The sequence below is a fragment of the Mytilus trossulus genome, chromosome 5 (genome assembly GCF_036588685.1).
Source record: "Mytilus trossulus isolate FHL-02 chromosome 5, PNRI_Mtr1.1.1.hap1, whole genome shotgun sequence".
NCBI lineage: Eukaryota > Metazoa > Mollusca > Bivalvia > Mytilida > Mytilidae > Mytilus > Mytilus trossulus.
The window spans coordinates 85,396,489-85,540,667 of NC_086377.1; the positions used below are offsets into that span (position 1 = coordinate 85,396,489).

A 144,179-nucleotide genomic window follows, 5' to 3' on the forward strand; every position below is an offset into this window, starting at 1 on the left:
AAAAACAACAATATCAAGATCGACCCTTTCACACTATTTACATCCAATATTCTCAAGGGAAAAACAGCTACCCGGAATAAAAACATGGTGGAATGAAAGTACGCTTACATATATACATTGTGTACCTACTGATTAATGAAGGATCTGACTGTTTAGGTTTTTTAATGTGTTTAGACTTTCCATTCTCAATTTTAATTTTAGTTTAGACTTAGAAGTAATATTTTTTTTTTACCTTTAACTTACTCACAGTACAATACTTTAAATACCACTGAAGTGGATGCTAGGGGCCAAGGCCCAGCTTGTCAGGCAAATCAGCCATTGGATGTCAGAGTAATCTCGCACTAGACGCCTTCTTGACCTTGTTGTAGGGTATGAATAATTCATTCATTGTTGAAAATCCTCCAGGGACTGTCAAGATAAAAAACGGGAATAAAAGGCCAGATCTTTGATAATTTTTTCCCATGTACATGTATTGTGTGCAATTTTGACCCATGCACATTTACTCTTTTAAAGTCTTTATCTCTTTTTTTCTATTTACTACATTCATTGTCATTCACCTGGGACATACTCAGATAAATTCCTACCTACAACCCTGACAAATTCAAGTTTTTTTAAACCATTGTGCTAAACTTATCAATTTGACGTTACTGGTTGAAAGACACAAACGGCAAACACGGCGCGAAAAAAAAATGTGCCAACAAATGAAGAATAGTACCCCTGAAAATAAAGAACGACGCATACAGAACTGTCAATTATATACTTACAATTATGAGAACTTCAACCAAGTACCTAAAACATCTCTACTTGAATGGTACACTGTATTGTGTCATTGCAAATCGTTGTTATCGGTAAAATTCATCAAGGTGTAGTGCAAAGACTGCGTTCCTGAACGCCCCGGAAGTTGATTTCGAGATAAAACTAAAGATCGGAACAAACACGGAAATACGTCCGGAAAAAATATTGCGGAACAGAGCCATTAAATGTACCATTAATATCTAAAAACTTAATACTACGACATAATACCGAGTGGTATACAAACGATCTCCGTGTCGCTAAAAGAAACCGCCGCAAAGCATGTAGAAAACGAAACTGACTATTCATCGTCAAATGTTCCGAGAGTCTTGCGTCACTGGTGAGTCTTGTGTGGACAAGACGCGTTTTTGGCGTATTGAATTTTAAACCTGATCCTTTTTGTTAACTATTAATCATGATTTTCTTTGTCTAATATGTTCTCTTATTTATTTGTATTGTAGTCCTATAATATTATGTTGTCATTTCAATGTTATATTTAATTTTGCCATTAAAGTGCGAGGTTTGGCATGCCATAAAACCAGGTTCAACCCACCACTTTTATTCCCCTTTAAAAGTGTCCTGTACCAAGTCAGGAAGATGGCCATTGTTATAATATTGTTCGTTTCTGTGTGTGTTGCATTTTAATGTTGAATCGTTTGTGTTTCTCTTATTTTTGAGATATTGAGATAAGACGTGACACGGTACTTGTCTATCCCAAATTCATGTATTTGGTTTTCATGTTATATTTGTTATTCTCGTGGTGTTTTGTCTGTTGCTTGGTCCGTTTCTGTGTGTGTTGCGTTTCGGTTTTTTGTCGTTGTTCTCTTACATTAAATGCGTTTCCCTCGGTTTTAGTTTGTAACCCCGATTTTGTTTTTTGTCCATGGATTTGTAAGTTAAGAACAGCGGTATACTACTGTTGCCTTTTTTGCATTACATGTACAACAAACCTACTTCTTATAAAATTCAAGAATGACTATTTCTCCAGTAAAGTTTCCGAAATTGGACACGATCATCAACAACTGCATCGCTTGACTAATGATTTGATGGGAAATAAAAGAGAAAAATTTCTACCCGAGCATGAGGATGACAAGTTACTTGCCGACAATTAAACCAGTAAAACACTGGATAAAGATAAAGCAAAATTCTTATACCATACACATTTGGTCAAATAGATAAGTGATAAGTTAGCAATTCGATTACAATTATGTTGCCATTATTTCCTTTTTTATATATAGTGGTTACAAAAAGTTGTATTTTTAAATAATTCTGACATTCTTATTATAAAAGACATTAAGTAGACTTTAAATTCAAAGCATCTTTTCAGAGAGATCTTGTATTTTCGCGCTGTTGAAACTTTTCCCGCGAAATTCTAATTGTTTTCCCCGCACTTTATGGTACGGGAATTTTACGTAGTCTGTCCGTTTATCGATCCTGCTAAAGCTGGGTCATGTGAGCATGTATCCTTCCACCATTTAAGTCATTCTGAAACGAGAACGTACAGATGCATTAAATAATTTGAAAAGAGCAGGTGCAAGAGCCAAGCCAAATTACTTGATTTAGGTATTGGCAGAAAGAAAATATTTTAAATTTTCAGAAAAGTGCTGTGCATAGTAGTAAATTGCTTCAGTTGGAGAATGGTTTCTAGCCGAAGTGCAAAAAAATGACAAATCCACAAAAATGTGGCACATTTCGTACAAAAAAATGATAAATCCACAAAAATGTGGCACATTTCGTACAAAAAAATGATAAATCCACAAAAATGTGGCACATTTCGTAAAGTTATATGTACAAAAATAGATTTAAATAGAGGTCCTGAAGGCAGGGGATACTGGAAATTGAATAGCAATATATTAGAAAATGAGGACTATGTGAAAACAATTTCTAATTTGATAACCAATTATAAAAATTAAAGTATAAATTATCTCGACCTACTATGGGATAACTTTAAAACTGAGGCAAGAGATAGTTCAATCAATTATTGTAAATCTAAAGCTAAGGAAAAAAGAGATAAGATAAACATTTTAGAAAAAGACTTACAAAGACTTAAAATCTTAGCTGATACTGAAAACAATAATACAACCAAAACAAGTTTATTGCAAACAATAGAATACACAGAAGAAAAATTAGGAAGCTGTACTATGAAAAAATAAAGGGTAATCAAATTAGAGCTAGAGCAAAATGGGTGGAAGAAAGTGAAAGAAATTCAGCTTATTTTCTAGGTCTTGAGAAATCTAGGCAAAGCAAAAAAACCATAACACAACTATATGATGAAAAAGGGGAGATAACTAAGTTCCCACTGTGGATATACTTTTTTTGGCAATTAATGCCAACTATAGTGCGTAACCTGATACGCGTTAAGTAGGCGGGGTTACACTGTATCTTTATATAATTAAAGAAAACTGATGCATTCCGAGTTTCACTCCGAATGGTTTACTAACAAACAAACAAACAAAAAACTATGAGTAATTCCGAAATTCATGAAAGAATTATGAATGGCCTATTGACACTTCATTAACTCGTTAATGTGGGTTCACGCAAAACAAAATGTTCAAAACTACATGTATCTTTACTTACATGCATATTTTTTCACATGACATACAAGATATGCACATCTGTCCTTACTTTAATAAGTCTGCTAAAGGAAACTACGGTTAGCAGTACATTTAAAGTCCTAAACAAACAGTTAATGTTTATGCCTAATACTAAGATGCAAATTGTGGTTATGACAGACACCAGCTGGTCATTTACGAAAACTAAATTCAAAATCAAGCAGATTGAGTACACAGTGTAAATTTTTCTTGTCCTCTATCTGCCATGTCTACGATAATTCCTGCAGTATTCTTGCGGTAGTTGGTCGTAGTGCATTGCAAAATGAACGCATTTGTTTAATACAACCATGACATTTTCTGGTATATCTGAACCTTGAGCTACTGGTGACACTTCTCGTCTCATCATATCTTTAATGGCTGCAACAGGATCTAGCTCATCATCAACCGACCATGCATATTTTTCGGTGAAAAACTCTATAAAAGTTACACCCAGTGACCATATGTCTGTTGACTGGGATGTGTTCCCCTGCCGGATCAAACATTCTGGTGCCATGTATGCCGGGGATCCACAAGTACTGCCTACTGCTGTTGTCGTGGCTGCACCAACATACTTCAATCTGCTTATACCCATGTCACAAACCTTTGTTACCCCCAAAGGGTGACTGGGGTATAGAAATATGGTCATTTGGTCTTCTCCCGACCGGCAGTAAAACGCTTGGGGCGTCCGTTTGGCTGTGCGGGATCTATCAAGTTCGCAGTCACGTCCGGTCAGAAGGGGGACGTTTAATCCGATGCCTCGTGTAAAGAGAGTGCCACGCTCTTTGCACGTTAAGAAACCTTGCAACAACTCTTTGAGGGGTCCGTAGGTGGCCTGTTGCAAGGCAAAATTTCTGTCCCTATCCATATACCCTCATTTTCTAGTGGCAGTCCAAATTTCCTTGACCATTATCCCAGATGGCCTCTTTTGTATCTACCTACCTATTGTATTTATTGTGAACTTGTTCTCGTCCTGAATATGCATGACATATTTGCCACTGGACGTTAAGCAACCAACAATCAATCAATCAATCAAACCTATGTTGATAAGCAACCTTTTCTAATTAATATATTACCCGGTTTAATATCGTGATGGAGAACCACGAGTTCCAAAGAGTGCATATATAATACAGCTTGGACCACTTGTTTCATGATATATAGTTTGCCCTCAGCTTTGATATCCATTTCTTCACTGAAAATTGCAACCTCCATATTGCATCCCATAATAAATTCATATACGAGATAAATGGTATTGTCGGTTCGAGCAACAGCCAAAAATTTAATAATGTTCAGATGACGTAATTTGGAGTTTATGTAAATTTCCTTTTCCACCGTACGAAGCATTGTATTGTTTGTATTGCTACTTCCAATCCGGTCCACTTCCCTTTATAGACGGTTCCGAAGGCTCCTCTTCCTACAAGGGAGGAGTAGTTTATATTAAGATCTTGTATAAAATCCTCTGGAACAGCAAAAGTGAGTCGATTCGTAGCAATGATTTTATCGTCTCTAGGGAAGCCTTTTTCCATACTTGTCGACTGTACAGCACTGTTTCGTGAAGTAGGAATTGAAATAGGCGGTGGATTGGAGCAACGATTAGATAAATCCTTTTGGATAGAGTTCGATTTATATATCCACAAGAACTAGAAATTGAAAGAGACAACAGACACAGCTTCCTCCACCTCATTTTTATACTTATACCTTGAATTTGACATGAACAGTCGGCGCAGTACCAGAATCTATGACAAACGAGACGATTTTATTTTTTAAATTATCAATTTCCCCTACCTTAGTAGCAATATATCAACTTCACCTCCATATGGAATATACATTTCCCAACTTATTCGGTATTCAAGAGCTTGCAGCTCCTACTCGGACTTTGTAAAACGTCACCAGTGTCTCAGCTGAAAGTTGACGAACCAGAGGTATGGCAAACGTCTCGTCCTTTTTCTTAAAACGTTCATCGAAAGGTACCAAGGAGGTATAAATTACATACTTTAGTTCCTCATTATATCTTTTGTCATTATCCTCAGTTAACTTTTTTAAAAGGACTCTTTTCATCTTGTACTAGTCATTAAAGATTAGGTATATATGCTATTATAATATCCTTAGTGTAAATTTATAGTCAAAATTTTTAAGCATCAACACTTATCTTGATTTGGTACCGCTTTTTCCTTTTCCTTTCTCCTTTCTACAGCTGATACATTTCCAAGTAGATTGAAGAAATTTTTCAGTACCCTTTATTCCAATGCAGGATTAATGAAACTAGTTGTTACAAGAATCACATCCAATGCTGTGATCTTTTGTGCATTCTGGTTCCACTGAACATAACTTTTTTTCATTATCCACAAATAAAAATATTTGACGAAGCAATTTCATTTTTCAACGTACTCATCCTTGTTTTTTCCAGCCTCTTCAGTTCTTTCGGATAAAACTTGTATTTTACTACGCAAAGCTTGTTTTTTGGTTCTTGGTATTGCCTCTTTAAATTTAGGTATTGCATCAGCCAATGGAATGCGTAGAAAGTGTTCTGAAATTACTTCAAACAGTTCAAAAAGCATAAGAATAAGAAAGATTTCATTTTCATCATCATCATCTTGATATTCAAATAGTTCAAATCCATTTTTGAATAAGTACATTGTTTTGCAATATACAATTTTTACATTTCAGATGTATATTATCTATATTTAAATGCAAATTACTATCTGCCAATGGGGATTGTACCTGAATATGTCGATCAGTAAAAAAAATGAAACACGTTATCACTAACATGAATTAGCACCAGGCTTTTGTTTATAATTAATTTCCTGTAAACTGCCTCTGTCACTTGTTGTTCTTGTTATTTCTTCTTCAGATAAAGTCAGTGATTTGAGAACTTTCTGTTTTTGGTTAGACCATTTCTCCCCAGTTTTCCTTTTACTTGTATTTCCTAGTTTTCTCATAACTTTCAAGCGCATGAACATTTTGTGACACGGGTAATGTTCTTCTCATTTATGTGGTGATGGTATGATACTAAACCCCTAAACGAGGCTGTAGCATTTACTCCAATCACATTAAATTCTGCTAAAGGTTCCTCTTTTGATTTTTTGCTAGCATTATTTGAATCAGCAATGAAAGCTGATTTTCCATTTTTCGAAGCAATGATGAATAATTCCAAATAAAAATTATATCATCAAATAAAAATGACAATTAAATAAGAGATGCATATAATGTTCATGTGTAAATTGTTATTTACCTCAGGCAAATATACCTACATATATATTCGGTACTTGATGGCGCTTATCAGTAAAGTAAGATTAATAAACACATCACCAATTGGCAAAACACAATTTCATGAATCCATCTGTGTCCTTTGTTCTATGTGCACATAATAACAAGGTGACCGACACAGGCTCCTTAGAGGCTCTAGTTAATTTAGATTTTCAATAAAAGCAAGGTAAAATCTAATTCTGGATATTTTTAACTATTGAAATTCATGGAACAAATAAAACCATCTGTGAAACAGAAATGAGAGGTTAAGTTAATAATTAATCTACTAGACATATATAACTTATTTATTATGATCTTCAGGATTAAATACATTGCTTTTATTTAGTATGCTTGAGAGGTGAGACCCGACTTTGATTTGTATCATCCGATATTATCATACATACAGCTTGTACATGTATGTATACAATTTGAGCTCTCAGATTTATAAGGTTGTATGGAACTAAATTTATGAACAAAAATCAGAAAATCAATTTTTCATCAACACGTATGTGTGCAAACATATGATTTACTTTACTCTGTGCACGTCATATCCCTTATGTTGGTACCTAACACTACAGTGAAATAACTCTGCAAAGTCAGCTAAAGGTGTTAATTACGTTGTTTTGTTAAGGGAATCTTAAGCTTTTAAATGAACATAATTGATGTTCGTCAAACTGCTATATAACCAGTATTGGGTAACACCTTACATGACTAACCTTTAACATAAAATAAGCAAACAGATTAAAAAAAAATTTGTTTTTTTTTTCTTTATGAAATTATTGTAAGTCCTTAAACCTTATTCCTAGATTTTTATACGACCGCAAATTTTGAAAAAATTTTCGTCGTATATTGCTATCACGTTGGCGTCGTCGTCGTCGTCGTCCGAATACTTTTAGTTTTCGCACTCTAACTTTAGTAAAAGTGAATAGAAATCTATGAAATTTTAACACAAGGTTTATGACCATAAAAGGAAGGCTGGTATTGATTTTGGGAGTTTTATTCCCAACATTTTAGGAATTAGGGGCCAAAAAGGGCCCAAATAAGCATTTTCTTGGTTTTCGCACTATAACTTTAGTTTAAGTTAATAGAAATCTATGAAATTTTGACACAAGGTTTATAACCACAAAATAAAGGTTGGGATTGATTTTGGGAGTTTTTATTTTCAACAGTTTAGGAATTAGGGGCCAAAAAAGGGCCCAAATAAGCATTATTCTTGGTTTTCGCACAATAACTTTAGTTAAAGTAAATAGAAATCAATGAAATTTAAACACAATGTTTATGACCACAAAAGGAAGGTTGGTATTGATTTTGGGAGTTTCGGTCCCAACAGTTTAGGAATTAGGGGCCAAAAAGGGACCCAAATAAGCATTTTTCTTGGTTTTCGCACCATAGCGTTAGTATAAGTAAATAGAAATCTATGAAATTTAAACACAAGGTTTATGACTATAAAAGGAAGGTTGGTATTGATTTTGGAAGTTTTGGTCCTAACAGTTAAGGAAAAAGGGGCCCAAAGGGTCCAAAATTAAACTTTGTTTGATTTCATCAAAATTGAATAATTGGGGTTCTTTAATATGCCGAATCTAACTGTGTATGTAGATTCTTAATTTTTGGTCCCGTTTCCAAATTGGTCTACATTAAGGTCCAAAGGGTCCAAAATTAAACTTAGTTTGATTTTAACAAAAATTGAAACCTTGGGGTTCTTTGATATGCTGAATCTAAAAATGTACTTAGATTTTTTTATTATTGGCCCAAATCGGGTCCAACATTAAACATTGTTTGATTTCATCAAAAATTGAATAATTGGGGTTCTTTGATATGCCAAATCTAACTGTGTATGTAGATTCTTAATTGTTGGTCCAGTTTTAAAATTGGTCTAAATTAAAGTGCAAAGGGTCCAAAATTAAACTAAGTTTGATATTAACAAAAATTAAATTCTTGGGCCTCTTTGATATGCTGAATCTAAACATGTACTTAGATTTTTGATTATGGGCCCAGTTTTCAAGTTGGTCCAAATCAGGATCTAAAATTATTATATTAAGTATTGTGCAATAGCAAGTCTTTTCAATTGCACAGTATTGTGCAATGGCAAGAAATATCTAATTTCACATTATTGTGAAATAGCAATTTTTTTTTTAATTAAGAGTTATCTTTCTTTGTCCAGTATAGTAAGCAAGAAATATCTGCAAGAATTTTTTTAATTGGAGTTATCTTTCTTTGTCCAGAATCAACTTAAATCTTTGTTATATACAATATACAATGTATATTCACTTTTTACTACCAACTGATAAATTTAAATAATCTTTACCATTCAGTGATAACAAGCAGTTTTTTACATCATGTATTTAAATGAGTAGTAATTGTTGCAAACTCCATTAGAATATTTTAATTGAAATTAGTTTTGGAATAAGGGAAAGGGGGATGTGAATAAAAAATTGGGTTAAATTTTTCTCATTTGAAATTTCATAAATAAAAAGAAAATTTCTTCAAACATTTTTTTGAGAGGATTAATATTCAACAGCATAGTGAATTGCTCTAAATTTTAAGTTCATTTGAATACATTCATTCTGTGTCAGAAACCTATGCTGTGTCAACTATTTAATCACAATCCAAATTTAGAGCGGAATCCAGCTTGAATGTTGTGTCCATACTTGCCCCAACCGTTCAGGGTTCAACCTCTGCGGTCGTATAAAGCTACGCCCTGCGGAGCATCTGGTTCAGTATATGTTTGTAATTTCAATTGTTTATTTCTACTTTTTTCAGTTATAGAGAGAAGATATGAGAAATTAAAACCAGGGGAGAAGAGAATATATGTTAATAAGTACCAAGAGAGAAATTGCAAAATAAATGCCCTTCAATAGCCCAAAAGCAGAATTGTTAAAAATCTACAGAAATCTGCCACCAAGTTAGAAAAAGAACAAGTCTACGAGCCAGTTGATACCCTCTTCCTCATTAACAGAAAGGAGAGCACAGGGATCAAATCGCGTGGCTATGGGGAAATGATGAAACGGCATCCCAATTACAGATACACCACCATACAGCCATAGGAGGAAGCTGCCAACTATGGCTGAGTTGACTCCAGACCAAGAAGTCATTCTGCTGACACCGGAGAAAGATACTTTCAATTTTGGTGTCGGCAGTGGCAGAAATTTAGCAAGAGAGCAGAAGGAAATGCTTGAGCAAATGGAGATAAATGTGACACCAGCAGATGTGAATGTGTAAGTAGTAATTATCCACATTTAACGTTATTAATATAAATAGATTAAGAATGGGAACTGGTAATGTGATACCACATCACACAAATGGCAGCAGTATAAAGGGACAAAAAATGGAGCACCTATGTCTTTCCAAAACAGCCTATTTCCAAAGGGGCATCAGATATAACAGGCCTATCAATTGCAGGCAACAGAATGTATCACCATGGCAAAGATGTCATCTCATCCAGTGTATCCTGTGCAATTGAAGGATTCCCAGACCATTTTTCCTTGCTGGACATAACATTAAAGTGTTTGATTGTCCTCTTTTGTTCAATGCATTGGAAAACAATGAAAAGGTTTCTGACTTTGTTAAACTTATAAATGGCTTTATTGATGCTAAAGTCCTTTTAAAAAAAAAAACAGCTGCCAAATTTATCTTCATATTCCCAAGAAAATATATATAAATCTGTAACTGGTAATAATTACAATGCACATGCTACCTTAGAATATGTCTCTTCTCTTCAGCTCTTAGTTAATACAAGTAATGTTAGTATTCACTCATGTAATGAAGCTACTTTTGTTTGTAACTATGTATTATCGTCTCTTGCTTATTCTATGTGCATAACAAAAAAAATTGACAAATTGATAATGACAAATACCCCGACAGAGAAAAGAAAATCTCAATTCATAGAAATTGGTAAAAAATACCATGGTTCTCATCCTATCAAAATACAATTGAGAATGGAAATGGGGAATGTGTCAAAGAGACAACAATCCGACCAAAATAAAAAACAACAGCAGAAGGTCACCAACAGGTCTTCAATGTAGCGAGAAATTCCCGCACCCGGAGGCGTCCTTCAGCTGGCCCCTAAACAAATATATACAGCATTATTACATAAGGTGGAATTATGTTCAGTATTTTTTGTTTAACTTTTTTATATCTTATAATTTTACATGATTTATTTGCTAGGCTCTCAAAAATATTTTTTTATATCAGAAGTTGCCTTGTCAATTCCTGAAAAGTTTGTTCAAACTGTGAGTCTTCAAAATCTCTAATTTGTTGTTTAATAAAATTTTCCCCAAGGACTTCAATCATTTTGTCTCTTGATGTATTCTCCCATCTATATTTCACTCCTATCTGAGTAAAGTTGTTCTGACTTTTATGTTCTGTAATGATAGAAGGAGACCATATAAGTAGCTGCAGCTCTGGGAACGAGGAAGACATGTTTGGAGTAAAGCGTATGAAGGACAAAGTAGAGGCTATGGCCTATAAAAATTCCAAACCTGGGACTTTCAGCAAATACCAAACTGAGGACGGATTAATAAAAACACAGAGAATGAAGAAGACTAGTGGAAAGTTACAAACACATGACAAAGAACTTGTGCCTTTAGGATCAGCAAAGAAAAGTGTTACTAGGAATAATGTTATATTATTAAATGTATCCTTTTAGAATGACTCCCGACAAGTGCAATTCAGCGCAACATCAGCATGCATACAGATTTCACCCATGTTACAAGGATTACTGCTGTTTTGCTAACAGATATTGATTTAACTCATGTTTTGTATTTGATATGGCACATTTAATTAGTTACCAGTAAGAAATATAAACTTTATGAGGAGGTTCAGACAGGAAAAAAGAGTGGAAAACCTGCTTAAATGAATACAGGTGCTCAAGCTGCATTAGCTCAAACTCCTTTTTCGACAACAAGCTTTAGAAAAATCGTCTTAGGAACTAACTGTGTCGCTACATCTGCAAAGGCTCTACAAAAAAGTGCTGCCCAATCCAATAGAAATAAATAAGAGTGACATGAAAAGACTGCGTAAACGATCAGTTAATATCAAAAAGGTGCAGAAAATGCATCCGTCGTAAGCCTTCAAGGAGACGGTGCATACAATAACCTGTATTCTGGTGTTGGTCGTACACCATTCCAGCCTGCAACCAAAGTGGTATATAATGTTGTTGCAAAAAATAAACTGTGCTCCAGACACCCATTGGAAATTTTGAAGTGTACAGAAAACTGCAGCTCAACTTTGACCTTTCTAATACTAGTAAGCACCGGCAATTAATATTCCTGGGCCAATGAGGCCCTGGCGGATTTAAATGCAGATGAAAATGAGGCAAAACATTTTTTCTACTGACCCCGACAGCTCTGCATTTAAAGATGCGGATGATTTATATCAAGAAAAAATAACACAAACGAAGCCGGAACATTACTTGGACACCCGACATTTGGCAGATAATCACAGGAAAAAAACATAAAGAAAAATTATCAGTATGATGACGAGGAACTTTAAAAAACCAATCTCCATTTACCTTTTTTTCTTTAGATTTTTCTTAATTTACAGAGGCAAGGGATCTTCTCACTTGGCTTTACGCGAGGCCATACAATTTGCAGGTATTACCCACATTAAGATAAATATTTCCATAAAATAAAGACATAGAAGTGTTGAGCATTCATGTCAGTAGTTTTTTTTTAAGTTCTGGAGTTACCAACAGTCAACATGTCTGCTGAAATGAGATTCTTATTGTTTGAAAAAAATATTTTGGTCAGTACGGTTTCTATACTTAAAAACGGGCTCTATATACAAAACTAATTAACTTCATGAAAAGTAAATTTATTTCACTTTTTAACCTCGTTTCAGGAATTTATTACTGGACAAGAACGAGTTTCAATAGGGGAATAAATCTTACAAAATTTTGATTGAATCTTAACGACAAGAAATTAGAGAAAAAACACACACACACACATACATATATATATAAATATTAAATATATAAAAAGGTGTATCACATATTCTTTTATTCTTTTTTTTTACTCTGGAACAGTGCAATTAAAATCTATTGTAGTATATCTAGAGATATGAAAATACGAAAGAATTATTCATCTTTATTTTTGAACTATTAAAGAATAAAACTAAAACTTTGCCGTATATTGAACGAAATTTAATAAAAAAAATAAATAAACGCCACTTTTTGTGATTAACTGTAAGCTAAAAAGTAAATAATATATTCTTTTTTTTCACTATGGAACAATACCATTAAGATCTATTGTAGTATATCTAGAGATATGAAAATACGAAAGAATTATTCATCTTGATTTTTGAATTAAGAATATAACAACACCTTTCAGTATTGATTTTTTTTTTTATAAAATTCGAAAATCTTTACAAGGAAAATGTTTACGATATATTTTTATCTATTAAATTAATATACCTTGCTCAATCTCTGGAAACACTCCTCGTAGTTGAAACGGGGGTTTGATCCCCAAGGACGCCACATTTTGCAATAAATTTTATCTATATTGTTGAACGTTTTCAAATGAGATGAGTTGAATAAATATTTCCCAACTTTATGTAGATTTCTCATATTTCTCAACTGGCTTCAATTATTACAAACAAAACGAAAAGTTTATTTAACATTTTTTTCCAAAACAATATATCTTCTTTTTTCTATATTTTTCAAAAGGCATCTTGGTTTTGTTTGTTTGTCAAGCTTACATGTATGAGGTAAGATCCATCAGTAATCACTTCTTATTATAAAAGATCAAACGACCTAATCAACATTCAATTCAATTCTTTATTACTTTAACCACATTATGCTTATCAGTGCAATAAATACAAATACATTTCTATAACACAACATAACATAATACATCAGAGAAGCAAATAAATATCAAGTATTGACCAATAACAGTTTGGTCCTATGATTATGTGCATTAAACAAGAATTTACACAAATTACGCAAATCTTTTACATTTTCAGTGCTGAGAAGTTGCACTAATTTGAACGACGATGGACGTCTATAATAATAAGGTTTAATAAACTGTCTCTTTAAGTCTCTATAGCTTTCACATTGTAAAACAAAATGGAATTCATCTTCAGTGATATTCAAATTACAAAGAGTACATTTTCTATCTAACCTATTTACTCCATGATTACGGCCTACTTCAACAAACAAATTATGAGATGACAATCTAAGGCGAGTTAAATACACTCTAAAATTCATATGTTTAGTTAGATAATTCTGTAAACATACATTATTGACAATATATTTATATAAATAACACTTAGATGAAACGTTCAGTTGATCATTCAAAGTCTGTTTTGCTTGATCATATATCCTTGTTTTTACAAATAATAATAAATGTGTATCAATAATCAAATTGTCTTGGTTATACCAGATCTCATTTAAACCCAAGTTAAATAATAATTGTTGTAGTTGATAAATCCAACTGCTTCTAATATTACAGAAATGATACAGTTGTTCCCTGTAGCAGTTTTTAAGAATACAATTGCTTGTGGATAATAATTTGAACCAGTACTTCACTATGTTGTACATTCTAAAATATATCAAAGGATATCTACCCAATTCAAAATAAACCATAACATTTGTTGTACATTGTTTGACACCTAATATGTTTTTGCAAAAATCAAGTTGTATTTTTTCAATATTTGGAGCTTTATGGAAGCCCCATATTTCACAACCATAACATAAAATACTGCTAATATAAGTATCAAATAAATTCAAATATGTAAAAACATTTAAATACAATGACGAAACCTTCGACTTTAAACCAAAAACAGCTTTTCTACTTTGCTCAGCTAAATGTTTTTGAGCTTTAACAAATTTACCGTTAAAATTTAACAGTACACAAAGATAACAAAATTCATCCACTATGTCAATAGCATTGCCATCATAATACCAAATTTCTTCGTCTTTTACAAAACCTTCGTTTCTAAATACCATAATTTTTGTTTTGGCAATGTTTACAGTCAAACCCCATTTACAAGTATATAATAATAATGTGTCTAACATATCTTGCAAGTCATTAACTGAATCAGAAACTAAAATCATATCATCAGCATACATAAGTAAAAGTAATGACAAGTCTTGCACTTCATATGGTATATTACTATTACGTAGAAATTCCATTTCAAAGTCATTTACATATAACGAAAAAAGTATAGGAGAAAGAACTTCCCCTTGCATAAGACCAACTGAACTTGTAAACTGCTCAGAATAAAAACCATCAACTTTCACACATACTTTTAACGTAGAATACATTGATTTTAAAACAGAAAGTAATTTGCCTGTTATACCAACTCTTGATAGTTTCAACCATAAGTTAAGTCTGGTTACGGAGTCAAATGCCTGTTTGTAGTCAACGAAACAGCAATATAAACGTTTTTTCTTGAAAAGTGCTTTCTGAACGAGTGTCAACAAAGAATAAATTGCATCAACAGTGCTGCTACCCGGGCGAAATCCAAATTGCGCATCTGTAATAATATCATTATTCTCAGACCATTTAATTAGTCTTGAATTTATAATAGATGTAAATAGTTTCGCTGACTAAACTGATTCCACGATAGTTCGATGGATCGGACGAGTCGCCTTTTTTAAAAACAGGAATTAACACTGCGAGTGCCCAAGATTTCGGAAAATGTCCTGATGCTAATATCTTGTTGAATATTTCCTCTAGGAACGGTAGCAGAATATCCTTAAATTCAATGAATAACTCGTTAAATGTACCATCAATACCATGACTTTTGCCACGTTTAAGGTTAGAAATACACTTCAAAATTTCATCTTGTGTAATAATTTGATCAAGTTCATCATATGTTGTGTCGGAAACGGTCTCTGGAGTTTCGACTGTCACATCAATACCATCATTTGTGACCACATTTCTAAAATGTTCGAAGAATTCAGAAAGTGACACATCAGAATTTTTGGCTCTCTTCTTTTGAAAAAGTTTATATTTCTTTGGGTCGCTTTTACGCAATGTAGCTATCATATCACCCTCTTGACGCTTATATTTTCGTTTTAGTTTATTTTCTAAACGCTTGTATTGTCTTTTAGACATAATTAATATTTGATGATTTCAACATTTTTGTCTCTATTAAATGTATACAAAGAACTAGTATAGATAGATCGAAGTCTTTTGCACTCGTAGTTAAACCATGGTTTGTCATCTTTATATCGGGTCGTCTTACTACGGGTACGGTCACAAATATTATTTGAACTATGTGAATTACAAAAGAATGGTGAAATAATGTTCATCAAATTGGAAGTAAACGATTCAACATAATTGTCAATACCATCTTGGGATTTTTCAATATCAGAAAATACTATCTGGCTAAGTGAACCACTGTTTAAAGTTAAAGACTCATAACACTGATCTTTTAGCTCTTCCTTCCATCGGTAACTATCATATGAGTTGTTTGACGTACCACTGTTACGCTTAGGCTCTTGTGAATCGTTCAATATGCACCGCAAGCGAACATGTAAAGGCGCATGGTCACTAAAAGAAGTGAAGTTACAAACAATAAACTGATCTATAATGTGTAAAAAGTCATATGGAGCCAATAAGTAGTCTACAACACTCATTCCCCGGGAACCACAAAATGTATAGTCATTAGCTAAGCCATCCTTATGCCGACCGTTCAAAATACGTAGACCAGTGCTTCTACACAGATTTAACAATTTTAATCCAAACTCATTAGTACTTTGATGTGGATTTCTTCTTACTGGTAGATTTGTGTCACTTAAATACCCCAAAATATGGTTCAAAATATGGTTGAAACATGATAATTGGTATTCAATATAATCATCGGTCATGCCTGACATATTTCATAAAAACGGCGCGTGCAAGTGAAAACTCAAATAACTTCTTAAATATAAAATTGATTTTATCGAAATCAAAACTATGAGATGACGAATTAAATTATCTATCAAATGCATAACTTCACAACCCACTTAAACATAGATTTCATGTCCTGGGTGCACTTTGTATGTCCTGAGTGCACTCAGGAGGTCCTGAGCGGTGTTTAGACGTACCGATCGTACTTGCCAAAACATTACGATGTGTTGTAAAAATGGTGATTGAATTAAATTCACTTCAAATGTTAACAGAACACTACATTCAAAAAGTCGAGCAAGATGAAACAAAGAAATACAACAACTATCAAAGCGAATGTCCATATAAGGAGATTCGGTGACGTACAGAATAAGAATAAGAATTAAGAATATTTTATTTCCAATTAAAGGGCCCTATAAAGAGCTTTCATGACATTACATACAAGTACATATGATTAGACATAAATTAGAGACATATAATATAAGAAAACAATATTGTTTAGTACTATTAAAAAACTGCTATAAAAGGCCAGGACAGAACCAGACAATACATTTTAGATCTTTAAAATATACCATTTAAAATCATATACCACTCAAAATATGTATATTTGTGGCTAATTTGTATTCATTATTTTTGAACTTCTCCTTATCTCTAGATTTTTAGATAAATACTTTCCTAAACATTTATACACATTTAAATTTTCTTGTGTAAATAGCCATAAAAACTTTGAAAAATTGTCTAACGATTGAAAATTATTACAATTTAGAGATATTTCAGTAAAAAAATCATTTCTGTTATCAATATATAGTGGACATTCAGCTACAAAGTGTATCTCATCTTCAACTTTATTTAAAGTACAGTATAAACATTTTCTGAGTGTCCTATTCACATAAAGTTTGGCGTATATATCAGTCTCAATCCTTAATGGATGAGCGCTTATTCTAATTTTACATCATAAAATATTTTTGATGTGATGTGCATAGTAGCAATTCAGTCACTGTAATATTTTTGTTTTTTAATGTATATCACATACATTCTCGTAGGGAACTGCCATGTAAATTTTGATTCTTTGCTGAAATAATATCTATGCATAACTGTGTTTAAAAAGGATAGTATGGACTTTTTTCTTATAAACATTTTCTTCAGAGTAATATCTTAGGATCTATGGCTTATGAATCTCTATGATTGCCACAAGAGAAAATAAGAATCCCAACTTTTGTGGTACAAATTTCGAGAACTATTTATCCAATGATTCTGGCACAACGATGAAGATGAAGACATATTTGCTCCGTGATGACAAATTGAAGAAAAGCATTAGCGTTATGAATTCGTATACACTGTACAACCTCAACTGCTCCATAATTTCAGGAAATCAGTGTTTGGTATGTTCGGGAGTTCACCTTTAAAATAAAGTGCACTGCTTGGAGAGAATGCTAACAGAAAATACCTTTGATGTTCATCTGCATTTCATCAATCGTACTTGCGAAAATAGATATGGCACAAAATGTGCACCCGAATATAGGTATCTTGTTTTGTTACCCCCATTGAAGCAATGGTTACATTGGTTACACACATGGACCTTTAGTAAATGATATGCTATGGTGGCTTTATCTGTTGCAAACTGTACATGAATGGCCGTCCATGGGGAATCCAGTTAAAATTTGTAACCAGCCTGTGAAAGTCTGGTTACAATGGTTACATGCATGGGAAATCAGGTTACACTGGTTACATACATGCAGAATTTGGTCACAGTGCAACATGCATGGAGAAATCAATTACAATGGTTACACACATGGGAAAGTTGGGTAACAATGGTTACATGCATGTAGAATCGGGTTACAATGGTTACATGCATGAGAAAGACAGGTTACATGCATGGAGAATCACGTGACAATGGTTACATACATGGGAAAGTCGGGTTACAATGGTTACATGCATGGAGAATCTGGTTACAATGGTTACACACATGGGAAAGTAGGGTTACAATGGTTACATGCATGGGAAATCAGGTTACAATGGTTACATACATGGAAAATCAGGTTACAATGGTTACATGCATGGGGAATCTGGTTACAATGGTTACACACATGGGAAAGTAGGGTTAGAATGGTTACATGCATGGGAAATCAGGTTACAATGGTTACATACATGGAAAATCAGGTTACAATGGTGACATGCATGGGGAATTCAGGTTACAGTGGTTACATACATGGGAAAGTCGGGTTACAATGGTTACAGGCATGGAGAATCAGGTTACAATGGTTACATGCATGGGGAATCTGGTTACAATGGTTACATACATGGGAAAATCAGAATACAATGGTTACAGGCATGGAGAATCAGGTTACAATGGTTACATACATGGGGATTCAGGTTACAAGGGTTACACGCATGGAGAATTAGGTTACAATGGTTACATACATGGGGGAATCAGGTTACAATGGTTACATGCATGGGGAATTAGGTTACAATGGTTACATACATGTGGAATCTGGTTACAATGGTTACATGCATGGAGAATCAGGTTACAATGGTTACACGCATGGAGAATCAGGTTACAGTGGTTACATACATGGGAAAGTCGGGTTACAATTTTTACATACATGGGGAATCTGGTTACAATGGTTACATGCAGGGAGAATTAGGTTACAATGGTTCAGTTTGCTATAAAAAAAAATGTGTTTCAAACGAAGAAATATTACACAAATGACCTTGTAAACGCTTGCATCTTTCGTTATGAATATTATATATAAAATGTGCACAACCATATTCAGTTCATTTCACAGTAAGAGTCAAAACTCAAATAAATATTCACCTGTTTGAAAAAGCTCCAATTTGGTCTGGGTTCTGTATTTATGCGCATGCTTTAGAAGATGACTTCCGAAAACGCGAAATGGCCGCATCCAGCCACCATACATAGGGGACAATACAAAAAAAACAATATCACATTATGAAGATTTCGGTAAGGATAATACTATTTCTGATCCAATCGACGAGCGGGATTTGTTTAGCAAACACAACAAACCTTGAATGTAAAACTGAAATATAAAGCGCAAGACATACATGCATAACTTAGCATGGATATTGTATATTTGCCTTGCGACCGTAGTGGCCTTTTAACGTATCGTTTACTGTATCTCCAACCAGCCAAAAAAAAAATCAATGAATTACAGGCGAAATGTATAGAAATATGTGAACCTCCTAACTTAAAAAGAATACACACTATTTATGGACAAAAACCATTGATATGATCGCCTATAACCTTACTGCAGACTGACAAAATGTAATTCTAAAATATGTTTTACTGACTGGTTTCACTTTTTGTTTCCAGTCAAAGTAATCGGAGATGAAAACTGTTTACCCAGATTTGTCTTTGAAGCATTACTTGGTACATTAACTAACCAGCAGAATATCAAAGCTCGTATAGTAGTTGAGATGTATCTTCATGTAGAAAAGGACACATCCAAAGAGTGTCTGAAAAGAGGAATTGACCTTGCGACAAGAGGCTGACAATTTTGAGAAAACATCAACGATGTTTTCCGAACAATATACTGTTGGTGAAAAAATAACAAATGAAATAACAAAAGAGTATACAAATCAGAAGCCCCTTGGAAGTCGTGAAAAGTGCATATATTTTGGGATTTGGCAGTTTTTTTGCGCCTGTTAAAAATCTGTGATTATTTATCAATCAATTTGGAAATAATTTTTTGATACTGTTCATCATCCAGGATGCTGCTATTTAATTTCAAGTAACCTCGCCCTTTTGAGTTTCTATTTATGTTGATTTTTAATGAAACCGCGTAATGATCAGTGTGTTGTAGAACTATTGGTCTTATGTCGCATGTAATGCAATTTTTATTAACTTCATCACTTACTAAAAAGTAATCAATTCTTGTAGATTCTGATAAGTTTTTCCTTCTCCAGGTAAATTGGGTTTTATTTATGTTTTTGCTTCTCCAGACATCAGTTAGTTTAAGATTCTTAATAAACATTTTAAGGTTATGAACTGGTTTATCAAATTTTTTATTCCCTACTTTTTTCTTTGTGTCAATTTTAGATAAAAAGTCGTTGAAGTCGCCCCCAATTATTAACTGGCCAATACTGTGATTTTCAATTAATTGTTTTACTGATTTAAAAAAAGTGTTTCTTACTTTACAATTATTAGGTGCATATAGGTTCAGTAATGTATATATATTGTCATCTATTTCTATATTAACTAAAATGAATCTACCTTCAGAATCCTTATATTGGTCAATAATCTTTAAGTTTAATCTGCTTTTTATCCATATGGTAACCCCTCTTGCATTACTTAACCCGTTACTAAAGATAACTTCACCTTTGAATTCTTGTTTTAGCTTTGGTTCTAAAATTTGAGTGAAATGCGTTTCTTGTAGGAATACTATATCACATTTTTGTTGGTTAGCCCATTCAATAATTCTATTTCTTTTTTCAGGTTTTTGTAACCCGTTAGTATTTACAGTACAGTTTTTGTATGTCATTTTGTGTTAATATTTAGGAAGGTAAGTTAGATAATAACAGAGTTTTGTTGTGTTTGAAAGTATATTTAACTTGTAAATCAGCAATAATTTAGATTTTATGATTTTATCTTTATCCTTGCATTGTGGATTTTTCTTTTTATATGACATCTTTTAAATTATCAATATTAAATTCGTTCTATATTTACATATATGTACAATTACATGTACATGTATAATACTCATGATTATAAATGTGTAAACATAACACAACATTTCAATTGTTGACCTCAATATATAGGTCATGATTTGGGTCAACAATGCGACTTCAGATACAGACTCCTCTGTGTCCAAAAAAAATATTTTAGACTCATTAAGTTTGTAAACAAACATAAAAATACAATCAATAGCAAAATATATACAGAGATAGTTGAAAGAAAAAAAACATAGCTTTAAGCTAAACACAAAATAAACAACTATTTTTTTTAATATTTTTAAATATAACATAAAAATATATACTGGACTTCTATTTACATTATATTTACAGAGCCAATGTTGCATAGTATTATTGGCCACTTGATACTCTAACTTAAAACTAGTTTATTTGTTTTAAAAGCTTATATTGTATGACGTATCAAAGTTTTTATGTGAATTATAGTAATTGAATGTATCTATACTATTAAACGAGAAGACCTCATTTTGGGTGTCGCTTCTCTTCTTTCCACAATAAATCATTCTTCATGCCTTTGTGTCCTATATGTACAGTGCATAATCGCATTTGTCATCCATTCATATGATTATCCAGATTGAGTTATTTTGGGAGAAAAACGAGAAAAAAGGCGTCCGGATATGTTTCCGTTATTGGACGAAATTTTAAGTCAGATTAGACTTCCGGTTTGCGTTTTCTGTATACTTTTAACTAACTCGAATAATTCTGCGCCCTCTAGCGGCCTATAGCCTATCGAGGGGGTTAATGTAGCAATCGGAGATTAGACGGAGATCAGCGGAATATAACGACTGACATTATTCGGGTTAACTTTTAACATACATATATACTGCCAATAAAGTGTTTTTTATCTGTCTGATATCCGTCATTGGATGAAATTTTAATACAGATAATGATTAGACCTCCGACTTGCGCTTATTGTATACTTTGAAACAAATACATATACTAGGAATAAAGTGTATTTTCTGTCTGATACCATTTTCAAGTTTACTATCCACGGCGGTCACAGAGTTAATTAAATAGAGTGTTTGTATAATATGCCAATGACCGCCGAGGATCGATTGTTAAACTGATAATTGAATTTAAAAGAAAATACACTTTATTCAAAGTAATAAATGAAGCAGGACCTTTTCGGGACGTCGGGAACAGGTGTTTTTAAGATCGAAATTTCAGGATTGACCATTTCGGGATCCGAGATTTCTTTTTTCGAATTCCAGGATGTCGAGATTTTTAATTTATATTAAATTCGGAACCTCGGGATTTCATGTTCTTAAGACCGGGATATCGGGATCAGTACCACTCCCGGTGCGACCCCCCTTTAATGAATGTTCATAATATACAGATAAGCGCTAAAATTATCCATGTGTCATTAAAATTAATAGAGAACTAACAAAAAAAAAAGGATTTCTTTTGTTGAAAAAGGAGGAGCCGGGCTAGATAAACAATTATCCTGTCCCAAATTACCTATGACTTTTGATACCTTTTCTGAAATTCTCCAGTCATTACAAAAAAAGAAGATGAGGTATGAATGCCAATGAGACAGCACTCCGCATGAGACCAAAATGACACCGAAATTAACATTTAAAAGTCACCTCACGGCCTTCAACAATATGCAAAGCCGATACTGCATAGTCTGATATAAAATCCCGAAATGACAATGTAAAACTATTCAAATGAAAATACTAACAGCCTTATTTATTTACAAAAAATGAACGAAAAACAAATATAAAACACATAAACAAACGACAACCACTGAATTACAGGCCCCTGACTTGAATGTTTATAATATACTACATGTATGTTTATAATGAAATTAATAGAAAACAAAAAAATAGGAATTTTGCAAATAAAGAAGGAATGTTAAAGAAAAACCATTTTCCTGTCCCCAAGTACCTATTACTTCTGATACTTTTCCTGAAATTCACAAGTCAGTCAAAATTCTTCCTACAACACTTTACATACTTTGAACCACGCTCTAAATGCCTGCGATTTCGCGGGTGTATTCTAGTTTAGTTTTGATTTTTGTAGGTGTTCTTTATCCTGTTGAAATTTGTTGTATGAAATCGCAGATGATAATCTAATATCAACTTGAACATATTGATGGATTTATTACGATTACGCTGGGACGTTTCTGAAGAGTTATTTGATAACAAGAAAGTGACGTAAAAGTACTTGTGTAGTTATGCAACACGTGAAATAAAAATACACAAACAATTATATGAAAAGGATTTAAAGATTCCGAGATTTTGTGCATGCTGCTTACTATTTGGTGTGAGAATATGTACATAATTCCCAAAGGAATGTAAATTTCTTTAAAAGTAATAAACTTCTAGCTGTTGTGATGTGTACTGACAATTAAGTGAAATAAAATAAAAAGACTTATAGTTAAATAGTCAGCTGATTTTTGAAATGTGGATAAGTGATACATGTGTACTAATAATAAAATATTAATTTATACATCATTATATTCATATTGTTGTGATTTGAATTCTTATACAAACACAGGTAAAATAATTTCATAGATATAGGAAGATGTGGTGTGAGTGCCAATGAGACAACTCTCCATCCAAATAACAATTTAAAAATTAAACCATTATAGGTTAAAGTACGGCCTTCAACACGGAGCCTTGGCTCACACCGAACAACAAGCTATAAAGGGCCCCAAAATTACTAGTGTAAAACCATTCAAACGGGAAAACCAACGGTCTAATCTATATAAACAAAACGAGAAACGAGAAACACGTATATATTACATAAACAAACGACAACTACTGTACATCAGATTCCTGACTTAGGACAGGTGCAAACATTTGCAGCGGGATTAAACGTTTTAATGGGCCCAAACCTTCTCCCTTTTTCTGAAACAATAGCATAACATCACAACATATCAAAACATACGATAAAATATCAATTAGCAGACTTAACTCAATCAAAAAACGTATGATTACACAAAGAACGAATAAATTTGATCTGCGATATCTGAAAACAAATGCACAGTTAATTAAATATTAGAGACAAACAGTCATGTATGTATATAATTAGGAAACAGTTGTTTTGGACCTCTTGGCAATAGAGTCACTCTCTTTGTCGTGAAGCTTCTCAGTTGGTGTCACTGGAGACTTCAGAAAGGAATTACTGACAGGTTGCTTTGACGGAGTTTGAGATTTTTTGGTTGATTCTTTTGTGCTTTGTTTGTTACTAGACATGAATATGGTTATTTCAGCTTGACTTAGTTCACTAGTTTTTTTACTGCTCTTTTTTTTTTAATTTTCTTCCGTTTTTGTGGATCAGCTACTGGATTGATAATAGATTGGGACTGTCCGTTGTCATCTTCATATCCAGTAGTTGATACACCTTCACAATCAGCAGCTGATTCACCTTCCCGTCCGGTAGCCGTTGTACTTGCACATACTTCATCATTGGTGGGTTTGACTGATATTTGTGTTGCGTCAGTGCCAGATTCAGATTCAGAAGTCTCATCTCAAAATCAGAAACATCTCTCAACCTAGACATTTTATGGGATAACTTTAAAGTTGAGGTAAGGGATTATACCATCCAATACTGTAAATTAAAGGCGAATATAAAAAAAGATTCAATTGAAATTTTAGAAAATACATTAAAAACCTTATCTGAAGAAATTGATTGAGATAATTATCTAAATAAGAAAGTCAACCTAAAAGAAAACATTGAAAAACAATTAATTAGCAAGTTTATATAATGGAAAAATTAAAGATTACAGGAAATCAAATTAGATCACGCGTAAAATGGCTAGAAGAAGGGGAGAAAAACACATCTTTTTTTCTTGATCTAGAAAAAACACGACAAAGTAAAAAAAAATATAACTCAACTGTATGATGAAAATAATCAAGTAACATATGACCAAAACAAAATACTAAATTTGGAAGTCAATTATTATACTAAATTATACACTTCAACAAAACCTGATACAGAAAAGGTAAAACAAAGAAAGTAAAATAATAAATGAATCTGAAAGTAATACATGCAAGGGAAAAATTACTATAAGGGAATGCACAGAGGCTATATTTAAGATGAAATTAAACAAGGCTTCAGGGCTGGACGGACTGAACGTGGAGTTTTATAGAAAATTTTGGGAACAGATTAAAGATTTCATAAAACAAGTTTTCAACTATTGATATAAAAAAAGGAGAATTAACAAACTCCCAAAAAATTGGAGCCATATCTCTTTTGTTTAAATAAAATGATCCCCTCTTCCTCGATAACTATAGACCTAAAACATTATTAAACTATGATGTTAAATTACTAGCTTATGCCTAAGCGCAACGACTAAAGTCAGTACTACCAAAAATTTTTTCACTCTGATCAAAAAGGTTACATAAAAAAACAGATACATTGGTTTTAACATAAGACAAATCCAAGACATTATTGATTATTCTGAAAAATTTAATGTAGATGGTGCAATTTTATTTTTAGACTTTACTAAAGCTTTATTTTTGAATCTTTAAATTTTTTTTTATTCAGAATGAATTTAACAAATGTAAATTTGCTTAATAATTAGTTATCAAAAGTACCAGGATTATAATTTTTTACGCCAGACGGGCGTTTCGTCTACATAAAACTCATCAGTGACGCTCAGATCAAAATAGTTAAAAAGCCAAATAAATACAAAGTTGAAGAGCATTGAGGATCAAAAATTCCAAAAAGTTGTGCCAAATATGGCTAAGGTAATCTACTCCTGGGGTAAGAAAATCCTTAGTTTTTTCGAAAAATTCAAAGTTTTGAAAACAGAAAATTTATAAAAATGACCATTTAATTGATATTCATGTCAACACCGGAGTGCTGACTACTGGGCTGGTGATACCCTCGGGGACGAAACGTCCACCAGCAGTGGCATCGACCAAATGGTGTAAATAGTTATCAAAAGTACCAGGATTATATTTTTTTACGCCAGACGTGCGTTTCGTCTACATAAGACTCATCAGTGACGCTCAGATCAAAATAGTTAAAAAGCCAAATAAATACAATAAATTTTTATAATAAAATAGAGTATAAATCCTTGCCTGAATTCTATAAACAATTAATTAAAACTTGGATAGAAGTAAAAGGAGGTCAAACTATCACCCCTAAAAACTTTCTTGAAGTTAGAAAACAAATTATATGGGGAAATACTCTTATCAAAGAAAATGGAAAATGTCTGGGTTTTTTTTAAATTGGATTAGCAGTTATATTTTGTACATCAATAATATAATAGACGAAAACGGACACATCTCATCAAAAACTGTATTAAAAAATCTTAAGAATAAATAAGACTGGATTAGAGAATTTTCAATATTTAAAAATGCTATACCAAAGCACTGGCAAAATATTTTTAAACAAGAAAGTTCTGATAAAACTGATGTCAATATAAAGAAATCAGTAAACTTAAATATCCTACTAAAACATGAAATTTCACCAGACTCGACCAATAAAGAAATATATACGTCCCTACAAAGTCAATTTACAAATGATAAACCAACAGGAATTTTAATATGGGAAAGAATTCTGCATAAAAAATGTCTACAAAATTTAAATCCACATTCAACTTTATTTTTAACTACCTTGAAAACAACAAATTTAAAATGTTTAAGGTAGAGACGGACGGGTATCACATGACCTATTATAGCACGTGCATTTTGCGTAATTAAAATCGGTTCCGATTCTTTTTTTACGCAATCCGTAGACAAGATAAACAACAAAATGGCAGACGACCGCGACCGCCTTCGTGTTCGCGGTCGGTTTATAAGGAAAGATAAATTTAAAAAATCAAAAAGGATGGACTCTTTGAATGAGAGTGCTGATTTGATTCAATGGGGAGACCATAATTACGGTTCGAGGGGAGAAATGCCATCGGAACCGACAAAAGAACAGACACCGGTATTAGTTGAAAACATTGCCTCGAATGTTACGGTTTCAACTGATATCGGACAGAGTAAAAACATCTCATGGAATGAAGGCAGGAGGGTTGTTGAGTTGGAAGTTCTAGCGGAACAACTCTTCTGCAACAGATGCAACACCCCACTCCATCTGAAGGATATAGTTGGTGAAATGAGGTAAACAATAATTTTCAGCACCCCTTCATTTTTTACAAAACTATGTAAACCATCATGACCATGTGAAGTTTGTAGGAATAGAATATGATTGCAATTCATCTTCAAATATGTCCTGCTGTCAGAAATCATTACATTTTTTCTCTCTCAATCTAAACCCTTGTACTGTGTAGGAAATACATAATTATTTGGACTAAGGCAAGCTATGAAAAATCAAGTTAGATATAAAACATTCCTCAGTTCCTGACATGTTATATAGCTTATAGAATGGACTGTCTATGAAACATATACATAGCTGTGATACATAAATGTTTAGTTTCTCACTTTCTGACACTATATACTTGTCACTGCACTGCATCAAAATGAAACCCCTACATAAAAAGGGACAAGAAATAAATTTGGCATTTTCAGTACTGAGGTGTATGCACAATAGCATAATTAACTTTAATGATAGTTTTGAGGTTAGAAAGATACTATTTTTAGAATTCTATAAAAAAAAAAAGGTAAGAATCACCTATTTATTAGTAACACACATGACACAGAGTCTGAGAGAGTGTATATAATAGTATGGTTCATTTTCTATAAATGTAACCAATATGAACAAATGTATACCCTCTCTTCTTTTTCTTTCAACACATCTTCTGTCTGGGATGTACATTGGTGTGTGTGGGGGGGGGGGGTTGAAGTTTTAAAAGGCATTTGCTAGGAGGGGTGCTGTCCAAAATTTTCAAGAGGTTTGGACTTGGTTTTTTGTCTAGATTTTTTTTTATTTTAGTTTTAAAACCATCAATCTTAAGTTTTTTTTCTTCTTCAAAATTCAACACTACATGTACTTGTATTTATAAGGAAATCTGGATTCAAAATTAAAAAAAAATCATCTTCTAGACTACAATAATCATGATAATTGGTTCCATCAAATTAGGGGTCAGAATATTTTTTTTATGAAGAAAACACACACATATTAATAGCTTATATATATAGCCTTCTTATATTTTTGACACAAGTTGGATTAATGTTTAACCTCGCCACATTTTGTATGTGTCTGTACCAAGTCAGGAGCCTGTAATTCAGTGGATCAGTTGTTAGTTGCTATATATATTATATTTGTTTTTTGTTTATTATTTTTACCTACCCAGTCCCAGTAAATATATTTTTTGTCTGATAGGGGAAACAACACATATTTTAAGTTTGGCCTCCCGATAAAACAAAATGATGTAAGCTACCGTTCATTATAATAACTATATCAAATTTTTATCTTACAGGTACGGCTTAGGTAGTCTTTTGGAGGTGGTATGTCAGATATGCTCTGGTATGAAACTGATATCTACAGGCAAGCGGAATGAGAAAGGAGCATTTGATATTAACTCAAAAGTCGCTCTTGGTAAGTGCAAAAAGCTTTAATATTTTGTACTTCATTTATCATTCTGACATGTAAATGTTTTTAAAGTAGTTTCTTTTAAACCCATAAAAAGGGTATGAGGTGTTGAAATTTTGGTACTGTGTAGTCTAATTTATTATTTACAGTGTTACTTACATCAATGATTTCTAACATGTCTATAAAGCATCAAATTGGCTAATGACTTGTTGTTACATGCATCTTTATTTCATTTACAATTGTCTGTATTTTAATCATGCGGCCGCCTCTATTGTGCTATTTCCAATAAACTATTGAATTGAATTGAACAAAGCTTACAGTGTAGCTATTAAAAATAACTGCAGTGGCTGTACATATGATATAAAGTTCTTTCTTATTAAAAACTTGTCTAACGTAAAACTAAGAAAAATATTTCATCATTTCCAGGACAACATTCTTTATTCTATTTTTAGAACACTATTTTTAATTCAGAGGATTTTTGGCATCTTTCAGAAAAAAAATCCTATCTTCATAACCTCACTAGCATGACTAGTTACGCAGTAAACAGCAACCAATAATTTATTTTATGTATGGGCTTAAATTGATTTTAAGTAAGGAAGTTGTATTTTCTTTGTAATTCTGCTTGAACATTAAAAAAGTCATAATGAATTATGATATTGAGTTTTATCTGCTCGCGACAAGTAGGTAATAGTGCTATCAATTGTCACCTGCTCTTTTATTGATTTGTAATTGATTTGATTGATAAAGATATCTATATGCAGTATGTACATGTAGGTAGTAAAAATTAATAATTATAGTAAATTATAATGATTTCAGCAATGATGCACTCTGGAATGGGTCCTGATCATGTTGTGAATTTTCTCAGCACATGTAACATACCCCCACCTGATCCTAAGACACTGAAAAAGAAGGAGAAATGCATAGCATTGTCACTTATTGATGAGGCATCTGATTCCTGCAAAACTGCTAGTGCAGAAGAAAAAGCTATTTCTCCAACTAATGAATTGGAATGCAGTTTTGACGCTGGTTGGCAAACAAGAGGCTCTGGTTGGCAATATAACAGTAACACAGGTATCAAGTCAACATCAGCAATATTATACATGTAGAAATGGCAATTGAGGAGTTTATTGATGTGTAAATGCTTCTGAGTTGCTTATAAACTAAATCAAGTCAGAAGGAAATTATGTAAAACATGTGTGATATTTATTTCTGTCACCTTTACACATCAATAAACTTGTCCAAAATAACTATTTAGGTTTCAACTATGAAAGTAATTGGTACATATAGGTTTACCACTGTCCCTCTGTATATCTTTCCTTTCCTCACGATCATGGTTTAGTTTTGTTTTGTTTAGGGCCATATTCAACCTACTTTACATGGTAGACCAATATACTTGTTCAAAAGATTTTCCATAGAAACTAGTAGAACTGTACATTTGGGTTCACTAAAATATAGGCCATTCTATCCTACAGTAATCTGTTAAGTATTAAAAAGAAGATGTGGTATGATTGCAAATGAAACAACTCTGCACAAGAGACAAATCACAAAGAAATTAACAACTATAGGTCACTGTGCAGCCTTCAACAATGAGCAAATCCCATACCACATAGTCCACAAAAGGTCAAGCAATGACAGTGTAAAACAATTCAAACCAGAAAACTAACAGCCTAATTTAAGGTCCAATTATCAGCAACTATTTTATTTCAATGAAATTTGGTAATAAGTTAGATTTTGATATTCTAACAGAAACATATGTCAGATGTACCTGCTATATTGGAACTTAGGTTTATTTGCAACTTATGGCTCAACAGCAAAAAAAGCTAAGCAAAACTCATATTTACATCTGTGTCATATATTTTTTAAAGAAATAATTTATGGGGCTTCAATATATCAAGATTTTACCATGGGTTGGCCGGAACTTGGCCCTTATGACAAATATTTTAGCGAGGGGTAAAATGTCGGCGTAAAGGGACAATGCATATGACGTGGGAGTTAAATTTCAGACATTATTCATGTATTTTCATTTTTGAATATAATTATCAGAAACTGTTTTTAACCTTTTCTAATGTGCATAAGAATGACATGGACTTTGTATTTTTGCAGGACATTCCAGTCTAGTTGGTGTAAAGACTGGTAAAGTTCTAGACTATGATGTAAGAAGTAAACTATGCAGTATATGCCAGCATCATTTGGGAAGAAAGGAAACAGTTCCAAATCATCAATGCAACAGTAATTGGCATGGTACACAAACAACAATTTTTTTTAAATGTCTTTTTCAAGCAAAATCCAATAACGATGATTTAGGTTAATCCAGATTTCTGTGAGAAGGTCTCCTTATCCAGGATCTGTTTTAGTTTATGCAAATTCATCATTCCAACAACAATAAGAATATCACAAGGTGTGACCATGACTAGCACCTACAGACAATTTTTTATAGCAAACACTCAAAATGCCAATTGTCCTATAGTATGCCCGCCTCTAACAACTTGTGTCCCCTATATATCTGGAGAATCATTATGATTTCATACATTGGTTTTAGTTGACAACTAATGTCCATATGGTAAAGATACAAATATTTTCCACTCATTATTCACAGGAGGCCCACAAAGTTCCATCTGAATGAGTCTAGTTTTAATTATAACAGTTACAAAAAACCCAACTTTTTTATTTTCATTGAAAAAAGGACAATGATATTTAGTTTATGATTGCATAGTCATAACACCACCTTATGGCTATGCGCTCACAAACCAAGTATGTATGTTGACCATATCCCAACAGGGGCAGATCCAGCCATTTTAAAAAGGGGTGGGGGATTCTCAACCCAGGGCAAAGGGGGGAGGGGTTCCAACTATATGTCCCCATTCAAATGCATTGATCGTCTAAAAAAATAAGTGGGGTTCAAACACCCTGGATTTGCCACGGTCATAATGTCAAACAACTATATAATTTTTTAAGTAACTTGTAAAAAAAGGGAGATGAAATATGTTTCAGTCATCTTAAATAGTTCTCATGTAAGTAATTGTAGTATTTACAATGTCCTTTTTTGTTACAGGATCAAGTAAAGCCATGGAGCCTGACATGGCTTTATCAATGGTTACTAGGATGGACAACAGAGGGTGCACAGTCGGCATAATTCACGCAGACAATGACTCTACAACATCATCACGGCTAAAGCAAAAGTTTGCAAACATAAAAAAAAGAGACGACAAAAACCATGTCAAGAAAAATCTGTCGAAACAACTGTATGCAGCAGCAAATAAGTACAAAGAGCTGAAGGGGAAAGGAGTCATTCCATACATACTTAGATGTTATATGTATGCCATAAGTTCAAACCAGTCAAAGGAGAATGATCTTTGTGAAAGATTAGACAGTATAGTTCCTCACCTATTTGGAGACCATTCAGGCTGTTCTGGGGATTGGTGCACATATTCCAAGCAACCAGAAACTTACAGGTTTTAATTTTAACTAAATTTAAAGGATGTTATACATATAAAAGAAAGTCTTTTTAATGTTTTTGTTATGAGTGATATTATGTCAGAACAAAATTTAAGTTTGGGAGCTGTTCTCATATTGCTATTTCAAATGCTGACAACCAATTTTGTCATAAAACTGCAGAAAAAACCAATATACAATAAAACAAGTACATCCGCTCATTCTATAAAGATAATAAAATTCCAATAATTTTTTTTTAAATAATGAAAAAAAACGTTGTTTTCAGGTTAGGGCTGTTCCAGAAAATACTATGTCCCCCCCCCCCCCCCCCCAGGGACGGCACTTTTTTTTAACCCCCGCCACCCACAGAAATAAAATTTAACTAGAACAGCACTCCCTTTGAATTGTGGTATTTCAAATACAACCACCAACATAATATTTAAAAAAAATTGCCTTCCCTGGGGGGACATAGTATTTTGTGGAACAGCCCTTACACTTTGTACCCGAATTTTCATAAAACTCAACCAATTCGGACTTAGACCAGGGATAAATATGTAATCTAAGTTCATACCAGTAGATATGGATATTTTAACACCCTTTAGTACCCTGTACACCCTTCAGCTACGCCTCAGGGTGTTAAAATATCCTTATCTACAGATATGAACGTAGATAACTTATGGTATAGCATCATTAACTAGGACCTCCTAAATAATTTACAGACAATAAAATGACTTGTAAAGATTTCTTGAAGAACAATTTTTCCTGGAATTAAACAACAATTGTGTTGTATTTGAATATACTAGTATACTTGCTAATGGACTATTCCATTCGTGATATTATTATCACAAAATTAGTTTTCTGGTAACATACATGTAAAAATTTAAGACCAAATATTCAAATACAACACAGTTTTTGTTATGCACATTTACTCTTTTATTTTTTTAAGAAATTTTTATATTTTATAATTTTGAAATGTCATCTGCTGCACAGTGCAAAAAACTTCATCCAACAGGTTCTTCATCAGTTTAACCCCCTGAGGATATGTGAGGTTGTCCAATCAAAATCCTTGTTATAAAAAAATGCATTACAATACATAATGAATAACACACAGTTCAGCAGCTTACGGAATATTCAACTATGTAACTAAGTGGTAAATAAAATTGTACAGTTTAGATCTATTTGAAACATTGCCATAAATCAACATACATATAAATGTATGACATTTCAACTATTTTCTTTTATATCATTTCAGATATAAACATCTCCCAAAAGGTGAACCATTGTCAAATGAAAACCTGCGTAAGCAATTAGAGACAATGACAGAAAATTACAAGAAAAGATCAAGCCAACTTGTAGATTTAGGCTCAACACAGAGCAATGAAAATTTCAACAATATAGTGGCAAGCAAGGCTCCAAAAAATAGGTCAGTAACTAAAAAACATTGATTATAACCTTTCAGTAACATCCACCAAAACAAACATAGCAATAAAGAATAGAGGTCTTTCATTTTTGAAGGGAGATGATTGCTGTTTGGTCGTCAAATGAAAATTGACTATTTAAGAATTTTTTATCTGAAAACTGACTTAGCAGAATTCTATTTTTAAACTATGATCAAATGTAAAACAATCCTTCATTTTTATAGCATTGTATAAACAAAAAATAACCAACAGTGCAAACAGTTAAATAGTTTCATTTTATTAAATTAAATTGTGATATGAGGGGGCAGGGAATGGCAGGTGGCAAACTCCAAAACCTCAAAAGATATAATTTAAAAATTAAAAAACTGATATGAGATCTTATGAAACAAAAGTATACATTTCAAAAATATTTGAAGAGTTATTCCCCCTGAAAAAGTTTTATAATAATTATTATACCCCCGCTCCGCTTTGAAAAAGGGGGTATACTGTTTGAACTCTGTCTGTCAGACCCATGAATATTTTTCGTTACATTTTACTTAGGAACTACAATACAAGGATTTCTGAAATTTAGTTTTAGGTTTTATACAAGTCTGCTATACTGTGTGAGGCGTTTCCAGATTCATCACTTAACAACTTCCTGTTTACCGAACACTTGCATATTTTTGCACTATTAAAATTATCCACTTGCAGTGGGGGTATCATCAGTGAGTAGTAGCTCGCAGTTTCACTTGTTTTAGCTAGTTTAATTTTCTGACAGCTGCTTTACAATATTAACTTTAAAATGACTGAAATTTGTGAAATTTCTTTTTGTAGATCATATGGTGGAACCAGCTCATTAAAAGCAAGAGTTTCAGCTGCAGTTCTTCAGAAGAATGAAGGTTATACCTGGGTTAACAAGGTATTGTGTTACAGCTTATATATTATAAATAATGTGTATTTCCTCTTTCATCTTACCCCATGTAACATAAACATAGTATAATGGTTGTGACCTGTCAATTTAGGTTTCTCAACAATAATTTAAAAACTGATACAGTGATTTTTGCCAAATTTGATGCAAAGGTAATGACCTTACAAAGGTGATCAATTTCAAATTGGAAGTTATTGTATTTTTTTAATCAACTTTTTCTTAGCAATGCTTGTCCACACAAACCCTGGTAAATGATGTTAATTTGGTTTTTAATTGTTTGAATATAAAGCAGTGTGTGGTTAACCTTCATGCGACCCGATCTAAAGGTCAAATATAGAATTTAAGGGGATGGTTATGTTTTTTGTCATCTAAAACATTTCTCACTAGTTTACCTTGTTTTAGGTAAACAAGAAAGCATTGTTGTCACCAGGCACAATCTCTGTAAGAGTTGGACAGAGGATTGACAGAAAGAGACTCTGGCAAAAGAAGAATAGCTCCTCAGTTCTTTTCAAACGTGACAGATTTAAAAGAAAGGTAAAACTTCATGGCATATAATTAGTCAAATTAATGACAGCCATATAAATAAAAAACAACGGATATGGGGTATCAAGTACATTTACAACAAAAGACACACAAAGCGAAGGAACAGCTCTTTTATTGCGATTCTTCATCCCAAAGTCACACAGTTCTCAGGAACTACAATACAAGGATTTATGAAATTTGGTTTCAGGGTTTATCTAAGTCAGCTTTACCTCGTGATGCGTTTTCAGATTGATCACTTGTCAACTTCCTGTTGACCGAACACTTGTATGATTTTACACATGATAGCCAAGTTGAAAATTTTCATCACATTTTTCTCAGGATCTACAATACAAGGATTTCTGAAATTTGGTTTCAGGATTTATATAAGTCAACTATACCGTGTGATGCGTTTTCAGATTCATCACTCGACAACTTCCTGTTTACCGAACACTTGCATATATTTACACTATTAATATTATCCACTTGCAGCAGGGGAATCATCAGTGAGCAGTAGCTCTCAGTTTCACTTGTTAATAATGCATACATATATATGATTGAATTCTAAAATTGGAGACATATTAAGCCTGTTTCTCAGATATGAAGTGCCTTATTAGGTCATCAAAATTTTTATTTATCAGTGCAGTACCCTCTGCTGTATAAATACAGGTATATCGATCTCGCTTCCACGAAATGTTTTGAAGTGATAATTTCAATGTGGATAGGAAGGAGGGCTAAGAATAGGTGGTGTGTGTCTTTAAAATTTAGTATATCAACTGTTGTTCAATTGAAAGCATGATGTGGCATATATAAATATGCACTTGAGTCAATTTCAACATAGTATTCATTGAATAATAATACATTGCTACTATTTTGTTGAGTGTATTTTCTGTGGTATATTATTTTATTTTATTATTTTTATAACACTTGTTATATATCTTTTATTGTGTGCGTATTGCATATGTTATTGTTTATAATAATATTGTGTGTATCATATGCCCTCCTGGGGCCCTAATTTGGAAAATAAAAATATTCTATTCTATTCTATAAGAGAAGTTATCTCAATAATGATAACACCATAACTTTAAAATATATAAGCACAGGGACATGGTGAAACTTGCATGAATTTTGTTAAATTGTAAAAATTGTAAAAAGGGTAGTAAACTATAATATAAATTGACAAAGACAATAGAAATAGCAATTTTGCCAAAAAATAGAAAACAAGATGATGACAGTTGAAAAGAATGATATGGTTATCAAGGGTTATAACCCATTTATTTTACAAAGTACATGTAACAATACAACCAGGTATATTAGACCGTTGGTTTTCCCGTTTGAATGGTTTTACACTAGTAATTTTGGGGCCCTTTATAGCTTGTTGTTCGGTGTGAGCCAAGGCTCCGTGTTGAAGGCCGTACTTTAACCTATAATGGTTTAATTTTTAAATTGTTATTTGGATGGAGAGTTGTCTCATTGGCAATCACACCACATCTTCCTATATCTATAAACAAACAAAAAAATCTTAATATTTTCTTTTTGTCTTTTTCTAGAATAAGAAAACCTTTCAACAAATTAAGGCAGCTGTTATAGAAGGAGAAACTTATCAACCACAAATTGAAGAAAATGTGTCGGTAAGAGACATTGAAAAAATTCCAACAAAATATTCTTTGGAAGGCATAGACAATTATGTTGTTTTTGATTTAGAAACAACTGGGTTATCAAGAACCTCTGATATTACACAAATATCAGCATATGATGGGACAAACATGCTTAATCTTTATGTGTCTCCACGACAATCTATTTCATCAAAGGCCAGTGATGTTACCGGTATTACTTTCTCTTTTGAAAGAAACCAAATGTATTGCCATGGTGTTCCAGTTGAAAGTGTTTGTATAAGAACAGCCTTACTTCAACTAATTGAAATGATACAGAAAAAATCTCGTCCTGTGCTTGTTGGTCATAACATCCATTCATATGATGTTCCTGTACTAAGAAATTTGTTGCACGAGTTTAATCTGCTGAGTTCTTTTGATGACCTAATTTATGGATGCATTGACACTTTGAAAATTGCAAAACGTGAAATACCAAAAGCTGATGTTCTAAATTATAAGCAGCAAACATTAGTTCAAAAGTTTCTGGAGATTGTTTATGATGCTCATAATTCTGAGGAGGATGTTAGAAGTTTATACAAACTGTTCCATCTGAAGCTGAAACAGACATGTTCTGGAAAGGATTTATTTCCATTTAATTATTTGTCAATTGTAGAGGGTTTTTCTAGTGTCATTGTTAAAAAGATTATTTCTAAAGACACTGCAAGGAAACTTTCCTGCACAGGTCTCAACCTTCATCACCTGGAACTTGCTTACAAAAGAAACAATGACGATGGCGTAAAATCCATCATGCAGGAACATGGTTTGAAAGGGAAAACAGCAAATGTATTCAAGAAGTTTTTTTCTGAAAAAGAGGAATAGACTGTAAATGTGGTTAAAGACTCAGAAAATTTCATATTTATATGCTATAATTCTATAGAAAAACTGGTTATGCCTATCTAAAATTTAATCTTTTGAAACAACCCTTGATAATAGTTGATTATGATTAAAGTGAAGTTTTTACTAAATTTTGAGTAACCAAAGAGTAATCACACTTAAAATATATATAAGAATTAGGGATTTGTTATAAAATTCCAGCATCGTTTAATGATTACTCTGTCTGTATGTCTGTCACAGTTTCCTTTTCTGTACAATAAATCAAGTTTGCCTTGACAGAGTGAAAAAAATTAATTCACAACAAGTAAAGTATTTTCCTGTCAGAATAAATATTTTCCATTTAGTCAATAATGGTGGATAACTTGCTGAAGCCTGACGGATTATTTCTCATATAGATTTTTATTTTGATTGACCAATTTTTCATCAGATCATTATGAACTTTTATACAAAAGTAGGTGCTATTGTAACAATATAAGTCAATAGTTATCTAAGTTATCAACTGATTCTTAATAAAGGGGAGATAACTTTAATTTATATACATAAACCAACATAATAAGCATTAGGCTAGGCCATAAATCAGAAATGAGGGGGACTCATAAGGTCGATGAAAGTAACAATATTGTCAGTTCCAATGCTTTACCATCTTGCCCCATCCCCACCCCACCATTTTTTCAACATTTTTTTTAAAGATTTGTTGTAGCAATCTGATCTATGGGCAAAACAATTGTTTTATATGAAGTTTTAATGGAATATGTTTTTTTAAAGATTGCAGTTTTCATGAAATTGGACAAACGTTTCAGTGAGTCCCTTGGAAACTGAATCTGCCCCATATTTATTTTTGAGACTAAACACTTTTGCAAGTTTAATCCACATTCTCAATGACATGGATATATATATGTTGATATTATATTATCATACTTCTTATATGATTTGCATAATAGAGAATACTTTTATAAAATTGGTTGAAATCCAGTAGTTGTTCATGAAGTTGTTTATTTCTCGATAGAGGACGTTGACCAAACTTCTATTTGTAATCAATGAGGCTAGAGTACATGTATGTAACATAATCTGACTCGATGTTAAAACTATTTATTTGAATACAGACACAAAAAAATCCTTTGATGATCATAATAAGACTGTTAGTATCATGGAGTACATATTTTTGCATGAACCAACAAATAAATTTATGTGACTGGCCAATTCAATGACACAAATATACTACATGTATTACCCTATTATGGTGATAACGAGTGTGGAATTATTTTTTTGACAAAATTAAAGAATTATATTAAGGATTAACTTGTTTACAGGAATTTATTGGTTAATACACTGGACCAAGTCAGTCATACATATATTTTCAGAGAATGCAGTTTTCATGAAATTGGACAAATGTTCTAGTGAGTCCTTTTACAAGAGTCATCCACATTCTCATTCTGGATATGTATTGGAAATAGATGTTATATTATCATAATATTTTGATAAATAATACAGTTGTTTGTTTTATATTATTGAGACATGGTCCATCTAGATCAAAATCAATTGTTGTCTGTAAAATGTCTGCTCTTGAGTTTTGTTTACATTTATAAATGTGGATGGTAATTACATAAACAAATATGATGTGAAATAATTTATTTTACATATATATTTTCTTTTTTGCTACATCATTAAAATCATGAACAGTGATTTATGTGTATGTTGATTTTTGCACTTCCAAGACTTTCACAGCAATCATTCAAATCAAACATTACACTATTCATATAAAAAAAGAAAGATGTATGATTACCAATGAGACATATCTCCACTAGAGACCATAATGACACAGAAATTAACAACTATAAGTCACCGTATGGCCTTCAACAATGAGCAAAGCCCTTACCAAATAGTCTACATGTTTAGGTGTATTTGTAAAATAAACATCAACAGTCAATTAAAAGATCTAGGTATTTCCAAGCAGTGACCACTCAACAAAACCAATAAACAAGAGCATGAGAATATCAAAAATCATACAATTTTAAAATTAAAACATCACCAAAAACACATAATACACTGTTATATATATATATTAATTAGTAGGACAATCCTTTTCACATGAGGTGAAAAAAACAAGGTATGATAAATAGTTATGAATACTTATTGTATGAAAGATTTTTTTTTTCATCAAGGATTATTAACCATGAAAATGATGATTATGCTCATAGGTCAACTGTCAACTTCCTGAATATTCAAAACTGATGCAACCTCCTCTCAGCATAAAGAAGGTTAATTGAAAGGATAAAAAAGTATTACAAAAACATGGAAGCTGCAAAACCAATGATCATTAAAGAAACAATCCCACCTTTAGTTAAGATATTAAAAAAAAAAATAATGAAAATTTTGACATTTTTCATGAAATCTGCATAAAAGGGTGTGTGACAGGGTGTCATTCTACCCCCGTAACTTTTTATTTTCCCTGGAAGCATATCTTTATTTTTTTTATGACTTGTAGCATGGATACAAAGTATTTTATATACCAATTTAAAAAAAAAATTCATTGACACAATTTTTTTTTTTTTTACTTTTACAATATTTTTTTGGCAAAATTGTACACAAGACGGTTGCAGGCATATTGCAAAAAAAGGGTAGCCATTTTTAAAAAAAAAATTTTTTATAAAAATAAATTTGGTCTAAAATATTTTAAAATATTCATTTATCATAATGTTCAGAGAAAAAGTTAAAAAAAAAATATATATGCCGGTTTTGGAAGGAACCTTTATAGCTTAAACAGGCTAAATAATGACATTTTTAGGACTGCAAAGGGAGGTAACTTTTTCAAAAAATATTTCTAAAAATAGCCTGGAAACCTATTCTCAAATTTTGATATTTTGTTAGGTACACCCCAATGAACAATATATGGGAAATTTAAGAAAGTTCATTGGCTAGATTTTTTTGGTCGTCAGTGTCCTTCTCTACCTTAAATGGAAAATAATGCATTATATATTAGCCTGTAATGAATTACTTTATAAATGGAAAATAGTACCGAGTAGTTTGTGCTTCCATTGTAAACAACATGATGATTATGAACACTTCTTTTTTTCCTGTTCATATAATGTTCAGTATTGGCACAAAGTTGAACAGCTTTTAGCACTATTTAAAGTTGAAAAGCATATATTCAGTCTTCAGTGTCTTCTGGAATATGCCTTGCTTCAAACGGTACATGCAGAAGGAAAGGTTATTCATGTGATGAGACGTTTGAGCCAGGATTGAAACAGAATGGCAGATGTTGCAATGTCAGACCATGTTGCAAATGTAAGTAGACATATAAAGCTAGCAATAGTGGTATTCACTATCGATCAAATTGAATGAAATGCATAGAAACTGATAAAGTTGAAAAAGAGCGTAGTAAACTAGAAGAACAAGACATAATTGAAAAGGTAGAGGGCACACCAACGTCTAAGATGATGCATGTAGCGACTCCCAACAGGATTAATCGAATGATGGTTGTTTTACGTCCAGTGGCAAATATATCATGCATGTCCAGGACGAGAACAAGTTATCAATAAATACAGCAGTTAGGTGTTGTAATAGAGGCCATCCGGGATTACATCCGAGCTCTTTTGTTTTAACAGGGATAATCTGAGCCGGATCACCCCAAATCGAGCTTCTTTGTATTGCATGCTTTTCTTTGTTCTGATACATTTTGGTGGGAATGTCAAATCCACTTTAAAAACAGATAATAAATTATACGGAAAAGGCTATCTATCAAAATTTACGTCGAAAAAAATAATAAAAACAACTAAACAATAATTGTAGTTATTTGGTATACTATAGTTCAGTGATCTTTGTTTAAAGTTACAATTTTACTTGTGTAATACACTAGGTTCTAGGATATTGATTGATTGAAGAAGACCCTGCAATTGGTGATATGCTGCGTTTGGAAAATAATCAAGATGAGAAACCTCAGAGAAATGATATATTAAATTTACACCCTGAAGCCAAAGTTTTATGGGGAATGTGGGAAAACCTTGAAGTTAAGGATGACATTCTATACAAACAGTTTTTGAGAGAAGATAACACTTTTGTTGCAATTAGTAGCTCCTCAGAAAATAAGGGAGACAATTTTTCATCAGGTACATCATAACAAAAAAGCAGGTCATTTTGGTAAAGATAGAACCATAAATGCTATCAGGACAAGATTTTATTGGCCTAGAAGTACGGAAAACATTAAGCTATGGTGTCTTGAATGTGACCTATGTGCCCGTTGTTAACATGGTCCTGGTGTAGGAAAATCCCCACTTAGACAGTTCAAAACTAGTGCCCCTTTAGAGAGAATTAATGTTGATTTAGCGGGACCCCTTCCCATAACCGCAAACGGAAATGAATACATTATAGTTTTAGGGGACTATTACTCTAAATGGAAGGAGGCCTTCCCTGTCACTAATCATACTGCAATGACGATGGCGGATAAGATTATAACTGAGTTTATTTGTAGATTTGGGTGTCCTTTGCAGTTACATACCGACCAAGGGAAAGAATTTGAATCCCATTTATTTAAAATAATGTGTGAAAAATTAGGTGTTCAAAAAACCTATTCTACCCCATATCGCCCACAAAGTTCAGGTTTAGTAGAAAGGTATAACAGAACTCTCATACAAATGTTAGCCATGTTTGTAAATGAACATAGAAATGACTGGGATGAGCATATTCCATATTTAATGATGGCCTTTTGAAGCACAGTACATTCAACTACTAAATGTACCCCAAATAGTCTAATGTTAGGGCGTGAGATTCGTTGTCCAGTGGATCTTATGTTTGGTCTCCCTACTACTGTTAATGATTTTTGTCAAATTGAATATGTAGAATGGGTGAAAAATACCCTGAGGGAAGCATATAAAAATGTTTATGACCATTCCGGTCAAGCAGCACAACGTCAGAAATCATATTATGATAGAGGTCTAAAAGTCCGAAAATTTGAACCTTATTGTTGGGTGTGAAGATGGTACCCTCCCAAGGTGAATCAAACATTAGGACTTGGTTGGACAGGACCCTATCTAGTGATAGAAAAAATTACTGATGTAACCTACAAAAAACAAAAATCAGAACTAACAAAAAGTATTATGGTACATGTCGATCATTTGAAACCATACTTGGGTAGAAATGAACCAAACAATTGGGTTTAAATAATACTTTAAATATTAGTCATCCTAATGATGAAAGTTCAAATCAAAGTCAGTTGCGCAAGTTTTAAAAGAGGGACGAAAGACACCAAAGGGACAGTCAAACTCGTAAATCTAAAACAAACTGACAACGCCATGGCTAAAAATGAAAAAGACAAACAGAAAAACAATAGTACACATTTTAACACCAGTAGTTTACACACCTGAAAAGCAAATTACAAAAACTCGCATAGGGAGAACAGTTAAACCTAGAGATATATATTCGCATTAGTAATTGTGTCAAGAGCAGTTGACACATTGACAATTTTATGATGTTTATATTTATAGTATGTATATAATTATGTTACTACATGTAGTTAGGGTAAAAAGATTATTTCCATTACGCATATATTATTTGCATTCTAGAATTCTGTTTCTGGAATAAACATTCATGTAATTTTTTATAATCAATCACTATCAATTATTATTATTATTATTGTTATACTACATTATGTATGTCAGTGATCAGAAGATTATCTGATTTGTGTTTAAGATGATAGTGATTGAATGATATTTACTTTGTGCAAGATTAGTGCATAAATATGTATGTAATAATTAAGAATATTTATTTGTAGGGTATTGAAGAAATTATTTTTTTCTTATATTAGGATTTATATTATAGAATGTGTGATGATGATAATGTACAGTTACGGGCAGACGAGCAGGAACTGCAACAGTTCCACCATCTTGTCATCCGCCCTGCCACACCCATATTTAACCCGTTAGGCAACTTCTGTCCAGTGAGGAGGTGCAGTACTCTATACAAGTACCACACCCTGAAAGAACTGCACACCCACTGGCAGTATCTACACCAGCCTACCAGACAAATTTACAAATGTGGAAAGAGCCGCAAGATGTTTGGGATCAAGTCCAGGTGCTATCGACACATTTCATTTAAGCATTTTGTGAGAGAAGATCATATTCCTAAATTTCTGAATACTATAGTGACCCCTAATGTGGACTACATTGAAACTCGGAGAGCAATGCTGCCCAGGTTGGGAACTCCAGAGGAGAATGCCGAAATAATAGATCGGGAAAACATGAGGCAAGTAGGAAGCGAGAAGGGGAAGCTAGGGCCTCACTAGTCCATCGTTTAACAGAGCGTTTGGAGGCGGCAGAAATTATGGATAAAGACTCCTCTTGATAATATTTTTTGAATGAACATTAAATCATTGTGTTTATATATATGCATTTACCACCTTTGAATGTTCTGATTTATAGTTTAAAAATTGATTAACATTTAAACTTCAAATTTTAGCAAGTTTTATCTACTAAGAGCCTTTTATCAACTTTTAGTGGGATCAATTTTACCTGTAATATTGATTTTTTGCGGGGAGGAATGTAGTGACCAGGCAATTTTATAGAATAAAACTACTATTTCCCCAGATAGGAATTTGCTACAAATTTATATACATGTATAAAAGGGTTTATTTGATTAAGGGAACTAACCTTTTATAAGGGAACTAACCTTTTAAACTATTGCTTCTTGTCTTCAAGGATATTTAATTAAATTTCTTCCCTACTTCTGGAGCACGTTAACCGGAAGTAGATGGACATACGGCATTTTCTATTCATTAAATCTAGTGGTCAACTTAAGCCAATGCTGTCCTGTAGTTCAAAATTAATTCGAAGATCTCGGTGTTTATCTCCTCATTTACGAAATAAGCTTGTTGTTTTTTTCACGGTGTTTGATTCCATTGTTTTAAAAAGTATAAATACTGGAGTTTTGCTACATCTAGAAGTTGCTGCATTGAGCCGGCTTGCATCAAGCCACCCTCAGACCCTCCAGACTGTATCACTCTACTTGGGCCGAACACGTTTTTGTGTACAAACACTCGTGCCCTTGACCTTTAAGGTATGTAATTATTGATAGTTAAATGTGAGGGACCGTATCCGGAGACATAGGTATACTTTTCCGGCGCTAACTTTAAGTAAAGTCCGTTTAAGGATGTCTGCTTGTCATGTTTTGGAATTTTTGTCAGATTTTCGGAATCCTCTGGTTTTAACCATTTGAATGCCTTAAAAAAATTGCCCATGAACCCCCATTTTTCTTTTTATAAATCTTTTACATGTATAATTATAAGTCTTATACAAATTTTATTTATTTTGTAATAGTATTTGAGAACTGTAACTGGTCAATGATAAAGCTACGAAAAATCAAGAGAAAACATTTTCCCGCCAAACTTACAATGACTAATATCTCGAAAACAAGCACATTGACCCCTAATTTTATTTTGCTTTTTGGATTTCTCAATTTATTCCCTATCAATACATACTAGTTTTATGAAAAGTTATTTATTTTGAGACTGAGCAGCGAACATCCTTAACATAGAAAATAGATGGTTACTATTAATTTAAGGATAAGTTGGCATTCGTCTCAACTCGGCCGATTCAGTAGCGGATTCTACCGAGGATTGCCGAATGGATAAGTTGGGTGGAATTATATTCATAAAGTGAATTGGTGAAAAAATAGGGTTTAACATATTTAATAGCTCCTTTTAAAGAAAGGCTATTGGTCAGAACAGTTATTTGTTGAATTTATTGTTATTTTACTATTGTTGAATTTATATGCAATTTGTTGAACTTTACTGATGTTATTGGAATAATAAATATTATAGTGGGAACATTCTTGTTTAGTTAATTTAGTTAAGCATTTAAAAACAAGACCAATATAGGTAGAGTACTACCACTACATGTCCCAGGAGGACTATACTATGGCATTGTTGAATTGTCGTTGACCCCCTCCTGCTACAATATAAAAAAATGGTTCCTCTTTCTTTTTGTCGTGTTGCGCTTTGAACTTTTGATGCGCAGCATCAATATTTGTCTTGGCTATTTTCCTGGCATTGGTAAGATTATCAACGATCAATATAAGGACCGACTCTGCATCATTGCTCAGACATTTTGTACCTTTCGTATTTGTGATAATCGTGTGAATATGCCTGGAATGTATCTTTATCTGTACCAATATATATTCTACCAATGTAGGCACACCTCCAAAGGAGTGACAATTATATTGTGTACATCGTACAGGTAAAATAATAAAATTGTCGTTCATGGTATGGAGTGGTGCATGACAAATGTCACTCCAATACAATTAGGCCATGAGTGCTAAAATGGGTGCTAAGTATGTTTAAATCAAATCCAACGAATCAGGCTATGTTAGTAAAGTCATACTGCAGTGGACAGATAATGAAACATCATAATCGCATCAGTTGTAACCCCGGTCGTCTGTGTGACAGTCAGTGCGTTAACCCACTGGCCAAAGAATCGATTCCCTTGCTTAATTGATTAAGACTGGCTTTTTAACTTCTACCTGTACTGAGGGGAAGCAACCCTGCAACACTTTTCCCTTATCCTGGCATGGGTAAGACTATCAACGATGAAATTAAGGACTGAGTCTACATCTTTGCTCAGACCTTTTGTACCTTTCCTATGTGTGATAATCGTGTGAATATACCTGGCATGGCAATTATATTGTGTACATCACACAGGTAAAATAATAAAATTGTCGTTCATGGTATGGAGTGGTGCATGACAAATGTCACTCCAATACATTAAGCCATGTTGCCGTGAGTGCTAAAATGAATGTTTAAATCAAATCCGACGAATAAAGCAATCAAATGAGGCTTTGTTAGTATCGTCATACTGCAGTACTCAGTTGTAACCGGAGAGCACGTATCTACGCAACTAATTATCGTCACCACCAGGATTCGAACCCCGGTCGTCTGTGCGTTAACCCACTGAGCAAAAGAATCGATAATTGATTAAGGTTTATGTACCCTTCTGTAGCCATTTTTGTACGAATTTTTCAAACCTCAATTGTATCAAAACTACAGATATAATGAAAAATAGAGATAGGCCATTGAGTACATATTCCAGGGGGAAACTTGATGCAAAGCATTATTTTTTACTGTTTCATTGCATTTGATAGAAAAAGAGGACTTTGTGGGAAATAAATCAAGATTTTTATAGAAAATCCACAGCCTTTAATACAGAGATTTTTGTTATAAGATTTGAAACATATCTTACTCACTTGATTTTCTATGATGTGCTAGTGTTTATATTTTACAAAAAGTTCTAAGAAACCTGTAAATTCCAAAACACCTCGTGCTGAGTCACTAAAGTCGAGCGCACCCTTAAAGGTGTACTTGATTTTGGCCATATTTATATTTGTTTTAACCAATAACTACATTTATAAACTTGTTTTAAGGAAGTCAATGCTAGCACTGCATGCAATAATCCTATATCTATCAGTCATCAAATTGCCAAATATGAGAGTACAAGGATAAAGGCTGTGGATTTTCTATAAAAATCTTGATTTATTTGCCACTAAGTCCTCTTTTTCTATCAAATGCAATGGAACAGTAAAAAATAAAGCTTTGCATCAAGTTTCCCCTTGGAATATGTACAAAATGGCCTATCTCTATTATTCATTATATTCTGTAGTTTTGATACAATTGAAGTTTGAAAAGTTCGTACAAAAATGGCCACAGAAGGGTACATAAACCTTAAGGCGGACTTTATATGTTCTACCTGTACTGAGGGGAAGCAACCCTGCTACACTATTCCCTTTTCCTGGCATGGGTAAGACTATCAACGATCAAATTAAGGACTGACTCTACAAAAAATGGAAGTTTTTGACAACTTTGACTGGCTATACAGCCTTGCACGGTCGGTTAAGACTCTACATCTTTGCTCAGACCTTTTGTACCTTTCGTATATGTGATAATCGTGTGAATATACCTGGCATGACAATTATATTGTGTACATCACACATGTAAATTAATAAAATTGTCGTTCATGGTATGAAGTGGTGCATGACAAATGTTACTCCAATACATTAAGCCATTTTGCCGTGAGTGCCAAAATGAATGTTTAAATCGAATCCAACGAATAAAGCAATCAAATCAGGCTTTCCCGTTTGAATGGTTTTACACTAGTGATTTTGGGGCCCTTTATAGCTTGTTGTTCGTTGTGAGCCAAGGCTCCGTGTTGAAGAACGTACTTTAACCTATAATGGTTTACTTTTTAAATTGTTATTTGGATGGAGAGTTTTCTCATTGGCACTCACACCACATCTTCCTATATCTATGTCAGTAAAGTCAAACTGCGGTACTGCAGTGGAAAGATACAGATAATGAAACATATCATAATCGTATCAGTTGTAACCGGAGAGCACGTATCTTATTCTTATCGTCACCACCAGGATTCGAACCCCGGTCGTCTGTGTGAGTCAGTGCGTTAACCCACTGAGCCTAAGAATCGATTCCCTAGCTTAATTAAGACTGGCTTTATATGTTCTACCTGTACTGAGGGAAACAACCCCGCTACACTATTCGCGCACGACAAGAGTCATCATTTCTTAATATATGACTTTAAACAACACAAACCCTGGCTATACTCCCGATAACCATCGTGGATTTTTTAGTCGGGCGTCAAATGTAACCGGAGAGAACGTACCTACTCTGCAAATTCACGAGAGAGAATACTGAGGGGAAGCAACCCCGCTACACATTAATGAACTCTCTCAGCACAATATTGAAAATCACTCGATAGAAGAAAGCGAGATGTCCTAGAAAATTTTACACTCCTTCTAGGTTCATAATTTAAATACCTTTGGCATCTGGAGTCTGGGCGACATTTAGTATGATTTTCTTGTAATGTTCCACAACATTAACTAAAAGGTCCTTCAGCTCTTTGAATTTTGTTCGCAATTACGAATTGCCCAATGAAAGTGGCTGGTGCCAAGACCTTGTTGATAAATATTCCGCGTCAACTTCTCAAATAATACACGATGGTCTTGATGTATAGATTCTGCGTTCTGATGTTGTTTATCATCTTAACAACGTGTTTTATAGTTCTTTCATTTGTATTTGTTCCATTATTGATATCGCATCAACCTACCTATTGTATTTATTGTGAACTCGTCCTGAATATGCATGAAATATTGCCACTGAACGTTAAGCAACCAACAATCAATCTATACATTATTAATATTACTGTTGAATGGATTAATGTGATATCCGTTTGACGTGGCTCGGTACTTATACATATCGTCGATGTGTTTGTAATGGCTTTCATTTTTAGGCAGTTAAGCGAGCACCCTGGATTTGTGTGCTACCCAATAAATGCTGAAATACATGCCTGTGTTATCATCCAGCTGACTACTATATTATTTATAACTTGTTAGGCAGTTTTTTCAAACTTTTCATTCTGGATTACAAGAAATATGACCAGAAAAACCTTAAATGATCGTCGATTTTCCCAAAAGTTTTGAAGTAAAAATGCATGGAATATTTGCCACTGGACGTTAAGCAACCAACAATCAATCAATCATTGCTCTCTTCGGTGAGCAATTTTCTTAACCTACGGCCAAATAGTTCATTAGGGTTTTTTAACAGAGCTTTCTTGTCATCTTTATCTGTTAATAAATCTAAACATTCTGGTAATACTCTACCAAGCATAGATTGCTTGATTGTTGGTTGCTTAACGTCCAGTGGCAAATATTTCATGCATATTCAGGATGAGAACAAGTTCACAATAGAAACAATAGGTAGGTTGATACAATAGTGGCCATCTGGGATGATGGTCGGAGAAATTTTGACTGCCACTGGAAAATGAGGGTATGTTGGATAGGGACAGAAATTTTGCCTTGCAACAGGCCACCTACGGACCCCTAAAAGAGTTGTTGCAAGGGTTCTTAACGTGCAAAGAGCGTGGCACTCTCTTTACACGAGGCATCGGATTTAACGTCCCCTTCTGACTGGACATGACTGCGAACCTGTTACATCCCGCACAGCCAAACGGACGCCCCACTTCGGCAAGCGTTTTACTGCCGGTCGGGAGAAGACCAAGTGACCATATTTCTATACCCCAGTCACCCTTGGGGATACCAAGCATAGACCTACGACGATCAGTTAAGTATACATAGTGAGCGTTTCCAATCAGAAGTAATGCTCTCTGTACAATGTCAATGACATCTACTGGATTCAAGCCACGATCACGTTTCTTAGCTTTCTCTGCTTCTGTCCATAAAATTGCTAAGGGATCAGTAGCATCTAAAATTCTGTTTTCAGAGTTAATTATAGAACGTTCTTTCTTGGCATTCAAAGGATGAACAATTTGGTCCTGCATTATTTATTTTAAGTTGTAATCTCTGTCCTGCCTTTTTATTTTTCACTCTATCCGGTCCTGTTTTGTTTTTTTAGTTGATCCCGTCTTTTTTTTACATAAATTGTCATCCTGACTTTTTTTGCAAGTGTCTCATATCCTGCCTTTTTTTTTTTTTTTAACTCTAAACTCCTGTCCTGCCTATTTTTTTTTTTAATTCAACCTAGCCCCCCCCCCCCCCATAAAAATCAAATGGTATCTCCCTTATATGAATGTTACAGTTATTTGTTACTTCTAACCTTATGTTCTTTGTGATGCCCTGATTGGCATATTTTTCAATGTATTTTGAAATTTTACCCGGTACCTTGTTACCTTTCTTCAAAATTTCAGACGGGTCAAAAAGATTGTCATTATCTGAACTTTCCCCACTATCCGAAGAGGAATTCACGGTCTCCTGTTCCGATTCATCTCCAGAATCTGTTTTATCTCCACATGTTACCGGAAGATGATTCTACTGGATTTCTTTTATCCGGTAACCAATGACGTGTTGTCCTCTCGTCACTTTCACCATCTAACCTAGACGCCCAATCATCTGATTGTGGATGAGTTTTGCCCTTATTGGCATTTTGTTTGTCTTTTGTGGCCCATATAAGTATCACCCTCATTGATATGTTCAATGTCACTAAGGCACTAAACTGACCATCGTCAAACAGTTCAACTTGAGATTGAGCATCAGACAAGTAATCTAAATCTTCTTACAAATATCGAAAAGGAGTATGCTTGCCTCTAGAACTGGGCGATTTTAATTGAGTTTGAGCCATATTATTTTTTTCAAATTTAAATCTTACCAAACATCTCGACTGGGAGCTAAAATTGAAAGCGAGTATTTATGTGACACGCAAGTTTATATAGTACACAGGTGACCTGTTTTTCTCACCTGTATGGTTTTAATTTAAACAGCTCAGCTTTTAACAAATGTTATATCTTATGGTTTTTTCTGACGTATAATAGTATTTACTTCACTGTGTATTTTGTAAAATTGTTATTCTAAAAATATTGTTAATTGTTATCAACGGTACCAGGATTATAATTTAATACGCCAGACGCGTGTTTCGTCTACATAAGACTCATCAGTGACGATCCAAAATTCCAAAAAGTTTTGTAAACAGGAAATTTATAAAATGACCACATTATTGATATTCATGTCAACACCGAAGTGTTGACTACTGGGCTGATTAACTAATTCTTCAAAGTATGTGTTTTGTCCTGAATACAAGATATCCGGATATTAATCTGGCAGCTTGATAAAACGCGCGGTGACCCAGCATTTCTATCGAGTCAATTTTTATATGGCCTCACTTATAATGTAAATGTAAACCCATGTTTATCTGCATAAATGATACTTTAAGTTCCGGACTAAATTACTTTTACACATTTCTAAAAAAAACAACAGAAAATTGTGTAAAAAAAAAGTGACAAAAGATATTTGTTATTTGTTTGTCATTTATAAATTCATTATCTTTATTGCTGGAACTTGGAAAGATGTGAAAAAAAGCAATAGACATAAGACATGTAAATAAAGCTGATATTGTGACAGATATTACAGAAGGAAAAATTTATTAGAACTAGTATGATAATGGATTTATGATGGGCTAAACAATTAGTAGTTTAAAAAAGGAGGGACGAAAGATACCACTCGATATCGAAACTTGCACCTTTATTTCTTATCTAAGATCGGTATTGAACTGCCATCATAAATTTACTATAGTCAAGAGTGTTAAGTATTAATAGATTTATAGTTTTCATGAACTTTAGCAGACTGTCTGATAGACCGTTAAATTTAATGTATGATGCTGTGTTTTAACTGTAATTATTTATTATTAGAAGCCGTATAAGTTATGTCTCTGTTTTATAGTCGTCCCTATAGTTGAGTAGTCTGGGGATGAAAGACGATTTTATGTGTGAGAAAGTAATGAAAGTAATAAAGGCCTTCGCGATAATAAAAGTTGGTAAATGTTGAGATGCAGGAAAATTTAAAATAGTTAGTGGTAGTTAATGGATATGTCTATATTGAACAAGATGCAGGAAAATTTAAAATAGTTAGTGGTAGTTAATGGATATGTCTATATTGAACAATGTAGTTAATTGAAGTGTATATTTATGAACTTGTTCATAATAAATATGTATATCTGAACATGAGTCTTTAAAGCCAGTGCCTTATAACAGCTCCGTGACATTATGGTAGCCAGAGACGAGATTTATTTGGGATTGAACATTTTGAACTTCAGCTGTTAACTTTTGAACAGGACTTCTACGAAGATTTTGGACATACACTGTTAAATCGCCAAGAAGAAATAAATTGGAAGTGAAGAATGCGCCAATAAATTTTGAAAGAAAACATCGAAGATTCAACAAAATGAAAATGTTTGCAATGCTGAGAGGAAGAGGTGGGGTTTAGAAAATCGTGAGAATATATTTCAGCAATCGAGAAGACAACGAACAGAAAACATATGTCCATCAGACGGTAGGCCGATTTGTAATTACTGTATTAAAGTTGTACAGGTGGAAAGAAGATTCGACGAAAAATTATGCATCGAGTACTTGAAGCTGCTTCCTTAACGAAAGGAAAGGCAGAAGAAATACATGGATCGTCTTACGTGAAATAATAAAATTAACGGTACCAATTTTCTTGCACCAGATGCGCATTTCGACAATACATGTCTCTTCAGTGATGCTTGTGGCCAAAATATTTGAAATCCAAAGCTTATATAAAAGATGAAGAGCTATAATCCAAAAAGTCCAAAAAGTTTAGCCAAATCCGTGAAAGGAATCATAGCTTTGCATGAGGGAGATACATTCCTTAATCTATAATAATGTCTAATATGTTGTAACAGTAAATTTTATAGAATTCGTCTATCACGACGTCTGTTTTGAATGATGGGGAATTTACTACTGAATATGGAAATTCGACTCACAAGGACAGAAGAAATTATGCAGAATGGAATTCATAGTATTAGTATAAAGGTCGCAATTCCGGATTCGGAAGCAACTTCGGTGCAAAGGTACCAGTATCTAACACTGCAACAGTAGGAGAACTCTTGTTGGAAAATGTATTTTCTGGTAATCTTGAAGAAATAGACGAAATAACGCTTTGACAACTTTATTTGGAAATGCATTATAAGATTAATTACTTGATGAAACGCCTCAGGGCCAATGATTCTTTTAACTATGCATTTTGTAAATTGTATATTATGTCAATAATTTCCTAGATCGGAATTTTTATGAATCATAGATTAATGTATTTACTTGTATATTTCTTTTACAACAAGACTACAAGATTTTTGTTTTTGAATTATCCGTTATTTAAAACTTAATAGTTTAGGGGGAAAATTTTGGCAGTAGAAACCGGTAACAGCAGACCAGAAGGACGGGTTACCTTAAAACATCGATATTATAAGGTTAATGCTAACCCATTTTCTGTCAAAATAGGACGACATGGATATTTAAAAAAAAAAATATATTAGTAAGAAAACCAAAACCTACCATTAAGTGGTATAAAAACCAACAGTACATTCATCCTAGCATGAAGGGAGGGTAAGGTAAGTCGCTCGAGAACTACTTTTTTTCTGCTAATTCCTAAGCAGTTGGGACTATTAACCCTCAAAGACGATCCTAGATTTCTAATCCTTGTATGGCACATTTTTTTTCAAAAAGATCATATCAGGAAATGTGTAAAAAGTTTTGTTTTTTTTTAAATTAAAATAATATATATGAAAGAAATCTAAAACCTACCATTAAGTGGTATAGGAAAAATCAGTACATTGATCCTGGCATGAAGGGAGGGTCAGGTAAGTGACTCGAGAGAAATGATTGAAATGAATACATTTATAAGAACTGCAAGGCCACAATGAGACATTCGCCTCTATTGCTAGAGACAAGCTTACAACGCCATGGCAAAAAAAAACTTTGAAGAATCAGTAGACCACTTTAAGTTACATGTTGAACCTGCATGTGTAGTAAAATCATGGGTCGTCACTAAATTTTCGAAGTTATGCCCCTTAATTGATTGATTGTTGGTTGCTTAACGTCCAGTGGCCAATATTTCATGCATAATCTGGACGAGAACAAGTTCACAATAAATACAATAGGAAGGTCTTGTCACAATAAAGGCCATCTGGGATGATAGTCGGGAAAATCTGAACTGCCACTTGAAAATGAGGGTATATAGGATATTTAGTAAGTTATAAAATGAAAACAAATAAACAGTATTTGCACAACACTGGAATATCAAGATTCACTTCCCAACTGTTATCTTAAATTCTTGTTAATAAAGGTAACAGTAGTATACGCTGCTGTTCAAACTCATAAATCCATGGACAAAAAACAAAATCGGGGTACCAAACTAAAACCGAGGGAATCGCATTAAATATAAGAGAACAACGACACAACACCGAAACGGACCAAGCAACAGACAAAACACCACGAGAATAACAAATATAACATCAAAACCAAATACATGAATTTGGGATAGACAAGTACCGTGCAACGTCTTATCTCAATAAATGTCAATCTTAATTACTCCAAGATTAACAGTTTGGTCAAGCCTCATACAAACTTTACAAGTCCCTTCCTCCTGCAGCTGTCAGTATAATTGTAATCTCCTAGTTATAGCAGTAAAATTAATAAAGGGGCAAAATTGAAAAAATAATAATAATTAGGAAGGGACATGTAGCAAGTCTATATATATATATATCCAACGCAGTCATAGGTTTGAACGTAGTTTTCAATTTAGACTAGTTTATATTTTTTGTTTGGGCATGTATCATATTTTCCCTCCGGTTTATATGATCCGTTCATCCTATATATTGACTCTTAAAATTCAAGAGTTCATCCTATATATTGACTCTTAAAATTCAAGAGTTAATCTTAAAATGAGGGTACTTTCTCTAAAAATGAGGGTACTTTTTATATGGCCTTCAAAATACCGTTTCGATCCCTAACATCACTGAAGAGACATTTATTGTCGAAATCCGGATATGGTGTACTAAAGAAATATTGACACCGAATGTTTGTGGCACAACATCCTGTCCACAAGTTCACAATTTTTTTTCTTTCTGTGACGTATTAAATTTATATGAGAATCCATTTTGTTACATCTTGTGATCAATTTTATTTGGCAATCGCCAATTGCAGTCAGCAGGGTTAAAGAACATCAGTTGTTCGACCTGTTAGTCAAATGCGTTTTGTTTAAATATACTTTTTCACTCTTTTGGTCTTTTGGAAAATGTTGTTAGTGCTGTTTACAGACCCTTCTACAACGAAATTTGTTTGACATGCACACGTATAAAAATTGCGGTTTTTATCCAACGCAGTCATAGGTTTGAACTTTAGACTAGTATTATATTTATATATATATATATTTGCGAAAGCAAATTTACAGATCTAACATTGTTGGGTTGATGTTTAGACGAGTTGTATATACATTATGTACACAGCCATGTATCACCATCATTGATGGCGATCCGATGGATACATCTGTTGTAGGGTTGTCACTGACTCAGACGTACTTATATATATATGGCCTTCCAAATACCGTTTCGATCCCTAACATCACTGAAGAGACATTTATTGTCGAAATCCGGATATGGTGTACTAAAGAAATATTGACACCGAATGTTTGTGGCACAACATCCTGTCCACAAGTTAACATTTTTTTTTTCTGTGACGTATTAAATTTATAATAAGATCCATTTTGTTACAACCTGTGATCAATTTTATTTGGCAATCGCCAATGGCAGTCAGCAGGGTTAAAGAACATCAGTTGTTCGACCTGTTAGTCAAATGCGTTTTGTTTAAATATACTTTTCACTCTTTTGGTCTTTTGGAAAATGTTGTTTGTGCTGTTTTTAGACCCTTCTACAACGAAATTTGTTTGACATGCACACGTATAAAAATTGCGGTTTTTATCCAACGCAGTCATAGGTTTGAACGTAGTTTTCAATTTAGACTCGTTTATATATATATATATATATAAGTGTCTAAGAATGTAACTTTAACACACTAATGAGTGTTATAAAATTAGGTGTTATATTTTATATATTATTCACGCAATATTTCGCTAAACAAATTAGCTTCATCGGGCGTGTGCAACTATCTAGATGAAATCGGATGCATGACAAAATATATCTTTGTAGCTTGAGCTACACAAAAGTTTAACATATTGATTGATGATCTGTATAAAACAAATTTTAGCCGTTTATTGTACATAACAATTTTTCAAAAACTATAAGATGGTTTATTCCTATGGTTTCGGGTAGAACTGTTTTTCATCCCTCTCATTAAGTCCAAGAGTTTCAAGAGTACGAAGCTGATGCATCAAGAACCTTTCTCTCTTTTTTTCTCATTTCAGAGTCCCAATTTTGGTTTACCTCAATTATTTGATACGTAATACTTAATAATACATCTTATAAGGCACTAAAATTATCTTTCTCCTCCTAACAAATTGTTTTAATGCAAGAAGTAATCTATTTTAATAGATTTTCAGTATACCTTTAATCGTTTATTCACATATACATGTATAATTGTTTGTATTTTACTACCATGTATAGCAAATTGCTTAATTATTCGGTCATTTATGGCAAGCCGTTCTCGTCAAAACTATGTTTAAACCATTTTTCGAAAAATTTACACACTGAGAATTTAAAAAAAACACACTGAGATTAAAAAACTTAAAAACACACACTGAGAATTAAAAATTACACACTGAGATTTCATAAAGACGCACTGAGATTACAAAAAATGAAAAACACACACTGAGAATTGAAAATTACACACTGAGATGAAATAAACTGAAAAAACACACAGTGAGAATTGAAAATTACACACTGAGAATTGAAAATTACACACTGAGATTTCAAAAATACACACTGAGATTTGTATGCATATTACTTATGAATATTCATGAGATGAATAATTCAACAGATTAATATCTTGGTCAACCAAACTCTTGTCACATAAAAATATCATTCGGAACACCTCACGTTACTTTCGTATCTCCTCGTCGGTGTCATTTCCTGTCAAAAAATTTCCAGGAGGTGAAAAATATATACAGATGCATTAGAACTCTCGAGTTTCCTTATTATGTCGATCAACGATACAGAAGATTTAGGGGAATTCTTCACATCTTTATTGAATGTTTTTGAAAATACTAATCGTAACTTAAACAGACCTTGGACAGCTCACGACATAACCTTAATCGAAAACATCAGTCGTCGACTAGAAAGTTGTTTAGAGATATTAAATGTTATGCTTTCTGTGCTTGATCCGGGGTCAGATTTAAATCTAACTATTGAAACCCTATACTCAACTGGACATGATCTTTTTGGACAAGCAACACAAATGCTACATACTTTGAATATTGAAGAGGGGGTTAATCATGTTAATGATGAGGGCGAAGACGCTTTGCTGTTCGAAGAAACATCCACAGGACGACCAAAGTACAATTTAAATCAATCAATTATGTATTTATATGAAAGTGGGATGTCATGGAGCAGAATGGCAAGGTTACACAATATTTCTAAATCATTCTTAAGCTACATGTACATGTCCATGGGTATCGGGATCGTTCGCCCTAATAACATGTTCGCCCTGGGTACGTTCGCCCTGAGTTAGTTCGCCCAGAGAGTCTGTTCGCCCTACTAAAAAATAATGATATTCATGCAGGGCATTGAAGTTGAAAAAACTTATTCAGATATTTCTATGGTTACCGTATATATTCTTGAAATTTATGGAAACGGGAAAATATTTAAAAGATTATGGCTTGTTTAGGATCGTTAATTGTTCAATGACAAAATAATTCGGATCACTGAATATTGTGATACTTGACTTTTGATGGATTATTAATAAAAATCAAACGTTTTATTGTTTTGATAAAATATTCAGCTTGAAATTAATAAACACAATGATGTACGAACTGTAAATCATGAAACGGATTTACAAGTTCATTATTATACTCGGAGACAGTCCTAGTCTCAGTTATACTGCATACATTTATGATTGACTGAATACAATTATTTTGTTAACAAATATTAATAAAGAGAAATACATTGTATACCAATTCTACTCTGTAAATCAAAGAGAAAATGACAAAATGATTGCGGCAATATAAATATTCTGTCAATTTGTTAACAAACTTTAACATATTTTGTTCAAATACTTAAAATTATGCGACTGGACAACAAATAGAAAGAAAAAAAAATCTGGGCGAATGGACCCTGGGCGAACAGGTATCAGGGCGAACACGTAGTATGGCGAAGGTGAATCAGGGCGAACGGACCCGGATTCCTGTCCATGTACCTCATTTTATCATTTAAAATAATATAAACATGATAAAGGGGGTCTGATCCCGCTTATTGTTTTGTCAGATTCCTGTATACCCGCTTATTGTAGAAATAATGCTTGTAATTTCACATGTCCCGCCCAACTTCATTTCACGCTTAATAATTTAACTGTCACCCTTACAAAAAATCGTCCAATCCCGCATCACGCTTAGACCCCAATGAGACCTACATGTACATTTTTTACTATATAAGCAGTATAAAAATAACATATGCTGCTCCTATATACTATAAGAAAGCAATAGTGGTGTGCACTTTATAATTGTCAAATTTAAGCGATTTCTGTAATTTAGTTCTTTTTTTATTCCGATATTACCGCTTTTTCTCCTATTAGTTCAACAGAAAAAATGGACATTAACAAAAATGTATGCTTCTTTCGAAGGTGGATTGTGAGCGTAAATGAACGGTGACCCCATATTTTTATTTCATTTTTCTATTTACATGATTTAGTATAAGATAAATTTCATTTATAGAAAAATATAGAGAAATCCTATATTAAATAAAAAAAATGATTTAGACCCGCGAGCCCCGTTATGTTTGCAGGAATATTGCTGCTAGCTGCAAACATTAGTTTCATAGGATTTATCAGTTTGTTAGTTTTAAAATGCAATGAAGTACAAAAAAAACAAATACAATGTATGATGAAAGTATAACAAACACCAACTACATTGTACCAAAATACAGGCTCCTGACTTTTGACAGGCACATAGACATGAATGTGGTGGAGTTAATCATGTATGCCAACGCCTAAGCCCTTCTCCCTTTTCCTTGACTGGGGACAATGGTCCATCAGCATGCAATACTAAAGCCTTATAGCCTGAGATTGCTCTGGTGGTATTTATAGCACTAATAGATTGCTTTTTGTCCGTCCTTCCAGTCTTGTTAGCGCTCTCACATGTACAGTTCTTACCAGATTTTAATGAAAGTTATATCATAGGTTTATATCAGCAATGTCTTGGACGAGTTTGATCATCAGTGTCGATCAATTATTTTTAAAAGAGTTATGCACCTTGGAATCATTAACTATATGGAAAATTGCATCGTTAGCTTTCTCATGCATGTGTACAATTTTTGCCAAATTTTTATGAAACTTATACCACAGATTTATATCAGTAATATCTTGGACGAGTTTGAAAATCAGTGTCTATCAATCATTTTTAAAAGAATTATGCACCTTGGAAACATTAACTATATGGAAAATTGCACCATTAGCGCTCTCATGTGTACAATTCTTTCCAGAATTTTATGAAACTTATAACATAGGTTTATATCAGCAACATTCATGACATTGACGTGTTTGAAAATCAGTGTCGATCAATTATTTTTAAAAGAGTTATGCCCCTTGGAAATAATGATTATATGGAAAATTGCATTGCTAGCGCTCTCATGTGTACAATTCCTGCCAGAATTTTATGAAACTTATATCATAGGTTTATATCAGCAATGTCTTTGACATTTTCAAAAATAAGTGCACTGTAGTTATGCACCTTGGAAAAATTTATTATAACGGAAATCACATTGCATTTGCTCTAAATGCTTCATTTCTCTAATCATGCTAATTAAGATATTTATAAATTGTTATTAAGAACCAAAAAAAGACTGTTTGTTTAGTTATTGGCCTTGGATAGATAAAATATGTGCAACGTGGGGGACATTGGAACTCTGTTTTTTTTTATATTTTATTCATCCCTAGAGAGTCTTTCAATTATTGATGAAATAGGGACAAAATGCATAATATTGTTTAATTATAATATACCAACCTGAATATTATTACAGTTGTCTCCAAGTCTCATTGTCTACTATCAGAAGAAGGAGAGATGAGCTTGGTTTAGACCCCTCTAATATGCATAGATTTTCAAGAATCAGCAACAATGACTTGGACCAAGAAATTATCACAGCACTCCAATTCACACCTAATGCCGGAGAATCCTTTATACAAGGCAGTTTTAGGGGAAGAGGTAATAAGAATAATTGTATATATATAATTTTAAATCTACATATGTATTTGAATTGAACTGATATATATGGTATATAATTGTATAATAGTAATCAGTAGTTACAGATCAAGTTTGAGTTTCATTCTAGTTGATCCAATTTTTGACCTTATTACAACCATTGCACTTAGAAAATTTTATGCACTTTGTGGCATCAAGTGAGCGATTACAGACTCTTTTGAGCCTCTGGTTAACCTCACATAACCCAAAGGGTTATATGAGCTATTGCCATCACTTTGTTTCTGTCGTCCGTTTGTTAACTTTTTACATTTTAATATTCTCGTCTTCAATTCCACTGCAAAGTTGGCATGAATCATCCATAGGATTATATCTGATGACCTTGACCTTCAACCAACATGGCAACTGTTACTACATGTATATTAAAATAAAACATAGGTGTAAAATGCATATATTAGGCTTATTTTAACTATAATTCAATGAAAAATCTTTTCTGAAACCACTGGACCAATTGGATTAAGTGATGCTTGACCCAGATAAACAGGTGAGAGGTCTTGGCTCCTCTTATGGAATACTGGATCAGCCTCTTTTGTGGCATCAACTTATGTCAAGAGCAGAACATTGTGGATTGCATTGGTTATAATAATTCTGAAACATTAAAACAACATGGGTAAAAGCTCAATACATTTAGATTTCACAATCTGGCATCAAAAGTATGGACAGCCATCATGCCTCCTATATATACATGTATATACCCTGAGTGTTACCATACTATTTTCTGATATATATACCATTTACATATATGTTTAGTGATCAAACCAAGAATTTTACTCATGTACCCATAATCCTAGAATACATGAATCAAGGGAGTGTTGCCTATGCATATCTTCTAATCAGTTTTATTAACTGTATTAAAACAATTTCAAAAGAAAATAGTCTTAAAGTCAATTGATTGTCCAGTAATTGATGGTAGATGATGAAATATACATGATATATGAGGAATATTTCAGTAAACAAAATTTAGCAAGAAAAAATATATTTCTAGCCATTATTGTATGGTTCCCACTATATAAACTGGATGTCCCAGGTCTTCCAGCTGATACATGTACATGTACAATGTATGTTTTCACTAGCCTTGTTTTCACTATAGCCTGAAAATGGAAGCTACTACACAAATGTAGATCAGCATGACAGACCACATTGGGACATCAGTAGCTCTGGACTCTTTGATCCTATTTGTGAACTAGACCACATCCCGAGGCATCAGGGTACAAACTCTAGTTCAATACCGTATACTTTATTCCACAAAACACTGATTCAAGAACAATGTATAATATTGTTACAAAGTATGGTACATTTGTAAGTGTAAACTGTGTTAAATGTATAGTATGTAAATGTCAGTAATAACAATGAACTTTGTTTATAGGAATTAGAATACAACGATGGCGATTAAGAGAAAGACTTAATGTAATTGACCCTGTTGGTAGAGCACTAAGAAAAAGAAGAGCAATTCAAAGACGTGTATACAATGTAGAATGAATAAATCATCTCTGGTTAGTGAAATTTTTTAAAATGTAAATGTTAAATACTGATCAACAAGACAATTTTTTTTAGGATGACCACTTTAAAAAAACCAAGTCACAGTGACCTATTTTTGTATCTTTTCCACATTTTTAATAAGTGTGATTCATACCTGTCAACTCACAGTATGAATATAAATGTACAGATTTGATTTTATCATATTATCATTTGCTGAATTAATAATTATTGTCCTAATAACAGCTAGAGCATGTTTATAGTTCAAATACCAATGTCCCTTTATCTATTCTACTTTTCAAAAAAGAAATTATGGTCTTCTTAAGCAAATATAGGCAGACATGTTTTTGACTTTGATGCAGCCTTATTCGCCTATTAATTAATTCCATAAATTTGACAGCTAAACACCAAACTATCAAACAACATTACATTCTGTAAGATCAACATATAAATGAGATAGCTGTACAGTTATATCAAAATCTAAGTTGATTTGAAAAAGTTATAAATTTTTTTAAAGGTGACCATTTGAATTTAGTTTAAACTTTAAATTGTAGCTTTTTTAACCTATTAACTTAAATCCATAAAAATGAAAGCAAAAAAAAAACCAAAGTAATAAATAGCCTGACATTCAGTAAGACCAATATAAAAATGATATAGCAGTAGAGTTTTATGAAAATGGAAGTTGATTTGAAAAATTTATGAAAAAATTTAAGGAGGACTATCTTGAAATAACCTAAAACTGAAAATTTTAGCTTTTTCTTAAATCCATAAGAATGACAGCAACACACCAAACTACCAAACAACTTGGCATTCTATAAGATCAATATATAAATGAAATATTGCTGTCCTATTAGTGCTGAAGACCAAATGACCAAATAACTAGAAGTCCTATCAAAAATAAAGTAAAAATAAATGTGTGTCCTTCTATTGACTATGTTTTGCACCAGTCCCAACCCACCAATAAATATTGACCGGTCCCTTACCGAATTACTTTTGACAAAATACAGATGGAGTTTGATAATGGGGTTGTGTGCCCTATTGTTTAAACCAGAGGCTCCCAATGAGCCTGTATTCGCTCATCTTGATTACAAGTGACCTCAACACAAATTGAATCATTTTGGTCTTGGATGGAGGGTGGATCTATTGGACACAGTTTTTAAAGGAATTCATCTAAGGACCATCCAGGCCAACTTCATTTTCAATTGACTCAGTAGTTTCAGAGGAAAACATTTGTAAATGAATTTTTTGTCAAAATATGCCTACCAGTAATTCCCTTAACCAACAAAAAATTGGCAACAGATTTAACAGACCATTTTTGTCTCGCCTGTGACAAATTGCTTTCCCACACCGATGCCATAAAATTTTATTGAAAGACCTTTGACAAGGCAGGTGTCGGCTGACCTTGACCTCATTTTTAGGGTTCATTAACTCTGTAAATTAAGGAAAAACTTGAGGTCAATTTTTTGTGTTTAAGTCAGTTTCTCAGTAAGTAGGCATGATAAGTCGACAGTATTTGGTATGTGAGCGCCTCTTGATCTGGTTATCTAGACATGCAGTCATGGAATGCCTTGCTTATGCTGAGAGTCATATTTTCACTAAATTTTAATGAATACATGAAGTAGGGTATAACTTTATCTATAATAACTCAGTTTGCCCTGTGCTGGACTATGCATCACAACAATGCAATCTAGAAGCAGGTGACTCCCCCACTCCCTTGCATTACAGTAAATAGGATAACCAAGATGGCCATCACTGCTGTACTTAATTTAAAAAAGGTTGATAGTGGTATACCTCCTCCTCACATTTGAAAACTGTGTTGAACATGTACTGATTTAAGTGAAACTATAGCTACCAAGTCAAAATTTGAAAATGGTTTCTTGTTTGTATTCAGTTGAAAAATATAAGTAACCATTTTGAAAATTGGGTTTTCCACAGAACTCTTTACAGATCTCTTTGATTAGGAATAGTAATATAACAATATGAAATAATTTATTTCCCTCAGTGTTGCTCTGAATAATATAAAAAAAATATTAAAATGACAAATTACAAAAAGTTGCAGAGTATGTAAGCAAACAAGATCTAAAAATATACCAAAACTTTGTAATAGATCAGATTAAGTATGCTTAATAGTACACATTTTTGTATGGGGGCCAGCTGAAGCCTGCCTCTGGGTGCATGATTTTCTCGCTCTGTTTGAGACCCATTGGTGGCCTTGTGCCGTTTTTTGCTCTTTGGTCAGGTTGTTGACTCTTTGACACATTCCCCATTTCCATTCTCAATTTTATTATTAAATATGTGCGCATGCAATTTGTGTGTAATTTTCAGTTTTCAGTGTGCAGTTTTCAATTCTCAGTGTTATTTACTGTTTATTTAATCTTAGTGTGTTTTTTTTTAAATCTCACTGTGTATATTCAATTCTCAGTGTGTGTTTTTTTTAAATCAAAGTGTGTAAATTTTCTTAAAATGGTTTAAATATAGTTTTGATGAGAACGGCTTGCCATACTATATAGTAGACTTGTAGGTGTACATCTTAGTTTAAAAAAATATTGACCCCTTCTGATATTACCAAAACTTAATTAAAAAAGTTGTCAAAATTGAATACACTTGCATTTCCTTTACTAAAATTTAAGGGTCACTGATGCTTTTTGGAACTTTATTTTATTGATTTAAAAGAAAAGTTCTTTATACAAAAACTAAACCTTTCACAATAAACAAAGGGTGAAACATATTTCACTAGAACAGGTACCTAAAGTGATTTTATTATATCACATGATTCATGAGATTTTCTTTTTCTTTTCAGGCATGTTGATACAAACCATAAGCTAATAGCTTGGCGATTTGTGTTTCATGGATGTATTGATGGGAAAAGTCGTCTCATTACATATCTGAATATAGCAGATAACAACAAAAAAGACACAGCATTGACATTTTTCAGAATTGGTGTTAGTAAATATGGCTTGCCATCAAGAGTACGTGGAGACTGCTGAGTTGAAAACACAGATATTGCCAGATTTATGAACAATGAAAATGGAGATGGTAGGGGTAGTTTTATTACTGGTAGAAGTGTACATAATCAGAGGATAGAACGTTTGTGGTCCGACATTAACAGAACTGTAACAATGTATTATCAACACCTTTTCAGTCATATGGAAAATATTGAAGTATTGAACAGCAATATCGAGTTGCATTTGTATGCTTTACATTTTGTATATAGACCTAGAATTGAGAAATCTTGTGCTGAATTTGTTGTTCAGTGGAATAACCATTCACTACGAACTGAAAACAATATGTCACCAATGCAGATTTGGTATTCATTAGGTGGTTATTCTATGGGTGATAGAATGACAGAGGTTGTAGTAGATATACAACAATATGGAATTGATTGGGAAGCCCCTCATGCAGCATTAAATCTCAACAACAATATAACAGTGCCAGAAAATTTGTTTACTTTATCGGATGAAGCCAGAATTTACCTTAATAATCAAGTGCAACCTTTAACAGATGATGGCAATCATGGCATTAATCATTTTGTGAATGTTGTTAGATATTTAGAGACCTTTTAAATTACAAGATGTATTTTGAACAGCATCCAGATTATTATTTGATGATAGTAAACAAGTAGATTTCTTTTTGTACTGTATTAATCTATTTTTACAAGTGTTAAAGGGCAATAACTCAACAAAAATACTCTAGTTAAACCCGAGAGCAGTATGACTATGTAAGTCCTAATATGGTAAAAAACAAGCATGCAAAGTTTCAAAGCCATCTTTTTATATGTTGTGTATTGGTTAATGGTAAGGTATAACCTTACCTCGACCTCATTTCATGGTTCATTGGTCATTGACATCTAGTGTTGGCCTTGTGAATAATGGTATCCATCTTTCTGTCAGGTTGGTTTCATAACTACTGATTTACTCAATCCTTATGTACCAAATTTTGGTACTTACTTCATATGGTTGGAGCAAACACCTATTGTTTTTAGAGTCAAAGTTTATTTTAGATACCCTAAATATCTGTTATGATGATATTTGGTATGATTTATACACAATTTCTATGTATGTAATTCAAACTCTGCTTATGTCTTATGCATCAAACTTCATGCGGGTTGAGCAAAGAGAATGATTTTGGGTCAAAGGTCAAGGTCATATTCACTTTATTTCGAATTATTTAGTGAAAGAACATGATCTTTATAGCGGAAAGTGACATTTTTTCTCACCTTTCCTTGTCAGTGAATACAAGGTTCCATACCACAAAAGGAAGGTTGGGATTGATTTTTGGGTCAAGGTCCCGACCGTTTAGAAATTAGGGGCCAAAAAACAAGGATTTTCTGGTTTCCGGACAATAACTGAGTATAAGTCTATGGATCTCTATGAAATTGTACCACAAGGTTCCATACCAAAAAAGGAAGGTTGGGATAAATTTTGGGGGTTATGGCCCTAACCATTAAGAAATTAGGGGCCAAAAACAATACTTTTCAAGTATTTAATCACAGTCCAAATTCAGAGCTGTATCAAACTTGAATATTGTGTCCATGCTTGCCCAAACTGTTCAGGGTAAGACCTCTGGGGTCATATCAAGCTGCGCCCTGCAGAGCATTTTATTTCATTTTAAAGAAAATGTGACAGAAACATAAACTTTGAATGGCATTTTCAAACACTAATCAATATACATTAAAAAGTAAAAAAACCAAAAACATTGATGAACGATTTTGGCAAAACATTACAAGTGAGCGATTCAGGCTCTTCACAGCCTCATGTTATCACTAGTCTACCTGTATATCTGTTTCATGCAGATACTGAAGCTCAAACCTAAAAAAATGCTCCAGTTAATACTCCCGATAGTGCAGTCAATATCAAGAGTTTAAAAATTGTGTTTGTTCATGGTTACTATTTCACCCACAGGTATACACAGTCTAAAACAAGGCTGTTTTATAACTTTGATGCTAGGCAGGCAAAACATTTGTCTGTGATATCTATTTACGATCATTTTTTTTGGTTTCCCCACTGTAACTTCAGTGTGTCTCTACCTTTAGTCATCAAAATTTCCCACACTTAATATTTTGGAGGCAAATGGTAAAAAAATCAAGGTCATTACCACTAAAACCGATTTTACTCATTCTCTTGCTTTCTGTGCCATTACTTCAGTTGGGCTCAATCATTTACCATCAGACTATTACAGAAAGTATGCATCTTGGGTACAACTGAACAAACGTGCATCAACTTTCTTACTATGACCTATATTATACGGTTCAGCAAGTCTGGTTATGTTTTGGGTTCAGGTCCATTTCTTGGATACTATACATATAGCAATGAATGTCATCACTGGATACATGTTGGGGAATACTGAACATTCTTTCCATATAATGGCAAGTATGACCTACATGTTGGTTTGTATTCTAACCATTTCTAAGCAAGGCACCTGTCTTTCCCACTTTTAAGTCACACAATAATTTGTTGAGTATGACCTATATTTTATGCTTTAATTCATTTATGGCATTAAGGTCCATTTCTTGGAAAGCAAACATAATAAAAGTGGATACATGTTGGTTAGGTTCGGCATTGCGGCTAAGTTTTAACTGCGCTTCTGCAGTTTTGTAACATATATTGTCCGACCTTTCAGGTATGCAGTTGGTTTTTTTAGCTTCTTTTGAAATGTCTATCTTGAACTTCAAAGCCAAGGATAAAATTTGTGTACCAAGAAGAATATTTGTACCAAACGTTGTTTTTGTTGTAAATCAACCATACCAAATCGATATCACAACCTACCAGAATTTACCCTTTAATGTTTTGCAAGTTGGCCATATATTATGTAATTTATTTGATTATGGTCACTTCCTGTTTATTTTCCTCGACTCTGCTGATACATGTAGCACACACAATTGTTGTGATCAACATTGGCAATGAGACCAATAAATTGATAGAAATGGAATATGATTTGAATTTTGTATGGCAAGCAGTTCAGGTGCAAAACTATTTGTACACCCTTTTTTCTAAATAAAATACAGATTTCAAAACCTAAAATAACACTGAGAAATCGAAATTATACATCGAGATTGAAAAAAATAAAAAACACACACTGAGAATTGATAATTACACACTGAGATTAATATGCAAATTACTTATGAATATTCATGAGATGAATAATTCAACAGATTAATATCTTGATCTCAAGAACTCTTGTCATAATGAATTGCAATTCCTTCAACCAACATTTGTAATAAATTTCAAGACTTTTAAACATCGCTCATATTCATAAGTTTGTTGCCTATAATTCAGATCATTACTACCAGTGTATCACAATTTTTTTAAAATCTCAGTGTGCTTTGTTGTAATTCTCAGTGTGTAAATTTTTCAAAAATGGTTTAAACATAGTTTTGACGAGAACAGCTTGCCATGATTTGGTCTTGCTTGCTCACAGTTACTTGAGAAAATTGTAAGTCTACAACAAGGACTACACATTATAACAACACCATTTTCCCATGCATTTTTAAGGTAGGTTTACACTGCACTTTTATGGCAACTGTACTACATCGACAGGTGCATGATATGCTTACCATACAAAAATTCTGATTTGGTAGAGTTCTTGTATCTCTTTTCTTATGTACACTTGTACTGTCAGATATTTGAATAAGGAACAATTTTAAAATTGTTTACAAGTCCCACATTAATTCAATAAACACTTTTTTGTGCATAAAAAGCAAGTTTTTAATTTCAAAAAATAAACTGGATACCAATACATAAAGAACACAAATTATATGGAAATAGTTTGATCTGATAGACAGCATCTCTTTTGATTGAATTGTCTATTTTCATTTTCACATTAAAACATATGTACATATTTTTATAACTCCCTACCTGTTTATATTGACCATTAACACTTTATTTAATGTGTAGGTCACATTGACCTACATTTTAAAAAAAATTACAGAGCATCACCCAAGTAGTTGTGCTGAACCTTGAATCTTCACTGGTTACATAGAAAATAGCTATAAAATTGAACTATGAAGAAAATTTAAAATTGCCCTTTTTCAACATCCCCTCCAACTTACTGGGCCATATTTAATTTTGGACCACATCAAAAACACGAATCAGAGAGGACAATCCAAGGAATGTTCAGCAAAATTAAGTTGAATTTGGCAGAGTGGTTCTGAAGATTAAAATTTAAAAAAAATTAACTGACATATTCTAGACGACAGACACCAAGTGACGGTAAAAGCTCACCTGAGATCTTAAATAAGATCTGCAAACTAAATTTTACTAAGATTAAACAAGACTAGAATACTTGAACATAAAGTTGTAAAAATAATATTTGACAAAACAAATATAAGATTAAACAAGACTACAATACTTGAACATAAAGTTGTAAAAATAATATTTGACAAAACAAATATAAGATTAAACAAGACTAGAATACTTGACCATAAAGTTGTAAAAATAATATTTGACAAAACAAATATAAGATTAAACAAGACTAGAATACTTGACCATAAAGTTGTAAAAATAATATTTGACAAAACAAATATAAGATTAAACAAGACTAGAATACTTGACCATAAAGTTGTAAAAATAATATTTGACAAAACAAATATAAGATTAAACAAGACTAGAATACTTGAACATAAAGTTGTAAAAATAATATTTGACAAAACAAATATAAGATTAAACAAGACTAGAATACTTGAACATAAAGTTGTAAAAATAATATTTGACAAAACAAATATATATATATTATATATAAACAAATACTTCATAAAAAAAAGTCTTTATGTTTTTAAAGTCAACATGAAGACTTAATATCAAACAAGATCTGGAATTTGTCATTCGTCACTAAAATAGTATAGCACTAAAACTATATAAGTTAATTGACCTTAACAAATAGGAATTGCACAGGAAAGGCATATGTAGGGCTATATGTAGCGGCAGCTTAATAAAAACACAGCAAGTCTTGATGTAAATGATAGAACACATGTAGTTTCAAATACATGTAGGACGTTGTAAATAGTTTGGACATCAGTCCTTTTAGCCCCCTTTATAGGTCAATCAAATTTGTTTGGAAAATCACAGGCAGTCTATTTCATTATGAATCTATAAAAGAAGAAAAACTTGAGCTAACATCTGACAATCTTCCTGTGAAGTTTCAGGGGTCTGGGATGAAAACTGTAGGAGAATTGATTACACAATTTATGTACCTACTTTTCCCCGCCCATCGATAAACAGGTTTTGAACTTTGTCCAACCTGACCAAAAATATCATCAAAATCAGTATCAAAATAAATGATCCACATTGAAATAAGAACACACCCTTATTGGCCCCTTTGGCCCTCTTCTTTTGAAACAAGTGGGGTTACCATCTCAGTTTCAAATGTCATGCTTCATTTAGTGGCAAGGACCATTATGTTAAAAATTTCAGGAACATTTGTCTAGTACGACGAACACACCTATACAATAATAAAACCACACATTTTGTTGCTGTCTTATAAAAATAATATATCACCACGCACAGTAAAGGCAATAGAAAAACATGTAAGGTGCACAACGATAAGAAATATATGTACACACGTAAAACAAATTGAGTATTTATATTGAAAAAAATGCTTGTAAACTTAATTCTACTAACATCAAACATGACTAGAATGAACTACTTAAACCTCTATGCCAAGCCATTCTCGTCAAAACTATGTTGAAACTATGTTTAAGCCATTATTCAAAGAATTTAGTCACTGAGATTTAAAAAAAAATAAAAATGTGGATTTTGTGACATGTGGAGAACATGGCATTGTCCTTCCTGGGACAAATGTACTTATAGAGTATGTAATCAATGACAAGGAGAAAATCATTATGAAGCCAAAAAGTTTCTATGATAAGGCAAGGTCTGTTTTGAAGAGATACTGGAATGTAAAGCTGTCAACAGTGGATATGCCAGAGTGGTTGCAAGAGATGGAATACAACATTGATACTGACCAAGATGGCGGTGAATACAAATTTCTAGAATACGTAGCTAAAAGATGGTTTGGGAATCACAAATTTATATCGCAAATGGAAAATGAAAACTTCATCCTTATTATATTCATTAGTAGTGTGCATATAAATCTTAGTGTGTAATTTTCAATTCTCAGTGTGTGTTTTTCAGTTTATTTAATCTCAGTGTATAATTTTCAATTTTCAATTCTCATTGTGTAAATTTTTGGAAAAATGGCGTAAACATAGTTTTGACAAGAATGGCTTCCCATAAACATCAATGCTTATGATGTAAATAAGTGATGCATCAAAAACAAAATATAAAATATTGCAAAAAACAACAAAACAACCGTCATATCAAATTTGGCCATTACTACTCATATAAATGATTTGTATGATAAATATCTACTTTTAAATAAAAATGATATACAAAGAACTTCAATGTGGTCAGGGCATTACTTGCATCCAAAATTGACCAAAAAAAGTACAAATTCTTTTCATCATCAGATAAAATTATAAGAAGCAACTTTGGCTATATTGCAATTGTTTTGCCACTAAGTCATCTAAGTTCATTAAATGAAAAAAATAAATCTCTACAAGTGTATCATTAATTTTTGAAAGTTTTTTTCAAAAATGTGAGTGAACAGATTAACTTTTTTAGTCAACAGTTCCCATTCATTTCTGTAATTGATAATTTTAAAATTCTACAACATTTGGATTGATTCATATCTGACTTGTGGCTAATGATGAAAAAATGAATAGGATTATTTTCATTTTATTTTATTTTAAGTTAAAGCTAATGTGTGGCCAAGAAATAGCATTATGCTAATATTTGTTTTGTTTATATTAGCTTAACATTTAATGTACAGTAATCTACAATGGTCTGAGCAACAATCACTGTTTATACATTAACATTTACTGAAAGTACCTCCATTCATCAACCCAACCAAAAAGTTACTTGCAAATACATACAGATTGGTATTTGCAGCATTTACAAACAACTGCAACTCATTTGAACAAGTCACTGCACATGGAAAGTATTGTGTATTGTCATGGTGAAATGTCACCGCAGGTTTTGGATGGAACCCAGTTGTGGGTATTCTGCTTGATCCTGTTGCAAAAACAAGGATATGTTTTGGCTCTAATTCTCTGATGAACTCATTCATTGTCGTTGTAAGAATAACATCTCCTTCTTTAAGGACTGTCTCCAGTTCATTGTCTAAATAAAAAAAAAAATCTGTCACATGTAAGTCTAATTTTTGTCAATCACAGTTAAGAAGGTATGTATAAATCTTCCAATAATTGGGGGATTAAATTTGCAAAATTTTTAACACTTCTTGATTTCAATATATTTATCAATGGCAATGGCATCTGTCAACCTCAAAAGAAACACTAAATTAACCTCAATACATGATTAGGAATGTATATATAAATTTTCAATAGTATTGAATCAAATTTTGGAAAATTTCACTTTTATGTTTTGTATTTATGGCAACAGCATCAAATCTTGAAGGTCTTCACAAGTTTAGAACCATCAAATTTTGAAAAGATTGGATCAGTAGTTCTGGAGACCCCAAATGCAACAGCGGCCATAAATTTCCATGTAAATTTTGATGTCATTAAATGTATTCATTTATTAATACTGTTTTTCCCTTACTTAATATATAATACACGTATAAACTGCCTTGTATACCAACATATACTGGATAAATTGATATCACAAATATACTCTAAATTAATAATAATATTTGAGAAGAATTTTCTATTTAAGGGCATACAATACAGTTTTGATCCTGTATTTACAGTTTGATGAAAATTTGCATATAGGCTATTTTTTGCCTGATTAAATCAAATCTGTAATAAAAAATATACCTTTATGTGCTACTTTTTGAGTTAAATGAGGTAGAAATTTTGTATATTTGCGGAAAATTTGGATTTGTGGCCTTATTTCCCTTTCGAAAGAAAAACATCACTTTTTTGTTTTAAAAGATAACACAATTTGTTTTTTGGTAAATAATAAGTAATTTCTGTATTTTATAAGTATCATAAAAAATTATGCATTTTTTATTCAGAAATAACTCATATTTATCAAATGGTCATGAATTGAGAAAAAAACGTAATTTTTTAATGTATATTTATCAAAAATTAAAAAATTGAACTATTTACTGTTTTATAAAATTTGGTCCACATAATCTCTCTGCAAAATGAAACAAAATGTCATTTTAATGCACTCATTTTCAAATTAAATCAGTTTGAATGATAAAAATCAGTCGAAAAATGCATCTTTACCAATATGTTGCGAAAATAACATTTTACGTTAACAACGTCATTACCTCCCCTGTAACTGTATTGTATGCCCTTAAAAGTCTAGAAAAACATACCTTGAATTGATTCAACAAAATGATGAAAATTGACTAGCACCAATTCTTCGTGCTCTTTCTTCCTTGGATCATGGGAGAACCTTGGCTTCAGTAATGCCAAAAGGTCAGACGAATTGATTCTGACCTTTTTGTACTCGAACAGATCTCTTAGATTCTCCTTGATGACTAGTTTTAGTACCTGTAAATAACTATATAGTAAAACTAATTTGTCTTCAATTAAAACAAGTGAGATAGCAGTCATAGGGACTGCAAATCTCACTCATTCCACATATCTAAAGATTGTAAAATATTTGAATTAAATGCATTTTTTTGTCAATTATATAGTTTTTTATATCATTTCTTTTACCCCCTAACTACTATATACACAAAACACATTATTAAACCCATAATATACCATATCCAAGCTTTGGCAGAAAACATGTCCTAAGAATTTGACCAATTTCAAATATTTAAATTTTGCCTTTTTTACCCCGATATTTACAAATTCTTTTTGGTTTTCCCTAATAATAATGTTAATACTTTATAAAACCTATGGCAAGCCGTTCTCGTCACAACTATGTTTAAACCCTTTTTTCGAAAAAAAATACACACTGAGATTTAAAAACCTAAAATAACACACTGAGAATTTGAAATTACACACTGAGATTTAAAAAAATAAAAAACACACACTGAGAATTCAAAATTACACATTGAGATTTTAAAAAGACACACTGAGATGAAATAAATTGAAAAATACACACTGAGATTAATATGCAAATTACTAATGAATATTCATGAGATGAATAATAGGTGAGAAAAAAAAACTAATTTATCAATACATTTAACCTTACATCATATGTTTCCAGCCCCTTCTTCAAATCAGTGATCATTGAGCTGCATCTGAGTGTGGTCAGATAAGAGGCTGCAACTCCAATAAATTCCTCCTTATTATCCATTGTTACCCTCGACATTATTCCATCTATCTCTTCCCACCATCTATTTTTGTCAACTGCTTCTCTAACTTCATTGTAGCAAGTTGCATTTTCAACCTATACATAAAGTATTGAAGAGAGATAATATTTTAAAGGGATATACATAAACTATCATCTAATTGTACATGAAAGAGGTTACTACTGTAAATATTTGTCATTATGTTCAGTCTTTGTCCTATCAAGTAATCCTATCTTTTATGATATCTGATCTAGTCAACTGACTAATGTCTGCATACAAATAACTTATTTGAGCACACCAAATAAAACTTTTATTTATCATCAAGATACATGAAATGTAAACAACTATTTCAATTGCAAGTGTTTTTTTGGGTATTTTTTTTTCAACTTAATTTACCAAAAAATATCACCTAGATTCCTTTTGGGTTCCACTTAAAAAAACTAGATAAAAAAGATGCCCCCTTAGGCCCTGCTGCATGCATAAGAAAATAGGTTTGCAAGCATTAGATTCAGCAAACAGTGATGCAGAAGTACATCTTTAAATGGTTGTGTCTGTAAGGCATGTTTGATGCCCCCATCATAGTTGATTTATTCTATAAAGTAGAACATATACCGGTGATGTTGTTCCTTCTTAGCTTCACAACTCAAGTTTTTCAAAATTAAAAAGAGGTAACTTTAATATTCAAATGTCACATGATGAATTCGATTTTTCAAATGAACAATTATCAGTAATGCATATTTACACCTCTGTGGTTGTGTAATGACAAAGGCATATAGTGACAAAGTTCACCATCCTGACATTTGTGAAATTTTTTAAAAACAGAATCGAACAATATGCATGACGTTTGTAAATGTTCTAATACTCTACATAATACAAAAGTTCCAGCTTGAAAACTGTTGGAGTAAGCCGGACAAACCATGTTCTCTTTATGCAGTTAGTACAAAAAATTGACTACGTCCAAACTACCTGTCATTTTGACAATATTTCATGAAAATCATGTGGATCTGCACACCTCCATTATGTGAAATACCAGTGCAGAGGTATGGCAAGCCGTTCTCGTCAAAACTATGTTTAAACCATTTTTCGAAAAATTTACACACTGAGAATTACAAAAAAGCACACTGAGATTTAAAACTTCAATACGCACACTGAGAATTGAAAATTACACACTGAGAATTGAAATTACACACTGAGAATTGAAAATTACACACTGAGAATTAAAAATTACACACTGAGATTTCATAAAGACGCACTGAGATTACAAAAATGAAAAATGCACACTGAGAATTGAATATTATACACTGAGAATTGAAAATTACACACTGAGATTTCAAAAAGAGACACTGAGAATAAATAAACTGAAAACACACACTGAGAATTTGAAATTACACACTGAGAATTTAAAATTACACACTGAGAATTGAAAATTACACACAGAGAATTGAAAATTACACACTGAGAATTAAAAATTACACACTGAGATTTCATAAAGACGCACTGAGATTACAAAAATGAAAAATGCACACTGAGAATTGAATATTATACACTGAGAATTGAAAATTACACACTGAGATTTCAAAAAGAGACACTGAGAATAAATAAACTGAAAACACACACTGAGAATTTGAAATTACACACTGAGAATTTAAAATTACACACTGAGAATTTAAAATTACACACTGAGATTTTCATATTTGAGCTTTTTATGCGCACATATCTAATTAGCATACTTAATCTGAATCTATTACAAGCTTAAAACAACAAGGGGACAGAACTCGTTAGTCCTTCGATTTGGTTCCAAATTATTAATAAAAAAAACTTTAGAAATACAAGAACAAGAAAAATACCCACTTACTCTTATTACAAAATACAACCAAATGGTGAAAAACTTTATTAAAATTATAAGAAAACATTGGAACAATCTGCAAAAAGAATGCAGTGAAATTTTTACCCAAGTGTCTATTATAGCATATAAACGTAACAAAAATATAAAAGATGAACTAGCAAAATCAAGGAAACTGTTGGAAGACTTTTGAAAAGGGACCCATGTTTAATTACTGGTAGTAGTAATGATCTGAATTACATTGAATTATAGGCAACAAACTTATGAATATGAGCGATGTTAAGTCTTGAAATTTAATACGAATGTTGGTTGAAGGAATCGCATTTCATTATAATGACAAGAGTTCTTGAGATCAAGATATTAATCTGTTGAATTATTCATCTCATGAATATTCATTAGAAATTTGCATATTAATCTCAGTGTGTATTTTTGAAATCTCAGTGTGTAATTAACAATTTTCAGTGTGTGTTTTTCAATTTATTTCATCTCAGTGTGTCTTTTTAAAATCTCAGTGTGTAATTTTGAATTCTCAGTGTGTGTTTTTTATTTTTTTAAATCTCAGTGTGTAATTTCGATTTCTCAGTGTGTTATTTTGGGTTTTTAAATCTCAGTGTGTATTTTTGTCGAAAAAAGGGTTTAAACATAGTTTTGACGAGAACGGCTTGCCATAAAGATGGAACTTAAAATTACACAATGAGATTTGTGCTGTATTATCTGGTGCATTGTTTTATTATGTGTATTTTTGCTAAAGATTGTTTGAAACATTTTTCACAAGAAGGAATTTCATAAATTACAAGAAATCACCCAGATAATATCCATCTGTTAATGACTTTTTTGAAATTGGAAATGAAATGAAAAAGCAATACAGAAAGACTGTTAATATTAAGAATACATACACCATTTTCATGTAAAGATCATCAAGTTGTGTAATATTACATGCATCTGTTCTGTCACTTATATTAGGTCTGCTATCCTTAAATGACATGCTCTCAGTTCCTTCATAGTTTGGCCTAAATTAAAAAAAATCTAATTATATCAGTTTTATATTTAAAAATTTCAGAGATATACATGAATAAACACATAAAAACATTGCACATAGTATACAGTACATGAGTCAAGTATAGGAACAGTGTTTAGATTTTTTGTTCTTTATTTGCTATGAAGGCTTCAACAATACTGTGAAATCATTATATTCGTGGTATAACATTTTTCACTGATTTCTGGATCATATTACACAAAAAGAATTGAATGAATAACTGCGACCCTTGGTTGGTAAAATGTCTACCCTATAGACGATAGCTTATGGAAACCTTATAGATGATAGCTTGTGACATTATAGCATTTGTCATTATTATACCCCCCTTTTAAAAGCAGAGGTATATATAGTGATGGGGAAGTCCATCCTTCTGTTCTTTCGTCTGGTACAATATGTTTCACTTTGAATCTGCAACTCCTCCATAACCACTTATTAGAATGAATTGAAACTTTTTTTTTTTGGCCTTACCATACCTTTTACAACAGGTTTGTTAAATACGGTCAAATGATTCTTGAAAAGATAACAATGTGAATAAAAGGACAGCAGACACAATGTAATGACACCAGCTTACATGACCTAACTAAAGAAAAAAAAAAGCAAATTAATTATTTACTTGAGATGTTTTTTTGGAGGATGCAAATCTGGAAGATCCATTGTCTTTTGTTCCTTTGAACATGTATCTTGACGTTTTTTTGGAGGATGCAAATCTGGAAGATCCATTGTCTTTTGTTCCTTTGAACATGTATCTTGACGTTTTTTTGGTGGATGCAAATCTGGAAGATCCAATGTCTCTTTTTCTACAGTACATGTATCATCTTCCTAAAAGAAATGTAATAAAAACTAGAATAAGGTGATTTAGTGCTCACAGATACCCAACCTGCACCCTTCTTAAGAGCAAGTGATTGATTATATAATTTATGTTTAAAGTACAATTTAATACATGTTTGAAAATGCCATTTTATGTTTCTATTTGTCAGTTTCTGCCAAAAAAACTAAGAAAGACAGAACCAGATACTCTGCAGGGCGCAGCTTTATACGACCACAGAGGTCGAACCCTGACCAGTTGAGACAAGTATAGACACAACATTTAAGCTTGATACAGTTCTGAATTTTGATTGTGATTAAATAGTTGACACAACATAGGTTTCTGACACAGAATGAATGCGGTCTAAGAACTTTATTTTTCGAGATATAACCCAAAAACTGGATTTGACCCCATGTTCTATTTTAGCAACCGGGGCCATGTTTGTTGATGGATCCAATCACCTGATACAATTTATAAACTCAAACCCAGAGGAACATTCAGTAAAGGTTTGTTAGTATTTGACCTAGTAGTTTCACAGGAGAAGATTTAAAAAATAGTTGACCTTCATTTAGTTGTCAGTAACAACATATTAAAATTTTAAAAGCTTTGGTTGAACAGTTCATGAGTTAATGCACGGACAACATTTGATTGCCGCCCGCCCGCCGCACATCCCCAAATCAATAACCGACATTTTTGTCACAAAAATCCGGTTAAAAAGAAGATATGGTATGATTGCCAATGAGACAACTATCCACAAAAGACCAAAATGACACAAACATTAACAACTGTAGGTCACCGTATGACCTTCAACAATGAGCAAAGCCCATACCGCATAGTCAGATATAAAAGGCCCCAATAAGACATTGTAAAACAATTCAAACGAGAAAACTAATGTCCTTATTTATGTAAAAAAATGAACGAAAAACAAATATGTACATGTAACACATAAACAAACGACAACCACTTAATTACAGGCTCCTGACTTTGGACAGGCACATACATAAATAATGTGGCGGGGTTAAACATGTTAGCGGGATCCCAACCCTCCCCCTAACCTGGGACAGTGGTATAACAGTACAACAGAAGAACGAACAATAAAAAACAGTTGAAAAAGGCTTAACTCATCAGATGGACAAAAATATAAGTGAACGTGGCCGGGTACTTATAGTTATACATCCCGACACAAAAAGACACAATTAACAGATCTGAGAGTACTCTCAGTTATCTGACAGCTAGTTCAAAAAAACTATGTGCATATTAAACAAAAGACACAGATGGATTCATGTAAAATTGTGTTTTGGTGATGGTGATCATGTGTTTGTAGATCTTACTTTACTGAACATTCTTGCTTCTTACAATTATCTCAATTGATAATGAGCTTGGCCCATTAGTTACAGAGGAAAAAATTTTGTTAAAATTTACAAAATTATTAACCAGGTGCTCCGCAGGGCCCAGCTTTATACGACCCCAGTGGTTGAACCCTGAATAGTTGGGGCAAATTTGGTCATAATATTCAAGCTTGATTCTGTCTGAATTTGGATTGTGATCAAAATTTTGACATAATAAAGGTTTTTGTCACAAAATTAATGTGGTCAAAGATCTAACAAATCTTGTGCACAATACTGTGCAATTGAATATTTCTTCTTGAAACTTCTTTGAAAAAAAAGGAAGCCATTCAAAAAATGGTAAACAAAAAATCCCCCCCAAAAAACTTTTTGAACCACCCTTGGAGCAATAACCCTTAAACTCAATCCCATGCTTTCCATTGCAGTTTTGAACCTTGTAGTACAATTTCAGAGAGATCCATACACTTTAACGCAAGTTATTTTCATGATTGTTTGGAAACTAGAAACATGCTTCTTTTTGGCCCCTAATTCCTACATATTTTGGGCAATTAACCCAAAACTTAATCCCAGCCTCCCCTTTGTTATATGGTACACTGTGGCACAATTTCAGAGAGATCCATACAATTAAACATAAGTTATTGTCTTGAAACTAGAAAAAAGCTTGTTTTGACCCCTTTTTGGCCCTTAATTCCTAAACTTTGGCTCCATAACCCCTAAAATGAATCCAAACCGTCTACTTGTGGTTTTAAACATTGCTGTATGATTTTAGAGCAATTGAAATACTTCTACAAGTTATTCTCCTACACCTAGAAAAATGCTAGTTTTGGGCCCCTTTTCGGCCCCTAATTCCTAATCGGTTGGGACCTACATCCCCAAAATCAATCCCAACCTTCCTTTTGGGGTATTGAATCTTCTGAAAAAATGTCATGAAAATCTATTCACTTAAACTAAAGTTATTATCTGGAAATCAATGTGTCTTCAGACGACGACGACGCAGACAACATCATACCAATATACAATCCCAAAAAATGTTTGGGGTCGTATAAAAATTGACTATAAAGGGCAAAAACTCCTTAAAGGGGTCAACTCACTTTTATGGTCATGTTGACTTATTTGTGGATCTTACTTTGCTGAATATTATTGCTGTTTACAGTTTAAATCTATCTATAATCATATTCAAGATAATAACCAGAGGAGAAGATTTTTATAAAAGATAACTAAGATTTACAAAAAATGGTTTAAAATTGACTATAAAGGGCAATAACTCCTAAAGGGGTCAAATGACCATTTTGGTCGTGTTGACTTATTTGTAAATTTTACTTTGCTGAACATTATTGCTGTCTACATTTTATCTCTATCTATAATATTATTCAAGATAATAACCAACAAGAGTGCACATGCTGAAATGTCTCGCCTTCTATACTAATCATTGATATTATGTTGATAGTCCTAAGTCAGGCATGGGGTAATCGTAATCAGTAATCGTAATCAGCTGTAATTGATTACATTTTGCAGTGTAATCCTATGTAATCAGTAATCATGTCATTTCTGATTACAAGTAATCGTAATGTAATCGATTACATGGCAAAAAACAGGTGTAATCATGATTACTTTTAAATTACTTTAAGATTACATTCATAAGATTACTTGATGATTACAAATCTTGTATAAATATGAAAATAGTTTTTGATAGACAAGATGAAAATAAGAAAATGTAAAGCTTGAATGAAAAATCATGAAACTAGTAATCACAATGATGGGACCTTGTTTAATGTGATCATCTATATAACAAATTTGTATAACCAAGTGTTTTATTTTGTTTTAACAGTTTACAAAAAGAAATTTACTGTCCAATATTTCTTTGTGAAATTGAGCTCTTATGATACAAGAATATGCCTTGAAAGCATTTGTTTTCCTTGATTGAAAACTTTTGATATTAACTCCAATTTCATATTAGTTTACCCAATATTTTTACATAAATACATTGAAATTCAAATGCAGAAAACATTTAGTTCCTATTTGACTTTGATGGTCGGCATGAATATATAAGTCCACTTAATTCAAAATGGAAGTTAAAACCAGGTTTCATTTATTGACAAAATTGAATGAATTTTATTTTCCATATATTCGTGTATATTATGTGCTTTCTTATTTTTCTTCTTTATTAACTTTAATAGCCTTAAGCTCACCAGTATAAACAAGTATATTTTGTACATGTACAGTGTATACATATGGCATAAATATTGCAAACAATATGCAAAGTAAACAATAGGTGACGTCAGAAGTTTCATCAATACAATAAACTGTTGCTTAATATAAAGAGAAATGTATAATCTTTCCTAAGTTACAAAACTGTTTTGTGTTTTCACCTGACAATAATTATATTAATTTCAATTAGATCAAGTATTAAAAATTTTCAAACAAATAATGACAATCAACCACTTTTAACTTTATTTATATCGTTATTAAGACAATAAAATTTAAATACCCAAGCCCCCCCATTGTTTGTTTGAAAAATTGAAGTAGTGATTAACACCTGTAAAAACATTAATGGATGTGTCAATTATGTCCCAACAGACAATAAAACTATACTTAATTCATTTTTCCTTATTTTCAGTTTTTTTTTGTTAATTAGTAAGTAATTAAGTTGGTAACAATTTGTAGTTAAAAATAAAGTTACATCTTTTACATAGAGAAAGGACACTTGTCTATAGCTATTTTATCAAATTAGGCCAGGGTTTTTTAATTTGTTGGTTTACGGATTTTCCCCATGAAAAAGTCGGGTCGGTAGGTCGGGAAAAAAAAAAAAAAAAATATCTTTCAAGACAGAAAAATATGCAAATAAATATATATTTCACCTTTCTGACAATATGTTTGTTATGCTATTTTGTATTGCTCAGCTGTCATAAACATCGCATGACATTCTAATAATTTTCCGTACAAAAAGGGGGGATGCACGGAAAAGACGAAATTAAATTGTCATTTCACAAACAAGAAAAACAGATTCGCGTAGCTCTTTATCAACTCCAGAAAACTTGTTGAAGTATGATCTTCAAGCACGAAAACTGATTAAGAAAAAAATGTAAAAACGTCGTACGAAAATAAGTTTCAACACACGTGTCAAAAACGAAATAGACTCGTCCACTGGAAAAACGAGAATATCGGGTTAATCTGTTGTCATGCATTCCCGTTTTTTTATCCAACATGTCCAAATAGACGATATTTTTTTATTATCTATAAAACAAAAAAATTCAAAATGATTATCTAATATTCAGTACTTTAACTTGATGTCTTCCACCTGTGTACATTTGGACAAGTCTATTTCTATCAGATGATGCATCTTACGGACTGATTACAAATACGGGAAACGAACTCATTGTGTAGTTGGTTTTAAACACAGGTTTCGTTTCGCAAAATTATTTGCGCAAACGACATTTCAAGGTCATTTATAATTTATTTGTCAATTGTTAGAAACGTAAACTGGAAGTTTTATTTTTTCACTACAGAAAGTGTTATCAATTTTGTTAGTGATTAAAGCATTTCATTTCATAAAAAAAAGATTGTTTAATTATTTTTCAGGGATAATGCATTTGTTAAGGTCGGCGGGAATAAAAAAGCATGAAAGTCAATTTTATTTTTATTCTGAAAATCGGCAAAATCGGGTCGGCGGATCCGTAAACCAACAAATTAAAAAATTCTGGCCTTACACATGTTACACTGTAACTGTAACTGTCTTGTCTATAAATTCTTTTAAAAGATGAATAAATTAAGGCTTTTAAAAAAAATCACCAAAATAAGCGGATAAAAAGTTATGAAAAAACTTTGATATAGCAATATACAATGTAATCATAAGTAATCTAAAGTAATCATGATAACAATAAAGAAAAGTAATCTAATGTAATTGATTACATATGAAATAGGGTGTAATTGTAATGTAATCGATTACATTTTATTAGCAAAGTAATTGTAATTCAATCGATTAAATTTTAAAGTAATCGACCCCATCTCTGTCCTAAGTATAAAGCTTTAATTTATTACAACTGTCTCATAAACTTAACATTAACCAAGATAACTAAACAAAAACCAATGAACCTTGAAAATGAGGTCAAGGTCAGATGAACCATACCAGGCAGACATGTACAGCGAACAATGCTTCTATACAACATATATAGCTGACCTATTACTTATAGTTTAAGAAAAATAGACCAAAACACAAAAACTTAACACTGTGCAATACACCGTGAAAATGAGGTCATGGTCAAAAGAAACCTGCGCTACTGACATAAAGATCATAAAATATTTCCATACACCAAATATAGTTGACCTAAGGCATATAGTATTAGATCAAAAGAATACATGTCAGGCAGACAGGTACATGCTGTACCTGTCTGCCTGGCATGGTTCATCTGACCTGGACCTTGTTAAATTAAATGGTTTGAACCCATTCAGTGGTTCTCTAGAAGATGGGTCAGGTGAGCTAAAAATAAAACTGCAGAACCCAATTGAATGGAAAAGAGGAGTGAAGTACCCAAAAGACCCTATCCTTATCTTGACCTCAGCTGAGGTACATGAACAAATGAATTAAGTAAACTTACCTCAAGAAGTTGCTTCGACGGTTGTAAATAAATAGTCTTCCTACAGAAAATCTGGTGTATAATCTGGCCATCCATATTCCCTCCACTAATATGGGGCTTAACCAAGGAATTACCGCAAGGTAACATGATTTCAAGTCTGAAATTTATAAATTATATGATTATTTCTGTTATTGTCTTTAATATCCCTGTGCAAAGGATAAATATCATATGGATTTTTTTTTATGATATGCATTTATTAAGTCATTTAAAAGCTTCATTATTGGCTTAACTTTTAGAAAATCTAAGAGGGATCGCAAATCCTCAAGTGAAGTACAAGTTGACACCTCTGATCAGCTAACCTCATATTAAAACCTTTTTGTGAGTGCAATGTTAGAACTTGGTTAATTTAATATTTATAAAGTCATGACCATGACCTGACCTTCTGTCACCTCAAAATCAATAGAAATATTCCTCTCATGGTTGGCCAAAAAAACAGTCAATACTATTGACCATGTCAGCGGTAAATACTGGTCAATTGAAATTTTAAGAAGACATTACTATAAAAACCCGCCCCTACCTGATCAAAAACATTACATTTGCATGTTTTAGTATTGAAGTAATGATATATTGAAGGTTAAAAGTCAATATTAGTCTTTTAGGACTAAATTCAAAATAAACCACGATTCCCGAAATGTTTATCTCCTGGGTTTATGTTGATGAAACATATTTCTCTGTTGCAATCAATTTTCTTTTAAGCTTGGTTGTCTTTTATTACATTATTCTGATAGTATAGAAATTAGTCAAATTACCAAAAGTTTTTTTTAATACCAATCAGCCTTTAGAGGAAGGCTTTATGATGCATTGTCGTTTATGTACAAAATTTTATACTAATAAATTTCAAAATCCTGTTTTTAATTTAAAATCAGTAAAATGAATACACATTCATAAAAAAACATTGTAATACTAATGTAACATTAGAACAACGTTCACAAGCTCTTAATAATTAAAAGTAAATTACTAACAGACTTGGGGTAATTGTAATTGTAATCGTTAATCAGCTGTAATTGATTACAATTTTTCAAGTAATCAGTGTAATCATTAATCAGCCAAAAATCTGATTACATGTAATATAATTTAATCAATTACTTTTCAAATTACCCTGTAATCATGATTACTTTTTGATTACATTCTGATTACAATGAAAAAAATCTAAAATTGTGTTTTTGGTCATTAAATGAACCTCTTTGTTCATATTTGATAAATTTTTAACATACTAAAATGGTTTGGTTACTTTAAGCTTGTCTACTTCAGTAAAAAATAAACTGTTACAGTATTGAAAAGTCATCATTAGCCTAAGCAGAGACATATAATACAATTATATACCTTTTATCTTGGTAAAAGATATTGTACATACATGTATAGTCATCGTTTTATAATGATCTTCATATTAATATTTGATTATAACTGTTATATATTCAAGTAATACTTTTCTTTAACCCTGAATTATAATCTTTTGTTAATATTTGTGATTTTTTTCAACTTTGAATTGACAGGTAGGAGACTAATTAAGGTTTGTTTTTATTGCAATTACCAATTGAGTATAGCTGTAGGGAAATATATATGATAAAAGATAAATCAGACATGAAAATTTATCTAATTAGCACAAACTAAATTAAAAGTTGGACAAATATGTTGTTTAAACTTTTTTTTGTATTTGGACTGGATGTGTAAAATGCAATGGTTTTTAGTACTTTAAAACATATTGTTTACAATTTGATTAAACATTTCTATTAAAATTTAACATAGTTTTAACTGGTACAAACGTAACTTTATTTCATCCATATTTAAACTTCCATAAACTGCAACTTGGAATACATATAAATTATGAAAGAGGTCAGAAGACAAACAAAAAAACTCTTGATTATGATATATCTTAATTGAATTTAATTCAAAATAATTTAGAAAACATTGGTGATAAAGTGTAATGTATATATATGTAGTGAAATTTGGTGTTTATTTAAATAGATGACGTTTAATTTGAAGTTATTATTTTATAATTGAACCAAATAAAATACGTTCTCAAAAATGCTATAGTTATATTAAACGTTTATTCATCCACATCATTCAAAATGTTTTGTTTTTAAATTCATTGTAATCAGATGTAATCATGATTTCTTTGCCAATGTAATCATTAATTTAATCAGATACTTTCAGAAATGATGTAATCATTAATTTAATTTAATCGTACAAATGACAAAGTAATTGTAATTTAATCAATTACATTGAAAGTAATCGGACCCATCTCTGATTACTAAACATTGCTAAAGGGTCACTATTATCTGAGATTATGAGAGGGATAACAAAAAAGTTCTAAAGTGCTGAACGTATAGGCTAAAAATTATGGAAAGGGCAAAAATTAGAGTATGAAAGCTAATAATATGAATAAAGTGGTAAATGACTAGTTTTTAGATGTTTAGTCTATTTCTAGACTTTTTTGGCGGCGTTCTAGCTATTTGGTTTTTCTAGTGATACTGACCCTGCTTTGTACAAGCCGGATCTTTAACATGCTAGCCCATAAGGTAACAGTTTGCAGGAAGACATGTCACCCTTGGCCTACCCAGACACATAATTCTGACTCCAGGCCGACTAGACTGACTAGTGCTGTCCCCTGGCCCTTTGCTCAAGGGACAGATAAAGACTAATCTCTACAGTGGAACTTCTAAGTTTCTGTAAAACATATTTCCAGTATTAACAACTGTATCCAATTTCGCAATAGGATTCATGATGATTGTCTATAGCACGCTGTTCTCATCAAAACTATGTTTAAGCCATTTTTCGAGAAATTTACACACTGAGATTTAAAAAAAAACACACTGAGATTAAAAAACTTATTAAAAAAACTTAAAAACACACACTGAGAAATTAAAATTACGTACTGAGAATTAAAAATTACACACTGAGAATTTAAAATTACACACTGAGATGAAATAAACTGAAAAACACACACTGAGAATTGAAAATTACACACTGAGATTTTTGCGCACATTTTATGCGCACAAATCTCAGTGGGTAATTTTCAATTCTCAGTGTGTATTTTTGAAATCTCAGTGTGTAATTTAAATTTTCAGTGAGTAATTTTAATTTCTCAGTACGTTATTTTAATATCTCAGTGTGTGTTTTTAAGTTTTTTAATCTCAGTGTGTAAATTTTTCAAAAAATGGGTAAAACATAGTTTTGACGAGAACGGCTTGCCATAATTGTGTCCTTCAATGTACATGGATCAAATTTAGTTTATTTTCAATGATTTGTATAAGTATATCTAAATAATAATTCATGTTTTTATTATCAATATTATGTGCATTCAACTTTTATGTATCTAGGGACATACATGTATCTCCTGTGAAAGTTTGGTTCATATCCTATATATATATACATATGTATTATGGAATCGAAATAAGTTTCTATTTATAGTAAATGGTGATAATGATTCTTTTGGTATCAACCCCGACAAAATGGACCTCATGACAACTATATCTAACTCAGTGACTTTATAAACATAGCTTAATAACAAGGTCCAGTAATGGGAGACTTTCTACATGTACATGATGTATACTCACTTTACTGTTTGTGGAAGGAAACTGAAGGCTGAGTAGAATGATGCCATCACTTCCTCCTCTTCCCAGTCTTTTTCAAATATCATAGCTGCCATAACATGGCCATTTTGGTGGAGTTTTTCTTTTCTGCTTTGTTTTGGTAGGCTTGAATTAGGCCCTGCCAGAAGAACCACCTCCTTCATGAACACACCTTTTGACTTCTTACTGTAAATGAAATGTCACTTGTATATTCTTCATTCCAGCTATGATAAAATAGTCCCCTTACTACATCTTTGGCACAAAAGACAACATTACAGGACTACTTAATCCACAAATATTGCATTTTTATTCAGGTATAAAATTAATTAGTTCTTTAAATTTTCAGGCATTTTGATAATTTGAACTTTTAAGTTAAAAAAATCACATTCCAGGTTAACACTAACCTTTTTTAGATATAAATGTATAACTGCCATCTCTAAAAACATATCCAAACAACGCCAGAAATTTGAACACCAGGGCATTAACCCTAAAGAGGAAATAAACAGGTCTTGATCGATGAATATTTTATTTAAATTTATCAAAATCAAAATATGTTTAAAATCAAACCCTCCTAATTCATAAGCATGAGGTGGATTACCATTACTTACAAAAATGTATTGCCAATAAAGAAAGTTTCTTTTCATTTTTTCCTCAACCTAATTCTGATGGCTCTGTAATATTGCTGATCTCTATAAGAATAATTTTTCCTTTCTTAATTTTAGGATCTGAAATAAAATACGGACAGATTTTTCCCCAGTATGTGGCCATGTGTGTCAGTTGATTTGCAATTTGCTCCCATGAAACGTTATTTGTAGCTTTTAATTTAAAAATATTAAAGTTCTAATAATACTCACATCTAAGTGTGATTATCAATTCTCAGTGTGTGTTTTCCAGTTTATTTAGTCTGTCTAAAAAAATTTGGAATATTGGCTTAAACATAGTTTTGATGAGAACGGCTTGCCATACATTTAATTACGACAGAAAATGACCATTACTTTTTCAAATCAAGTGGGATTTTCTTCAATTTCATAACACTTTAAAGCTATTTCATTAGGTACTGTTCTTAAAAATGGCAAATTTTATTTTTATTAAGATTTTTTGCTCTCAAATGTTATAAACTTTATAATCAATATATGTGAAAAAAAATAGTTTTTTCAGTTGGGATTAAATTCATGTACTTGACTTTAAAAACTTCCTTTAACTGTTTCAAATCATCTGGGATTGTCATAAAACTTGACAGGTATCTACCTTGTATACTGTTCTTACAAAATTGTTAAATCTGTTTTTCATGTAAATTTATCAGTGTCAAAGTTTATGCTTTAGAAAAAAATAAGAATCTTCAGTTGGGAATAAATTGAGATACCAATAGTCAACTTCGAGAGATTCTACATGTATATCTTTTTTAAAATGACCCAAGATTATTCATAAAATTGGGCCATTATGTCATGTCTATACTGTTCTTACAAAATGCCAAATTCTAATTAGTTTGGAGATCTACCGTGTTGAAAAAAGGCAAATTATATAATTGTTTTCAGTAAATCATGATTGTCAATGTTAGAAATTGTCATTTTTTTTTAATCTTAAGATTGTTACATACTCAATACAAATCATTGTGCTTACTTTACATCAGATATGATAATTTAAGTTAAATACAAATGGAATTTAAGCCTTATTTGATAAGAAACAAATATTGTTACAAAAAATTGCTGAAATAGTTATTGTCCCAAATGGACATGATGAATAACAAGAGTGTACACGCTGAAATGTCTCGCAAGTTTTACTAACCATGATTGGTTACAAGTATCACATACACTTTATATTATCAATGATCCATGGAAATGAGGTCAAGGTCATATAAACCAAGGCAGACATACATGTTCACCTTACAATCAATCCATGCATCAAATATACTTGACCTTATTGCATATTGTATCGAAGAAGCAGACAAACAGGAAAACTTAACACTGATCAATGAACCATGAAAATGAGGTCAAGGTCAGAAGAACCCTGCCAAACAGACATGTACACCTTACAATTATTCCATACACCAAACATAGTTGACCTATTGCTTATAGTATTAGAAAAACAAACCAAAACTCAAAAACTTACCTTTAACCATTGAACGATGAAAATGAGGTCAAGGACAAATGACACCTGCCAGACTGACATTTATCCCTTACAATCATTCCATACACCACATAATAGCGGACCTACTGGTTGTAGTATCTGAGAAACAGACCTAATCATGTAACTTTAACCTTAATCACTGATCCATGAAATGAGGCTGAGGTCAGGTGAACCCTGTCTGAAGGACATGTTTACATTGCAAGGAACCAATATACCAATTATAGTTACATGTATCCCATTACTCAAAAGTGAGAAATTTACAAAACAAAAATACTATAAAATTTTTTCAAGCAGTCGCTGAACCATGAAAATGAGGTCAAGGACATTGAACATATGACAGACAGAAACTTCGTAACATAAGGTATCTGCATACAAAGTATGATGCATACAGGTCTTCAACCTTCTGAAATATAAAGCTTTATCTATATACAAATAGTTTACGCAGCTGCCGCCGGATAGTAATACCTATGTCTCACTTTCTGTGACTTTCGTCACAGGCGAGACAAAAATGAGGTTGAGTCCCCCATTAACAGCATATGATTATCATTAACAGAAAAAGTTCCTGCCCCAACACTATTCTTAGTAAATAATGATTTTGCCCTGCCAAATATATACATTTGTGTACAGCAATAAATTGAATGTATTTGCCCTTCCTCATGATCACAGGCCCATCTCTCAGATAAACATTGAATGGTCCTTAATAAAACAGTCAATGTCCCATGCAAATTTAAGTTGAAAAAAATTTGGTTCCCATTGAATTTTTGCACAGGCCCATCTCTCAGATAAACATATTGAATGGTCCTTAATAAAACAGTCAATGTCCCATGCAAATTTAAGTTGAAAAAAATTTGGTTCCCATTGAATTTTTGCACAGGCCCATCTCTCAGATAAACATTGAATGGTCCTTAATAAAACAGTCAATGTCCCATGCAAATTTAAGTTGAAAAAAATTTGGTTCCCATTGAATTTTTGCATTAAAAAGGTAAGAATGTGTCTGAGTACATGAATTCCCACACTCAAGCTTTGGTATTTTCCAAGTATTTTATATAATTCCAAGGCCGTTAGTTGACACCAGAAGCGACGAAGCAGCGCATCTATTTTGGATGGGCAAATATCCACTTTTTGATATGGGACGAGCGCGGACGTCCCACGGCCCCAGTTTGTCTGGCAAAACAGCCGTTGGACGTCAGAGTAATCTCGAACTATACATTTACAAGTTATATTTACCATTAATTTATTTCCGAAAAAAAAACCCGATGGACTTCACAAAGTATGGACGATTTTGTCATAGGCTATGGTAGCTGCGGAACCGTAGCTCTTAGGTCCTTATGTTATTTTTTGACTATTTGCGGACCATAGAGCTACGGATTTTTCCTATTTCTATGGTCCGCAAATAGTCAAAAAATAACATAAGGACCTAAGAGCTACGGTTCCGCAGCTAAGGCTATGGTCGATGCATCTTTCAATGTATGGACGATACATCCTATGGACGACGTAGCAGTATGGACGTCACGCCCTGCATCGCCCATAAACACACCGTCCAATCCAAATAGGTACATGTACCTCGTAGAGTATACGGACATAACTGATCATTTAGCTTAGAATTATATTTTATATCATAATCAAGAAAAGTACCTCATCTTGAAGGATTTGCTTCTAGGGGATTTCCCTCCCTTTGCCTTCCAACTCCCACTGTGGAATGCAAAATTGGCCAGACTAGTGACAGGACTCGTACGGTTAGATCTGTTTTGTAACTGATTGGCAAGCCGGGTCATCATCGCTTCGTTATCCACGAGTTCTGTGACAAGTTTCCTTGCGGATTCCATGGCGCCAAATAAAAATAGTCTGGGATCCCGGCCTATTCTGAGCTTCACATCGCAATGTCAATTTGAGTCAGGAACCCAGGCTACAGATGAAAAGCGAGTTCTGTCCCCTAGTTGTTTAAGCTTGTAATAGAATCAGAATAACTATGCTAATTAGATCTGTGCGCATAAAATGTGCGCACAAATCTCATTGTGTAATTTTCAATTCTCAGTGTGTGTTTTTCAGTTTATTTCATCTCAGTGTGTCTTTTTGAAATCTCAGTGTGTAATTTTCAATTCTCAGTGTGTAATTTTTAATTCTCAGTGTGTGTTTTTCATTTTTTGTAATCTCAGTGCGTCTTTATGAAATCTCAGTGTGTAATTTTTAATTCTCAGTGTGTGTTTTTAAGTTTTTTAATCTCAGTGTGTTTTTTTTAAATTCTCAGTGTGTAAATTTTTCGAAAAATGGTTTAAACATAGTTTTGACGAGAACGGCTTGCCATAGTCATTACCATTTATTGTAAATGCGTTTGAGCCAATAAAATATTGTCTATTGTCTTTTGTCTTTGAAAGGTGACTAATGAGTGTTAAAAAATAGGTGTTATATTTTATATATATTCACGCAATATTTCGCTAAACAAATTAGCTTCATCGGGCGTGTGCAACTATCTAGATGAAATCGGATGCATGACAAAATATATCTTTGTAGCTTGAGCTACACAAAAGTTTAACATATTGATTGATGATCTGTATAAAACAAATTTTTGCCGTTTATTGTACATAAACATTTTTTTCAAAAATTAAAACAAATAGTTGTTTTAGTTAAAGGACACCGGCCACTTCAAACAATCATTTGTAAAATAAATCGTAATGGGATGTAAACATCGTTAATTTCGTAGATAAGAGTGTAACACATATCGTATGTCTATAAAAACAGGTTGTATCAGCTTGAAATAATCCTTCTCCGGACATTGCCGATAATTGCCGACATTTAATAAGCAACTTCCCGAAGAAGTGCGTGACGTCACTTGTGTTGTTTACATCCACTAGACCACGAGAATCATACTATTTCTAACTAAAATTTAACAAAGTATACAATGGATTTCGACGGACAGGACAGCGGCGATGAGCCATTTATAACTCGCAGCGACATTAAGGTGGTTTTCCCGCAAAACCGAATAAAAAAACAGTGCAGGAGTTATTTCCCCTATCTAGATCAGAATGTGTAATGGCGGGCGACTTTTGACGTTGCAGACACAGTAACAAATGTAGCAATAGGTAAGGTACGCGTATCGCATGAATAATGAAATATATGGCATATGGTGTCTTTTTTAATATTATAATGTATTTTCACATCAGGAAATGGAAATAATTTGAGTGAAAGCTGTATTTATCAAAAGAAAAATAGCAAGCGGAGTTTAAGCTCCGCCCACCTGTTTACCTTATTTGGAAATTCAATGTAGTTGCGAAGCTTGCAGTTTGCAAGTTGGTTAATTGAAAATTACTAAAGTAGCCGTGCACTTGTCAGTTGAGATTATAACGACCTGCTTGGAGAAACTGATGAGAACAAATGGAAAATTTATTCAATATGATCCAATGTCTGGACAAAACACGACTTATCGTCGTGTCATATGTTTTCGTATGTCATATGTTTTCGTATCAACCACATTTCGTCGGTTTCGGCTGCATACGCGTACATTGTGGCGTGTTTTTCGGTTTCTATATTTAGAACAACAACACCACTACAACTTGACATATTTAAAACATATTCAACGTCGCTTTTTAAAGACGTTAGAACATATTAAATAAAACTGACCTATTTAGCCATTTTTATTTAATGTCAAAAATATGCATCACTAGAATAGCTATAAAAAAAAAATTCTGAAGGGTTAAAATAAAGTCCAGATATGTTTTTTGCAAGTCAGTTACCGGATCTTCAAGACATATGACTGTCATGTGTTTTTGGGCCGTTTTAATTACAAACCAGCGAGTTAAAATTAGTAGGGTTCTTATATAAAATGGTTGTTCAAAATCTAATTATTCAATATTTCATTTATAATTTTTTTGTATACATCCTTGATTCATGAAGATGAAACAGTCTTGACTTTTTATATTTAATCCTAAATTTTAAAAACTGCATTTTATTTTAGAAAAAATAATGTATTTTGTACAAACCAGGTGCCAATCTGAAATTAATCAAAATCTTAAAATTTCAGCACACACTTTACCAAACTAAAACTATTTACTAGTAATTTTTAGTACTGAAAAGTATTTATTTTCTTTTTTTATGATTCAAGCGATCATTAGAACCACGACTTTAGAAAATATTAATTTCCGGATTTTGTAGTCATTTCCTGTCCGTGTACTGATCCAATTTTTATTTCATACGAAAACATATGATGCCGTTTTTTTGACATACAAAAATCGCAAAGTAATCGGAAACAGTAAAAAATCGTAGTAAGCATTGAAAAAAAATCTAGATACCTTAAATTAATCTACAGGACATGCTTTTTAAATTTGAGCAAACACCGGAATAAAAACTCAACAGTGAAAACTGTAAGCAGTGAAATTTGTTATTAGTACGAAAACACATTACACGATGAAAGGTGTAATTTATCGCTTTCAGGTATTACAATCTAGAGATATATACTAAAATGCAGAGGGAATGGCTTGTGCACTGCAGAGATCAGATAATAAGGTTCCACTAAAGTCAAAATATAGGACACTTCTTAAAAATCTAAACTTTGCCTGTATCAGAGGCGGATTTAGGGGGGGGCAGGGGGCCCGGGCCCCCCCCTTTTTGAGAAAAAATTTGGTTGCTTATATAGGAAATCATTGAAGCGTGACTGAAGCGGCCCCCCTCTTAGGTCAGTCAGTGGGCCCCCACTTATGAAAATTCCTGGATCCGCCACTGTGTATTTTTCAACCTATAATGAATAAAGTCATAAACTATGAGAACATATGTTCCGTGTCTTTCGTATTAAAATGTGTCAAAGAGATAGCAACCCAACCATAGAACAGACAATAGCAGAAGGTCACCAACTTGTTTTCGTGTTCAGACGTTTTATCTTCTATGTTTCGTGTTTAGTAGGATGACTTGATGTGTGCTTCATGTTTCCCCTTCTTTATTTTCCATGTTTCCTGTCATACTCTTTAACTTCTCGTGCTTTTGACATACATCATGTACATGACATATTATTTTTATACAGTATTTATAATAATTATTATCAGTATTAAAATTGAATAGTCACTGCATTCACTTTCCCTCTAAAATTAGAGTACATGGATGATATCAAATATCTGAACTGTGTCCCTGTTCAGTGTTCAGCTATATATATCCCCAGTAAACAGAATCGAGCCATAATGGTATTTTTAAAATTTTCATTGCGAGACCTCATGTCCAAGAGGCAGGAAAAAAAACACTTGTAATAAAGCTGTGTATTCTGTTATAACAGACAATTGTGTACAAGCATGAACGGATGCAAATCATATCATTTATTAAATGGAAAAGGCCACAGCCTGTTTAGAAACGGTCAATTTTGACGGTATATTAAATTCAGTCTGTCTGTCTTTTCAGAATTGAATATTTTTCGTCGCATCTTTCTCAGGAAAATAACATGGACTTCTTAAATTTGGTTTGAGGGTTTATATGAGTCAGCAATACCGTGTGATGCTTTTTCATATTCATCACTCAACAAATTCCTGTGTACCTTAAAATTCTTAAAGTGTATGGGGGTATCAAAAGTGATCAGTAGCTCACAGATTCACTTGTTTGTTTTATAGTATTTTATATTTTTTGTGGGGGAGGGGGCTGGCTATTGTGAGCAGTGTTCTCAGCACTTCTAGTTAATCATAAAAATTACATTAAGACGAGCAAAAATTAGCAACATGCATATCCTGGGTTCATTTAATTTGCATTAATATAAACATTGTCATTAAAACATTTAATCCCGCTGCAAATGTTTGCACCTGTTCTAAGTCAGGAATCTGATGTACAGTAGTTGTCGTTTGTTTATGTAATTTATAAGTGTCTCTCGTTTCTTGTTTTTTATATAGATTAGACCGTTTGTTTTCCTGTTTAAGTATCTTATCTTATAGCTCTGTAATTTTATTCACTACTTGTACATCTTTGGATTTTAAATGTTTGGCTTTGAGCGTTCCTGATGAAGGTCAATCCAGACTCAGCCAGAAAAGTGCTATGGACGCATGAAATTATTGAACCTGCTGTTTTCAATTTTTCATGCTCCTTTATTTAAAAAAAAAAGTTTATAATTACATTCTCTTTTTCTTTTAGGTCACCTGACAATAACAGGATTGAGGTTACAGTATGCCATTCAAGCTGTGATGAATTATAAAGTTTGGTTTGAATTTGGAGAGCTTCATTACATGTATTATAGACAGGTAAATTGTTTTATCCTGCAATTATCTACATGATCTAACTATTGTACATGTACAATGGGACGACTCACCTGAAGGGTCCCAAGTTAAACAGAAATTAAAAACTATATATATGTCATCATTTAGGCCTTATGGCCTTCAACAATGAGAAAAACACATTCTGCCACATTGTCTTCTCTAAAAGGCGCCAAATCATAATATTGATAAACCTGTTGAAGTAGAAAACTAATGGTCTTATTTATGTGAGAAAAAAGTGAATGAACAAACAAACAAACAAACAAACAGCAACAAACAACAAGTGCTCAATTAAATATTACAGACACATACATAGTCATGGGTAATACATGTATTTGTACAAGTTTATTTTATTTACTTGAAGAAGTAAAAAAAAATACACATAACACGTATAAGTAAAAAGATAATGTTTGAATAATCTAGCCTTAATTTTCTCAAAAATTTACTTGTACAAGTAAACCATGTAAACATTTCTTTCAATCCTAAAAAAAATCCTCAAGTTTTGAGATGTGAATCATGCCTTTAATGATCATGGTGATTTTTCCCAGTTTAGCTCAATTTTTTTTTAATTTTAAGTTCAATGTTTCATCTCATTATATGAATCCATCAAAGAAATTGATTGAGCAAAGATCTTGTATATTTGTGCAAGGCCTTCAAAAATTGCTCCTTTGAGGCTTGTAAATGAGCAGTGTTGTGAAGATAACAGACAAATGGGATTTTCATTGTCTATGAAATTACACTTAAATGATTGGTAAAGACATCTGCAGAGAGTACACAATTTAAAATTCGATTAGTGCAAAGAAATCTCAAGAATTCAAGAAAAAAGGATGTAAAAGAAGTACAATGTAAAACATTCTGAATGTGTAAGGGACATAACTATGCCATTTTTTGGTTTACCCATACAACATGTACAAGTAAATAAGATTCACTTGTATAAGTATCCTACAAATTCACTTTTTTTTTCCATTCTTCAAGAATTGCAATACAATAATTAATGTACTTAATATAAATCATGATAATTTCTGAATTCAAAATGAAGTAAAATTGAGAATGGAAATGGGGAATGTGTCAAAGAGACAACAACCCGACCAAATAAAAAAAAAAATAACAGCAGAAGGTCACCAACATGTAATTCCCGCACCCGGAGGCGTCCTTCAGTGTCTGTATATATATGTACGAGCAGTAATATTTATTTACACAGACATCACAGATATGCCTATAACCATAATAATAATAATATACTGAACTTGCTAGCTAAAATTTCTTGTGGATTCTTGATATTGATCATGTTGATATTGAAGTATTCCTGTCATTGTTCACATTTGGAAAAGGAGATACAAAATAATGAAGTTCAACATAATATTTAAATATTTATTACATAGTGCGCCTTATTAAAATGTGTTTGGAAAATTTTTTGTTCAAATGTTGAATGAAGACATTACTACTGGTAAAAAAGGACGAGAATTATTTTGTTAGCATTTTAACAGTACTTTTTGAAGAAGTATGTTTGCACTAACTTTTGATTACTTTTCTCATATTGAAAATTTCATTTGATATAAACATTGTACATGTTGTACTTGTATTATATTTGCATTTTCATATTTCAGGGATGAAGACCTGCAGTCAGACACCAGTTAAAAGTTACTTATAACTCATCATGGCCATTATGGAAGATCTGATTAAAATTTGTCTAGAAAGCCACCAAATATGTCCATGAAAAATAGAAAAATGACAGCAATTCTACATAATGCACCGTACTAAGTAGAAGCATTGACTGTTTCAAAACCAAATAAATTGGAATTTAGTGTATTGATGCTGAAATAGAGAGGAATATTATTAATTGGACAATTTAACTTCTTTTTCATCATTATTGAAGTTGATGTATACCATCTTAAAGAGTTTTTACTTGACACATGTGACAGTTAAAAGGAATACCAAATATACATAATAAAGGCCGTTTGGAGATTTGTGAATAGTCTTAAAATAGGAGTTTCAAAAAGGATTTCAGTTAAAATATTGTATTTCACGGATGTCAGAAATGTAATTTTTTTGTCTCTTTCATGAAATGTTTTAAAAAATCTGCAATATCTAACCAAGACGAGTGAGAGATCTACAGATAGACATATGATATTCAGTTGAACTGTAAACATGGTAAAGGGGAATTTTGAAATATTCATTTATAAGACTTCTATGAGTGTTTTGTTATTTTTATGGCAATTACAGGAAAGCGATGTAAAAAGTAATTCAATATAGATATTAATCCTACCAGAAAACTTACAGATATCATATGTACATTTCAGACATATACAAATTACATCATGTACATTGTACATGTACAAATGTAAGCATGCAATTCACTGATGCACCACCCATGTAGTTACATGTACATGTAATTATAAAAGTAAGAATATGACATACATGACATATGATTGTCAATGAAACAACTCTCAATCAGAGAACAACTAGTCATATACATGTATTAGCCACCAGAGAACAAGAAAATCATATTTTGTCATGGTTTATATTTCAATCTCATTTCATAACACAGACTATACAGGTTTACAAAATGTTCAAAAGCATTATAAAGTGTTTTGATTTCAGTTGTTGGTCATATTGATGTTGGCCTTCAATACTGAGCAAGACCTCTGTACAAATGTACAAATGTAACATCCACAGAATGTTTGAACCCAAAAATGTTGGATATTTTTCTTTGCTTGCATTTATCATGTAGTTGCTCTTTTGTACATATGTACATTAACATGTTCATATGCATTTAATTTTCTACTGGTATACATGGTATACTTGGAAACTTGTGATGGAATATTTCCACAGTATAAAAAAATCTTATATCTAGCAAGATTAGCAACTGATGTTAGATATACATGTACAGCATTATATTACCATATGCATCATGTGCATAAATACATTTTACATGTACATTTGTATGGCAATGAGACAGCATTTCCAACACACAGACAGAAATTACTTTCTATATATTTTAAATTTGAATGCATCATACATGTAATTACATGTATGTAGTACAGCTAGAATTTCATTAAAAAAAAAGATGATGTGGTATAATTGCCAATGAAGTTTTGATTAACAATTAAGTTGTGTTATTTTTTGTGATTGGATCAGGTAAAGATTAACCCATGATTTTTGGTAGGCAGTACATTGTAGTTCTATAACCGTTAACATGTTTAACACGTACATACATTGTATCATTTTATGAGTTTCCGTCTGACTAATTGTCCTTTCCCCTATATCATGGAAATGGATTCATTCTGATTGATCTGACACTTCGGGATTGTGGTTATGTATAAATTATATTAAGTTAGTTAATTCTGTATTTAGATGTATATTCTGGTACATAAAATTTCTTCTATTAGGACAAAAAAGAAATATTATTTCAGTTGACTCCAATCTCAGCAGTTGATAGGAAATAAGTTTTCTGATTTTAACATCTTTGAGATGAACATGATGAACCTGAATTAAAATATTATGGCACTTAATAATGAAAACACAATTGATTGATTGTGCTGAATGTCACATAAGCACATACGACTATTTCTTTGCTGTCCATTTGTATTGGTGGACACTTTGCACAGAAGGCAGGAATTTAATATGAAATGAGCGGCAGTAAAAAATAGGTCACTATTTCCAACTTCATGATAGAATTGTATTCTTTGATGTCTTTTGAGGTTGAGAAATTAAGATGATATATTTACAAGGCTGCAGATTGAATCATAGCTATATAGGTACAATGTACACTGTACATATATACCTAAATCTGAAACACATCAGATGAGATTAAAATAAGTCGTATACAATGTATGCATCTGAAATAATTTTTGAAACTGGTATATACATGGAGTGGAAGCATAAATTATTGAGCACAAAGTTTGTTTTTTTTTAAATTTTGGGTACTCAATGTCTTATCTTTTAATCTTTACTCCAAAAGGTAGTTTGTGCAAATATTGAAACTCACACATTCTATGAAAAAAGGAATTATATCCCCAATGTTAATGCTGGTGTACAAATTTTAAAATGTATGCCTTTGAATTACAAACATAATAAAATCAGTAAAAGTAGGGCAGAATAATTTTACCAAGTAACTGTAAGGATATTAGAATAAGTCAAATACTGCTCCAGATTGGTTGAAAGGGAATATTCTGTGTAATAAGACGCAGGAAATAACTATGGAGTCCGACATAATAAAAAAAAGCAAGCCATACAAAAAAACTGGCAAATAGATGCAAAAGAATCACCAGAATGAATCTAAAAGTGACAAATCATGATTTACAATTGATACCAGTCACACTTGATAAGCAGGAGATATTCAACAAATAAAATCTCCATCTATTGATGTGATGCAGATAGGAGTTAAGTATATTTATAATTTAAACATAACCAATGACACACCCAATTTCTTTATTAATGCAGCTTTTTTCATTAAAATGTTAATGATTCACAATACACAAACACTAGAAGAGACCTAGTAGGCTAATCTATTAAAATTTATATAATGAACTTTTACTTGCAGAACGAGAACTTTACAAGCACACGAGATGCGATTCCGGATTTGAACCAAAAAAAAGGGGGAAGGCTGCATTCCCCAACACTACATGCATGTAACCCACGTATGGGGTGTATAATAATGACCTTGTAGGCTTATCTATTAAATTAATTTATATATTGAACTTTGATTTGTAGAACAAGAACTATACAAGCACCCGAGATGCGATTCCGGATTTGAACAAAAAAGGGGGAAGGCTGCATGCCCCAACACTACATGCATGTAACCCACGTTTGGGGTGTATAATAATGACCTGAATAATTATGTTTTTTGCCTTCAATAATTTAAATAGCAATAAGACAATAGTTGTTTCAAACTTCGCACAAACATATTATCAAATAAAACGCCGGTGAAAACAAAATATACACGTAGTTTTCCCGTCAGCCGATCCGACTACTAGAGGGTCTTTCAAACGCTTTTTTCGTGCATTTTAGGGCGATTATGCTACAACATGTTAGAATAATTGAAAAGTGCAGGTGCAAGAGCTATACCAACCCACTGCATGCTGGTATTGGTAGAAAGGCAACATTTCAAACTTTTCGAAAAGTGCTGCTACTGGTTATATAGCGTTCGTGTAAAAGAAATTTCACAACCCGAAGTGCCAAAAAAACAATAAATCGATTAAATTCTCCATGTTTTATTGTTTTTTAATTACAAAACCTCTAATGAAAATTAAGTGGCAGCACTTTTCCAGTAAAACAAGTTATCCTGATTACAACGAGCCCAAAATCAGGGCGATCCGATTTCATCTTGCACCTGCACTTTTGACTTTTTTGGGAAATGTCTTTACTTTCAGTTTAAAGTCACGTGACACTAGTGTATTTATATTTTTCTAAAAATAAAAGTTTGTTATATAAATAAGAATAGACCCTTTTACCCCCGATTACTCATATGACGTGTATTTTGGCTTTTAGGGATTGATTGTCTAATACTGTCTAACATGATTAAATACTTCACATTACCAAGCCTCCTAGATGTAAACGTTTTCGTTCGTTTTTTGTTCTTCAACAAAAAAAGGGGGGTTGGCATGTATATCATACACATGTGCCTACAGTACTATACAGTCGCATATTTAACACTTCCTTACCTACATATAGAGTCAAATAAGACATAGAAACTATAAGTTTTAATTCAAAAAAAATATTCAATTGACACAATAATATTGAATTGATGTTAAAATGCATCATGCTATTCTTTTCACATTGATGCATTGTAACTTTTTTTTATGAATTACTTGACAGTTTTTTTTATAAATTTACATGATAATAGATCTTACTGAGGATTTATTGTAAAATAGTCAAATCTACATGTACGTTGTACAATAAATTTCCCAGGTGTGACTGTAACCACTGCGCTGCAATGCCCACTGTGGATGAATGCCTCTGTTGCAAGGAAGTTGGTCCAGTTGCAGAAAAAATGGAAGATGAGGACCTCGATTGTATTACAGATCATGAGGGGTTCACTGGAAACTGTTTAAATAGACATGTCATTGAGGTCTCTTTGTATGACTTTGTTGAAAGGCAGGGACCAATAGACGACAATTAACCAATTCATGAGTAAGTTCAATTTAATATTGATGATTAAAAATAAATTTAACTTCACAACTATCATTTTTTATTTACAATTTTAATCAGAAACAATATAAAAAAAAAAGTCAAGACCAAGCTGATGATGAATTGCAAAAAGCTTAAGGCTAAATAAATAAATCTGAGTAAACATACAAAATATACATGTATCATCATGAAAATATGAACTCTCATCTTGATCACTTTTTTAAGCATACTGATATATCAGTTAAAATAATATCCTTGTTCAAGCTTTGAGTATCACTGTATCACTTTGTAAAAAGAATATGAATAATTTGTTTAATATGCTATTTTTTCAGATTATATAGATATGTTGCTTACAGACGGTTCACTCGTTGGATCTGGCATATACTTGGCAAAAAAAGAAGAAAGGTGATACCAGCATGTGCAGTATTAAAAATTAGGGAGGCATTCCCGTCTGAGGACTTTACTGGATTCAAATATGCCAGGCCATGATCATTTGAAAAAACATCATTGTGGTTAAAATCTTGGTAAATTTCATGTTTCCACAAACAGAGCTTTGAAAGATAAAAACACTCGACTACATGATGTAAATTGTGGTAAATACAATTTAAATGGTGAAGAGTTATATGGAACAATGATCGAAAAACATATTTAAACAAATGTACGAGAAATGATGTCAGTTTCTAGCAAAACGACTTGTTCGATGTCTTATTAGCTCCTCCTTATCAAATTGAGGGTTTGATGCTGTTAGTGGAGGGAGTCCCTGGTATACAATGTTAAAGTCCTCTAAGGCTTCTTTAATGCTTGATAAGTTATTTCGTCTGTCAAAAGTTCTTTTCAGAAGAGCTCCAACATAATCTACAAGACAAATAGAAACTATATCTAATAGCTCAGCCTCTAATTTACATAATTAACCGTGCAAATTTATAGATGCAATGACATTACTTGGATGTGCAGTCTTCATTTTTTGAATATTAACTTTTTCGATTCCAATAGTACAAAAAGAGACTCATAATACTGTAAATAAACCAACATTATTACAAAATAAATGTCTTGCATAGTGCTTTTTATGTTTTATTATTGAACCAGAAAGTTGAACGAAATCTTACCATAGGTCGCTTGAACTTTCTGCGGTTTGACAACACATTGCTCTCCTTTTTTTGCTTTAGGGTACAACTTTTTCCATTTCAGGATGCCTGCTTTTGTGACAGCTTGCTGTCTATTTCCATTCTCATTGTAATGCAATGCAGCAATATAAATTCTGGAGAAGAAGAAAAAACATTACAAAATTATTATCAAATTTTAAGATAAGGAACCTACTAAACTTTTAATTTATTGCTTCAAAGTTTAAAATTAGCCACTGATGAGTTTATGTGTATACCATGTGGTGACCATGATTACAGTACAGGTATACACCTTTCATTGATTTGTTTGGTATATGTTATTTTGACATATTGTACACAATCAATTACCTTGCTTTCATTGCATATTGGAAGAAGTGGGTGTTCTTTGGTGCATACTGGTTCACAAGAGAGTGATACACCTCGAGGCCATATGTCTGGTGCACTGGTGACAGCTTTTTTAAATCTTTTAGCAAGTATTTGCTTTCGATTACTTCCAGAACAAGTTTATGCGATTTGGAACCTAAAAATTAAAATAAAATATAATTTATTAAAACGATAATTTAGGCTAGATGCAAACGTTTAAACATATATGGCTATAAATGATGAGGCATTTTCTCAAAAATAGTTTTTTTTTAATTAGTACAAAGCCATGAAACACAACAAGTGTCCCTTTTTCATAGAACATGAAAACCATTTGTACTTAAGATATTTGTTTACCTTGTTTAAGCCAAGCTCTTTGTTCCTCAAGCTGTCCATGAATACATTGCGGAAATACATCAGACTCATGGACATGTTTATTCATGATGTGGTTTGAAATTGATGTCCATTTGTGTATTTTTTCGTTCTGATCTTCCCCACTTGATGCAGCCACCCAATATGTATGGTTAACAATGCTCTTTATCCATGGTCTTATGTCTCCTGTGTCTTTTTTTTTTGGCTCTGGTTTCCAACTTTTTTGATATTCCTGCAAGTAATGGAATAAAGAAAACATTTTGAAATGTATTTTTTATCAACAGCCTAAGAGTATTGCAGATTTATAAAATATGATTTATTCACAACTTGATAAGATAATACAATTAGTTCTAGTATGAAGTTAATTGAGTAATACCTTTTGCTATATGCCATACATCGAAATAATGATTTATTTCTGGATGGTTGTCCTTCATGAACTTCTTAATCATAACATGTCTATCTGTGACAAGTGTTGAGACTTCAATATGGTTAGTGTCTATAAGAAGGGATAAACCCCTCTTAAGTCCTTCCAATTCCATATGGGTTGACCCCTTAACTTCATTGGACTGAAAAAAATAAGCAAACACTGAAATTATTTGTCAACATGATTTATGAAAACAATAAGATTTGGGGGAAATTCTTGAAATACTGGCCACTGGACAACATCGATAAATCTGTAGTAAGTGTGTTTAACTATTTCCTTCTAAGCATTTATACAGATCTTATTTAAATCTGAAATATATATACATATAAACAATGAGATTTGGGTTATGTTCATGAAATACTTGCCACTGGACAGCAACAATCAATCCATTTTAAGAAGTATGCATGTTAAGCTGTATTTATTTGTAATCATGTTAATACAGATCTAATTTAGATTTATATTGAGAAATCCATCAAGAGTTAATTAATGCAAACCTGAACAAGCTGAATGTCCAATATTTTATTTGTGTTCAAGTCCATCAGAGTGTAACTGCCATATTTAGCACTATAACCAGGACTGTCGCACCTTCCGTCGCCACCAAGTACTACTTGTTTATCTGGACCTGCAATATTAAAAAGGGTAATGCGTGAAGATTATAACACTCTTATTCATATAATTAACAATAAAATTATTCTGTACAGAAAATATATTAACAAGATACATAATTTGACAGAGGGAGAAAATGAGGATAGAAATAAACATATATTCCAAGAATAAATAAAAAGATACGTGTATTCCAGGAAATAAATAAAAAGATATGCGAGTATATTAAAAGAGGTGACACTACGAAGAAATATACATACCTTGCAAGGAAGCTATTAGATCTGCTTGCTGGGAGTCGAATTCATAGATAACTGCACATGATGTGTATGCTGTTTGCAGTCTTCTAACCGAGCGTTCACTAATAATGCCTTTCAGTTTCATTTGATCAAACAGTCTTACAATCTTGGCTGTATTATTCCCGCTAAACATTATGGCACTTGCAAGCAAAAGATTTCCCCATGGTAGTCTTTCATGACAGTTTTGTGATTTCCACTTGTAGACGTGTCCAAAAGCACATACAGAAGATGTAGATATCATTGTCCCTCTACTGAATTCAATAATTGGAATGCATCGATTGTTACACTCTCTACATACTGATAGTAACTGAAATAGTGCTGTTTCAGAGACCATGTAATACTTTTCTTCAACTGGATCATTACATTCTTCCATTCTGTAATTGCTTGTTTCTTCCTCATCGTCAGATCCATACTCGTCGTCTCCATCTTCTTCCTCGGACTCGTTATAAATATAATCCGGATCATTATCATATGCATCTACATCATCTTCATCATCATCAATCTCATCATTGTCATCCTTGTTTTGTTCGGTCGCTGCCGGTGCAAGGCTACTGCTTGTAATTTTTCCGATTATCGTTCTTGTCTTCGATGTGGCGACTTTACTTGCTGAATCAATATCTGAAGGGTTACACTGAATGCCTTTAGACTTTCTCTTGGGTTTTAATGTTTGGTTTCTTCTAGTTGAAGTTCTCTGCGGAATGGGATCTGTTTGATTTTTCTGTATTTTCATGTTTGTGTAATCGGTGTTAAAAGATTTTGACACAAATGTTTTTGGTATATCTACCGGAATTTCTACCTCTTCCTGAATCTCCATACTGTCAGGTGCGGGTGGCGATTCAGTTTCAGTGTCAATGGAGTCAACGGACTTATCTAATGATTCATTAAAGGCCTCTTGAAGAACCTATAGTGAAATTAAATTTTTATTTTAAAAATTGCTTTCATAAATAAATCATACATGAATGTATAAAAAAAAATATATATCCCGTAAATTCACCTTTTTGGTCGTTGTATTCGGGAAAGGACCGGGTCGTAGATTTCCTGTGGAATTGAATAATTGATATGTTTTTGTTTTCTTTAGTTAGACTCACGAAACCTTTACTCCTTTATTTTATTTTATAATAGATTTAGAATGTCAATATACGGACTTCTTCTACAAGCGACTGATTTCATAAAAAAAAAGTTTACGAGAAAAATATAAATCCCAGAAGTCCTGAACATTTTAGTATGACTTTGATAGTGTTTTATTGGATCGTAATATAATGTAAATGGATGAATATACCTTTTCATGTAAATAAAATAAATGCTTTGACAATTTTTACTTGAACCAAAACGGGAAGAAAGATATACAAATATAATAAATAATAATAATTAAAACCATACAGATAACCATGAACATATTTTTCACAAAAGTTTCGATGGATAATAAAGAGAATCAATTGTACCTGACGTTTCTGTCTTTTTTCGAAGGCCGACCTAGGCTTTTTAGGAGAAGATGGTCCTTTTTCTGCATCTACAACTACAGGAATGTCGGGCATGGCGTCATCTTTTAGAGCTGCCTTTGCACCCGGATATCCCAATTCTGAAAGTCTTTCAGGGTGCCTGCTATACTGATTTAGGGTAAAATGTTTAGAACAAATTCTGCTGTGCTTAGACGGTGTAAAATCCTGTCGTTTACAATAGTGAACCCAAGCACGATTTCTCTGAGAATCTTTCGGAAAAGTAAACCAATATATATTTTTGTCACATTGAGAATTGCTATTGCAACCGTAAACCACACAATACGGCATATTTACACTTATATTTACGAAATAAAAAATAATTACTTCTTACTTTTAAATAATTCTACTACGTGAAGACTTGCTTTTACATAAAAATAAAACATGGATGTAATATGAGACATGAATGGAACCCTATACTCATGGCATTTCTGTATTATCTATATAGTATTACCACTGAGAATATACAGCTGGTAACACAAGTGATGTCATAGCCGTGAGCCTCGTTATCATGTCTGAAAATATGCATACAAGGGCGATCAAGGCCATCTGTGTATACATTACTGATTATCACATTCCCTGATAAGAAATACACATAACAACATGAAGATATCGATTTTATTAACTATAAAGGTTTTATTTTACACATGATTGTTTGAAGTGGCCGGTGTCCTTTAATAGAAGTAAAATTGATGTTTATCCACAACTGTGATTAGTCTATTATTAAGTACAGCATTGAATATTTTAGGAAGATTACTGATTAAAGATATACCTCTGTAATTATTGGGATCCGATTTGTCCCCCTTCTTATGAAGTGCAATTATATATGAGTCCTTCCATGATTTTGGGTATATACCTGTTTTTAGAATTAAATTAAATATTTTAACAATTGATTTAATTATTATTTGATTTGAGGTTTAATTATTTCATTTATAATTCTATCTGGTCCAGCAGACTTTTGAAGTTTTAGTCCTCTGATTACCTTATTTACTTCTGAACAAGATATTGGAGCATCTGTTTCAGCTTTGAAGTCTATATTATTTTCTAATAGCTTTAATTGTGATTCAATGTATATCATAAAAGCATTATTCATAGATGAAGGTTTACCTTGATCTTGAAAATGTTTTATTAAAACTTATTCATCTATTAATACCTCTGGTATTTCATCTTTTTCTGTTTTATTCTTAAGAGATTTTTAAAATTTTCCAATATTCCTTTGGATTTTGATTGATATATTCACTTAAACAATTATAAAGTTTTTGTTTATATTCATACTTTTTGTGTTTAACCATTTTCTTCAAGTTTTTTTTTTAACTCAAAAAACTTTTGCTTTAAACTATTATTATTTGGATTATTTCTTGTTTTGTTTCCTATTTTATTTATTTGACGCTTGGTTTCATATATAACATTGTCTGACCAAACTTGTTAAAATTTCCTTTTCTTCTTCCTCCTTTTAGTTTTTGGAGTTGCTTTACAAGAGAGGCTTGAAATATTATCTAAAATTTTTGTCAATTTTTCTGTAGCCTCATCAACACCAACCTGATTTTCTTCGTAATTAACCATTTCAAACTCTATTATCTAATTCTTTACATTTTCAGTCAATAAAGCATCAATAAGTTGAAGTTTAGAATTTTCTCTCCATTTATATGATTTAATGTGTACCTGCTACTACCAATTAGCGAGGTTGTCAATCTACAACACAAATAACTAGCTTCGAATCTAAATACTGAACAATAAACAAATGCAATTTTGATCCCTATGATGACAACTTCAAGCAATGCTATGAACTAACATACACGACATATCGCAAGTTGTTAACAAAAAGTTCTGAACTTACAATATAATGGAAGAGGTATCAAAGGAAGGCCACTTTGTTTCCTCAAGACCATAATTTTTATAATATTTTTTACATTATAGATTAAAATCTTGCTTGCATTGGTGGTCTAGTACCTATTCCTAAAAAATACAGCAGACAGTGATGATATAGTACAAAATACTATTCATATATAAATCCAGCAGACAGTGATGTACTGTAGTCCGCATGGCAAGGAACACCATAGAGCTGAGGAACGTTTTCTATGAGATGAAGATGAGAACGGGGAAGTTGGGTTCAACTTATGAACGGGTTCTTTAAGGAATTGGCAGTGGTGAATAATGTGGAGTACCCTGAAGGATTAATGAAACATGTAAATGAAATAATGGCAGAGGTGAAAATTTCACAGAACAAGAACTGTCTCTAGTGATATCATCTTTAGATAATGGTCACTAATTGCATATGTACACACATGTGATTCCTCTACCATATTTGGATTATTGACATAAATATGATCAATCAGTGTACTAATATCTTTTGTTACCCTTATGGATTCTTTGATCAGTCGTTGAAAATTATATGATTCTAAAATATTCAGCCCTTTTTTAGGAGGTTTGTTTGGTGCTTTAAAATTAAAATCATCCATAATTGTTATATCTGAATTCATGGTCATTGTCACTCTTTTTTCTTTTTCAAAATTATCAACCTAATCTATCAGTGACTATGGTGGCCTATACATAAAACATAATAAAAAAGTTGTTTTTGTAATCTGGTTTAATTTCAAACTACATTGTTTCTGTACCCCTCGTTTCTATGTTGTTTCTTTTCTTAAAAATTTAATAGTTTCATAAAAGTAAACAATCAGACCACCCCCACCTTGGGTAGTTTCTTTCAAATGCATAACCAGGTACTTGTAATTCATTATCAGGAGTGTGTTTTGTTAAAAATGTTTCACAGTCCTAATACATCAAGTTGGTTATCAGAAAACATAAGGTTATGTTTAATTTCTTCCTATTTACTTTCAAACCTATTAACATTATGAGAACAAATCCTAATACCTTTTGATTTACTAAAACCATAAGAATTAAAAATCTTTTCATTAGCTGTCAATGCATGGTTTTCTAAATTGATTATATAATATATACAAACACTAACTGTTAAAATAAACACAGAGGATGTTTTATGGTTTAGTTTACCACAGTTCTCACATTCATCATGTGTATTGATTATTCCTTTTATGTTATCGATTGTTTTGATGTATCTTGATGTTCCTCTTGAATTGAAATGAATACCATCATGAACATAGAAATTATTGTTTTGATTGAAGCTGTCACGCATAAACATGAAGGCAACAGTAGTATACCGCTGTTCAAAACTCATAAATCCATGGACAAAAAACTTGGCCAAGGTGTTGACATAATCTTTCTAAAGCTACATTTGCCCTGTAAACATCTACATCAATCCTGGGAGGGGGTCCTAAGACTATGCTGTTACAGTCAGAGTTACTACAACTACGAGCTGCTAGAAGCAAACTTTCAAATTCAATTTCAAAATCTTTCAAGGATTTTCCACCACTTATGTCGTTTCCACCAACTTGAAGATTGATATTCTTATAAGCTTTCAAATCCATATTCATAATTTCCTTTGTTATTCTATCAACGTGTGCCCCTCTGAATGTTCTTATGTTGATCTTTGATAGGTCAGAAGTTCTAATCACTTTAAGAATTGATGATCCAATGATTAAATTTTCTCTGGACTATGGTTGTTGCTAGTTTTTGGATTTGGACTTGAGTTTTCATGTTGGGATTTTGGCTCAAGGACAGGTTTGCATTGATCTTCTGTGAGTTTTAACTTGGAAAGTCTTGGAGCTGGAATAGGTCTTGTCTGGGTCGATGCATCACACGTGTTGACATATTGGGATGTTTGGCACTCAACAGAAACAGCTGATAACTCAGTTTGTATTGATTGCTCACTGCATTTGTTCACTTCTAGTTCAGATTCAAGACGCTTAATGATATTTATTAAGTCCTCTCTACTTTTGCCTTCATAGATAGAGTTGGTACATATATTAATTAATTTCAATTCAGTTATTGAGTCATTTTTTGGATTTAGGCTCTCCTCTTATTTGCATTTTCAAATATTTCTACATTTGATTCTATTGAGCTATTGAAAAATGATTGATAAAGTCTTGAATAAATTCAACTGGTGTTGATGATCAAGTAATTCACACTTAACAACAAAATTATCAATCCAAGTAAATCATTGCTACCTTGTACATTAATGGTACCAGTACTTACGTATAGTGTTACTGTCACTGAATTGAGTTTCATATATATTTCCTTATTGAAAGTGACTTCTTATGAAATTTAAATTATTATTCAAAATTTCTTGAACATCCTGTATCATATGTGATGAGACATGACTTGTTACAATATTCTTTTTGGGCAAAATTTGCAAAAAATCTGGTATATTCTCAGCTTATAAATTGAATAGTGTATTTCAATAAAAAAAATCATTGTTCTAAAATAACTTGGTGCAAAAGTGTATTGATTGCGAACGGACAGCTCTGCATAATACCTTAACATTTCTGTGAAAGTGTTAAAGTAAAAATATAATGGCCTTTCATGACATCAGAGTTATTTGGACAAGACTGGAGCAGGACCCCATACGGAAAATTTCTTGATCCACCTCTGCATCATGATAACAGACATTAAAATATAAATACACTAGCATAGATGAGTTATTTGAAATATACCTCGACAATCAGAGTCACATGATATCTTTCTGAGCCATACATGGCCTCACATTTCTGGCGGGAAACTTTCTCCGTTAGCTCCGACACAGCTATGTTAACGAGGTCATTTTTGTTAACGAGGTCATTTTTGGCAACCACACCAAGTTGGTAATCTTCCCAAAATACTAAGAAGAAAACACCGTCAAAGCTGCTTCTGATACTTTAGACGAGTTTGCCATTTTAAAACCTAATCTTTTGAAATGAAATCTATTGCGATTTAGTTTATCGTAGACAGTGTTGACTTTGGTGTGATGAAAATTTTCAAAGATAGCGCGCAGAAGTTCAAACAAGAACTTCAGTTTCCGCTACAGTTAGCACCGTTAAGTGTTTGCGTCTATATTACGTTGACGAGGAAAGTGTTTTGAAAAAAATCGGTGTGTTTATAAAACGCAGTTTACTAATATTATCACAGAATGAAACGATCAAACAAAGGTAAGATTATCCCCAGAGAGCCGCACGACCATTAATATTCATTATTGCAATAATCATGATAACTGTCAATCGCCACCATTTTCTTGTGTCAGGTGTGATAACTTCACTTTGAACAATCTTTTACAACTTTGAAAGGATTTGAGATTGATGAATGGGCACATTGATAGAATGGCTTTTTATTGAAGGTAAGGCATATGTGTTATGTGTGAACAAACAGTTGTAATGTGTTATAAGAATGTGATAGACAACGATACAAATGTTTCAACAAAGTTATTTTTGAAAACAAGCAGCTATAGATTCATTCATTTTTTAACATGAACATAATATATTTCCATTTTGGTAATTATTTGCGGTTGTATAAAAATCAACTATTTTTACAAATAGATATTTAATTACTGATATTCTACAAATTTTGCAAATTTAAACTGGATGTTCATAAGTGAATATCATTCCACTTTTGAATGGACTTCCAGATGCTTTTTCATCATGAGAATTAAAATACAATTTGTAAACAATAACTGAACTGTACAGTTCGGACCTTGGATTTGTAAGTGATATTTTTACCACAGTGACGTGTACATATATTTTAACTTAGCTAAGTATTACATACCAATTTCTTTTTAAATTCAGGGTTTTCTAATTCCCTGATAATCTCCAGCAACTCCTCTTCAGATTTTGCTGGAGATTGTATCACATCCTCAATAACAACATCATTGGGGCCTGATTTCGATGACAAGATTTGCCCCAACATCTCCTTCATTTCTGTTTGGTTTTCACTGATCTCTGCCAAATTTTCAAGGATTATCCTCTGAGTGGTTGAAAGGGAAACAATGTACCTTGAATAGGGAATTAGATACTGCTATTTCAGCAATTTTTGCAATAAATATGAGTGTTGTGTTCTTCAAAATATTGATCTTTTTAAAGTGAAAGAAGCAGTACTTTCCTCTAAATGGCAACTATTAATGCACAGAATAATTTATAAATTTACAGTAATATATATGAAAACACATTTTCCAAGCAATTATCTCCAATGGTGTCAAAATTCTTTTATTCAGTCTTTTTATGGCAGTTTTTTAATATATTTAAGCAACTAACGTGTATACTCTTGTTCCATGATTAACAAAAAAAGATTGAGGATGCAAAAAATACTTTAAAATGGTAATTTTATTAATTTTGGTATTGACTGGTCTCAAAAAATACTTTAAAATGGCAATTTTATTAATTTTGGTATTGACTGGTCTCAAAAAATACTTTAAAATGGTAATTTTATTAATTTTGGTATTGACTGGTCTCAAAAAATACTTTAAAATGGTAATTTTATTAATTTTGGTATTGACTGGTCTCAAAAAATACTTTAAAATGGTAATTTTATTAATTTTGGTATTGACTGGTCTCAAAAAATACTTTGAAGTGGTAATTTTATTAATTTTGGTATTGACTGGTCTCAAAAAATACTTAAAAATGGTAATTTCATTAATTTTGGTATTGACTGGTCTCCAAAAATACTTTGAAATGGTAATTTTATTAATTTTGGTATTGACTGGTCTAAATTTGACTATTTGTCTACTTGATTCAGCTTTATATGTATGTTATTTAATTAAACAGACAAAAAAAAATATCTAGTCTCACCTTTCCCATTTTGAGATTCTGAGAAATTGTAAGTGTCAAATAAATTCCCCCAATCCACTGTGAAGCTGAGTTAATGTTGCTGTTGATTTGTAACATCCAGCATTGCCAGAAAATAGATGGAACTTGTTTAAAGTTGGAAGCACTTTTACCAAATCAGTTACTACATCTACCATTATTTGAGAGGTAACGTCGGCATCTTGGGAAAGATATGAACGTGAGTGATACTATCAAATGTAACACCTTTCTTCATAAGTGACACACTAATATGCCAGTGCATACCAATCCACCTGACCTTCTCGATATTTCTGGGCAAGAATTTCATAGCCCAGTCAATTGTTATTAAGGCCTCATTTTCATTCATCTTATCAGTTAAATTACGCTTTGCATGCTCTTGATTACGGGCCCTGACAAGGTGTTTCTTTCATTCCTTGATGTCTTCTATAGCTTTTTCAACCTACAAATATTTCAAAAGATTAAATATGAACATCAATCTTCAATACACTTGTAGATTTTGAGCTAGGATACTTATTGCACACTTTAACAAGGAGTTACAGATCATGTTTAGCACTCTTTTATTGAATCTTTTCCTCTAAGACTTGTGTTTAAACAACCTTCCTTGGTATTTTCTTAGAAAATCCAGAAAGCCAATATTGATATTCTGTTGACCTGATAAACAAATTTATCCTTATGTCAGATTTGCTCTAAATGCTTTGGTTTTTGAGTTATAGGCCAAAAACGGCATTTGTACCCCTGTGTTTTAATTTAAGACATGGCGGCCATCTTGGTTGGTTGTCCAGGTCACCGGACACATTTTAAAACTAGATACATCAATGATGATTGTGGCCAAGTTTGGTTTTATTTGATCCAGTAGTTTTAGATTAGAAGGTAAACAGGAAGTTGTTGAGTGATGAATCTAAAATTGCATAACAAAGTATAAGTGACTTGTTTTTATAGATCCTGAATGTAGTTTCTGAGAATAATGTGACGAAAAAGTATTTATGGGACAGATTGGCTAACCTACTGATGGACTGACGGATGGACAGACAGAAGTAAAACTGTTTCAAAATGGGGTATAATAGAAATTAGTACAACAGGAATAATTATCCTTTCACAGTATAACATGTATTTGAAATTTAAATAATTATGATGATGTTGCTTTGCTTAAAAATTTCATAGAAAAAAATTTGTCTCCAAAATATGTTAATTCCAATGATACACATAATTAATGTTAATTAATGTTTGCCTCTTGCTCTTCTGTATACATAATTTCTACATTTACCATTACAATGATCTCCAGTCTGTTCAGATGAGGAGGATGAAGAAGGTTGTGACTAAACCTGTCTATCACTTAATACCATTACCAGACAATTGTCAGGTAGGGTTTCGAAATACATGATGTCTACTTCAGTCCCATCATCTTCCATTAGAAAATAGCCATTTGAAACCTTTTGCTGCCTTTAATAAAATAAAATAAACGATTACAGATTTATTATTGATGATACAGATATGTTACACTTAGTATTGATGATATTGATCAACACATAGACCAATTTGAGCAACACAGGCTCTAAGAGCCTCTAGTTTGATTATTGGTTCAAAATTACGATAATCATAGTCAAGAGTTCGTATATATCATACATGAAAAAAAAAATCATTTAGTAGTAAAAACCAATTTTAAGAAGACTTACAGAAGTCAAACAGACTACACACAGAAATATTATGAATATTTATGCGATGTACATATATTATCATTGGCGCCTTTGATTTTCCCGTATATCTTGTTCATTCGTTTATCCGGTACGCTTTCGTTATGTGTCCGTTTTATGCGGTACTCGTACGTTACATATCCGGTGTGTGTCCGTTATGCATCCGTTATATTCGGCAAATACATCAACGGACTCCCAACGGATAACAATGTTGTCAACGGACAACTTTTATTTGCATACGTTAGTCGTCCGTTCAAAAAGGGGGAGAAAATGTCCTAGAAAAATCTCCTGTTGATATTAAATTCAATTCAAAATACTCTTTAAAATTGCTTTTTTCTCTCTTTAACTGTGTATGACGGTTCGATTCCCTCCCTAGGCAAACATATGTAAATATTTCTTTGCTGGTGCACAGTGGGCAGATAGCCTAGTGGCCCCACACAGTCTAAAAACTTTCATTCTTTCTAACATATATTTCAATGGTATAATTTAAAAATCAAACTGTACATAAAATTTGTAATAAAAAAAATACAAAAGACTATGGATTTTTCCATTATAACAAAGGGAGATAATAAAAGTAAAACAAATATATACTAGTTCAGTGATAATGAACGCCATACTAATTTCCAAATTGTACACAAGAAACTAAAAATAAAATAATACAAGACTAACAAAGGCAAGAGGCTCCTGACTTGGGACAGGCGCAAAAATGCGGCGGGGTTAAACATGTTTGTGAGATCTCAACCCTCCCCCTACACCTGTAACCAATGTAGAAAAGTAAACACATAACAATACGCACATTAAAATTCGGTTCAAGAGAAGTCCGAGTCTGATGTCAGAAGATGTAACCAAAAAAAAAATAAACAAAATGACAACAATACATAAATAACAACAGACTACTAGCAGTTAACTGACATGCCAGCTCCAGACTTCAATTAAACTGACTGAAAGATTATGATTTCATCATATAAACATCAGGCACAATCCTTCCCGTTAGGGGTTTAGTATCATACCATCATAACATATATGAGAAGAACATAACCCGTGTCATGCTAACAACTGTTTTTAGAATAAATGTGTTTAGTTCCGACGCAAAGACCTTATCAGTGACTCAATATTAACACCAAAATATGCAATCTTTAATGACTTGACAACAGTATCGTAATTATATCCCTTCTTAATAAGTCTATTCAAAGGTTTTGTAAGTTTCTGAGGTGAATACTGACACCTTTGTGCTTTATAAAGTACATTTTACTTACTACTTTTTTTTATTCAATTGAATTTACACATTTCTTTTTGCTACAACAAATACAAAAATTAAGTAATCTTTAAACATACGAAATAAACAAACAATGGAGGATATAACATAATTGCAAGGTCATCTAATCAGTTGAACATTTTAGCTAATATGTGATAAAATTAAGAAAAATTAACTTGTGTAATTACGCAAAAGTGATCTTGGCAAGGTCAACTAAAGAACCAGAAACTTTAAAAAGGTGGAATGATCAACCACATAAAGAAAACAAAATCCTAGTCCATCTTCCAAATCACAGCCAAATCATGAATGTCAGAGCAAGATATGAAAATAACTATGCGTTTATGCATAGCTATCCAAAGATGCACATTCCACTCCAAGAATTTAAATCCCGGTACTAAGGTACTAAAGATATGTACAAAATACTCATAAGTAATAAGGTGACTCCAACAGGATAACTGAAGTGGAGTGAAATAATAGGTGAAGATCTCATTTGGAAACATATTCAAACTACCTTTTACAGTCACTGTCAATACTAAACTACAGTGGCTTCAGTACAGAATCAACCATAGAATTCTTGCCACAAATATTAAAATTTGTATGTAAAATCAAATTTATCGATAACCCTCTATGTACTTTTTGTAAATTAAAAGATGAAACCATTGAACATATTCTGTGGAATTGTGAGATTATCCAAATTTTTTTACAAGATGTAGATTATTGGTTCTTATCTGGTGGGGTAAGCCTGCCACTGAATAAGTTGAATTTTATTTTTGGAGATATAACAAAAGTTCGAAAAGGTGACCCATATAATTTGATTTTTCTATACATGAAACAATATATATACAACAGTAGATGTTTTTCAAAAGATATTTCAGTCGGTGCCATTTAAGAAAAGTTAAAATATATGTACAATTTAGAAAAAATAATGGCAGTCAAAAATAAGAGACAAAAACACTTTGATACCATTTGGAATGCATTTAAAGTATTATTTTTATAATTCAATTTGTCATTTGTTTATACAATCTATATTTATTGTCAAAACTAACATAAAATATTATTGTATCTAATAGCACAATTTATTATGTACTGAAAATCTTACGGGATATTTTTCATATTATTTTTTTTACAATTCTCAAGTGCAACACTGACAGTGGAACATGAACATTTAACTCTAGTTATATTTTTCTTCCGTATTTTCTTACTTCTTTTTTTTCCATATAAATAGAAAAAATGAATTTACAACAATGTTTATTGTCATAAATAAATATATATTTAAATTACTGTATGTATGTTTGATGTGTTGTATTTGTTGTAAATCTTGAAAATAATAAAAATAAAAAAAAAATAAAAAAATCCCGTATCCCAAAATTGCAAAACTACTTAAGTAATGTCAAGTACTGGAAAAATAATAATAAAACAGGAGAATAAAGCATATTTCTTGAAAAAGCACAATTTTATAAATTGGTGCAAGCTCTCTGAAGCAGAAGAAAAACACCATAACAAAAAATTGTGAAAAATGCACGTCCGAAATCTGTTATGCTTCACTGTACAAATATACGACACCTTCTACAATAGAAGTAAGCAAAATGTGTGAAGAACTCGCGATAAAGTATGTGAAAACGCAAAAGCCAAAAATGTAACAAAAGAATCAAAGATCTTGCACACTCTTGAACCATTCATAGAGCACAAACTCGACACGAACATAAAAGAAACAGCATGCAAATTTTATGACTTGACAAAAAAGTTGACATCAGATGAGAAACGAAAGAGAATCCACACTATTGTATTGTCTCCAAAAGTACAGAGAGAATAGCAAAATTTTTTAACAAAGAAAATGATGAAATAAACTTTTTAGCTTCAAATAAATCTTATAATGAATACGAAAGGGAAAGGCTCCACTCTTTTTTGAGTCTAAATCAAAGGCTAAGCGCTTTAAAGATGGGGCCTGATTTGGGGGGGGGGGGGGAGGTCTCATCACGATTCACGAGTTGATTTTTTTGTCAATCACGAGTCACAGAAAATAATTTCCATGATCACGGATCACGAAAATATAAAGAGTATCACCAATCAATCTCGATAATAGAGATTCAGAAGCTGGTTGTTTGTATTGTAGATTGGTGCAATTAAGCTAAAATCAAATACATTACTGGCTCATTACTTGTTTACATGTTGAATTCTCCCAGGTTCAAAATTAAATCGTTGAAAAACAGTCACATTCTAACTTCTTTTATTGTATAATAATGATATTTCATAGAAATGTTTTACTGGCGTAAATACCACGGAACCACATCTGTGTTTTATCTTGAGGCTAAACTAAGAGATTATAAAGTATATATATTTATTTTGTCATAAAAATTTACTGCTGAGCCTGATTGTTCTCCCACTCCTGCTGGTTGTCCCTTGAAGAAAACTAAGACATTCTGGGGTGTCAATAACATTGTCCGTTTTTAGTGATTGATTGTTGGTTGCTTAACGTCCACATCTGATTCTGAATCATATTTAGAAACTTGATCGTAGTTCGTGTTACCTTCTTCAGCTATTGAAGGGAAATGTGATTGTTTCGCTTGTGGTATGAACTTTTGGTTTCAAGTGCTCCATAGCACTCAGGGACGACAATGGCATGTCGTTTTCAGGAATAGGGTAATAAGAGGAGGGATGCGTAAAGTAGTAGGCAGCCCACATAACATTCCTTTTAATTCCCTCATACACCGTATTGCTTAAGTTTTTGTTTTAATCTCAGAAAGGGCCGTTTCCGAGCAGGACTCCCGCATACACCGTATTGCTTAAGTTTTTGTTTTAATCTCAGAAAGGGCCGTTTCCGAGCAGTAAAACGCTTGCCGAAGTGGGGCGTCCGTTTGGCTGTGAGGGATGTATCAAGTTCGCAGTCACGTCCGGTCAGAAGGGGGACGTTAAATCCGATGCCTCGTGTAAAGAGAGTGCCACGCTCTTTGCACGTTAAAAACCCTTGCAACAACTCTTCGAGGGGTCCGTAGGTGACCTGTTGCAAGGCAAAATTTCTGTCCCTATCCAATATACCCTCATTTTCCAGTGGTAGTCCAAATTTCCCCGACCATCATCCTAGATGGCCTCTGTTACAACAACCTACCTATTGTATTTATTGTTAGCTTGTTCTCGTCCTGAATATGCATGAAATATTTGCCACTGGACGTTAAGCAACTAACAATCAATCAATGAATATGTTTTTTCTTTCTTGCCTTTTTAGGTTTAACGGGTTGCATCATTTCATCATGAACTTCAGTAATTACTGATTTTTCGTTAGTCATGTGAATTTCCCTTAGAGTACGTCCTCTTTTTATGGCATCTTTTATCATTGTCGAACGTTCCACCAAAGGCATGTTCTGTGTTCAATGCATCATGTCTTAACAATTTCTCTTCAAAATTTTGACTGACGAATGATGGCTACTATCAAGGTCACCAAAATGGTGTTCACAAGGTAGATTAGTGACATGGACAAATTTAGTTCAATATCAGTATCAGCACTGTAGAATTTACCTCCAGGAAGAAAGTCAACTAGTTGTTAGTCAACACATTTAATCATATTGGCAGCATCGAGCTTAATCAATTTAACTGTCCCTTTGGTATCTTTCGTCCCTCTGTTAATGACAGTCCTGGTTTAGCATTAAAGCAGGATCTTCAGCACATTTTTCAAGGAAACTCTTAATTGCTATAACATGTGGATACAGTTCTAAATAGGCCACTTCACCATATGAGATAAGATTCCAATATGGTTCTGTAAGTTTTAAGTAAAACAGTCCAAAACATTGCAGCTTGGCTAACAAAACGACTGATTGGATATCTTCCTTAACCGATTTAAGTTTTAAGTTTTGGTTGTTTACAGTGTCCAAAACCACAAAAAAGGTCTTCTTTGGGCTTGAATACCTCAGCAGCAGTTTCAAAGAGTGCATTAAAACGATTATCTTTGTAGTTTCCAATTAGAGATTTTATGCCTTAACTTGAGCAGTGTGATTCCCATCGATCGCGTACACCATGATGGTCACCTACAGGTCCAAAAACATCAGCTGTTGTTCTCAATACACGTTCAATAACCAATTATTTCTTGCTCCAAAATTTGAAAACAGGAAGTGAATCTCTTCCAATAGGACCGTGAACTTCAACAAGTTGTGTTTCCAATTGTTTAAGTTCAGGTTTAGTTCGTCTCGCCATTCATTTACTAATGTGTTTGCAAGTTTTTCATTGCTAGCTCTATCACTCATTGAGTAAGCAAGTTTTTCCAGTGAACGAGCAACATAATCAGCAGCATTTTCTCTTACGTGTTGAGGGAAAATAGATTTATTTGCGACATTTAAACCAGATAACTCCGACAAATGACCCTGTGTAACCTTGGTTATAGTTGCTGCAGTTTCGTGTGCGATTCTGTTAAACCCTAAACTCATTACGCTACCAGAATCTAATGTTATTGTTGTATCAACAATTTTTATTTTACGGCGTGTTGTACCGTCACGATTTAGACCCTAGTTTTCAGATTGGTCTAGTTTTTCAGATATAAATGTTTTGGCAATAAAGTGCCCTTCGTCAACAATTGACTGCACTGTGTTGAACTAGGCAACTGAGATGTATCTTAACCAATGTCAAATAAATGTTTGCATACTGTTTGAATAACAGGGGAGACCTTTTCAACAGCAACTTCCAATTCAGATAACTCCATCACGCACAGTCAGTGAAGCTGCCATCCTTATTTCTAGTGACAAGAGTGAAGTTTGCCGTTTCTTTCAAAATGCATATATCTGATAATAAATTTTCAATTTGATGGTCTTTTTCTTTCAAAACAATTTTTAACGATTCAATTTCACCTTCCACTTCTTTAGATTTTACTTTCATTCTATCCAAACGATGTAATTGTTGTTTCAATTTGATGATGCTGTTTTGGGTCTTAACCAATACTCGGGGATACCAGTAATCGTGATATGCAACAGCCACATGATCATTCACAGTGAAATTTTCAATATTAGGTAATGGCAATTTATTGTCGTAGTCCTCCTCGTCTTTTAGTTCTAAATTCTCGTTCTGTTTTTTCTTTTTTTTTTCATCCCCAAGGGTGACTCGGGTATAGAAATATGGTCACTTGGTCTTCTCCTGACTGGCAGTAAAACGCTTGCCGAAGTGGGGCGTCCGTTTGGCTGTGCGGGATGTATCAAGTTCGCAGTCACGTCCGGTCAGAAGGGGGACGTTAAATCCGATGCCACGCTCTTTGCGCGTTAAGAAGCCTTGCAACAACTCTTTGAGGGGTCCGTAGGTAGCCTGTTGCAAGGCAAAATTTCTGTCCCTATCCAATATACCCTCACTTTCTAGTGGTAGTCCAAATTTCCCCGACCATCATCCTAGATGGCCTCTATTACAACAACCTACCCATTGTATTTTTTGTTAGCTTGTTCTCGTCCTGAATATGCATGAAATATTTGCCACTGGACGTTAAGGAACCAATAATCAATCAATGAATATGTTTTTTTTTCTTTCTTGCCTTTATAGTTTTAACGGGTTGCATCATTTCATCATGAACTTCAGTAATTACTGATTTTTCGTAGTCATGTGAATTTCCCTTAGAGTACGTCCTCCTTTTATGGCATCTTTTATCATTGTCGAACGTTCCACCACAGGCATGTTCTGTGTCCAATGCATCATGTCTTAACAATTTCTCTTCAGAAGTTTGACTGACGAATGATGGTGCATTGATGCACTAGGACGCCTTCTTTGGCTACTATCAAGGTCACCCAAATGGTGTTCAAAAGCTAGATTAGTAATATACTGTATTATTGTTTGATCACTTTAGGTGATTGAAACCACTTAAGCTGGAGCATTTATGCAAACACATGGGCCATTCTTTCAACGTTCACATGCAGCACTACCGTGGGACATCAGGGTATATAGAGAGATTTAATATTGGAAAACTCATGTTGATGCAAGACTTTAATGTGGTTTCGAAATTCAAAGGAAAGAGAATTGAGGAAATTAATATTGAAGGTAATTGTATGAAAAGTATTAGATTTGATAAACTACAGCAGTCAAGAAGTCGGTCATTTAATCAAGACAATTGTAATAGAACCTCCATGGCTTGTTTAATTTAAAAAAAAATATTTTTCTGTTAATTTAGCCACTTTTTTATTTTTGTATTAGGTGGAACCATAAATTCGCCAACCTTTTTAAATATTTGTATAGAATGGACACTAAAACTGCAATAAGTGTATTGATAATTTTCCACATTTTACAGTAAATTTATCATTTCTTATAAGTGTATTTGATGTTTTTTATTTAAAAGTTGCAATATTTGATTAATTTTTGCCTCCTTTGGGATATTCAATCAGATAATTCCTATATTGATAATTTTTTAACATTTTACTGAAAATTTGACAATTTTTATGATAGTTGTATCTGATGTTACCTAAAATCGGTCATTTGATAAAGACAATTTCGGAAAAGAGCAAAAATCTTCGCAAAGATCTGGAAAAGCGTGAACATTTCATCACTTTTATGAACACAATTTTGGAAAAAGTAAGAACACCGGAAAAAGGGTCATGCTGAGAAGGCCACACATATCAACGATGATCAGGAACAATGGTATTTGCCTCTATTCGGGGTTTACCACCCCAAAGAAACCTGGGAAACCTCATGCTGTGTTTGATTCATCTGCTCAATTTGATGGTTTGTCTCTGAACAATAAGTTGCTAAGAGGACCAGATTTGACGAATAATTTAATAAGTGTTTTGATACGCTTCCGTAGGGGGCAAGTGGCCATTATGTATTACAGTTTTAAAGTTGATGAACAACATAGACTATCTACGATTTTTCTGGTACACCGACAATAATTTTGACAAACCTCTAACAGTGTATCGCATGTGTGTGAACGTATTCGGGAATAGTCCTAGCCCTGCTATTGCATCATACGGACTTAGAAAAACTGCCATGGAAGGAGAAAACGAGATGTGCTTCATTTTGTCACTAGAGACTTCTACGTTGACGATGTGTTAACTGGGTTTTTCTGATCTTTGATTTGTAAAAAAGTAAAATCCAAAATAATGAACATCGGTATACTACTGTTGCTTTTAAATTGTATCTTCTTCGTTTAGGTAAGCGAAACTAAGGAAGATTCACATTTATTCCGACGCATCAGAAGGCAATAGCCGCAGTTGGTTACATACAATTGCATTTCCTATAATGATTGTCTTGATAGAAAGTTGCTGCTCATAAGAAAGCTATTAAACCAAGAGTTCCAAATGGTGTCAGCACGAGTTGTCTGAACGTTAGGGCATAACCGTTTCACATCTACAATCCGTTCCCTTTTATGAATGTGACCTACCGAGTTAAAGACTATTTACCGGATTTGTTATCACGTTGACATATTGATTAACACCTAGTGGTTCTTTGTTTTAGATGACCCCAATTATATAAAACTGATATAGTTACATAGTCTAGCTTTGAACACCTTGATCTATTCAATACACTTTAGGAAATATATGGTGTTTATTTGAGAAACTGAAGAATACACAAAAATCAGACAACTTGACGGATTGCAGGATTTTTAAACTGAGAACGATAATTTGTTGTTTCAAATCGACTGATATTCTATATCATACTTTTGTTACTCATTTTTGTGATTTGAGATTAATTGGGAAGAATTAGAATCTCCCTTCAAATGAACTTTTGACTGGATATTGCCGAATACAGAACAAGACATTGGTACATAATCCACGAAATAAATTATATATTGAGATTCGTTTATTTTCTGTTGTTCAACATTATTTAACTTGTCGTTTTAAATAATCAATGGTTTAAAATTTAATCGACTGATTAATCAATGCGTTAAAATTAAATCAAGTGATTAAATAAAACCTACCCATCATGCATTGTTTTGGAGCATCCTGTCTGTAAAACAATGGCTAAATCTGCTGAACCAAACCCAAGTAAACTTAAAAGACTGAAAAAGACCAACTTCACTGTGGGAGAGGAAGATCTGATCCAACAACTTGTAGAAAAACACTCCAGTATTATTAATGGAAAATTAACAAATACAGTAACCAACCAGTTGAAAAAAAGGTTTGGGATGACATAGCCTTAAAAGACAATTCGCTTGGAGTTGCCATTCGTATTGCTTCTGAAGTTAGAAATAAGTGGAGGAATACCACAAGAGTGGCCAAGACTGTTTACACAACTCACAGAAGTAAGTTATTCAAAACTGGGGAAGGACCAGCTCAAAAACGACCTAGATCTGCAGTAGAGAAAGAAATGTATCTTATTAAGACGTCTCAAGGCTCTACCCTTTTTATTGCACTTATATGCACTTGAATTATTCAGCCAAAACAAACGCGGAACAATTTTTAGAGGCATCTGAGTTTTTCAACGTAATTTCCATGTGGACGATGGAATAAAGAGTGTTGAAACGGAGTCTAAGGCTATACAACTCATAGGTGATGTACAACAGATATGACCATTGCAAGCAAATAAGTCTCCTTAATTCGACTTAGTAAATCAAAATACGACGTTATTGTTTAACGTATATATCAATGCTTTATTGCATTGGAGTACTGTACTGTTAAGTTCCTTCTGGAATATGTCTGGCTTCTAACGTTACCTGCGGAAGAAAAGGTTTTCCATGTGATAAGACGTTTGGGTCAGGATGGAAATATAAAGGTAGATGTTGCAATGACAGAACATGTTGCAAATGTAAGTAGACATGTGAAGCAAGCAATAGTTTTAATCACTATTGCGCAAATAAAATAAATTATATAGGAAATGATTAAGTTGAGAAAGAGCGTATCAAACTACATTAAATAGTTGACACAGCATAGATTTCTGACACAGAATGAATGTGGTCTTAACCCCAGATCTTAAACAAATTAAATTGATATTTACCTATTATGGTCCAATATCTAAAATCTAAATAAAAGCTTAGATTCAACATATGAAAAAAACCCAAGAATTTATTTTTTGATGAAATCAACTAAAGTTCAATTTTGGACCCTTGAGACCTTAATGTGGACCAAATTTGATAACCGGGCCCCAATTATCAAAAATCTAAATACATGCCATTGGTTAGATTTAGCATACACCAAAAGAACCCCATGTATTCATTTTTTGTTGAAATCAAACAAAGCTTAATTTTGGACTCCCGATTTTGGAACAACTTTGAAACTGGGCCAAAAATTAAAAATCTCAATACACAACAAAACGAATATACAAGAACTGTCATATTCCTGACTTGGTTCAGGTATTTTCAAATGTAGAAATGGTGGATTAAACCTGGTTCTATAGCGCTAACCCTCTCACTTTAATAACAGTCTCATCAAATTCCGTTATATTTGCATGATGCGATAAATAAACAGTCTCAATTAATAAAATAGTCAAAATATGGGTACATCAGGCATCATCGTATAACAATTTTAAAAGGGGACAATTTAACCGAACACAAAAACCTTCTTCTATCTACGAACACATTAATTGATTTGAGTGTCTGACGTCAGAAAATTTTATGCGTCACATAAATTTGTCGTTCAATGTGCATACTAACAGTTTAAAATTTTAATAGGCAATGTAAGCATACAGGGTTAAAAAGTCAAAAGTGTGTAAGAATAAATTACAGAAATAGACCGATATTCATACTAGTCCAAAAGTTATAGGTATAATTTATGAGAATCCAAAAATAGTGAATACCAGTACGCGATAGAATGATTTTGACGTTTGTGGTTCAACGTATGCTAAACGGAAAAAAAGTCACAGGATAAAAAGTCACAATATCCCTAGGAAAAAAAGTCACAATCTGTTTAAGTAAACTTATTTGTCAGAAATATGTTGGAATGCATGTGAAAAAGTCACTATGTACATGTATGCAATAAATAATCAAACTGGAGTTTTTGAATGCATTTAAAAAAAAAGTCATAATATATTTGTATCGGATTACTTATTTAAGTCATGATAGTGGTTAATTTTTTAAAACTATGAAGGAATTCTATATATACTAATAAAAGTGTATTGGAATAAATAATGTTCTTTTTTTTCAAAATTGACTTTTTAATAAAACAGGGAAAACTGATTGTGTCTTTTTATTTGATATTGATTATAAGTTGTATTTCATTGATATGGCTTCCTACGAAGACAGGAAATGAAAGGTCTACAAAGGAGGAGGTGCCACAAGAAGCCACACATCAATATCAACAGTCCCTAGATATATATGAATAAAAACCCTATTATTAATGGCAATGATTTGTTTGTTTAACACTAAATTCATGAAATTACAGAATACATAAATCTTTATAAAAATTAAACTAGAGGCTCCAAAGAGCCTGTGTCGCTCACCTTGGTCTATGTGAATTATAAACAAAGGAAGCAGATGGATTCATGACAAAATTGTGTTTTGGTGATGGTGATGTGTTTGTAAATCTTACTTTACTAGTCTTGCTGCTTACATTTATCTCTATCTATAATGAACTTGGTAGTTTCAGTGGAAAATGTTAATAAAAATTTACAAATTCTATGAAAATTGTTAAAAATTGACTATAAAGGACAATAACACCTTAGGGGGTCAATTGACCATTTCGGTCATGTTGACTTATTTGTAAATCTTACTTAGCTGAACATAATTGCTGTTTACAGTTTATCTCTATCTATAATAAAATTTAAGATAATAACCAAAAACAGAAAAATTTCCTTAAAATTACCGATTCAGGGGCAGCAACCCAACAATGGGTTGTCAGATTCATCTGAAAATTATAGGGCAGATAGATCTTGATCTGATTAATAATTTTACCCCGTGTTGGATTTGCTCTAAATGCTTTGGTTTTTGAGTTATAAGCCAAAAACTGCATTTTACCCCTATGTTCTATTTTTAGCTGTGGCGGCCATCTTGATTTGATAGTCGGGTCACCGGACACATTTTTAAAACTAGATACCCCAAAGATGATTATTGCCAAGTCTGGATTAATTTGGCCCAGTAGTTTCAGAGGAGAAGATTTTTGTAAAAGATAACTAAGATTTACGAAAAATGGTTAAAAATTGACTATAAAGGTCAATAACTCCTAAACGGGTCAACTGACCATTTCGGTCATGTTGACTTATTTGTAAATCCTACTTTGCTAAACATTATTGCTGTTTACAGTTTATCTCTATCTATAATAATATTCAAGATAATAACCAAAAACTGCAAAATTTCCACAAAATTACCAATTCAGGGGCAGCAACCCAACAACGGGTTGACCGATTCATCTGAAAATTTCAGGGCAGATAGATCTTGACCTGATAAACATTTTTACCCCCTGTCAGATTTCCTCTAAATGCTTTGGTTTTTGAGTTATAAGCCAAAAACTGCATTTTACCCCTATGTTCTATTTTTAGCCGTGGCGGCCATCTTGGTTGGTTGACCGGGTCACGCCACACATTTTTTAAACTAGATACCTCAATGATGATTGTGGCCAAGTTTGGTTCAATTTGGCCCAGTAGTTTCAGAGGAGAAGATTTTTGTAAAAGTTAACAACGACGACGGACGACGACGGACGCCGGACGCAAAGTGATGGGAAAAGCTCACTTGGCCCTTCGGGCCAGGTGAGCTAAAAAACATGTGGTCAAGTTATATTAACTGGACTTTTAACTTGTATTAAAATTGAAGGAGATTGTTGCTGTTAAACTCACATCTCTAAGAGATATAAAACAAAAATAATTACAACATATCCTTGCCAACATGTATCAATCAAGTACACCGGCATGTTCCATTTAAATGATTTGCAATTTATATCTAAATTTCCAAAGCTAGTCGTATAACATGAATTAAAAAAATTTCTATTTCCAAACAAATATCTATTGGGAATGTTTCCCCATATATTAATATATATGTACGACCTTCTGACCATTTCCATAAAAAAAAATACAAATTGGGAATGTTTCTCCTGTTAATACATGTATGTGCAGACCTCATGACTATTTCACGCAAAAAATATATATTGTGACTTTTTTTCCTGTGACCTTTTTTCCTGTGACTTTTTTTCCGTGACTTTTTTTCCTGTGTCTTTTTTTCCTACATTCCAACGTATATAGTAATTCATAATAGAAAATATATCATAATGGCATACAATAGACCAATATAATACTGACGGGATCTTTTAAATTACAGAGTCACGTAATAAGAACAAAAGAAATACAGAAAGTCGCATATACAAAACAAACCACAAAAAAATGAAAGCCAATACAAACACATTGACGAGATGTATAAGTACCGAGCCACGTCAAACTGATATCACATGAAACCATTCAACAGTAAAAGTAATATTAATACTAGAACAAAGACAAATGAAAAAACAATAAACATGTTGTTAAGATGATTAACAACATCAGTACGCAGAATCTATACATCAAGACCATCATGTATTATTTGAGAAGTTGATATGGAATATTTATCAACAAGGTCTTGATACCTTCCGATGAAAGAACCCCAAGGATTCATTTTTCATTATCAAAAAATTCATTTGTGGATGGTACTGGATTAGGCACAGGATCACGTTTAAGACTCCCTCCTTTTCCTTTCATAGCCATAGCGTTACTCATGATACCAATGACAATGGTGAGGACAACTGAAACAAATGCTGAACCCAGTTCTGTTGTACTACAGTGTCGGTTTAAAACAGCATAAAATTTATCTTGGTAAAAAATAAATATAAATGTTATTTCCGACATTTTTATCCAAATGCTGCCACTCTTCATTGATTGCACATTAGCCGATACCCAATAACCATCAGGAAAGAATGATTGATTGTTGATTGCTTAATGTCCAGTGGCAAATATTTCATGCATATTCAGGACGAGAACAAGATAACAATAAATACAATAGGTAAGTTGTTGTAATAGAGGTCATGTAGGATGGTCGGGGAAATTTGGACTGCCACTGGAAAAGAGGGTATATTGGATAGGGACAAAAATTTTGGCTTGCAACAGGCCACCTACGGACCCCTCAAAGAGTTGTTGTAAGGGTTCTTAACGTGCAAAGAGCGTGGCACTCTCTTTACACGAGGCATCGGATTTAACGTCCCCCTTCTGATCGGACGTGACTGCGAACTTGATACATCCCTCACAGCCAAACGGACGCCCCACTTCGGCAAGCGTTTTACTGCCGGTCGGGGGAAGACCAAGTGACCATATCTCTATACCCCAGTCACCCTTGGGGGTAGGAAAGTATCAACTTTTATTTTTATAGGGGGGGACTAAATTAAACCTGGCTCAATATCAAATGAACAAGAGATTCATTTGAGTCATAAGAGTTCAACTAATTTCCCTGCACAAAAGTGAAATCACAATAATACTGTGACAATTCGAAATCAAGAGTCCCTAATCAAATGGCAATTTCAAAAAGCTGAAACACATCAAACGAACGGAACACATCAGCCATATTCCTGTATTTGATACAGGCATTTTCTGAAGTGGAAAAATGTAGAGTAAACCTTGCTGGATCTATATTTACGTCGACACTTAAACTGAACGTTACGTAATACACTATACTACAGTAAGGGTCATAATCATTAAACATTTCAAAGATATTTTAAGTAAGTCAATAAGTAAGAAAATTTTATTTTGATTCTGCAATATACATAATAACAGACAAAATATGAGCTAAATTTACACTATCATTACATACATTTATCGATATATGATTTGAATTCAAATTCAAAATATATTTTCAATCGGTGGTGAACAATTCCCAATGCCATAAACAATTTCAATAAGTAACTAGGTCAGGTACCACGCGGACGTGGCAATGCCTTATAAAATATTTGCGATACTTGTCTCGATATACCTAGAAAGACAATTATATTTTGTACAGGTAAAACAAAAAAATTGTCGTATATGGTATTAAGAGGTGCAATTACACTGATTTTACATTAAAAAAAAAAGAATCATATAATTTAATCTGTAATGTCTCATCGGTAGATTATACAGGATATCACTAAAGGTCAAACACGTAACACCATTTAAGGTACATTCTTCAAGGTTCATCTTTAAATATAATTAAATGCATACGATTTAAGTCTTTACCTACGCTACCACTATACTATAAACGACAAATTTATTTCCCTACTACTTGAGTGACGTAAGAAAATATAATAGTCACTTCATGTCCTGTAACTTGCTTAATTAATTTCGTGCAATATATTTACATGATGAGATATATCCTGTAAGTGTTTAAGATTGAAGAAAATATAACTATCATGACCTTCGTTCGGCGGCGCATGTGTAGGTGAGGTTGCGTTTGACTACAATTGAACCGATTTAAATTTATTCGTTACTTACTGATCGATGCACTAATTTTTCAAAAGGTAATGGAAAATAAATTTGTCCAATTGAACGGTTGAAGCTGGGGTCGTTTTTAATGCGGCTTATTTCTTATATAAAATCAACAAAGTACTAAAAGGGAGGATATGCGACAGAATTCTCCAAATTGTAGCGAGCTGCTCGGTTGGTCCATTTCTCTTGTATAGAATACGGGAGCTTTTCCGCGATAGGTTTAACGCCTACGGAAGAATAAAAATAGGCTTACACCGTTGGTTTTCCCGTTTGAATGGTTTAACACTAGTAATTTTGGGGCCCTTTTTAGCTTCCTATATCTATTTACAGCGTACTGTATGCAGGTTGTGATTACACGTAAAGAATTTCGGATAATTGATCTGCCAGCTCGTACAGTTTTACATTGTCTTTGTTAGAACGTTTCGGAAATGATGAAACTCGTGTCTTGAGAGAGCTTTAAGTTTTCTCTAGTGAACCGCATCTCCCGTCTAGTCGTGACCATAATTTCGTTAAACCTTTCGAAGGATTTATGATGTTAGATGCTCTTATACTAATTGCGTAGTTGCTGGATTCGTGACCAAGCCATTTCACCAATAGATCTTATTGTTCGTAATCGGTAACTACAAGCTCGTTCATTACACTTGTGAAGCTTGACTTCCAAACTGCCTACATTTCCGGTTTGTCGTTGAAGTTAGTGAGACTCGCAAATGATAGATTCTTTTTAAGCAGGAATTGTGATAGTTCAGTACTTGCTTTGTGTGTTCTCGCGTCTTCATGTTTTGTTTCTTGTTTAACATGTTCTACTTCTAATTTCTTTACAAAGACTTACGTTCAATGTAAGTTGAGGTGAGGTAGCCTTCGGTAAACTTACAGGATCTTGAGGCGTACGCGGGTAGGTTAATGCGGTTTCAAATCATTTTTGACGATTTTTGTTGATTGCAGTGAAATCTCATCTCTTACGTCATTTTCGAAACTATACGAATTTTGATTGGCTAAATCGGACGTTGGGAGAATTTGCTATGGAGTGGTGATTTTGTGGCTACACCGAGATCAAAGATTTATCAACTTGTTGTTTTTCGACAACATCATTGCGACATTAACAATATCTTCAAACGTGACCGTTGTTCCCTTGAACACTTACAGTTTTGAGTAAGAAAATCGCCAACAACTAAGATTCGTCAACGTCCATGTTTAGCTTGTCACGTCACACTCATTATCATCAGCTGTTGAGCACCTTGTCAAAGAAGTCGGCACATGGAAATCACAATGGAAAGGAGGATTTTGCATACATTTTGAGGTAAATACGTTGTAAATTGTAACTCTTTATCATCGGTACCCATTTCTTCTCATTGAATTTGTTGAAGTGAATCAAAACATTCATAATTCGATATTTATTTCGATACCCGACGACGAAAACCGTTGACCTATGAATCAATCAATGAAGCAATAAAGTTAGCTAAATCATAGTAAATGGAAAAAATGCTCGGAGAAAGGTTGTTTTAATATTAGTTATAGTAGACTTGATTTTTTCCGATTTTTCCCATGCCAACGGTTACATAATAATTACCTCCCCGGGCCCCCTTTAATTCCCCCTTGGTTCAGTGTATGCAATAAATTAAAACTATTCATTTATGTATACATAGCTCCTTAACTTTGGTAGTAAGGGGTGCACCCCTTTTTTTTTTTATCATATATACCCAGTCTACCTCTCCTTAATAGGCTAAGTCCTTTTTTTTTATACTTTTATACACCACCCACACAAAGTCCACAAATGAGTAGTGTTGGTGTTTTTACATGTTAAACAGAAAATGACATTGCATGTTTCAATTCAGAATTATTTGTTTTTAATTGTGATTTAACTCAAGCATGAATGTATTTAAATATAAAACTTGGATTTGTTTCACAAATAGTATTATATATTCATTGTCATTTCTAAGTTTATGAGAAAATACCAGTCACACAAAGACAAAATAATTTATAAATGCATGTACAAACAAATAAAAGGTACTATTAGGTCATATTTCAGTTAACAGGCTACTGAGATTTTACAAAATGAGAGAATTGGCTCATCTCAGTTAATAGATATTATCTAATTTAATTTTTAGTTAAAGATATGAACATTTTAAATTGATCACCACTTTCATTCAATTGACATTTTAAAAATTATTTATTACTTGTAGGATTTGCTTGATAACTATTAAAATGTTATAATCCAAATAAGTGACTTTAAAAGTTGTCAATCTACATTGATGTAAATATTTCAATATCATTCAGATTAAATACCTTACATAGTTTTTTTTTTAAATATTTGCCACTGGACGTTAAGCAACCAACAATCAATCTTTTTTTTTTTTTAAATATCTCCTTTATTGCCTATTTCCTACATGTTTTAAAAAAATCTGTTGGTGTGTTTATTGCTTTTAAAGTTTTGGTTATGCAATTTTATATTTGTCTTTTGCAGAATTTGTATTCACTGGTTTTTTTTACTGCTTCCAAGTGACTTGACATGTAGGAAGTCTGCATTATCATGTAAGCATTCAAATATTATATTATTGTTACTGGCACTAATTTTATAGTCACATGAAGTGATATGAAAGCTATTTAAAGATTAATTGCTTATGAGTTTAGATTAATCTGTCTATATCTATATTTATGTGTGAAGAAAGTAAACAAACATGGCAATTATTTTATTACAAACATGTAAGAGTTTACTATTGGTTTTACCAATCACTGCTGATACTAAGGGCTTAGGCTTTTAAGCTTACTAAAATTTGATTATATTGAAGTTCTCTTTTTGTAACAGAATAAGAACAAGATGATTTTTATGTTCAAATATTAATAACAGGGCACTTTTAGAGCAATACATCAAGCACAATGATTATAGTAATAGATATTATGCATATACTAGTATGTATAGCAATGGGGCTTATAAATTAAATATATTTTGTATAATAATATCATTTTTTTTTGCAGGATTTTAAGATGAATGAGAAACAATGGCTACTTCCAATACAATAGCACATTTGATAAAATGAATAAGACACAAGGACTGCACTTGACATTCTAAGGAATATCAACAAATGAAACACAAACAAGGATATTATTTTCATATTAGATTCCTGTACATGAGATATAAATAGAAAATGAATTTTCCTGAAAAGACTCATTACTTATACATATGTGTAACAAAATGAATGGAATCAAGACTGTTTTAACTGTGCTAAAAGGAATACAAATTAGAAGTTAATAGACTGTATTAAAAATAAGTGAGAGAAAAAAAATTGCTGTATGAAAAAGCAGGTTCAACAAAAGGAAATAAGTTGAAATGAATGAATAACTAACTGCAATGATTCTGGAACATGTGATTAATTCATTGTCATTAAAGGAAAAATTTATAAGAAAGTGGAATACATATAGTATGTGATATTGTGTCATAATTTTGATCACTGTGGAGAGGATGTTTCACAGAACTTTTACTTCATAAATGTGTCACTGTGGACAAATTGTGATTTCATTCGGCGGATAAAGTATATTTAGCTGTGCTTCATGGAATATTAAAATCAAAATTATTAATATTGTTACCCCCAAGGGTGACTGGGGTATAGAAATATGGTCATTTGGTCTTCTCCCGACCGGCAGTAAAACGCTTGCCGAAGTGGGGCGTCCGTTTGGCTGTGCGGGATGTATCAAGTTCGCAGTCACGTCCGGTCAGAAGGGGGACGTTAAATCCGATGCCTCGTGTAAAGAGAGTGCCACGCTCTTTGCACGTTATGAACCCTTGCAACAACTCTTTGAGGGGTCCGTAGGTGGCCTGTTGCAAGGCAAAATTTCTGTCCCTATCCACATACCCTCATTTTCTAGTGGCAGTCCAAATTTCCTTGATCATCATCCCAGATGGCCTCTTGTGTATCAACCTACCTATTGTATTTATTGTGAACTTGTTCTCGTCCTGAACATGCATGAAATATTTGCCACTGGACGTTAAGCAACCAACAATCAATCAATTAATATTGTTTATTAATAATAATGTGAAACAAAAGCAAAAGTATTATGAATGATGAAATGTTTTCACATACAAATTAGCAAATAGATTCATCAATAGGATCACCCAGTCCCTAATTTTTATGATTGTGAAACATGTTTTATAACTAAAACTAGCACATGAAGTAAAATAAGTCATGTTGGCTGCATTTAATACACAATTTCAAATCAATTTATCAGTGAATGTATATATTTTAAATTACTTGGGTTAAGTGAAACTACTATGAGATTGCCCTGTAGTGTTTTCTGTCAGACACTGACCATATTATTCCCTTATAAAAACATTCACTCCACCTTTTTAAGAAAGTACCAAATAGTGCTTATTGAAGAGCAATTATCAATAATTCAATTATCTAATTACATGAAGCTAAAAAAGATGATCAATATTATAACTTTAACTTTTCAACATGGTTTAAACTGATGTCTGCTAGTTTTATGCTGTTTATCCTTAAAAATAAACACCTCATTGATGGTTAGCATTGCAATTATAAAGATATTTCTATATTGATATAAATAAAATATAGATAGTTAAAACAGTTGTCCAAGTTCATGATTTTTTCTAATTTATACAGACTTGGGCCACAGATACACAAATTGGGGTCTGAACTGGGGGGGGGGGGGGGGGGTGAGGGGGATTCAATTAGTTGATAAGATAATTTTTATTTATTAATTTTTATTCAAGTAGCATCTTTTCTTTACCCTGCAAAATTATTATTATATTTTCTTTAAAAAAAACTTTACACCCTATATATACCTGTATTTCTGTGTCGTAAACCTTAAAAAGAAGGCACATATTACAGCTGATTTCCTATTGGTATGTAGAGCAAGACTTTGGTTACCTTGTTTGCTTTTTTGTATATTGTACAATGATAATTTAAATAACACCCAATTGCATTTAACTTTAATATTTACAGGTTTAAGTTTGTCTATATTTATTGTTTGAAGATGACAATCTTAAGTGCTTTAAGCTTGGGTAAATGTTTATACAAACAAAAAAAACAGGCCAACCAAACTTTTACTCTACAAGCTTTAGGAAATTAGCTGTAAAAGAAAATATTCTGCAGTTTTAGAATCTTTTATTCTCATAAACTAAATACAAATTTAAGTTACAGAGATAATGGTACATATATACATACATAGAATAAATACATATTCTAGAGTTTTAAGTATGCTTGATGAGACACAGAATGTTCATTGAATGTGTACATGGTGTAAAGGGAACATGTGTGATGAAAATGTTGCAGGATTTGAAATATAATTAAATTTCCATTAGCTCTTGGACTTTCATATTTGGTATAAATTTATTTAATAGTCCCATACTTTAATACTGACCATCATACGTTTTTCTTTATGAAATCAACATCTATTTTTCTTTAACTATGTTTTCTATCAGTATGTGGTAATTAAATTTATTGAGAGAAAAAATAAGCAGGACATTGAATATATATTCCAAGCTGTCATTATATATGGTGTGATTGCCACTGTGACCAACTACTGAATGATGAACAGAGTATGGGTCTGTATGATTTATGAAGAATGAGCAAGATTCAAGATTTTATTGTACACTCTGACAGTTTACACTGTTACAAGAGGCAAAACCCAAACATGAGAGGCACCTCATCTGACAAAATAGAAAACACAATTCAAAGAACTATCTGATTGATTGAATGGTGTTTAATAACACTTCCCACACTGTTGTGCGAATACACTGAGGTCATGTTTTATTGGTAGATAAAGCTAGTGTCCGTCGAAAAATTCCGTACATAATTTTTTGGCCAAAATATACCAAACAGAAAGAAAAGGGGCTTCATACCAAGCCGATGTGTAGTTATAATTATTCTAATCTATTCTCCGAGTAAAATATATATTTCTTTTATTAAATAAATTGTTTATGGAGAAGATGCAACAAAAAGTACATTTAAATAAAGATCAGCAACAATTACCCGATGACTGAAAATTTTAGTTCTTTTGACAGAATTACTTCCCTTTGAAAGTCACTTGTGCGTTTGTAAACAATGACGGACCCGAAAACTTATGAAACAAGTTAACTTTGACTCAAAAGTGCTAGCGTGTAGAAATATTGAAATTTCGATTCAAATACACGTACAGAAAGCTGAATATTAATATTTTACGAAAACTGCTACTCGGTCCATGTTGTTTATTCCGTTTAAGTGTTAGACGATGTAATATCTGAAGGTCGTAGTATTTTTGGCGCAATTTAGTCGAAAATCTCCGTTTATTTAATTAATCTTTTCATTCAAAGGAGGCGAGTAGCACTTTTCTAATACTTTGGTATATAAGCTATCCACAGATAACAATACCTAGAAAAACAAGAGTGTCTACACGCTAGCACTTTTGAGTTTACTGTGTTCATGTATATAAATAGATTTTGAGTGTCACGTGATAACCACGTGATAATTTGATAATGTTATTTTTGAAAATGAAAATTTATATTGTCAACATACTAGCAAAACTAAAAAATATAACACATTACACTAACAATGAGACAAAAAGTCTTTTTTGTACCCCTGCCCTATGGACATTGAACAACAGGTGGCCACCTATTTTAAACACCCCTGGGATCCCTAAGACACGCATTCCAGAATGATACATATGTACATTATTCCATCTTGGCTAACGGGCCGTCAAATTCATTAACTAAGAGCCAACTGGCTATAACTAAAATTAATTCGGAAACCAACGGGCTATAACTAAAATTAATTTGGAAGATAAAATCATTTATAACTGGCCAACGGGCCCTGATGTCACTATTTACACGTGAGTTGCTAACCTACGGGTTAACTCCGTACAGACGGCTACCATTGAGGTGGTAGAATCTTCCTTGGAGCGGTTGCCCTCAATGTTCCAACCGCCTTTGCCACCTCATACAGGTAATGAGGATGGCCATGTCGTGCATTTGGCGGGAGAAAGTAAGGGGCATCACTCTCCAAAAGGATCCTGAACGGAGGCACCGACCCTTAGGCATCCTTCTGCTCGGAGTTGAAGGAATAAACGCCCATCCCAAACCCGAAGTATGCATTGCACAGGGGTTAAGAAATTTTGTATTAGCGCACTAGCCCACGGCTAATTGGTAGCATGATTTTACTAGCCCTGTTGGAAGAACTACTAGCCCAGCAAAATTGACCCGCTAGCCCTAGTATACCTCACAAATTCAGAGTGCTGCAAAAACAATGAATTATATTAGGTTAACAATTTTAATCCATTTTACAGTAGTTTTGTGCAAATTGGATACTCAAAACTATCCAATTACTGGCATTAGCAGATATAAATATATAAGTAATTGATAATCGAACATTCACTGAATATTCTATAATAATGAGTTGCCAAAATCCCGACATGATATGATGATACAAGTCTTCAAGTACTGGAGGGTTTTTACCAGATACATTATCGCGTTTGTTTAAAAGAATTATCAGCTGATTAATTATGTAATGCTCATATTTGTTATCAGTTTATAAAATTATAACCACTAATATGTATGTGAATAAATATCACCATCAATAGCTTTTGTCTTTTAAAATTGTTTTATAAACGAAGTACATTAATGTCCATATTTACATTTATTACAAGTAAGCTAATTGTGGCCTTAAATACCGGTAGATTACAACCTAAGCACGTCCTTTTAACTGAACTGAAATTGTATTTGTAATTTTTTTTAATTTCTTTAAAAATCTATTGAATGATTGTTGGTTGCTTTCATACTTTTGATTTATTAACTCTGTATGCGTACATTGCCTATGAAAATTTTTTTAAATTGTTTGTATGCACATTGAACAACAAATTTATGTGACGTATATATTTTTTCTGACGTCAGACACTCAAATCAATCCATGTGTTCGTAGATAGTAGATGTTGTTGTGTCCTGTTAAATTGTTATACGATGATGACTGATGTTCCCATATTTTGACTATTTTATTGATTGTGACTGTTTATTTAACGCATCATGTAAATGTAACGGAATTTGATGAGACTGTTATTAAAGTGAGAGGGTTAGCGCTATAGAACCAGGTTTAATCCACCATTTTCTACATTTGAAAATGCCTGTACCAAGTCAGGAATATGACAGTTCTTGTCCATTCGTTTTTGATGCGTTTTGTTTTTTGATTTTGCCATGTGATTATGGACTTTCCAAATTGATTTTCCTCTTGAGTTCAGTATTTTTGCGATTTTACTTTTTGCTTAACGTCCAGTGGCAAATAGTTCATGCATACTCAGGACGAGAACAAGTTCACAATAAATACAACAGGTAGGTTGATATATTAGAGGCTATCTCGGATTATGGTCGGGAACACTTGGACTGCCACTGGAAAATGAGGGTATATTGGATAGGAACAGAAATTTTGCCAGCCACCTACGGACCCCTCAAAGAGTTGTTACAAGGGTTCTTAACGTGCAAAGAGCGTGGCACTCTCCTAACACGAGACATCGGATATATCGTCCCCCTTCTGACCGGACGTGACTGAGAACTTGATACATCCCGCACAGTCAAACGGACGCCCCACTTCGGCAAGGAACAATTTAACAGGACACAAAAACCTATCCACGAACACATGGATCGCACTGAAGCCATTAGCGTTCGGTTGCAACGCTCTCCGATTGGAGGACGGGCGATATGGAGTGGTTCTACTCTTGTGTATTTGAAGCAGGTCACACATGGCTTTAAACAGATGGGATTCAAAGTTCCTCCCCTAATCAGTGAATACTTGGAAGGGACTCCCGTAACTGGAGAAAAAATCATTCACTGCTGTACGGGCAGTTAATTCAGCGCTCTGGGCGGGAAGGGGGATACATTCCACCCATTTGGTAAACTGATCAATGATCATGAGGTTATGTTCATTTCCTCGTTCGGTTTTTTTGGAGGGGTCCCACGATATCTAAATTATTCCTTTCCATTGGTGCCCCGGCGTGATGTTTTACCATAGGGTGACGGTTTGGACGGGTAGCCTTTTTGTTTTGGCTACACAGGGCACAACTTGCTACATACTGTTCTAAGAAAGATTTCCTCCTCAGAAGGTTCCCCCTTTGTTTTTCTCCACTGAACCACCCATTTTAATTCCAGGTCCTTGCTTTGATTTTCTTTTTAATTACTCCTGACTGCATCCCAAGTTCATCCCAAGGTCCCCTCCTATTTCCTGCACCCAAATGTCACTCCCCTCTGACTATTGTATGTATATATTTGAATCTGTAGTATCTGTATCTGTTCTGGTGGGTTTTCAGTTTTCCTGAAGTATGGTCTACAAAAGAAAATAAGTCATAAATTTTGATTTTTTAACGCTAATTATGAACAATTTGTGATAATAAAAGATCAGTAGTGTGTGTTAATGAATAATTCTATAGCATGGTTTTAAAAAGAAGACGGTAAAAGTTTACCTTTGAAAGAAATGAAAAATCTTAACTTATACAATTAGACAAAATCTACATTTGCAAAAATCATTATTTTACTCTTGACACTATTATATACACTAGCTATAAAGAAATAATTAAAAACGGGTATATTAATAATTCACTGGTAATCGTAGTTACAAAACAAAGTAGTCAAATTTACAACTTGTCTTATAAATGACTTACAGCATTAACAGTTTTTCCGTTTTTTACCACTAGTGCAACCCTTCTTGCTTGAAAAGCTTGTTCTCGATATAAAATATCAAGAACATCATCATTAATCGGGTATTCGCCCTCTGATGTGAGTACCAGTTTTCTGAAATATCAAAATTGTGTAAACGAAACACCCCAAGGGTGACTGGGGTATAGAAATATGGTCGCTTGGTCTTCTCCCGACCATCAGTAAAACGCTTGCCGAAGTGGGGCGTCCGTTTGGCTGTGCGGGATGTATCAAGTTCGCAGTCACGCCCGGTCAGAAGGGGGACGTTAAATCCGATGTCTCGTGTAAAGAAAGTGACACGTTCTTTGCACGTTAAGAACCCTTGCAACTTTGAGGGGTACGTAGGTGGCCTGTTGCAAGGCAAAATTTCCGTCCCTATCCATACACCCTCCCTTTCCGGTGGCAGTCCAAATTTTCTCCGACCATAGTCCCTGAATGGCCTCTATTGTATCAACCCTATTGTATTTATTGTGAACTTGTTCTCGTCCTGAATATGCATGAACTATTTGCCACTGGATGTTAAGCAACCAACAATCAATCAATGTAAACGAAAAATATATATATATATTATATATATATAAACATAGAATATCATTCAGTATGTGCTTGATTTTTATTTTTTTTTAATTGACATTTTAAGGGGAGGAAACGCGGACATTTTCTGAAAGAATTTCCACAAGTTTTTTTTTGTATTTTATCTTACGGCAAAACAATATTTGCTGTTGATTTTTGATATTTGGTGACGATTCCTCAATTATATAAGAGAACATTATGCCAAGTTTTGATAAAGTATGATCAAATTCATTCTATTTAAGCTCCCATACAACCTGAAGTACAATGGACAGTAGTTTGAGAAACTTATTTATACTACATGTTACTCACTCTGCAAAATCTACTCCCTCTATAACGGCCCCATCTATTTGAAGGTCTTCTAATTCTTGTAATTTTCAAAATTAATAAACATGAATAAGATGAATTGAATGTTACACCTAACGAAAAGGGGCAGTTAACAACAAAAAATCGTTTAGTGATAAAAACCTTAAGGTACAAAAGTGATCATGCATACTTATGATTTTTTTTTTTTTTTTACTTAAACAAGATCTTTATTAGATTTTTTTTAATATTTAACACTCAAATGTTGCAAAAAGGGCGATACATTTCTAGTAGGTGATGATTTTGAATGCGAATATATAGTATGCGGAGAGTAGATGTACATTATACGACTAACATCAGCGCGTATTTGACTGTCCCTCCCTCTTTTAATATAACACCAGCCTGTTACCTTTATCCATTGCAATCCAACTTTTGTCAAAAGTATTTATAGTTCATGTTAAATACGTACCTTTATGGATGTGTCCAGAGTGGCATTAAACTGAAGCACCCCACAGTTCAACCACCATGGAACCGAGGGAATACGTAGTTAACCGTTCCATGGCGGTGACCACATCTTCCTGGTTACTAGCCCATAATTTGACTTTAAAATTCTAACCAGTAACCCTTTTTTCTTCGGTCATTGTTTCAATTTGCAACGAGGTTTTATCAGTGGTTGTTCTCGGAGGGGTCTGAAAGTATATCAACATCCGACATTACAGATTATTTTATGTTAAATAACTTGAAAGTACGATTCTGGCCAGGTTGACCTGAAACCAGATTGTATCAAATATTTTTTATGCGATTACTTTTCTTCATTGGGTAGACATATAGGGGAAAGGTCGAGATCTCATAAACATGTTTAACCCCGCCGCAATTTTGCGCCTGTCCCAAGTCAGGAGCCTCTGGCCTTTGTTAGTCTTGTATAATTTTTAATTTCAGTTTCTTGTGTATAATTCGAAGTTTAGCATGACGTCAATTATCACTGTACTAGTATACATAATCAAACCACTTGACGGACGCCTACGGGTGCGATAGTCAATTACTTTTGTAATCAAGCAAGTCGACCACATGTAAGGGTGAATATTTAGTCTGTTAGAGCAACCATTCACTACAATTACTTATATTTTAAATTTGACTTTGCGAAACTGTTGTGGTTATCTCCATTCTTGGACTTATTAGTTATAAAAATAAACTGAACAAAATCTTTGAAAATAGAATTCTGTATCTAATGTTCTGCAAATATGGCGAAGATAGCGATGATGTCATGTTTCTTGTCATAATTCATTCGTAATCTTTCAACTGCAGATCTTACAGCATCTGTTGACAGGGTTAGTCCTAGATGGTTAAGTTTAACAAATGCCTATAATCATAAAAAAGAGTAGACATTATTTAAACATATTTGCATTTTATTATTTGTAATGGATTAGCCAAGAATGCCTGTGACAATAAGATAACAATAAAATGTAAATGTTCAATAAAAATTTACTTACTTCAAAATTAACATAAAATAATGTGCTTCTCATTGCCATTTATACCACATCTTCTTATTTTAATTTATTCTAGGGTTTATATTGAAAAAGATATGATATTACTATTTTCTATAAGATGTAAGAAATAAGTTTCATAAAAATGAGTTTGACAAGTTATAATATTGGTAAATCTGCACTAATTAAATATGTGTCTGTGTGTCATTACAAACTCATATATACATGTATAACATACCTCTCTTGCGGTTCCAGACAACAAAAGCTGAACACCAGTTATTTCTTGCAGAAACTTCATAGTGATTGGTTTTTGGGCAAACACTATTTGGCCAATAACACATCGAAGGTAGGGCTTTAGTGAAATGTGCCTTTGAAGACTGACTGACAACGGTAAAAACAGATATAAAATGTGCCTTTCCCCTATTTGTTTTTGTTAGATCATCTTGTTTGGCTGATAATAAAGAAGAATAGAGTACTGGGCACAGTAACTTTGTTTCCTCTAAAACCTTATCCCAGGAAAACTGCATGATGGAGTCTATGCCATGTTTGGATGATGATCTCCATACAGATTTGGAACTTGGCCTAACAAGAGCAGACACTTCTTGTGTTAGTATGCTCTTCACTTGTGAGTAGAAGGCCTTTTTAGCTGCTGTTGATCTTCTTAACAGGAGGCTAAAAAGTCTGTTGTACCTACTACTCACCAAGTAAGAAGAAGCAAGTTTCTTGCTGCCTTTTAATGTATGAAAGTAAAGAAAACAAACTATGTTTCAACTTATCTACAGGTTTTAATACCCAGTGAAAAGGGGGTCTTAACTTTTTTTGTTGTTGCTTAATCTATTAATCTTATAAATTTGATATGACAGGACATTGTATAAAGGTTTTTAATTGATTTAGGGCTTACACTGTATAATGTATATACATTTTGTAATATTGTCATATCCAAAACATAAATTAAATACACTGAGTTGGTGCAAAGTAACATTTGGTCTTGGTTGAAGATTTGTATTATTAGCTATCATACTATTCATCATGTGTATCTGCTTTTCAAAGATAAGTGACATAAAGTGATTATAATTTCTGTTGTGTTTGATTGTGTGTATCGTCAACATCCAGGTCTCCAATATATTTGTATCTTCCCAACAAGTACATGGGGCACACTTTTTCTTTTTTTCTATTTAATGAAAATAAAAATAAAAAACTCAAATAACATACCTTTTTCTGCTTTTGTGTGTTTAAAATCATCTTCCTGGGTGAAAATGCTATCATTTTCTTTGGTGTGTTCACTTTTACTCTCTTGGAACTAGTTGTTTCAGGTGACGAAAGAAATTCGATTTTGTGGCCAAGATAAGTCCCTGAGGTCTTTAATTTTAATTCACTGAGGGATTCTCCTTTCTTTTTTTTGTTGCTCTGGTGTTCTGACAATAGCTGGGCACAGTCCAAACACACAAGCATATTGTCAGAAAGTTTTTTCTGGTGTACAACCAAAACAAGTAAGAACTTCACGGACAGTTTCATCGTTTCTACTCAACTTAGAATCTATTGAAACACGGTTGTACCTTTTTCTTTTAATAGAATAGTTAAATGTATTATCACAAATGTAGCACTTGTCTGACATGACTATTTCTTTCGTTGTTATATAATATTAAAGTTTGCCGTGAATGGCAATGTACATTTCATAGTTAAGCTTGTTTACATCTACCATTTTGAGATCATGTGATAATTTTACCAAGAAGATCCGAGTAACCGGAAATAAGCGTTGATTGGTCGAGATATTTCAAGATGTCTAACTTGCCAAAATTGAAAGTAGAAAGATCCCATGCCATATATAAAGAGGAGGACAGTCGTTTAAAATAGATCTCAGTTGAAATGTCTTTTAATGAAATTTTAAATGTTCTGTTTTTGATAATATTTAACCATTTCATGTTACATCCTTTTATTAATTCATCATTAGAAATTTGACATTTGCAGTAAAAATATATTTAATTAGCTAATTATCATAAAAACAGTTGAAAAATACACATAGAATTAAACGATAACAAA

General features: G+C 32.8%; 5 protein-coding genes, 2 long non-coding RNA genes and 1 pseudogene across 8 annotated transcripts; 4 read left to right on the forward strand and 4 right to left on the reverse strand.

Moving 5' to 3' along the window:
* Positions 1-26,775: 26,775 nt before the first annotated feature.
* Positions 26,776-38,952, forward strand: LOC134719227 (uncharacterized). The gene is made up of 9 exons (XM_063582233.1): positions 26,776-27,225; positions 28,485-28,603; positions 29,414-29,668; positions 30,701-30,838; positions 31,650-32,049; positions 33,282-33,452; positions 34,261-34,345; positions 34,757-34,888; positions 36,424-38,952. The coding sequence occupies exons 1-9, from the start codon at positions 26,873-26,875 to the stop codon at positions 37,342-37,344; spliced, it is 2,574 nt and encodes an 857-aa protein (XP_063438303.1). The 5' UTR covers positions 26,776-26,872; the 3' UTR covers positions 37,345-38,952.
* A 17,749-nt stretch (positions 38,953-56,701) lies between these two features.
* LOC134719228 (uncharacterized) lies at positions 56,702-64,521 on the forward strand. Its single transcript, XM_063582234.1, has 4 exons — positions 56,702-57,226; positions 59,837-60,018; positions 61,439-61,565; positions 64,349-64,521. The coding sequence occupies exons 1-3, from the start codon at positions 56,805-56,807 to the stop codon at positions 61,549-61,551; spliced, it is 717 nt and encodes a 238-aa protein (XP_063438304.1). The 5' UTR covers positions 56,702-56,804; the 3' UTR covers positions 61,552-61,565; positions 64,349-64,521.
* A 3,699-nt stretch (positions 64,522-68,220) lies between these two features.
* Positions 68,221-73,904, reverse strand: LOC134719229 (uncharacterized). The gene is made up of 3 exons (XM_063582236.1): positions 73,716-73,904; positions 72,886-73,063; positions 68,221-71,723 (listed from the first exon to the last, which is right to left on the reverse strand). The coding sequence occupies exons 1-3, from the start codon at positions 73,833-73,835 to the stop codon at positions 71,413-71,415; spliced, it is 609 nt and encodes a 202-aa protein (XP_063438306.1). The 5' UTR covers positions 73,836-73,904; the 3' UTR covers positions 68,221-71,412.
* Positions 73,905-74,551: 647 nt separating this feature from the next.
* Positions 74,552-91,478, reverse strand: LOC134719230 (uncharacterized). The gene is made up of 5 exons (XM_063582237.1): positions 90,814-91,478; positions 87,037-87,237; positions 83,441-83,576; positions 77,308-77,513; positions 74,552-76,668 (listed from the first exon to the last, which is right to left on the reverse strand). The coding sequence occupies exons 1-5, from the start codon at positions 91,002-91,004 to the stop codon at positions 76,449-76,451; spliced, it is 954 nt and encodes a 317-aa protein (XP_063438307.1). The 5' UTR covers positions 91,005-91,478; the 3' UTR covers positions 74,552-76,448.
* A 648-nt stretch (positions 91,479-92,126) lies between these two features.
* LOC134719231 (uncharacterized) lies at positions 92,127-97,582 on the forward strand. Of its 2 annotated transcripts, none has more exons than XR_010107554.1 (3): positions 92,127-92,258; positions 95,275-95,381; positions 97,001-97,582. It is a non-coding gene; the product is annotated as an uncharacterized LOC134719231 (long non-coding RNA). The 2 variants fall into 2 exon arrangements; XR_010107553.1 differs by having other exon boundaries at positions 92,162-92,263.
* Positions 97,583-101,518: 3,936 nt separating this feature from the next.
* On the reverse strand, positions 101,519-104,749 carry LOC134718404 (uncharacterized; annotated as a pseudogene).
* Positions 104,750-104,935: 186 nt separating this feature from the next.
* Positions 104,936-106,822, reverse strand: LOC134718405 (transcription initiation factor TFIID subunit 11-like). Its single transcript, XM_063580905.1, has 3 exons — positions 106,141-106,822; positions 105,040-105,599; positions 104,936-105,005 (listed from the first exon to the last, which is right to left on the reverse strand). Exons 1-3 carry the CDS (start codon positions 106,483-106,485, stop codon positions 104,936-104,938), a joined length of 975 nt encoding a protein of 324 aa, XP_063436975.1. The 5' UTR covers positions 106,486-106,822.
* A 24,280-nt stretch (positions 106,823-131,102) lies between these two features.
* On the forward strand, positions 131,103-133,201 carry LOC134717518 (uncharacterized). The gene is made up of 3 exons (XR_010107362.1): positions 131,103-131,415; positions 132,580-132,647; positions 133,092-133,201. It is a non-coding gene; the product is annotated as an uncharacterized LOC134717518 (long non-coding RNA).
* The last annotated feature ends 10,978 nt before the right edge of the window (positions 133,202-144,179 follow it).

What these genes read in the sequence shown, in the direction of transcription:
- LOC134719227 (XM_063582233.1), top strand. Translation starts at nt 26,873, where the DNA reads ATGGCAGACGACCGCGACCGCCTTCGTGTTCGCGGTCGGTTTATAAGG. An exon ending in AAGCAACCAGAAACTTACAG is followed by an intron (nt 32,050 to 33,281) that starts GTTTTAATTTTA and finishes ATATCATTTCAG; the next exon opens with ATATAAACATCTCCCAAAAG. An exon ending in GTTATACCTGGGTTAACAAG is followed by an intron (nt 34,346 to 34,756) that starts GTATTGTGTTAC and finishes ACCTTGTTTTAG; the next exon opens with GTAAACAAGAAAGCATTGTT.
- LOC134719228 (XM_063582234.1), top strand. Translation starts at nt 56,805, where the DNA reads ATGTCGATCAACGATACAGAAGATTTAGGGGAATTCTTCACATCTTTA. An exon ending in TCATGGAGCAGAATGGCAAG is followed by an intron (nt 57,227 to 59,836) that starts GTTACACAATAT and finishes ATATTATTACAG; the next exon opens with TTGTCTCCAAGTCTCATTGT. An exon ending in AGGCAGTTTTAGGGGAAGAG is followed by an intron (nt 60,019 to 61,438) that starts GTAATAAGAATA and finishes CTTTGTTTATAG; the next exon opens with GAATTAGAATACAACGATGG.
- LOC134719229 (XM_063582236.1), bottom strand. Translation starts at nt 73,835, where the DNA reads ATGTCGAGGGTAACAATGGATAATAAGGAGGAATTTATTGGAGTTGCA. An exon ending in AGGGGCTGGAAACATATGAT is followed by an intron (nt 73,064 to 73,715) that starts GTAAGGTTAAAT and finishes AGTTATTTACAG; the next exon opens with GTACTAAAACTAGTCATCAA. An exon ending in TTTTGTTGAATCAATTCAAG is followed by an intron (nt 71,724 to 72,885) that starts GTATGTTTTTCT and finishes TTTTTTATTTAG; the next exon opens with ACAATGAACTGGAGACAGTC.
- LOC134719230 (XM_063582237.1), bottom strand. Translation starts at nt 91,004, where the DNA reads ATGGAATCCGCAAGGAAACTTGTCACAGAACTCGTGGATAACGAAGCG. An exon ending in TTCCTTCCACAAACAGTAAA is followed by an intron (nt 83,577 to 87,036) that starts GTGAGTATACAT and finishes TATAAATTTCAG; the next exon opens with ACTTGAAATCATGTTACCTT. An exon ending in CCTCCAAAAAAACATCTCAA is followed by an intron (nt 76,669 to 77,307) that starts GTAAATAATTAA and finishes TTTTTAATTTAG; the next exon opens with GCCAAACTATGAAGGAACTG.
- LOC134718405 (XM_063580905.1), bottom strand. Translation starts at nt 106,485, where the DNA reads ATGCCGTATTGTGTGGTTTACGGTTGCAATAGCAATTCTCAATGTGAC. An exon ending in AAAAAAGACAGAAACGTCAG is followed by an intron (nt 105,600 to 106,140) that starts GTACAATTGATT and finishes ATTTCACTATAG; the next exon opens with GTTCTTCAAGAGGCCTTTAA. An exon ending in AATGATCCAGTTGAAGAAAA is followed by an intron (nt 105,006 to 105,039) that starts GTATTACATGGT and finishes GCACTATTTCAG; the next exon opens with TTACTATCAGTATGTAGAGA.